Source organism: Cheilinus undulatus, linkage group 17 (genome assembly GCF_018320785.1).
Source record: "Cheilinus undulatus linkage group 17, ASM1832078v1, whole genome shotgun sequence".
Lineage (NCBI taxonomy): Eukaryota > Metazoa > Chordata > Actinopteri > Labriformes > Labridae > Cheilinus > Cheilinus undulatus.
In genome coordinates, this window is record NC_054881.1 from 9,703,108 (window position 1) to 9,827,341 (window position 124,234).

At 39.4% G+C, this 124,234-nt stretch overlaps 6 protein-coding genes across 8 annotated transcripts; all 6 read right to left on the bottom strand.

Moving 5' to 3' along the window:
• Nucleotides 1-6,081: 6,081 nt before the first annotated feature.
• Nucleotides 6,082-9,308, bottom strand: LOC121525232 (proteinase-activated receptor 1-like). The gene is made up of 2 exons (XM_041811105.1): nt 9,227-9,308; nt 6,082-7,133 (listed from the first exon to the last, which is right to left on the bottom strand). Exons 1-2 carry the CDS (start codon nt 9,306-9,308, stop codon nt 6,082-6,084), a joined length of 1,134 nt encoding a protein of 377 aa, XP_041667039.1.
• A 16,886-nt stretch (nt 9,309-26,194) lies between these two features.
• Nucleotides 26,195-52,729, bottom strand: LOC121525233 (RNA polymerase-associated protein LEO1-like). Its single transcript, XM_041811106.1, has 9 exons — nt 52,683-52,729; nt 52,538-52,597; nt 51,314-51,406; nt 51,095-51,184; nt 50,510-50,581; nt 48,495-48,563; nt 47,505-47,555; nt 45,461-45,553; nt 26,195-26,301 (listed from the first exon to the last, which is right to left on the bottom strand). Exons 2-9 carry the CDS (start codon nt 52,572-52,574, stop codon nt 26,195-26,197), a joined length of 612 nt encoding a protein of 203 aa, XP_041667040.1. The 5' UTR covers nt 52,575-52,597; nt 52,683-52,729.
• A 2,745-nt stretch (nt 52,730-55,474) lies between these two features.
• Nucleotides 55,475-60,758, bottom strand: LOC121525234 (proteinase-activated receptor 1-like). The gene is made up of 5 exons (XM_041811107.1): nt 60,627-60,758; nt 59,044-59,133; nt 56,989-57,057; nt 55,713-56,821; nt 55,475-55,681 (listed from the first exon to the last, which is right to left on the bottom strand). The coding sequence occupies exons 1-5, from the start codon at nt 60,724-60,726 to the stop codon at nt 55,475-55,477; spliced, it is 1,575 nt and encodes a 524-aa protein (XP_041667041.1). The 5' UTR covers nt 60,727-60,758.
• A 2,988-nt stretch (nt 60,759-63,746) lies between these two features.
• On the bottom strand, nt 63,747-119,623 carry LOC121525260. 3 transcript variants are annotated; one of them, XM_041811152.1, is made up of 15 exons: nt 119,404-119,623; nt 115,184-115,279; nt 114,006-114,032; nt 112,462-112,512; nt 112,177-112,278; nt 110,418-110,507; nt 110,077-110,127; nt 109,904-109,990; nt 109,334-109,384; nt 108,887-108,937; nt 107,446-107,487; nt 105,809-105,859; nt 105,418-105,501; nt 102,702-103,968; nt 63,747-63,875 (listed from the first exon to the last, which is right to left on the bottom strand). In XM_041811152.1, the coding sequence occupies exons 1-14, from the start codon at nt 119,585-119,587 to the stop codon at nt 102,728-102,730; spliced, it is 2,208 nt and encodes a 735-aa protein (XP_041667086.1). In that variant the 5' UTR covers nt 119,588-119,623; the 3' UTR covers nt 63,747-63,875; nt 102,702-102,727. The 3 variants fall into 3 exon arrangements, with proteins under 3 accessions (XP_041667086.1, XP_041667085.1, XP_041667084.1); XM_041811151.1 differs by lacking the exon at nt 63,747-63,875 and adding an exon at nt 101,500-102,510; XM_041811150.1 differs by lacking the exon at nt 63,747-63,875 and having other exon boundaries at nt 101,500-103,968.
• Nucleotides 63,807-76,224, bottom strand: LOC121525262 (proteinase-activated receptor 1-like). Its single transcript, XM_041811156.1, has 4 exons — nt 76,165-76,224; nt 72,308-72,334; nt 70,530-70,583; nt 63,807-65,217 (listed from the first exon to the last, which is right to left on the bottom strand). Exons 2-4 carry the CDS (start codon nt 72,318-72,320, stop codon nt 64,148-64,150), a joined length of 1,137 nt encoding a protein of 378 aa, XP_041667090.1. The 5' UTR covers nt 72,321-72,334; nt 76,165-76,224; the 3' UTR covers nt 63,807-64,147.
• On the bottom strand, nt 91,725-94,826 carry LOC121525235 (proteinase-activated receptor 1-like). Its single transcript, XM_041811108.1, has 4 exons — nt 94,793-94,826; nt 93,225-93,308; nt 93,046-93,129; nt 91,725-92,857 (listed from the first exon to the last, which is right to left on the bottom strand). The coding sequence occupies exons 1-4, from the start codon at nt 94,824-94,826 to the stop codon at nt 91,725-91,727; spliced, it is 1,335 nt and encodes a 444-aa protein (XP_041667042.1).
• Nucleotides 119,624-124,234: the final 4,611 nt, after the last annotated feature.

The following is a 124,234-nucleotide window of genomic DNA, read 5'->3' on the forward strand; positions in this document are numbered from 1 at the left end:
CAGTCATAAGTGTATTAATGGTTTCAACACTTAAACATGAAAACAAACAAGAGGGCACGGAAGGAAGGGTTCCTCAAATAGAGGAAAGAGCGCCCTCTTGTGGTTTAAAAAAAAAACTGGACTGTGATCAGTTTTATTTTTCTCCACCATAGTCAGTGCATGTTTTAATGGCCAGGACAGTTCTAAACAAAAATGTTAAGAGAAAATATGTAGACATAGGGAGACATGATGACTATATTTTCATATCTTTTCTCTGATCCTGGTTGTTATTACATTTTTTCTTATTATACGTTTGTATATTTCTAAAGGACATATTCAAAATATCAATTAATGAGTGGAAAAATCATTCTAGTGAGACGGGCATAGTATAAGACATCTTCCTCACCTGCACATAGATTGCACATGTGGCAGGATTTACTGCTTTGTTTATACCAGTGTGACTGGTTTTCCAGTATAAAACACTGAGACATGCACAAGTACAGTAAGTACAGAGTCAGTTCAAAAAGCTGGGCCTTGCACAAATGTAGCTGATGACCCCTGCTGTATATCATGGTCTGAAATGGGTCAGAATTCAGTAGAAATAGAGGGAGGGTACACATCCTTAGTTACATCCTTGTGTTTAAAGTGGAGCCAATGCAGAAGTTTAAAGAAACTGCAGTTCCTTGGGTGTCCACTAGAGGCTTGATCCAAAGTCAAGGAATTCCCATCACATCCCATATTAAGTTGCCCATTTCTAACAAAAGAAATGAATAGGTTAACAACAAGGTATAAAAGCATTCCTGCCACCTGTAGCAATTTTGTAACTGCCAAAGACAAAAAACATTGACCCCCCCCACCACCACTACCACCACCTTTTTTTTTTCCCCATGCATCTGTCTTTTGTAAATCCAAGATTATATGTTGTTCATAAACATAGGGGATGTAACTGGTCAACAGGTAAGAGAGGTCACAGTTTGGTTCAAGGCTTGGCTTTAGGGTCACAATTTAGTTTGATTTAGATCAAAAGGAGAAAGAAACACATTTCTGGGGAATTTATTATTTATTTTGAAATGAAAGTTACATCTTGTGTTGTTTAGATTGACCTGTAAGTGCTGGTAAAACTTGCAGTGTACTTAACATTAAACACAAAATACAGGGAAAAAACAGCAAAATTATTTGACATAAAAAGCAACAAAAAAACTATAACATTTTAAAGGTAATAATTACACAGAACAAACGATATAATGTATACCTGTATCATGTGTGATTTCTGAATAGTTTTAAGTATAACAGGAAGCTGATATTGCTTAACTGAATCCTTTTTTTGATTGAAGTCACTGTAATGTCTTCAGGCGTTGAAGCTTTTGACTTAACTTGCGTATGTTCAAATTTTCTCTCTCCATCTGAGTGGGTTCAACCCTGCAAGTTTGAAGCTATTTTTGAACCATTTTGTCTTGCCTGGACATATTGTTTTAAAAAGCTTGTGAAACATCAACCCTGTGGTGCACAAACTCCAGAAATGTGTTTTTCAAGAAAACCTGGGTTTTAAGAACATGTCTGCTGCAGTAATGCCACTTGAATTAAAAAAAAAAACAAACAAACAAAAACACAGACAAAGATTTTTATGTGTGACACACAGTGAACGATAATGACTAATATCTGTTTTGCACAAACTTGTCCCATCTTTTCGGGACTAAAACGTGAAAAAAATATTTATATTGGATCCATTTGTGCCATTATTCACAGCAGTTCCTGTCTGCAGTGTCACAGAGGGTCACATCACAGGCTCTCTAGCTTTCTCACTCCACTCTGAGCTATTCAGGCCTTCTACACCAGCAGTAAGAAAAAGCATAACGGGACAACAAAACAGCCTGCCATTGGTTGTCACAGCCCGTCATTGTGGGATACAAAATGGCCACTAGCCACTAGCAGCAGAAGCAATTGACAGTGGGTTAAAAATGGATAATACAATGAACTTATTGGATAAAAAATGTGTTATTTCAAATAGTTGAGCTTTGGCAATCAGCAGTGATTTTTTTAGGACACTGTCAGAGTTAAAGTATTTACAGCCGATCGTTTGACTACGAGTCACAGCCACAGCCCATTTCTGTAAATCAGTGGTTCTCAAGTGGTCTAGCCAAGGGACCCTTCACAGGTTCCATAATGACAAATCCTGACCCAAATGTCTGATATTTATCAATTGATTGGATTTATCTAATAAAACATTAGGTTGTTTGGACCCAAGATAGAAAACAGGAGACTGTAGAAAATAAGACATATAAAGAATAAAGAACAGACTTTCCAGTAAAGTATCAAAAATATTTCTAATTTTGAGCAACTGTTCCTTGAAAAATCACAGATAAAATCCAAACACTTTCCAGGAAAATTCTCTAACGGTTCCGTGACAAACTGCTGAAAAATGACTGATTTCTCAAGGTTAATGGGAAAAGTCCTCAAAGTTCCATGTTACTTGTGAATTTTCTTGGATTTAAATGAAAAGTCCCAGGGAACAGTACCAAAAGTTTTTGGGGAATAATATTTAAATATTTCTTCAAAAGGGGAAAAGAAGCGCCATCTTGTGGACAAAAATAAGAATAAAAAGTTCAAATCTAGTAGACCAAAATAAAATCTTAACATAAAAGAATGCAGAAGTCTATGTTAAGATAAATGTCGGATCAAAAAATGACATTTTCAATGGTTTTAAGTCAGGCATTTCTTGTGATGTGATGTCTTTTGTGTAGCGTAGCCCTTTTTAGGCTAATATAAGGAACACGACAATTCAACATAAAAAAAAAAAAATTGAGCTATTGTTATTAAACACAGCCAAAATGGCTTGGGACAAAAGAAAAAAATAATTGCACAAAACGTCCCTAGGATCTCTTAAGCGTTAAGCTTCTGGTTTTGAGGAGCTTCGTTGTTCTCATGGGAATCTGTTTTACAAATAACAAAAAGAGTTGATGGGAATTAATTTTTATGGGAAAATAACTCCATGGGAAATGTTGGTTGCACCAGTAACCAACTGCTGTGTCTATCTTTTCATGTCTGAGTTGAACATTCGTATACTGTTTAAACTCTCATGCAATAACTAATTACTTTAATTACTTTTCCCATTTCCAGAGAGCTCCCACCGATTCTCAGCAAAGATTAAGAGCAACAATGATGGAGTCTTAAGCCAGAGTAGAGAGCAATGCTTAAAAAATAAATAAATAAAAAAATAAAAAAATAAGTGTGTTTGTTAGAAAGAGACAAATTCAATGGTCACCTTCTAATGTGTTGAAAACAGAAAAAGATGACAGAGACAGGATGAAAAGATGTGTGACTACAGGGCTGTACAGTGCGACATAAATGTCGCAAAAGCTACGAGAAAATTGGTCTGTGCTAAGAAGTTTTCACTCCTCATCGCACAGGTGCTATGACAAAGTGAGAGAGGTGTGTGCATGCCAGACGCGCAGATAACACTTTAGGTTTGACTTGTTGCCCCAAAAACTTCACTCCACTTTGATTTGAGATTTAAATTTCATGCCCAGTCCATTTATTTCTTATTTTTGGTACATTTTAAAGGTTTATTTTGGGCATTTTTGTGCCTTTATTTTGAAAGAGGAGGATAGTGGATAGAGTCAGAAACAGGGACGAGAGACATGCCGTAAGGAGCCTCAGGCTGGATTCGAACCCGGGTTGTCAGCATACATGGGGTGCGCCTTAACCACTCGGCCACCTGCGCCCCATTTCTGGTACATTTTAGACTCAAGCAGAATGTTTTTTTCCTCTCGTCATGCGCAATTCAGCGCATCTGGAGCGCGAGCGGCCACACTCCACAATGGTGAGAGACTGATCTGCTGCAGCGCATACAGATGGGGCAGGCACAGAGCAGAGCCTGGTGTCAATATGTTGAAGAGGAGCGCTGCTATAATCCCAAGTTTTATTTTAAGGCACGTAGGCTAGATGATGTTAAAAACGTGTATCTACTAGCTTACTTCTCCGTTAGCCTCGTCCTCTCCAATTACACACTGACGGTTGCAGGGAGTTGGCTGTCAGTGAGAGGACAGAGCCCTCAGTCTGCGCTAACTTCTCATTAAAGATTAATGTATAAAACGATGCATTTTTCTCCACTAATATCCTAGCTGCTGCTGTTTGGTTAACAAGACAATGCGCGTCTGAATTTAGCACACAGGTCTGATATGACACGGACAAACAGACAGCAGTGTACGAGGGAGAGATGAGGGAGAGAGAGAGAGAGAGGGGAGCGCAGAGGAGTAGATAATACAGCCCCACACTGTAGAAACTATGTGTGTATTGTTAGGGTAAAGATGTGATTTGGAGATAGTTTTTTTTTAATTACCGTTGAACTCCAACAGTACTGATGTTATGATTACACTGTTAGAGAGAAAAGAGCGTCTGTTCATTTACATTAGCTCTATAAACATCAGACCCCAGTGTGATACTACAATATAGACCAAACTCTAACAGTGTTTAATTTCTACTAATGTTAGGAATATTTTCCCATTACTCTGAGGATCAGTAAATATATAAGGGGTGTCCAAACTACGGGCTGTGGGCCAACTGTGGCCCTTGGTCCATTTGAATTGGCCTGCAAGAAATTCATTACAAAGACCCCCATAAAATCTAAAACTATATTTCTTAATTTGACTAGGAATGCACAATATTTGGGGTTTATACAATATGGGGATATTTACAAATTAAATGTAGCTGATATCAGTACCAATATAAAAATGTAGTTTAGACCTAACACTTCAGTCCTTAAAACACAGTTTAAGGATGAACAAATAAACATACTTCAGTCTCTAGAACACACTAAAGTTTAGCCCAAGTTATAAGGATGAACACAGAAAAAGACTTCAGCTGTCTGTTGTTCCTGCCAAAAGTAAAAAAAAAAAAAAAGATAAATACAAACAAAAGGATTCCAGCAGCAAATAGCAGAACAAACTGAGCTCATTTGCTCCTCTGATCCTAAAATCTGATTTCCAAATCATACTGCTCTAATCATCTTTAAGCACCAACACTTCTACAAAGTTAGTCAGCTTCCAGCAGTTTGCTCCTGTTTTGTGTCTGAATGTGGAGATGAACCGTCAGCATCTCTTCTCTGTGATTGGCTGTTTGCTTTGGTAGACATTAATGAAAGCTGTTATTTAGGCTGTTTTGGTTTTGTTTTTCAAGTACATTCACTTACTAAGCATATATTTTGGTTACATGTTGGTTTTAGAGATGTAACAAACATTTTATATATTGTGCTACAGATTTTTGTTCTGTGCTCCAAGATTGTCAACCTCTGTAGAACCAGTGCTATGGGCAAAAAAGTTAACCTACAGCCCTGGACTAAACCATCCTGAGCTTCATGCCAGCTCACAGATGTGCCCATATTCTTATTAAATAGCTGTTAGTCTTTAAACCAGTGATCAGGAACAGTATCAAAAGTTTCTGGGGAAATGCCTGAACCAAACTCTTAAGAAAATCTAGAAAAAAATCTCCAGCCTTTTTCTTACCCTAAGTTTCTCTTAAAGACCATAGAGGAATCTCCTATTTGGGAAAATTCAAAATGAAAATTCTTGAGTAATTCAGGGAAAAAATTCTGCAAAGTAATTTCTATTTCCTGTCTGTCGTTAAACACTTAAATGAAGGAACAAAACTACCCAAAAGACCCACTGAAAACAGCCCCGGATCCACTTTTGGGTCCTGATCCACCAGCTGAGAACCACTGCTCTAACTCATCTTGGACTCAGAGGAGGTATTATCACCACCAATTGTTGGAGAGCTGGACGTGCTCATGTCTAACTGAGTCACCCCAGGTGCCTGTATACTGAGACAAGAACAGTAGTCCAGTTACAGTTCCTAACAGCCTGACTTAACTATGTATGGCAACTTATTAAGTATGTAGTGCAACCAAAGGCTGAAGCAATCTGTTTTAGCAATTTTAAACCTTTTGTGCCCCAGTGTGATATAGATTTTAAAAGATGTAAAAGGAACTATGCTTTAAAATTATGGAATTACCCTTTGATGCCTGCCTGATGTGCCTATCAGACCACTTGCTTCTTACATTGGCTGTAAAGGTTCCCCCGAGAAGAGTCACGATCAATGAGTGTTCTTTCAGCATTTTTTTTTGCGGTTTGATTTCACAGTGATTTGGCTGGTGGACCTGCTTGTATAGCTTGGACCAGATGGTGACTGACCACCATTGGTGCTCTGCTTGGTCTTTTGGCACCCCATCATACTGGATAGCTCTTTCTGGAACTGGGATGATCCGAAGTAGTAGACCAGAGGATCAAGGATGCAGTTGAGACTTCCCAAACACAGACAGACTAAATAGATTACATAGGGCCTGTGAGGATTCATCTCTTTCTCCTGGTCTTCTGTTTCTTCAGAATACATCAGCTGATGCACTAAGAGGACAATGTTAGTGGGTAAGAAACACAGCACAAACATCACCAGTACTGTTGCAGTTAAGAACATTGCTCTTCTTTTTTTCTGTGAGTGGTCTGGAAGCTCTGGTTGGACTTTACTCAGAGTCAAAATCACCCAAGTGTAGGACACCATGGTGATGATGAGAGGCAGGAAGAAGAGGAGGAAGCAGAGGGTGATGTAGTACATCTTGTACCACAAGAAAGGCTGTGAGGGTTGGATGTCATGGCAGGTGGTGATGTTCAACTCTGTGACGTTGAAAGTCTGTTCAGTGACAAGAAGGTGCATCAAGCCGACAAAGGAGAACATCCACATGGCTGCACAGGCAATGACTGCCTTCGCAGGACTTCTCCATGACAAAGACTGGATAGGATAGACCACAGCGAGGAGCCGGTCCACGCTGATGAGGGAGATGAGCAGAACGGAGCAGTACATGTTCCAGTAAAAGGCTGCGGTGACTATACGGCACATGGCACGACCGAATATCCAGTCATTTCCATTGAAGTGGTAGGAGATCTTGAAGGGCAGCCCCATGGAGAAGAGCAGGTCAGCACAGGCCAGGTTCATCATGTAGATCACTGCTGGCTTCTTAGGCTTTATTCTTTTTATGAAGACCAGCAGTGCACAGATGTTGATGGGCAAACTGAGGAGGCAGACCAGTGTGTAGAAGGACGGGATAATGGTGGTGGATAATGATCCTGTTAGAAACCGCCATGTCTCCTCTGAGAGATTCCGCCTGCCTAGGTTAGTTAGTAAAAGAGAAAGGAGATGAAAGTTAATTATGCACATTTTATAACAAGAATTGAAATTTAATGCACAAAATTTTAGTCAGTTGTTTCTTAACATTGAAAAACCCCGAAGTACAAAAAAGAGCCTGTTATAGTTTGACAATAAGTTTCAAGTAACTTTTTATCACCATTACAGGTCCTAATAGGGAAGCTACATTTACCCCAGCATAGTTTAGCAAAATCTGATCATTAAAGAAGTAATGTGAAAATGTTTAAATGAGGCATTATCTGTACAATTCATTTAGGTATGGGCTATGATTTTGTCTATAGTGGTGAGGATGACCATGCCTGTCTGTATTTGTCAGCCCTGCCCTTTGCTGGCAACCAGTCCAGGGTGTACCCAGCCTCTTGCCCAGTGACAGTTGGTATGGGCTGCAGCCCCACACAACAACAAAAGGGATACGTGAAATGCATAATAGATGAAAGCCCGACTGGACTTTGCAAAAAACTCCAAAATGAAAGCCAAGTGGTCTTTCACATTTTTGCACTGAGGAGAGTCTACCATCTAGCCACTCTACCAGATCGGTGGAGGGTTACAATGATGGTTCTCCCTCTAGAACTTTGCCCCATCTCTACACAGGATCTCTGGAGCTCAGTCAGAGTGGCCATCAGGTTCTTGGCGCCCTCTCAGACTAAGGCCCTTTGGCCAAGTCTGAGGTCCTGGGTACATCAGAGCAGGTTTTCTTTAGGATATTTCTGCACCTTTTTTCCATTCAGCTTTCTGTAATCCATCCATCCATCCATCCATCCATCTATGAATCCATCCATCCATCCATCTATGAATCCATCCATCCATCTATGAATCCATCCATCCATCCATCTATGAATCCATCCATCCATCCATCCATCTATGAATCCATCCATCCATCTTCTTCTGCTTTTCCAGGGTCAGGTAGCATTGGCAGCAGGCAAAGTAAGTCAACCCAGACGTCCCTCTCCCCAGCAATGTTTTCCAGTTCCTCCTGAGGGATTCCGAGGCACTCCTAGGCCAGATGGGATATTTAATCCCTCCAGCAAGTTCTGGGTCTGCCCTGCGGTCTCCTCCCATTTGGACGTGCCCAGAAGACCTCCATAGGTAGGCGCTCAGGAGGCATACTGATCAGATACCAGAGCCACTTCATCTAGCTCCTTTTGATGTGAAGGAGCAGTGACTCTACTTCGAGATCCTCACAGATGTCTGAGCTCCTCACCTTTGCCTACCAGTCCCTGCTGCTGAAAAACACCCCCACAGCATGATGCTGCCACCACCATGCTTCACTGTTGTGATGGTATTGGGCAGGTGATAAGTAGTTCCTGGTTTCCTCAGAACATCATACTAAGGCCATTCTCCCCCGATCGCTCAGTTTGGCTTGGTGACCAGCTCTTGAAAGAGTCCTGGTTCGGCCAAACTTCTTCCAATTGAAAATTATGGAAGCTACTGTGCTTTTGGGAACCTTTATTGTAGCCTTCCCAGAATCTTTTTTCTTGCAACAACCCTGCCTCTAACCTCTGCAAGCAGTTCCTTTGACCTCATGGCTTGGTTTTTACTCTGATATGCACTGTCAGCTGTGAGGCTTTCTATAGAGAGAAGTGTGCCTTTCCAAATTATGTCCAATCAATTTAATTTACTACAGGATGACTCCAAACAAGGTGTAGAAACACTCAGCAAAGATTGAGAGAAATGGGAAGTGCCTGAGCTTGCAAAGGCTCTGAATACTTATGTAAAACATTTTATTTTTCAGTCATTTAATACAAGATGTTAACTATCAGGTTAACTGAACTGTCAGGACACCCTCCTAAAAGCTATTGGAAGCTTACTTGGGATGGCCTTTTCATGCACCAATCATTCCCTAGCTGTTTTGTTCGATTTCTGTTGTTTCCTTGGTGTACGAATTAAATAAATGAAATAAAAATGAATTTTTGTTTCCTTGTTTGAGTAAAAAGACTTGATTTTCTGCGTTTCATAGAAAGTATAATTCAGGAAGTATTTATTAAACTGGTTTGTACATTACGTTGCAAAGAAGTTTTTGATATTGGATACGATCCCTCAGGTTGTCTTTTGTTACCATCATCATCTACACGACTGGGGGTTTTCTCTGTTCCTCTGGGAATGTTGGGTTGTCCGTAACTTGGGTGTATGTTGCTCATTCTGACGGGTCCTGTAAAGTCATATGTTTCCAATGAGATACAGTGATGCTTTTTAAGATTAAATTCCTTTGTTGTGTTTTTAATTCATTCACACTTATGCAAAACATCAAACTCTTTGAAATTTGGGGTTACTTAATACAACTGTGTATAAAAGGATCAGTCAGAATAGCATTTACAAAGTTAAACATTAGCATGAGTCCAGTAGTATTTACTACTCAGTTGTATTAGCTTTACACTAAAAAGTTCTGGCATACAAAGTTGAAGGGCCATTTGCAGTTTTGCTATCTTAGAAGAGCATTTTATAATTCATTACCTATATATCTCGGGGGGTAAGGTGGAACAAAATAAAGGGAAAGTGGGATGCGTGAAGAGCGAAAGAAAAATGGGTCAAATCTATAGGAGCAAATAAAAGTCTTTAGTTTTGCCCTGAGAGCAGACAGGATCTAACCTGAAAATGCAGACAGACTGCATTCACATTCATCTGGGAAAGCTCCCATACAAAGCGTTTGTTCTTGGAAGGTGACTGGATGAACATTTTGCCTGTCTCATCCATGATGGACGAATCAGAATGAGGAGACAAAATGAGGTAGTAGCAGAGGTGGAAAAAGTGCACAAAAACTATTGTACACAAGTACAAGAATTGTTACTCAGGCTTAAATTTACCTAGGTAAAGGTACTGGTCAATAAATCAACTCAAGTAAAAGTAAAAAGGGTCTTATTTAAAGTTTACTTTAAGTTTTGAGTAGCTACTGAGGAGTTGTACAGTAAAATACACTATCTTACCCAAGGTATTCACTCATCTGCCTTGAGTAGTTAGTTCTCAAGATTTGTCTGTGTAAATTTTGATCACATGTCGTGGTCCCTTTAAGAAATACAGGAAGTTAGTAACAGGAAGTCAGGTTAAGGAAGTAACATGAGAAAAATAATGAGATGCACATGCTAGAGAGAGAACAGATATCATCCTACTGTCTGCTTTCATCGGCAAACATCTGCTTACATCTTATGCCATACGCAGCATTGTCGGTATGTAATGTTATTTTACATCCTTATGTTTAATTCCAATTCATTATTTGCCATACAAAAGGTTGTTTTGTGGTGTAGTTTGATGTGAAAATACGATGATGTGTTGCTCAGTTGATTTGATGACTTACCGCAGCTACTATTTTAGTTTAGGCTGATTTAATTTGTAATGCATCTTTTGTTTATTGTCCAATACATACAGAAATGTGAGCTAGTTGTAAAAGGAACAATGTTATTCATGATGAAAGTATGTTTACAATACATGTCCAAGAAACTTACAGCATACTTATTGCTGATTATGCCCTTTTTTGTTCTTAGTTTCACCCTTTTTCTAGTCAATAAACCTGCGGACAAACTGATGACTGTCTCCAGAGTTTTGATGAACAGAAGGTGTTTAACTGACTGCCAAGCTATATTCTGCAAGTATATCGAGGGCGGTACAGCACTGTTCCACATTATTATGCACAACAAAGTTTTAAAACATTTTGTGGGTTGTAAAGAACTGAAAATGGTGATTTGTTAAATTTGTAGCATTAGGAGGTCAATATGAAATCAAAGCTATTTCAAACAAAAACATCTTAACAGGCCAAGTTCCATCTTAACATAGGAGCCCTTCTTTGATATCACCTTCACAATTCTTGCATCCATTGAACTTGTGAGTTTTTGTGAGTTTCTGCTTTGCAAGATGTCAGATTATCCTCCCAGAGCTGCTGTTTTGATGTGAACTGCCTCCCACCCTCATAGATCTTTAGATTGAGGATGCTCCAAAGGTTCTCAGTAGGGATTGAGGTCAGGGGAGGATGGGGGCCACACCATGAGTTTTATTTCACTCAGTGAACCTGTAACCCAGTGACTGTCTCCCTCAGGTCAGGAGCATTACACCAAATTTAACACACCTGCGGGTGCGTCGTCACCTGCTGCACACTATAAGTATGTTATGCACCCGCTCACTCCCCCTCGTTCTATCCTCCTGGTCGGTAAGAGCTTATACCAATCTGTTTTACCTCATTGTTCTGCACGATTTTGCTGCCGGTTGTCGGGCTGCCACTTTAGGCACCCCTTTGGCGTGTCGTGAGTTATTCCATGTTGTTACAGGTACTTTGAGAGAGATTGTTGAAGCCGACTGGCGGAGCTTTGATTCCGTGTAGGCGAGCAGCTGGGCCAAGCTGTGTGGACACTATTGCCTTCGGCTGCGCTGTTGTGAGGAGAGGAGACATGCAGAAGCGGTGCTCCTGGATCTCCGTTTTCTTTTAAGGTTTGCCTTTGATTATTTTCTGATGCAGCGTTATGTTTATTAATTACGACCAGCACCATTTACAGATGTAATTTGTTAAATTGTTGCATGTGTTTGCTTCTCTTATCTCACTCCGCAGTTCATTGGTGAAAGTGTGTTACTTTTCCTGGGCGGGATTTAAAATAAAAAAATAATAAGAGAAGAGTGCCTCAGCCTAAGGGCAGGATGGTATCCCGGGGGAGTGATGAGAAGGACAGTGGCCCAGAGATCAGTGTTCTCCCTGGCCAGGACCTGCTCCCTCCGTCTTCAAAGACCTTGGCTGGCGGGAAAAGAGCCAAGAAAGGCAGATGGGCTGAGCAAAGCCAGATGTGTGACCTACGGATAGACCTCATGCGGAGGCAATTGGAGGACATGCGTAAGACCATAGAATGCATGGCTGCAAACTAGTGTAATAACCCTGGGTCAAATGTTTTGTAGTGTTTGTTGTGAATGCAGCTTTGCCTCCTCTCCTGCTGTGTGTGAGTGGTGGGTGCGGCTGTCAGTGAGTCTGGCTGTGTCATTGAGTGTCTGTGTTGCATCTGAGGTGTGAATAGGTGAGTGTGATTAGGTCCTGGTGCTGAGGCTGATTGGCTGCTGCAGGGATTGCTGCCACCTGAGAGACTCCAGAGAGCCTACAAATACCTGCTGCTGCTGCAGCCTGCTCTCTCTCTTCTGCTCCAGCCACTGCCAACAAAGCAGCTTGTGATTTGTAGCCTTGTGTGTTGTGTATATGTGTGACCAGTTAGTGAGTAGCATTTGGTAGTAGCACCCAAAACTTTACTGTTACTTTTTGAGCTTTAGACATTCAGCCGATACATACTTAAATTGTTGAAGTTTCAGAGTTTTTATAATTAGTGTTCAGTTGTTTAACAATGATGTAGAAGCCAACCTTTTGCTTAGATTTAAATTGTGTGCTGTTTAGAGTGTTAACCCTTCTCCATTAACTGTGATTTGAAACCCCAGTTTGGTATTTAGTTTTGGTAATTAGAAATTCTGTTACTTGGGGAAATCTTTTTTTGTGTGGGTTTTGCTCTGCTTTAGCAAAATAAACTTGTGTTTAACTTTTGAGAAGTTTTCCAGCTGGCTTTCTTGGGAGTGGATGGAGTCTGGGGCAACATCATGTTGTGTCTAGGTTCCCCTAGACCAGAGGCATAACACCAGCACCACCAATTTGACCTGCCCAGGCAGGGTCCTCCATATATATGCCTCCATATCCTGATGCTATATCCCTTGCTGCCTCAGATAACCTAGATAAGACCAACAGCTCTGGCTGTGGCTCCTCTGGGCAAATGGTGTGGTGATTGCACTATTCTTCAAGTTTATTTTGAAAAGTTCCCGTGAGCCACTTCCTGCTGCGAGTTTCTTTTGTTCTCTTCACAGGTTGGGCGCGCACCTTCACTGATTGGCACTGGCACCTCCGCACTTGCACGTCATCACCGCAATCACCACATTGTTTTAAGCTCCACGCAGAGAAGACTCAGGCACCAGATGATTCCCGCTCGCCAGTGGTATCTAGGCCTTCTCGAGACTCTCACACGCCTTCACAGATTCATCTTGCAAGTTTGTTCATGTCAAATTGTACTGTGTGTCTAATTCACCTTCTCCTCGTCTCTTCCAGTGCCTCCACGTGCCCTTAGTGCTCCGCTCAACCTCTGCCACGACTGCCACACTCTTGCACCGGCCTCACTCTCAAGTCTCACTGCTCCTCCTCACTCCTCAAGCCCTCACGTCTCCTTGGATCTCTCGCTCACTCCCTGGACCTGGATTCCCCCCTCCCTCACTCCCATGTTCCCCTCAATAAACCTTTTTTAACTGCTTCATCTGTCTCCGGCTCTGCTCCTGGGTCCACATACAACTACTGATATTACAGATCACTACAAATGGAAATTTTTGATGATGATGACCTTTGTATGGAGTCCCAAGGGGGTAACGATGGACATAGGGCTGCTGATGATTCAGTCGAGGCTCTCCTCTCATGGGCAGCGGCAGCTGCTGGGCTCCCTCCTCCATCTTCTCCACCAAAGGCTTCTGCCCTAGACCAGGATCCCAGGAGCCAGAGGCAGGCTCTCCTGCCTGTCTACTCTGATTTTGTGAACCATCTGCAGAAATGTTGGGCTCACCCTAGGGAGGCTGCTGCGCCCCGATCTGCATTTAGCCTCCTCAGCAGGGCTGCTGAGCATGGCCTAGATGGCATGACAAAGGTGGGGCCCACCTTTGCACTGTTGGCAGGGGCTCCACCCACCGGTAGTAGAGGCCCAACAGTCCGTAGCCATGGCATCTAGGCTGGCAAACACCAATACAGTTCTGATGGTGTATTTTGAGGGCCTGATACGGGATATAGAGTCCAAGAGCCCAGCTGACCTCCTACTAGAAATGGTAAGGGTTGTAGATACTGTGATCCAGGGTGCCAGTTCACAAGCTAGGGTGCTTGGTAATTCCTTTGCACAGCTAACCATGGCTCTGTGTCACATTTGGCTAAGCCAATCAGGGTTTGCAGATGCAGACAGGGCTGCTGTTTTGGAGGCTGTCATATCTCCTGGTGAGGTGTTTGAGCCTTCAGTGGAGGCTGCATTGGATGAAGCCCAGAAAGTCAGGCTGCGTACACAGTCCATCCAGCAACCAGGGTAGCTGGGGTCTGCCATCCGGGGACCCACAGAAAGACAGAGAAACCTACTTCACCGAGCAGACCTTCTCGGAGCCCTGGAACTGTGAGGTCTGGTCCTCCCCCAAAGCAGGGGCGAGGCCACCCACGTTTTCACTTTCGCTCTCGGGAACGTAATGACCGGGAGCCTGCCAAGCCTGATGGTGCATCCTCCCTGGCGCCAGGTTTCACCATCGCCCACCTCAGTTCCTGGTGCCAGTACACCACATGTCCGTGGGTGATCAACACTCTGGAGTTTGGGTACCATCTGCAGTTCAGAGTCAGACCCCCTCATTTCCAAGGGGTTTTGGAGACAAAAGTGTCAAATAGGTTTAATTCAGTTGCTCTTGCAAACGAGATCTCTGCCTTACTGGAGAAGGGTGCCATATGACCTCTGTCTCCAGGAGAGGAACAAATGGGTTTCTATTCCAACTACTTCATTGTACCCAAGCAGACTGGTGGGTACCGCCCAATTCTGGCTCTGAGGCAGCTCAAGCGGTACCTCACGGTGCTTCCTTTTCAGATGCTGCGCCTGAGGACTTTGTTTCAGGCCATAAGGGCAGGCGACTGGTTCACTGCAGTGGACCTTCGCAATGCATATTTTCACATTCCAATCAGCCCAGCTCACAGGCAGTTCCTCAGGTTTGCTTTCCAGAGGAAGGCTTACGAGTACAATGTCCTTCCCTTTGATCTGTCCCTGTCACCACGAACGTTCACAAAATGCATGTTTGCTGCACTCATTCCTCTGTGGCGAAGGGGCATTCGGGTGTTCAACTACCTAGACGACTGGCTGATGTGCACGCCATCAAAGGCCCTAGCACAGAGCCACACAGCAGCAGTGTTGTCTCATCTGCAGTCACTCGGGCTGCACCTCAATGCAGAGAAGAGCAAGCTGATACTAGCTCAGTCAGTCAAATACCTGGGGCTCATTCTCAACTCAACTTCCATGAAGGCATGCTTGACCCAGAAGCAGCAAAGGGCAATCCAGGAGTGCATCGCAAACTGCACCTCCAGCAGGTCACTGCCAGTCGTGCAGTGGCAGAAAATGTTAGGTCTCCTTGCAGCAACTGCCCAGGTGGTGCCCTTAGGCCTGCTTCACATGCGGCCGCTTGGGCATTGGTTCAAGCTGCAGAAGGTCTACCTGCCAAGAGACCGCTTGAGAACACTTACTCTAACCAAAGGGGCCCTCAAGGTCCTCACATGGTGGAGGCACTCGAGGGCCATGCGGGATGTTCCCTTGGGCCTGGGAGGCTCCAGGGTGACCATTACAACAGATGCCTCTCAAGCAGGCTGGGGCGCAATCTGGGAGGGCAGGTCTGTTTGGGGCCTGTGGCGCCCTGCACAACAAGGGCTGCATGTGAACCTGCTTGACATGGAGGTTGTTCGTTTGGCCCTGAAACACTTTCTCCCAACGGTAGAGGGGAGACAGGTCATGGTGAGAACAGACAGCAGGGCAGTGGTGTGTTACATCAACCATCAAGGCAGGCTGAGGTCACGGTCCTTGCATGGAAAAGATCTAGATCCCTTGTTATCAAGCCCTTGGTGTTGGAGGCTTTCTATCCCCCTCCACATTGCTCTGCAGAGGAAGAGAGGCTTCACAGTCTGTGCCCGGTGAAAGCTCTCAGGTGCTATGTGGACCGCACTGCACCTCTCCGGACCTCGGACAGGCTTTTTGTATCGTATGGGAATGCCACAAGGGGCAGGCCCATCACAAAACAGCATCTGGCCCATTGGATAATTGATGTAATTGCTCTGGCTTATGAACATGCTGGACTTCAGCCCCCCTCAAGGCTCTCAGCGCACTTCACAAGAGGGGTGGCCACCTCCTGGGCATTACTCCGTGGTGCACCTCTAGAGGATGTGAGGCTGCTGGGTGGGCGTCCTCATTGATCTTTGCCAGGTTTTATCGGCTAAACCTTACCTCGTCTACGCTATCATCTTCTGTCGTTGGAGTCGCAGCAGATGATTGATTCGTTTTTTCTTGTCCCTACTGGGATCCTCTTTTGTTGACTTTTTTTTTTTTTTTCTGTTCACAAAGATAGGAAACCGAGTTGTCTTTCTCAGACTGGCCTTGTTTGGTTATTACCTCCAAGAGGTATTTTTTGTTTGCAAATCTTCTGATTGAAAATAAATGGCTTGAACTCATCTGATTGTGTTCTGTTGGATCATTACAATTCGATGGTCTCCACCTCTGTATGGTTTGACCTTAGATTGTGCCAATTCACTCTCCTCGTGACTTATTTGGTATCTTGTTGTCACTGGGTTCACTGAGTGAAATAAAACGTATGTTTATGTATGTAAACACGGTTTTATGAATGACAGTGAACCTGTAACCATTCATTGTCACTTGATAGTGAATGTTGGCAGTCGTGTAGAAAGAGGGGGAGTGAGTGGGTGCGTGACATACTTATAGTGTGCAGCAGGTGACGACACACCAACAGGTGTATTTAATTTGGTTTAATGCTCCTGACCTGAGGGAGACAGTCACTGAGTTATTTTATATTTTGTGTTTTAATCATTTAAAACATGTTCCCAGAATGGCATTAAAGGGTTTAAATGATTTGGGGAATACATACAAATTGAAAAGTTATGATCGAAACTGAAGTTGGAGAAAAGATTCAATGCAGTAAAACACAGGAACCAAACACTTTTTGCACGAAGAGTGAAACATCATTTTCTGAAGGGGTGCACAAGGGTTAATACATTTTTGAAAATTAAAACCATTTTTTGCCACTTTTAACCTGACTCAAGCAGAATGTTTCTTCCTCTTGTCATGCGCAATTCTGTGCGTCTGGAGCGCGAGCGGCTACGCTCCACAATGGTGAGAGACTGATCTGCTGCAGCTCAAACAGATGAGGCAGGCACAGAGCAGTATGTTAAGGAGCAGGGCTGCTATAATCCCAAGTTTTATTTTAAGGCACATAGGCTAGACGATGTTAACGTGTATCTACTAGCTTACTTCTCTGTTAGCCTTGTCCTCTCCAATTGACCTATGGCTAACTCCTGCCCTCAAACGCGATGAGCCAATCACAGTGCGTATAGCCTCCAATACATTTGGACATCTGCTGCCTGGACATCCATTGAAATGAATAGGAGAAAGTCAGTTTTCGTCCAATTTTATGAGTGTTTTTTTTAGATTTTAATTTTAAAAATGGTCAAACGGTGTTCATGGGGTACGTGCAACTCCAACACAAGGTATCGCTGTTGTCCAAAGGGCTCTAGTTAAACTAACGTTAACTTCTGGAGCTTAGCTTCATTAACTTATCTGTAATAGCCAAGATAACAAAGGTTGGCAAACATTATGCTGAGAGAATGTAAATAATGTAGCACCAAACTAACGGAGAGACACTCTTGGTAAAGATGGTAAAAAGGCCGTTATATTTTTCTCATATTCTGAGCCAAAAACCTTAACTTCAGTGGCACTTTGATGCTGATCCTCTATCTTGTTGTCTGAGATTGTGATGGCAACATTCATCATGTTTGCACTGGGACCTGTAAATTTTGGCTCGTAACTGAAGTTTTTTATCGACCTTCTCGATTGTAAAAAGGCTGTTATATTTTTCATTAAAAGTTAACAATCAGCTACATGCTGTGTTCTTGTTCATTATGAGGTAAATTTCCCAAATCTATCTGCCACGGTGGCCTACAGATCATTGAAAGTATCATAACGGAGTGATTTGTGCCAGAAAACAGTAAATTTAATCCCTAACTTCTGTCTCTCTGCTCTGGCACAGAGCCAGATAGCTGCGCTATGATCAGAGTTCACTGTAAGGTCAAGGGGCAGACTAATTGCAGGAGTGCTTGAATAGTTTTCACTTGAACCAGATGCAGCAGGAGCAAACATCTTACCAGCTGAAGGTGTGTTTAAATCCATATTTTAATTTTTAAGTCCTGGATGATTGAAAGCAGCAGGCTATAGCTGTCTCTCTACAAGCAGACATAGTTTATTCCCTCGTGTATGTTAGCGTCTCAGTGCTAAAGTTAAGTATCTGATGATAGACACGGTCTCTTTCTGTCAAGTCTGTCATAATAAAAGCTTGAAATGCTAATCCTCATTGAAGAAGACTTTATTTTGAAGAAAAACATGGTGATGGGTGTTTTCAGCTGCAATTTAACAACAAAGATGTCTCATAAACAGGAGAAGACTTAAAAAACAGAGTTGTTACATAGCAGCATAGCAAACAGATGATTCCTCCAGTCAGGCTGTGTTTTTTTTTTTTTTTTTTTAAATTTAGGAGGATCTTATTTCTCATGAGTGGGCGTGGTTTCAGCTCATTCAGCTGACTGTCCCAGAACAAATTTTACCGCCTCATTTTTTTATGTTTTTGAAGCTTGATTTTCTAAACTTAAAGATGTGTTTCGTGACTTAAAGTTGGCCTGTTTGTTCATAACATAGTAGCCTGTCATACAACAAACCTAAAATGGATTTTTTTAAAAAAATCACTTTACAGTAACTTTAACGTGCAGACAAACCGTGTAAGCATCCATAGTGCCTTGTTTTGGTATTTCTATTAGTTAATACCTGAACCAGAAATTTCTTGTGTTTTGTACAAAAGACTTGGAGCCTGAAAATGGGATGCTGACAGACAGACTGAGATGTACAATCACCCTTGATAGGAAGCTATCCTTCACGTCATCTCAAATTACCTTTTTTGTTAGTGGGACCAGGCGGCGGAAAACCTGCTCCAAAGAATGGAATGACTGGGGAGAGAAAGCAAAACACGTTAAGCCAGCAATACAGGTGGATTTGGCCCTGATAGCCAACTCTGATTTAAAAAAAAAAAAAAAAAACATCTCTAGCCCCTACAAATAAAATCTATTATTATTATTGTTTATTATTATCGTTATTGTTATTATCTCTTATGAGTGTTTTTAATATTGGCTTAAAAGTTAACTTTTCCTCGTCAGTGGCACCGTTGTGTCTCTGTGACCCAATGACCTCCTGGTGACCCTTTTGTCTCGCTGCAGGATGAGACGTAATTTTGATGGAGTGATGGTTTACGATTTGGAGTCCAAGATTTGTGTCGTGTTTTGAAAGAACCAAATATTTGATGCTTGTGACTTTCTGTTTGGAGCTTTTTGATCAGAGGGAATTAACGTGGTTTGGCAACGGCTGGAGCTGAAAATAGACCTGCAGTGCATCTCGAACAAACCTGAGAGGTGCTTGTGGGATTTGCCGCTGCGGAATCAGAGCGTGGGCATAGAAGCTGCTCTGATAGACTAGAGAGGGAGTGATTTGCTCCGCAGTAGTATTTGCCGGGAGATCGCAGCGAGGTCGCTGTATGTGGAAATTGAAGGTAACTCTACTTTCCTAACGTTGCTGATTAATTGCGCCTTATTGCCTTTATCCCCAGCCAATCAGAGTGCTTGTAACAGTCCGTCAGCACGATATGCCCAAATTAATTATTATCTATAAACCACTTTAATTAGTTATGTAGTCATTGGCTTTCCTTTTTTTAGGAACTTGTTCACACCAGTATGGAAACTGTGATAATCAGTATTGAGTTGTGACTGTTGCTTGCATACTATTTGTCCGTGAGTTTTTTTTTTATGCTTTATGATAGCCTTGTCCTCTCCAATTGACCTATGGCTAACTCCCGCCCTCAAACGCGATGACCCAATCACAGTGCGTATAGCCTCCAATACACTCGGACATCTGCTGCCTGGACATCCATTGAAAAGAATAGGAGAAAGTCAGTTTTCGTCCAATTTCATGAGTGTTTTTTTTTAGATTTTAATTTTAAAAATGGTCAAACGGTGTTCATGGGGTACGTGCAACTCCAACACAAGGTATCCTGCGAGGCTGGGCGACGGAGTGTATTTTTTACCCTTTCCAAAGCCATATCTTAACCGAGAAAAGTGTCTTCTTTGGATAAAAGTTTTGCGGTAGACCACAACATCAACTCAACGTGGATAAAATGAACAACATCTGTTCTAAGGTAAGCCAACATTGTACTTGAGGCAGCATATTGTCACTTTGCTGGAAAGAAATATAAAGTTATCTTTAACATCTCTAACTTTACCTAAAGTTAGCCTAACGTTAGCTCCTAGCTGCATTGTTCATTGTGTCACGTTGTTTGTTGGGAGTTCATTGGCCTCTTTTGGTCTAGTTTTTGTTCTTTTGTGATCGTACATCATTGTTAGCTGTTGTCCAAAGGGCTCTAGTTAAACTAACGTTAACTTCTGGAGCTTAGCTTCATTAACTTATCTGTAATAGCCAAGATAACAAAGGTTGGCAAACATTATGCTGAGAGAATGTAAATAATGTAGCACCAAACTAACGGAGAGACACTCTTGGTAAAGATGGTAAAAAGGCCGTTATATTTTTCTCATATTCTGAGCCAAAAACCTTAACTTCAGTGGCACTTTGATGCTGATCCTCTATCTTGTTGTCTGAGATTGTGATGGCAATGTTTATCACATTTGCACTGGGACCTGTAAATTTTGGCTTGTAACTGAAGCTTTTTATCGACCTTCTCGACAATAAATTGATAAACATATCCCTCCAATACTTAGTTTAGACCCTTTTGGTGACTTCTAGATGATATTTGATCTTTCTGTCACCAAAAATCATCAATGGCCTCCAGTGAAATGTCTCCTACTGTGACAACTGCAATAGCATCTGTCACTGAATGTTCATTGTTTGTCCGATTGAGTGGAGGGGGCGTGGCTTAGCCATAGGTCAATTATGCACTGACGGTTGCAGGGAGTTGGCTGTCAGTGAGAGGACAGAGCCCTCAGTCTGCGCTAACTTCTCATTAAAGATTAATGTATAAAATGATGCATTTTTCTCCACTAATATCCTAGCTGCTGCTGTTTGGTTAACAAGACAATACGCGTCTGAACTTAGCATACAGGTCCGATATGTCACGGACAAACAGACAGCAGTGTACGAGGGAGAGATGAGGGAGAGAGAGAGAGAGAGAGAGAGGGGAGCACGGAGGAGTAGATAATACAGCCCCACACTGTAGAAACTTTGTGTGTATTGTTAGGGTAAAGACGTGATTTGGAGATAGGGCTGGGTATTGTTAAGAACCTCACGATTCGACTCAATTTCAATTCTTTAGGTTGTGATTCGATTTGATTCGATATTGATTTAAATGCTTCGATGTCGATTCAGTAAGAAGTAGAAATACACAAATAACCTGTTAACAATTTTTTGATAATTATTCTCATGCCCATGTGAACATATGTGGTAAGTCACCTCACATTTTTGAGAAATAAACAGATAAAAATCTGCACAATAATTATTTGTGCATATGAAGTCCAAAAGTAAAAAACATGACATTTCTGTATAAACACTGAAAAAGTAAAGTGCATATAAACTTAAATAATATTTCTTTCCCCTTGGAAATTGTGATAAATCTCACATAACACAGTGACCCTCACTGGCCAGGAGGTGAATAGATTCAGAGGCGTATGCCATCTTTAGCCATACATACTTGTGCACTGGTGTGTCTGCAATGCTCAGCAATGTGATTTCTATAGTATTTAACAAGTTTTTGCTAATTCTTGTATATGTATATGTTGTATATACTTGTATACTTTTTGTATACAGGAAACTATGGCAACTAAGCATATTTTTGGTGGTAACTCTGTATATTGAGCAGAAGTTGGTTCTGAAAGGGTGAAAAGAGACAAAACATCAGAGAAATCATGTGTCAAATTGTGACGTATGGTCACCCAAGGTTTGGTGCTTTCCTCCAGATTTTATATTACTTACTTGTAATGCCCCCTCCTTGTTCACTGGCTGGAGAGAAAAAAACAAAAGATATGTCAAAAAGGCTGTATGAGGTCAGTGACACTCAACACTGGTCTACCACCAAGCCAAATTGTTGAAAAAATACCTAAGCAAGAGCCACAGTCCAAACTTGGGGGTGTATTTATATACATATATAGACTGGTATGTATAAATATGAGTCAGAATGCTCACAATGTTAAAGAATCGAATAACCACTGAATAAAAATACATTAATCAATGTATGCAGGAAGCTTTGTTTCACCTTTATTTTCATCATTTTCCAATCGTCAGCTCCAGCAGATGTTTGTCAGCTCTATCAGATGATGGTTTTGTTCATTTGACCTCAAATGCATCATCCAGTCTTCATTGTATTTTGCTTATATATTTAAATACAGGCTAATCGGTGCGTAGATGGCCTCGTGGTTTAAGGCATGCCCCATGTACATGCAGTGGCATGCACAGACTTTTTCAAGGGCAGGGGCGAAAAAAAAAAAAGGGCACATACAGTGCGTTCTCACCACTAAAGAGGGCAATAGGTTTCGCGTTTTTTCGAGGGCACTTTAGACATGTTTATATGTTATACAAATCGCACATTATATAGCCTTAAAACAGACTAACTAGACAGACTACTCAAGTTAGTTTGTAGTTAGGGTCAGCATCCACAAGAACTTTGTAGATTTAATGTTGGACTGTGAAGAACACACAGAAATAAATAAATCCCTAATTTCCATGAAGTAGATGCCATTTCCTGTATTCTAGTGCATTTTAACACCATATTAGCACCAGATAATCTAAACTGGTTCTATGAGATATAGTTCTGGCTCAATATAGATTAAAAAAGGGCCCAACATAAAAGTCATTACAACAGTAATGTTTCATAGTATTTCTTGGTCCTAATGGTCTTCTGGAGTTTAGTGTGTTTTCTTAACCCAAGGGAGCAGCTTAGTGTGTTTTGCCAATGAGGAGGGTACTTAAACACATGTTTTTGCCACCCAAGTGGCGGTTTATCATGTTTTAACCAGCCAAGAGGGCAGTTGAGTTTGTTTTTTCCACCCAACAGGGCAGTTTAGTGTGTTTTGCCAACCAGGAGGGCACTTTAGCACGTGTTTTGGCTCCCAAGAGGGCACTTTAGCACATGTTTTGGCTCCCTAGAAGGCACTTTAACATGTGCTTTGGCTCTCAAGAGGGCAATTTAGTGTGTGTTTTGGCTCCAAAGAGGGCACTTTAGCACATGTTTTTGCTCCAAGAGACCACTTTAACTTGTGTTATGGCTCCCAAGAAGGCACTTTAGAGTGCGTTTTGCCTCCCAAGAAGGCACTTTAACACGCATTTTGGATCCCAAAAGGGCCCTTTAGCAAGTGTTTTGGCTCTCAAGGGGACACTTTAACAGTGGTGTGCACATGGGAGTTGGGGGGGAGCAGGGGAGGTGACTAACCCCCCTGCCCCTCCATGTGCACACAACTGTGCAGAAGGGTGGTCTGGGTTTGAATCAGGCCTGTGGCCCTTTCCCGCATGTCTCTCCCTGCTCTCTCGTCCCTGTTTGTGACTCTATCCATTGTCCTCTTCTGTCAATGAAGGCACAAAAAACCCAAAAATAAATATTAAAATAAGATATTAAAAATACCAGTTAATATACAGTGCTTAACAAATTTATTATACCACCTTGACCCTAACCAAAGTAAGGTTTATTCAACAGCTGCCCTAAATCAATAGCATCGGTAATTACCAAAACCATTTTTTTATGTTTCTGCAATGGTTAATACACCAATATGTAGAGGCTCTTTAACCCAAATTATATTTTTAATGCTAAAATATAATTATTATTGTTATCCATGAATTTTCAAATTTACTGATTTACAAAAAACTGAAAAAATAGTAAAGCAGATTATTATTTCTTAATTAATATGTCAAATTATAGTTATTTACTTGAATTCCTGAACAGAAAAAAACGTTGTAGTGGTTGAATGTTATGCTTGATTCATTTCTGACTTCTCAGAGAAGCCCAGTGAGCCGGCTCAAATTTGGGTGAATTCAGTTTGAAATTCCTCATTCCTTTTCAAAATGGTGAAAATGAAAGAGTCCGCATTAAAGCACTTCATGATGCTGGAAGGTCTCTGAGACAAATATGACATGTGGTCTAATAAATTTGTTAAGCACTGTATTTTTTTGTATTTCCTTGCATTGTTTTACAAAGTACAAATCTACATATTATTTTGTCTTGAGATCCAACAAAACTCAATCTTAACACTGGTGGTCTAATAAATTTGTTAAGCACTGCATATGAAAAAAACTGATCAAAAAAATAGTTTGATATAGTTAATATTAAAGATTAGAAAGTCATGAAATTGAGGTAAGATAATTAAGGTGAGGGAAAGATATTTTATTAAGTGAGTGGGAAATACATTTTATAACCAAATATCACTACTGAATACCAGTATTAGATAATGAAAACCTTGACATTCATCTTAAATTAATAAAATAAACATATTTCACTGTGTCTGACAGAATTGGCAAAAATAAATAGATATGACTGTCAAAAAAAAAATTTTTGGGGGGGAAAAAAACAGTCTCTTCCTACAGACAAATAACCTGACACACCAGATGGATTTGTTTCACACATCCATCGGGGAAAACGTCAATAGGAAACATTTGGGAAAAGGCAGAGGCTTTGAAAAAACTCAGAGTGTGACTGGATGAACGTTCTGTCTGTCACATCTCTATGGGCCAATAAGAGCAACAAAACACATGACGTAGCAGCTATGGAGCTGCTCTTGTGCAGCTACGGGAATAACGCGAAACATGGTAACTATCCACCTTAGTCCTGGGGCCACTACTGTAAATCCGAATATAGGCAAAACTTCAGGTGCTAAGGTGGAAGTACATAATTACATGTAATTTAATACAGCAGCTAACAATAGATGCTAACTATGAACCACAGTTGTTTGATAGAAATTCACTGCGAATTTGTAAATACTGATATATTTTTGAAATCACATGTTCACATTGTTTTGTGAGCTGTCAGTAAGTAAATAAGGTGGATACTACATTATTCCTGGGGGGTCTACTGCTATAAATGTGGTTGGAACTTCCTGTACAGTAGCAATAACAGCAAAACACCATTCTTCCAAGGGATTACTAAAGTGATTTAGCATCAACAGTGGTTGATCTGAAATAAATATTTGCTGCAATAAATACTGCTTCATTTTTGTTAACTCAATAAAGTTAAATGAGATGAATGTTTAAATAATATTTTCTGTAATGCTCAGTCAGTACCTGTTGCTTCAGCTGTGGTACTAATTACGTGACAAAGTTAAATATATGTCTTTAAGAGCAGTGTTTTAAACATGTTGTTCACTGTTTAAATGCATTTAGGACGTAATTCTTTCAATATCAATTCATCTTTAATTCAAAACCTAACATTTACCAAACTGAGCAGACAACTTCAGTCATGGATCATTTTATTTAATATAATTCCCACATTTTAAGAGGGATTAGTAGGTGGAATAAGGATTTCAGCAACCCCACAAACTAGAAATGTTATCTGAAGGTGGTGTCCAAACTCATTTAACAAAGCGTGATCATTTATTACTATACTGATATGAAGCTAATAAAGTTAGCTAAATATGCTTGTCTAGGTTATCCAAGGTAATGTCTTCACTCTGTACTAATAATAATAATATTATTGTCCAATAATATTGTCCAGATTGAGGTGAAGCAGTCTAAAGTTGCATATTTTAATGTCCAAATTGCTCTAAAAATCAGGTTTCACATCTTGTATTCAATGCAAAGTCCCATTTAGATAGAAGGGACCGGAAGTTGCGCCCATATTTCACGCAAAGAATCATGGAGACTACGAATAAGGTGGATAGACATGCAAGTACTCGACTTTTGTCGTTTTTGAAAAGAAAACAACTCACTGCTGTTCTTGGTTCTTCTTTTAACGAAGAATTGTTGTCAAAATCTGATAAAACTTACGCTTGAGCAGCATCCATACTAATCTCTTCCGCCATTATTACACTGGCCTCTTGTTGCTGCTAGCTTACGTCACGGCTCTGCTGCACCTGTAAGTACTGCCCCTCGTTGCTGATTGGTCCTGTCACTTTCTTACCAGGCCCAAACGGCTCAAACAGGAGCTTTGCAAGATAGATTTGCCAGTGAGAAACAGGCAAATCCATCTGCTTTGCAAGGTTATTATTATTATTTTATTGAAGTCATTTGTTACCGTTATTTTCTTGTTGCTCAGGTTGAGTGATCCCTGGCCCTCCCTGGTCGTAGGACTGTGTGCTGTTATAGTCAGAGCCCAATGCAGTAGCACTTCCTATAAAAAAGTAAAATCTTTTAAACAGTTTATAGAAGGACTGCTTTTCAGATTTTTATTTCTCACAGACTCAACCTTTAAGCGGTGAAAATTTTGTTAAAATCAAAACATGTTTGATCCTCGCCAGTGTTGAAATCATTGTGTAGAGTTGACTGTGACAATTAGGGCTGTGAGTAATACTGATGATCAGGATAACAGAGATTTTCTAACGGGCGAGTTCTTCTCTTACCTGGTCTTAGGTGCATAAGATGCCAGAGATAGATTGGACACAACAGCTTATTATTTTCCGACAGCAGATATTTGTCAACAAGGTCAATATCAGCTGATACTGGTGTTACATGGATGCTTGATTCTCCAAATCACCTTTATGTTTCCCTATTAGAATCTGGGCCTCTCAAACTGGTTTACAGCCTGGTTCAAAAAAACAAACAATTCTCATTACCTCGGCCAAGGAGGTTAAGTGATCGGGTTTGTTTGTTTGTTTGTTTGTTTGTTTTTGAGTTTGTTTGTTAGTTTGTTAGCATCTTAACTCAAAAAGTTGAGGACAGATTTTGATGAAATTTTCAGGAAATGTCAGAAATGGCATAAGGAAGAACTGATTAGATTTTGGGATCCAGGAATTTTTTAAAGGATTCTGTACTGTTGGGAGATAAGGCTATTGGTGGAGGTCTGTGCTGTTACTCCAAAGTTTTGGAGTTTATAGAGTTTGGAAGTACATACGTGCATACGTATATACGTATGCACGTATATCAAAATTCGCCATAATTTACTCAGTCGGACCGTTCATTCAAAGTTTTCAACTACTAGCAAAACAACATTAGCTACATTGGAGGGGGTGGGCACAAAACATTGAGTCCTGCCGCCAGCCAGCCTCCGGAAAATCGGACAGTCGGAGGAAAGCAGGTCCGTGAAGCGGGAGTGTTAAAGAGACAGCAGCGAAAATGAAGCGTTTCAGACAGAGGTTAAAAAAGGGGTTTTCAGGACGCCAGTGTGAGAAACATGAGGAGTTTTTTTGAGCTGTAAACCATGTAATGCTACTACGTGGGTATCAGAGAGATGTGTAAAGCCTTGAAAAAAGGCCTAATACCCCCACTTTAATGTATTCCATAATTGTTTGCTGTCAATTTTAATGTTTTTAATCCTGTTCTCATAGTACAATTTCTTTTTCTTCTTATTTAATTTTGTTACAGAGTTCCTTAACTTACAGTATACTTGCCAATCAGATTTTAAACCAGACATATTAGCGCTTAATTTAGCTTGGTTACGTTCATACATATATTCCTTTAACTCTTGATCTAACCATGGTGTACTCATTTTTTGCAGTGTACTTTTTTTAAAGGTGCATGTTTTTCTACTACCGGTAAGAAGATTTCTCCAAATTTAGCTAGTCCAACCTCTGGGTCTTTTTCCAGTAACAAGTTTGACCAATTTAAATTTTTCACAACAAATTTATCCTCATCAAATGTTTTATAAACTCTCTTCAAAATGACTTTAGGTCCTGGTTTTGGCACTTTTGCTTTCCTGACAGTTGCAACTAAATTATGGTCACTACAACCAACAGGTAAAGAAACTCCTTTAGCATAAAGTTCAACTGCATTCGTAAAAATATGATCTATACATGTATAGATATAGAGCTGTGAGTACCATCATCTTTTAATCTAATTCTTGTTGGCACATTGATGATTTGTACTAACCCACATGCCTCTGTAACAGTTTGGAGTCTGTTTTTGAGAGGACAACCATGTCAGCCAGTAGCCTTGTCCTGTAGCCTTGTCCCACTTACAGTCTGATTTTAACATATTCCAACAAGCACTAATTGATCTTAAACTAATGCTGAACCCCATTAAGACCAAATTTATGATTTTCTCAGGGCAGACAACAATCTTAATGCCACCTTGTACACATTAAATAATGGTAAAATTAAATGTGTTCATCAGTTCAAGTATTTGGGTATATGGCTAGATCAAGATTTATTTTTTAAGTCTCACATCTCTAATTTAATTCAGAAACTAAGACCACAACTTGGTTTTCTGTACAGGACTAAATCCTGCTTGTATGTGAGAAACAGAAAAAGATTGTCTAGGTGACAGTACTGCCAGTTTTAGATCATGGAGACATCCTATATACACATGCAGCTGCTTCTGTTTTGAAGCCATTGGGTGCCATATATCCCTGTGCTCTTCCCTTTATTACTGGTGATAGTTTTGGTACTCATCATTGTGACCTGTATCTGTCTGTTGGCTGGTCCTCATTAAGTCAGCGTAGAAAGCAGCACAGTATCCTGTTTTCTTACAGAGCACCCGTTGGTAGACTCCCTCCCTACCTGACTTCTCTCCTATCTATAAACATCTCAACCTGAACTACCAGATCTCAGGGCACCCATTATGTGGAATAATTTTCAACTGACAGCTAGATTGCCCTCTTTGGTATCATACAGCGTTGCATGTGTTTATGAATGTATTTGTAACTATTTTAACCATGTTATACATATTTTTTTTAATCCTGTATTTCTGTAGGGCATCCCTGGAAAAAAAAACAACTTTGGTCTCAGTGGGTTTTCCCCTGCTAAAATAAAGCAAAAAATAAAAAACATAAATGTCTGATGATGATAATTCAGGCGCTGTTTGTAAATAAACAGAATGTAATGATTTGTAAACCTCCTAACCCCATAAACAACATATCAGAAGTCTAAACTGAGACATTTTGACATATTATGAAAAATAATGCATTTTAATCTGATGGAAGCAACAGATCTTAAAAAGTACAAAAAGCTGGAAAAGTAGTGGTACAAATGTAAAACAGCTGGAAGAGCATTTTGAAACTAATTAGGTTAATTGGCATCAGGTCAGTAACATGACTGGGTGTAAAAGGAGCATTTTAGAGAGACAGAGTCTTTTAGAAGTAAAGATGTGGAGAGGTTCACCAATCTGTATAAAACTGTGTCAAAAAATAGTGGAAAAATTTCAGAAAAATGAACCTCAGTGTTACCTTTCAAAGACTCTGAATATCCCACCATCTACAGTCCATTATCAAGAGAATCTGCAGAAATCTGTGCTCAAGTGACAAGGCTGAATTTCACCACTGGATTCTTGTGATCCTTGAGTACTCAGACGGTACTGCATTAAAAACAGGCTGATTCTGTTCTGGAAATCACAGCATGGGCTCAGGAACACTTCCAGAAATCATTGTCTGTCAACACAGTTGATACATGATGCAAAGGAGAAGCCACCATCTTCTCTGGGACAAAGTGCATTTAAGATGGACAGAGGCAAAAAAAAAATATGGAAAACTGTTCTGTGGTCAGATGAATCAAAAATTGAAATTCTTTTTTGGAAACCACAGATGCCATCCAGCTTGATATTGGCCTACAGTTCAGAAGTCTGCATCTCTCATGGTATAATTAGCTTACACGCCTGGAAAGGCTCTATCAATGCTGAGAAGTAGAGGGTTTAGAGCAGCACACACTCCCATTCACACGTCTCTTTCAGGGAAGGTCTTGCATAATTCAGCAAGACAATGCTAAACCACATACCACATCAATCATAACACATCATAAAACAAAATCAAGCAGGGAAGACTCAGGACTGTTGGGCAGCTAGAATCCTACATCAGACAAGAATGGGACAATATTTTTCATGAAATAGTAAAATGTGTCAGTTTCAACGTTTGATATAAGTTGTTTATGTTCTATTGTGAATAAAATATAGGTTTATAAGATTTGAAAATCAATGCATTCTGTTTGTATTCACATTTCACTCAGCGCCCTAACTTTTTTGGAATTGGGGTTGTGTTGTTGATTTGAGGTCAGATACTATCAAACAGGAAACAGCAGGAATGCTTTCAAAGGTTCCTCTCTGCTAATGGCCTGTTATCCATTTATCCTAAATTAAGCATTAAAAATCCTCAGAGAAAATCATGAAATATCTGTGGCAGATAAGTGCATACTTCAGAGTTAGAGCTTATCAAACTGACTACAGACTCAATTAAGCCACAGTTTGTTTTTTTTTTGTGCCTAGTCTACTCTAAAACAAAATGGACAAATTTAAAAATCATTAGAACTGTTACAGAAGAAGCACAGCATATTTTGTTGACAAAAAGTTATTTTATATACAGTGCTTAACAAATTTATTAGACCACCACCCAAAGTAAGGTTTATGCCACAGCTGCCCTAAATCAACAGCATTGGTAATTAACAAAATCATTTTTTATGTTTCTGCAATGGTTAATACACTAATATGTAGAAGCTCTTTAACCCAAATTATATTTTTAATGCTAAAATATAATTATTATTGTTATCCATGAATTTTCAAATTGATTTACAAAAAACCCTGAAAAAAATAGCAAAACAGATTAAAATTTCTTGGTTAATATGTCAACTTAGAGTTATTTACTTGCATTCCTGAACAGAAAAATGAGTTTTAGTGGTTGAATGTTATGCTTGATTAATTCTGACTTCTCAGAGAAGCCCAGTAAGCCGGCTCAAATTTGGGTATAAAAAGGTGAATTCAGTTTGTAATTCCTCATTCCCGTTTAAAATGGTAAAACGTGGAGAGCTCACTGAAAATGAAAAAGTCCGCATTACAGCACTTCATGATGCTGGATGGTCTCTGAGACAAATATGACAGGTGGTCTAATAAATTTGTTAAGCACTGTATATTTTGTATTTCCTTGCATTGTTTTCCAAAGTACAAAGCTACATAATATTTGTCTTAAGATCCAACAAAACTCCATCTTACCACTGTTAAAAAAGGTTATTAAAAATCCAGTAAAGTGACTTAAATCCTTCTTACCATTCAAAGGTATTTCCAAGGCAGCACATCCAAACATCAGAGCCAGCAGCAGCAACCTTTCTGGACAAACTGAGAACATCTTCCTGAAGCAGCAGTAAGTCATACAAACGAGATAGAGCTGTATTTGATGTGGTTATCTGTGTTTAGTCCTACAGTCAGTGAGCATTTCCCAGGTCGGTTCATTTTCTGACTTTAAATGTGTTCTGTTTCTGCTCTAAATGTCCCGTTCACCAATCAGCTCCAGCCTCCCAGCAGCACAGAGGCAGATTCCTGGAGTCTGATGTCACTTTCCCACCACACAGCAGCAATGGCCAATCAGATGATGAACATGAAAGTACTGCGTGAGCCATGCAGCAATTATAATGACAGATGAGGATGTCAGTTCTTTTTTTCATCACTGGGGAAAGTCCTGTTTTTATATTGGTTGGCCAAAGGACAACCAACAATAATTTGAAGAAAAACGTTATCCAGTCGAAAAGATTTACAGCTTCAGTCAGCTTTATTTGCAGATATTAGACCGTTTTATCTTGTATAAGACATGGCTCTTATTGCTTATTCTACATTTATTCGTGCCATGATTATTGAGATTATAGCCATAGCTAGAGGGTTCAGTGTTAGTGTCAATCAAACTTTAAAATTATAATTCAAATTCATATGGACTTCTTTAAACAGAATTTAAAGTTAAACCAAGTATTTGATGTTTATTATGATACTTTTCTCTGCTATTACAGAATAAGAAACCAGAGGGAGATGTAGAAAAAGAACAAAGACAGAGATGCAGAGAAGGAAAAGAGGGTGATGCAGAAATAGAGAGACAAGATGGAGATGCAAAAAAAGAACAAAGATGCAGGGTGATGCAGAAAAAGAACAAATACGGTGGGTGATGCAGAAAAAGAACAAACGGAGATACGGAGAGAGAACAAGGATGGAGATGCAAAAAAAGAAAGGAGGGTGATGCAGAAAAAGTGAGAAAAGAGAGATGCAGAAAAAGACTAAAGATGGGGATGCAGAAAAAGAACAAAGAGGGAGATGCATAGAAAAAGAGAGATGAGGAAGATGCAGGAAAAGAACTAAGACAGAGATACAGAAAAAAAGAGGGTGATGCAGAAAAAGCACAACGACGGCGATGCATAGAAAAAAACAAAGATGGAGATGCAGAAAAAGAAAAGAGGGTGATGCAGAAAAAAAGAACAGGAGATGCAGAAAAAGAACAAAGAGGGAGATGCAGAAAAGCATCATTTTAAATTTTTTAACATTTCTCTTCTCTTATTCATTTCCCTCTTATGTCTTCTGCATGGCCTCCTTCTCTCTTTATGTCTCCCTTTTTTTCTCTTTTCTGCATCTTTCTTTGTTCTGTTCTTCTTTAAATTTTCATCGTCTGTCTTTTCGCATTTCCCTTTTTTTTTTCTTTATATCCTGATCTCTTCTTCTGCATCTCCTTTTCCTTCTTTCTGCTCTTTCTCTTCTCTTTTTCAGGACATTTTTTGTCTTTGTTAGGAGTCATTATGACATCTTTAAAGGTACAGTTTGTAAAATTGGGAATATTAGTGACATCTACCTGTCAGATTCTGGATTGTTATGCACATCTCTGGTAGTAACCCCAACAATGAGTGGAGTTTAAAAAAAAATGTATATCCAGTGCTTTAAGTGGGCCAGTATGCAGCAGTATGCAGTACCAGCACTTCTAAATTTTGCCCCTTGGCATACCGGGACTTCTTCCAGCTTACCGGCAAATACCGGTACGCTCTCCTGTCCTCTCCACAGCTGACAGCTTTAATGGATGATTAATGACTGCATCTAAATAGATGCATTCTGTGACGCACGGCGCTCTTCCCGCTGTGTACCGTGAAGTTTTTATCTCAACACGAATCCAGGTGAACTCACCTGCCACTGTTGGAGGGAAACCAGAGATTATATTGTTCACCCCTACTGGACAGTGACGCAGCGCGCGAGCGCCAGTGAGGGGAGGGGCTGATTAATCTCTACGTTTGGTGACAGAAAACAACTACTAAATTCACTGTATTTGATATTTCTAATTTATTTCATTTAAAGGTCTTTTTACTTTTTATGTACAGTATATAATTTATATGAGTATATGATTTTTGCTCCATACCGCCCAAATTAGTTGTGGGATTGTGTGAGAAGAGAGTACCGACACTTATTTTTTTCCACTTAAAACACTGTGTACATCTGTTATTTGGTCCCTTCTGTGGCACTGTAGAAACAAGCATGATACAAAAATCCAACATGGAGGGGAATCTCCCTGTGTTTTAGGGTGCACTCACACTAGGCCATCCATACCGTGCTGTATTCTAACCGTGCTGAAGCCCATTTGACCCCCTCCCCTGTCCCCCCTTTGGCCCACACTCACACTGCTCAACACATCCAGGCCTAGGCACAGATACGTCACGCGTCGACGTCATCACACGCAGTATCCACCGTTGATGTATGCATAAATGTTGTTTTTTAGGCTGTAAAATAGTTACAGATTTACAGATATCTGATCTGACACCAGAATTATTTCCCCTGACCTGGAGGCTACATTAACTACACAGAGCCAGTGAGGAGAGAGAGAGAAAAAGTGGTTTATAGCCAAGAGTTTACCTTTATGCGCCACGAACCTTTACATTTTCTCAACGTAATCCTGGATGCCTGCTGCACCAAACAAGCACTCATGTGTCCAGAGCAGGATTAAATGTTCCGTTAAAAGTTGTTTTTACTGTGACAAGAGCAATTTTAACCATCTGATGAAAGCTGGAAGTGAAAACGCCTCAGGATTAATAATAGGCGATGCTTCGTTCAAACGTCAGCGATCAAGATCACACTTTCACTTCTTAGTGACACAAAATAGAATTAGAGGTAAGTTATTTCAGTGAATGGTAGTTTGGCATTATAATTTTATAATAAGAGAGGTTAAATCAGCCATGTGATTAACCCCGGCACACACTTGTCCATGTATTTGGCACTCTCCTTTACGCACGGAGGGTGAAAGGTGTTTGTTATCCTGTGAGCTGCTGTTTGTGACTAAAACAAGGGAAGAAGCATTATTTTACAAACCAAAAATCCTCTCACAGTCATTAAAGCCTGACTTTGCCAGAAACTGGTCAGAAATGTGGACTGGACTGGGATCCTGCTGTCCCCAGCATGCAGCTGCTCCCTGGTGGGCTCTCTGAGGCGGGTCCTCTCGTTGTTACTTCACGCTACATCACATTCCCGCGCTTGTGCTCCTTCATTTGCATCCGTGCCGTGCCTAGGCCCACCTCGTCCATCCGTGCCATGCCAAAGCACGGAACGATTGCACTCACACTGGCCAAACGTACCGGACTTTAAGCTGAAACGGGCCTAGGCAGGGTACGGATGGCCTAGTGTGAGTACACCCTAACTATATATTCAGCCAATGAATCACTAATAGAAATAGGCCTAATTGTAATTGTTATGGTTCATTTTTACTAGGGATGCACCGAAATGAAAATTCTTGGCCGAAACCGAAAACCGAAAATGAGGAAACCAGGGCCGAAAACCGAAACACCAAAAGAAATTATTATACCAATCATTAGTACCATTGCATTTATGGCTATGACTGTGTGCTAACCTCACTAAAATCATTTGTAAAAATTAATATTAATGCTTCAAAGAATAAATCAATTACAAAATTATGTAAATATTTATTAAGCACTTCATTCCAACAATACACAATATAAAATAAAATAAAATACAAAATAAAATGTTTAACTTGACCCCACTCATGTATACATTAAATCAGAGGTTCTCAACCTTTTTTCAGTCATGTACCCCCTTTGAAGTATTTTTTCAGCCAGGTACCCCCTACACAGCGCAAAGCTTTTTGGCCAAAAAGAAAGACATTAAAGAGTGCTGTGACAGCCGTCTGATTAATCAAACTTTGTAACTGAAAAACACTTTAAAATTACAAATATTTGATTTTTTTTTCATACATTTTAAATATTAAAAATGTATGACTAAAGTCATGGCACATCTTCTCATCTCTAAATGTGAGAATTCAAATTAATGTAGCTGTTGAAAACAGTGACTGGAAAGGCTTTTAAACCCAGAAGTGTGCAAAACTCCGCTCGGCTGCAGTGGTCGCTCTGGAACAATTTGGAAATAAAAACATAGAGCTAGAAAGGACTAAAGACCTGTAAATAATGACCAAGTTATAAAAAAGACTTCTCTCTTCTCAAACTGAAATCATGAACTTAGTTATAGATCAGCATTTCTTCACAAAAAATAAATCATAAATCTTTTTATGAATGGAGTAATTTTGAATACAGTGATTGACAGGCATGTGCCAGTGTGGATCAAACTTAAGGTCCTTACACTCTATATGCAATTTTTTCATGCAAATTATTTACACAAAATATTTACATTTAGAACCTGTAGCGAATCAATGCAAGCTTCCACACCTGCAACATCATTTCGCAGCGATTGTGCCATTTAAGTAGCACATTTGCGCTCATATGGACATGTAGGGCTGCCAGTTGCCTGTCTCCCTCTCTATCAGGCTAAAAAAAAAAGAGGCAAAAACACAAGCACTTGACTACAGACAAATATGAGGAGATATCAAACATCAGGTGGTGTTGGAGAGGAGGACGTTTTTATTCCTCTGTCTACCTTAAAAATCGGCACCACCACCACCATGTGCGCTCGTCGGAGCGAAACTCACACAGCTGGAGTTGTTTCTAAACTAACGGGACTTTAGTGAAATATTTACCAACACAGTCCCCTCTGACCTCAGACAAACGACTTATAAAAGCTCTGGATCTACCAGCTAAATGACTCCTCTGAACAGTCTGGAACACAAACAGGTGAGCCACTTGCGCTGTGGGGAGAGTTAACTCCTCTCACCGCGAGCCTCAGCTGGGCAATATTATAACTCTTATTGATCATATTTGACGTAGAATGAATGAAAAGTCAGTCCCTCCTCGTACAAACTTGGCTGGCACAGTGAATGAAACAGTGAAACAAAACGGCACTGACCTCCTGGCTGTGCGTAAAAGTGCCGCGTTACGCACGGAGTGAAGGACGGAGAGGGACAAACCTCCTTTTATCTTCCACTTCAATGAATATCACTGTTTATCAGAGGACAGAGAAAACACACCGCAGACGTTCTCAGCACGAATGTACTCGAATATACTCATGTAGCTCCTGACGTGCAAAGAAAGACGCTTTTTTTCTTAAATATGCTGCATGTATTTTAGAATCTCGCCAACCTCCTGGAGTGCCTTCACATACGCGTACCCCTATTTGAGAACCACTGATCCAAGCGCGTGCTGGCCGCGGTTTTCGCTTGCGTCATCACAACGTCGTGTTTCGGCCTTGTTGTTTTGGTGATAAAAGTCTTTCGGCTGAAAACCTAAAATGCACTTTTGGGCCATTTTTGGCCGAAAATTTTCGGTGGCCGAATTTTCGGTGCATCCCTAATTTTTACGAAGTTTGTTCTGCTAAATAAGTTAACTATTACACACTGCACCTTTAAAACTTTCTGCTATTGTTGCTTCTGCTGTTGTTTTGACTCACACCTCTGAATTTACAGTTTCACCCTGTGTACATGTAGCTGTAGTTAACAGGAAGTGTTTTCACCTTAAGCTTAGGTGAAGTTGAAAGGTCTTATTGGAGATCAACACATCTAAGACCTAAAACAAAGCACAGATCTTATATTTAAATGTAACTGTTTGAGATGACGCACATCCCATGATTAACTTCCTGTCCTTAAGGCTGGTGGATCATATAAGTCAGAGGATAACATAAAGGAGCCCCATGGGGATTGTGCATAACAACAAGCTGCTCTGATCCCAATGGACTCTATCCCCATGAGATGACAAGTATGTCCTTTTTCTGAGTGAAATGGCCTTTGGCGTTAGTTAGTTTTCAGGTTTAAACCACCAACTTTTGTCCATCTCTGTAAAGAGTTACCTGATCAAAGCCGGCCATTGTGATTTCAAATCTTAGGTGATGTGGGGGCATATTTTCCCATCATGCCCTTGGGCGGAGTGTTTATTTGTGTTTGGGTGTTGCCTGTTGTACAGTGATCTCTACTGGGGTTCTTTTGTTCATGTTTCTGATGGATTGTTGCTGTTTTTGATGTGTTGCATCATGAGTGAAGTTATCCACTGAATTAGAGGTCCAGTCAGTGACTCTAGGTGTTCCTAAAGGATGCATAGTGCATATTTTTCATCAGTATGTTTTGTCTTGCTAGGGGAGATCCACCTTACCATAGATTTTCAAGAGTTACCGCAGCTCTGTCATATTAAACATGTAGTTTAACTGTATGTTAAATTTAACATGTGTTATATTTAACTCTATAGAAGTTGTTGTCAGTTACACTGTCAGTTATTTTTCCCTTTGATTGTTCTCAAATCCTAAGGGAAATATCTGCCTGTTCTTTCACAGAATGCTCTAAATCTGTCTATTTTTGCCTGTTTGCTGTTCAGGGACAGGAAATAAATGCACTGCAGGTTCATTAAAGCTGTTTTGCTGCCTAATATGGCCAAAGACAACATTGTAAAATCACAAATGATTGTGGTATTTGTATCCAGGTTGCCACAGAAGCATGGCTCCGTTGATTTAATCTAACCAGGGCAGTTTTGGTTTGAAAAATGGGCTGTTAAAGTGTTGGCAGAAGAACAGAAATAGGAAGGATGTATGTAATGAAACCAGGACTGAGGGTTTAATGCCATGGTTGTGGAGTTTGAAAAGTGTCTTGGATAGTGAACGGGTCTAAGCATTTTGAAAAGCCTGGATAACAAATCCTAAAAAACATCAGGGCTACAACATTCTTGATCCTCTGACTTAAATCCTAAGAAGAAAACAGAAACAGTTTAAAAAATAGATTTCTGTTTATAAAGGCATTTGTACACCAGGCACATTTATTTTGTGCATTTACTTCAGATGCTGTTAACTTCTTTTAACCTGTAGTCAGTCAATGCAGTTTTTTTCACACAAGCAACTTAATTTAGCCAAGCAAATTTGCTACTTTCCTTTTCTCAGGCTAATGCCAATTTTTTTCAAAATGTATTCTTCTGAAAAGCATACATCTGATCAATCACAATACTTATTGCTACCTTTGGTAAAGGAACTTGAGGCAGACATAACAGAGGAAAAACAAATTAGAATATAATGAAAAAGTGGAATACAACAAAGTTAGTTCAAAATGAATTCATCCATAGCAGCATGAATCAAAATATGAGGGTGCACCAGGCTTTATGCTATAAAGGAGGAGGCTGGGGTGGAGGAGGTTAAGCTTTGCAAGCACCAGCAGCAGTGTGGTGGTGCATCTGCATTAATGCAAGCAGGGATTGTTGAGAAGTGTGTTATATTTAAAGGAACAGTGTGTAGAATTTGGCTGCATTTTGCCGAACAGAAACGGTGTACATGGGACATAATGTTTAAATATCTATGTGAAGTATGTTAAAATAAGTGCACAATCATCCGCTTTAAACTTTCGTTTTCTTTTTACAAACTTAGAAAAAAGCTTTTTAAATTTACATTACCGCGGGTCGCCCTCACGGAGGCTGACATAACAAACCGCCATATTGTCTACGGCAGCGTTTTGGGGACAGAAAAAGCGAAATGCGATTTTTAAATACGAACCTGCCCGCCGGTCCTGAAAGCTACCTGGAAGGCAGGTGGAGAAGAAGACTGACCTATAATCTATAAAAATAATGGTTACAAAAATTAATGAATAAACCCTCACCTCGTCACTGCTGTAAATGATGTCTGCCTCACGATCCTTTTTGGTCTTTACAGGCTCTCGTCGCTTAGTGATGTGACGTTTTGGTAACAGATCGGCTCATTCTAAAATCTGAACGCTAGATGTCGCTAAAATGCCAAATTCTACACATTGTACCTTTAAATACACTGCTTTGTTGGGAGAAAGAGCTGTGATTGGCTGTGGGAGCTGGGAGGTAATAATTAGGATTAGCTGGTTGTCAGCTGATTACAGCTGGGCGTATGACTACTGTGTCCTGCATAAGCTAACACTAGGCTTAATTTTTCCATAATTTTTCTTTTACAAACATACATTTTGGGGTTTTTATGCCTTTATTAATAGAGGAGGATAGTGATTAGAATTGGAAATAAGGATGAGACAGTGGGTGAGAGATATGCGGGAACCGAGGCTGCCTTCGCACATTGGATGCGCCTTAAACCACTAGGCCATCTGCACCCCATTTTCCCCCTAAAGTTAAACTTGCATTTTTTCCAGATTTATCACACATTTTAATCTTGATTACATTTTACAGCTCATGAAAAAAGTATCTCAAAATATTAGAATATTGTGGAAAGTCCAAAATCTTGCATTTATTTCCCTCTAAAAAACTTCTGATCAGCCAATTATCTCAAAGCACCTGCAAAAGTTTTCTGAACCTCTATTCTCTGTCTCCAGTGCAGTTCACACAACCACAATCATGGGGAAGACTGCAGAAATGACTGTTGTCCAGAGGACAATTATTGCCATCCTCCACAAGGAGGGTAAGCCATAGAGGGCCACAGGTGGAAGGGCAGGCTGCTCTCAGAGTCTGTATCTAAGCATATTCATGGAAAGTTGGTAAGAAAAGGTGCACAGGCAACATGGATGAGCTCAGCCTTCAGAGGATTGTCAAACAAAGCAGATTCAAGAATTTAGGGGAGCTTCACAAGGAGTGGACTGAGGCTGGAGTCAGTGGATCAAGAGTAACTCACAGACAGGTCTAGAGAATGGACTGTGTCATTTTCCTATAGTCTAGAGCCAATCCTCAACCACAAACATAAGTATCTCACCTGGGCTAAGGAGAAAAACTGGACCTCTGCTCACTGGTCCAAAGTCCTGTTTTTAGATGAAAGTAAATTTTGTTTTTCATTTGGAAATCACAGCCCCAGAGTCTGGAGGAAGATCTGAGAGGCATCAAATCCAAGGTGGTTGAAGTCCAGTGTTTCAGTTTTGGGTGCCATGTCATCTGCTGCTTTTGGTCCACTAGTCTTTATCAAGTCTAGAGTCAACACTTTCAGCCATCTACCAGGAAATTTTTGAGCACTGCATGCTTCCATCTGCTGAGAAGCTTTATGGAGAGACCAATATCCTTTTCCAGCAGGACTTGGCACCTGAAGCCAAAACTACCAGAAACCGGTTTACTGACCCTGGTATTACAGTGCTTGACTGAGCAGCCAACTGGCCTGACCTGAACCCCATAGAGAATCTCTCTACAGACGAGCTGAAGACTGATGTCAGAGCAACTTGGGCAAATTTGTGCAAAGGAAGCCCCAAACAAGGACTGAGGGCAGAAATGAGCTGGTTAGTGGTAGAAATTTCAGTCCTGAACTCTTTTTGCCCTTCAGGCCTCTGTGCCAGTCACATGACTAGAAGCTATGAGAAAATTAAGATTGAAAAAATGAACACAGTTTAAACTGAATGAGTTATTTTCATATGTTGATGACGAAAATGTGTCATTTTGAAGAGATAGAGAATAAAACACCCAGTGCTGTAGCTCCACATAGTGTTCAACAGTAGTTGCAACTGTCTTAAGTGCTTTTTGCTGTCAAGGCCTCCACAAAGGTCATATGACTAGGCGAACTTACAATTTGGTGCACCACCCCCCCCCCCCAATCTTATTTGGGAGGTTTTCAGTTTGGCAACAAGAATGACATTTCCATGTTGTGATCAGCAGGGTCAATCTGTTTATCAAAATCCAAGATAGTTCTTTTACATTCATCAGTAATCAGATATAACGTACTTTTATCAAAGTTAAAGACTTAATATTTTGACATTACATACATTCATATATTAGGGGCATAGACCCCACCAGCCACCCCATGGCTCCACCTCTGACAAACTTATCCACCACACAGGATTTACACATCATAATGCCAAAACAGTGTCAGAAACACAGGGTTATGAACACATTAGGAAATAATTAATTACATATTGACATGATTCAAGAGCACCTGCAGCAGTTTTTAATGAGAATTATCCTGTTAGCTCTACTGAAAGAACCAAGTTAGAGGGCTGCATTGGGATCAGGTCTGAATTTAATTTTTGCTTGCACTAAAATTGTTTAAGTTCGTAAACAAGGCACAGTCTAATTAAATGCGCACAGAAGTTTTAAGGCTCTTCATAGCGCTGCAGACATACAGTATGAGTATCTCCACTGCACTCATGCATCTCATGACGCACAGGAAGGGACTGGCACAGAGATACTGAGCCAACAGTCTGTTATTTGAGGGGAAATCCCTTCTATCCATAAAAATTGGCCTGTTTTTATAAAGCGTTTAAGGACGAAGACAGGAACAGAAAGGGGCACACAGAGTAAAAACAAACTCTCTGTAGAATCTCACTGAAGTGCGCTGCGCTTTATGACACTTGCAAACAATGATCAGGAAAATAGTTCAACTTACGGCTTAAATAACAAAGGATGTGTACATAGAGTTTGTAAATATGATCCTGATTTTACTCTTATTGATATAACCAGGGTTAAATTAGTCCAGGCTGCCAGCTGTTATAGCTGATGTTTTTGGAGCGTTACGCCTGACGAGGTTGTGGGTGTTTTCTTTTATGCTTCATTCATTGAGAAAACTTTGACTAGAAAAGTGAAAACCCTTATTTGTCAAGGGCAGTGCTTAAGTGAATGGAATATTATAATTTCTTAACCAGAACACAGCTTCTGTCATTCTGTGTTTTACATGGATGGTCAGACTTTAGGAGGAATTGGACGTGCATGTTGTGGGTACAGGTGGGAGGGAGAGATGACACACACTGCACAGGCAGGTGTTAATGATCAGGAAATCAGGGGGAATGGGCCGGTAGGGTGTTAGCTGTCCGACACACGCCTCTATCTCTACATCCTGTCCTTTCAGAGCTGTGTGAACGAGGAAAAAGAAAAGTTTTTTTTTCTCTAAACGTCTTGCTGGGCTCCCAGTGCGCGTGCGCTGGGGGCGGGCATGGAGAGAGAAAGAGAGCGGCGAGGTGAGGCTGGGCTGTTTGACGAATGAGGGGCGCAGAGGTTACAGAAGTGCAGGAGTTGATGCACTGTTACATTGGTGGACCTATGTAACAGAATGTTCAGGGCTCATGACGGCGCCCCCCTCAGCGTGGCGCTCTAGGCAACCGCCTATATCACCTATGCCCAGAAACGGTCCTAAGCATGAATAGAATTTTGTCTAAACAGCTATTTTGGTTATACTTGGGTTGTGTCAGTTAACAATGACGTATAATAGAAGCAGTATATGCCCACATTCAGCTGACTTCCATCACCTAACTCTGGATATTCTCAAACTTTCTCTAGAACTCCTGTCTCTCCTTTATACAAACTTTTTTGGCTCAAAACCGGATTTTTAAACCCTCTTTTAAGCCCTCTTTCTCTCTCTCTCTCTACTTGCTATGTCAGAATTTAAGAATAGAAATTAAATGGTAGCATCCAATTCTGAAAATTAATCTGCTGTTAAAGTGGAATTAATAACGGCTGAATGAGTGACTTTCTCCTGTTTCCTCAGTAAACCAGCCCTATGCTATGACGGTCTCTATAGTCATGCCATCTGTTGTGGTTAAGACTCTGCTGAGGATGATGCATGAAAATGATTGTGATTTTACTCTGAACTGTCTCAGGCCTGTGCGAGGTCAAAGGGCGTGCCAGTTAAGACTGACATCAGCTGAATTTTTTAGAAAATGCAGTATCTTTGTGGATTCATTTCACTTCTTTTAAATCTTATCTCACTTCTTCCTGAGCAAAGGAAATGTTGGCACACCATCACACTTCAAAGACTTGTGAAACCCCAGTGGCACAGAAGGATTTTGTAAAAGTGCTGTGTAATAATGTTTGCTTTTCCTTCCCATCTGACTCCCCTCCCACTATTCACCAACTTTGATTTCTTAGGAGACAGTTGTCGTTCCCCGTTAACCTAAATGACCTTACTTTGTAGCTACCCAGGGACAGAATTTAAACACTTCACTTAAAAAGTTCAGATTTTGCTTGGCCAATGACAGTCTTATAGAACGGGCCATCCCCAGTTGTGATTTATTGGTAGTATCAGTGGGTTGGATCAGAAGTGTTGGTGCTAATCTTGGCTTCACTTTTCATCAGTTTTGTGCACTTTTTCTTCACATTTTCACCTCTTCCTGCCTATAATTGGCCTTTGTTAACCCATTATTGCCACTTTAAAACATGTTTTGACACTATTTGATCCTATTTCACCACATTTTCTGTCCATTTTGCCACTTTAAATCCATTTTTATTACTCCTAACCCCCTTTAAACCACTTTTTCTGCCAGTTAAAATTAGCCTTATTTAATTTTTGACCACCATCTGCCTATAGTTGCCTCTGTCAACCATTTTTGACACTATCAGCCACTTTTTTGCCTATTTTTTCCAAATTAAAACCGCAGTTAGCTATATATTTCCTTTTTGCAACTTTAAATCAACTTTTGCTACTAGTAACCCCTTTTCACATTCTTTTTCTGCCTGTTTTTGCCTCTTTAAACAAATTTGTGGCACTCTCTGCCTCTTTTTGACTCTTTGGAACCATTTTTGTCTATTTCAATCCTTTTCCCCGCCTTTATTGCCCATTTTTGCCCGAATTTGACCTCTGACCTTTTTCTTTATTTTATTTAAGAAATGTTTCTAGTCTGTAAGGATTGAAATGTGGTTGTTTAATGAATGTAACTGCCAGACAGTGCACTAGAATAATGAAATGAACACTATACACATTAATACTGTTAATATTTGAAAACAGGAACATCTCTTCAAGTCAGCAAAAGTAGCTAATAAACTGGGAAGTTTCACTCTTCATCATCACAGTCATTTTATTCCTTGATTTAATTTAGTTTGCTTTTTTTCTTTTTTAATCATTGAATATTTGAATATTTTGAATATAACCTCGTTTTTTGTCATTCAGCAGGAGGTTGGACACATCACCATGATTGTAATGAATCCTGAGTCAGTCCTACAGGAAACTCTGCAGCCATGAGGTGTCATGGACAGAGTGTGACATGCCATGATGAAGTCTGGGAGTCCTCACGTTTCTTATGCTTTACAGTGGAACACCAAAAACATCCATCCACATCCAGGGAATGTGCCTCTGTGTCTGTGAGTCTGTGGGCGTCAAGTTTTGGGGTCAGCCCTCGTGTACATAGTAGAGCTTTTCCCACTAATTTTACCCTCCCTGTTCCAAGGAAGAAATCAGAGCTTGTTGAGCTGGCATGGTGTGAGAAAAGAAACGAAAAATATCTGTGTTCAAATCTAGCCGGATTCAGGATTTAATGGTGTTTACATAATGTCTGCAGAAATAACAACACGGGTAACTGTCCACTTAACTCAGCCAACAGGGAACAAAAACAGAGTGACTGTTTCTCAGGGATGTTTGGATAGGATACATACTGAATAATTATTATAAAAGAAATGGTGCATGTATTAATGGGTAAACACCAGTAAAAACAAACAAGAGGCAATGGAAGGAAGGAAGGAATCATAAAGGGATAATAGGGCATAAAGGGAAATAGCACCCCCTTGTGGTTAAAAAACAGACAACAGGATGCCTAATAAATGAGTAATAAAAAATCAGTCCTAAGTGTATTAATGGTTTCAACACTTAAACATGAAAACAAACATGAGGCTTGATGTAAAGGAGCAGTGACTCTACTTCAAGATCCTCATGGATGTCTGAGCTCCTCACCTTTGCCTACCAGTCCCTGCTGCTGAAAAACACCCCCACAGCATGATGCTGCCACCACCATGCTTCACTGTTGGGATGGTATTGGGCAGGTGATGAGTAGTGTCTGGTTTCCTCAGAACATCATACTAAAGCCATTCTCCCCCAATCGATCAGTTGGCTTGGTGACCACCTCTTGAAAGAGTCCTGGTTGGGCCAAACTTCTTCTATTTGAAAATTATGAAGGCCATTGTGCTTTTTGGAACCTTCAGTGTAGCCTTCCCAAAATCTTTTTCTTGCAACAACCCTGCCTCTGACCTCTGCAAGCAGTTCCTTTGACGTCATGGCTTGGTTTTTGCTCTGATATGCACTGTCAGCTGTGAGGCTTTCTATAGAGAGAAGTGTGCCTTTCCAAATCATGTCCAATCAATTTAATTTACTACAGGATGACTCCAAGCAAGGTGTAGAAACACTCAGCAAAGATTGAGAGAAATGGGAGGCACCTGAGCTTGCAAAGGCTCTGAATACTTATGTAAAACATTTCATTTTTTCAGTCATTTAATATAAGATGTTAACTATCAGGTTAATGTTTGTTTCCTTGTTTGAGTAGAAAGACTTGATTTCTGTGTTTCATAGAAAGTATCATTCAGGAAGTACTTATTAAACTGGTTTGTACGTTACATTACAAAGAAGAAGTTGAGATATCGGACACGATCCCTCAGGTTGTCTTTTGTTACCTTCATCATCTTCATAAGGGGAGGTTGTCTCTGGTCCTCTGGAGATGTTGGGTTGTCCATAACTTGGGCGTACGTTGTGCTGTCTGTCGTTTTCTGTTAAGACAACGGTCAAATGTTACAGATGAGACAACAGTGATGCTTTTTAAGATTAAATTCTTTTGTTATGTTTTTAACTTATTTACATTTTGCAACACATCAAACTCTTAAATTTGGTGTTACTTAATACAACTGTGTACAAAAGAATCAATCAAAAAGTCAGCATTTACAAAGTTAAACATTAGCATGAGTCCAGTAGTATTTACTATTCATTTTGTACTGGGAAAGCTCCCATACAAAGCGTTTGTGTTGGAGAGGGCAGGACTTTTTTAAAGTTCTTGGAAGGTGATTGGACGAACATTCTGCCTGTCTCATCCATGATGGATGAATCAGAATGAGGAGACAAAATGAGGTAGTAGCAGAGGTGGAAAAAGTTTATTCAAGTTTGATATTTGAATACAACTGAAGACCTAAAATTAACCATTGTGTGAAGTATTTAACAAATAAATCAGAGTGTTTTACCCTCCCCAGGCTTGGATGTGCATGTCATTCAACATGCTGCTGTCATAGACTAAAACTAAGGAGATTTTGTTCTAGGTTTTATTTAATTTTAGTTATTTTTTTTAAGTAAACTAAGTTTTTATGCAGTTTCAGCTCACTAAAATTTAGCTAAATAAAAACTTTTACTTTTAATTACTTAAAGTTTACTTTAATAACCTTGGTCCACACTACCTAATGTTAAATTATACTTTTGAAAGTCTTAAATAATAACTGAAAATATTTTAGACCTTAAATTGTCCACTAGAGCTTCTAGTGGACTGTTTTAGCTGTACTACTGGTACTAGTAAGCATTAAAATGTAAATTGGTTTTACATTTACAACCAAGTTGCTAGGGGTGACAGCATAGTATCGCGATATTTTTTATGGTGATGTATCGTCTTGTCCACCAAGTATCGATTGTTTCAAATTGATTGCTAATATGAACTGAAGTCTATGATAGAGGAAAATAAAATAAATTGTTTAGATAATTGTTTGTCCGGTGAGGTCAGCAAAGGTGACTGTGATACAGCAGGACAAAGTTAGTACAACAAACATGGCAGTAACAGGGAAGGACAATAGGAATGCAAACAGGGCACAAATAAGATGAATTTGGCACATGAGGTTTGCAAGGAGTGCCGCATGGAAATAAAATACTGCGGAAATATGACAAACATGAGGGCAAGACGAATGCTAAATGAGCTAAACAGTTTAAAAAAAATGGCAAAGATCGCAATATATGGTATTGCAATACTCACTGTTTTGCAAAATGTTTAAAATCGCAATAACATTGACCCAAGTATGGTGATAATATCGTATCGTGGGGCCACTAGTGATTCCCACCCCTACAAGTTACCCAGATGCACAACATAATAGAAACTTTAATGGTTATGTTATCTGTCAGGCCACTTTATAATACATTACCTTTTATTCTAGGGCCACCAGGTTTGTGGAAACCCACCTCCTATGCCACTTCCTACCTTTGTGAACCAAAGGTAGGAAGTGGCATAAAGCGAATTGATATACGGATTTATATGTGGTTTAATACATGCAAATACATATAGGTACCTCGATTGGCGTCTGTGTAGCCATAGCAACAATTTAAATTGCCCTTAAATTGCCTCTAATATATTAGCAGCAACAAAAATAGTTGCTGCTGTCAGTGTAATCCCCATTCCCTCCAAAATTGATCATAGACAAACCCAACACTCCTATTCCGATCACTAAAATCATTAAGAGTTATAATTTTATACAATAAATATGAGTCTATGATAATCAAAATAACAACCATTATGGATTAAAAAATTGTGGATTGGAGCTTTTCAAGCTAGATTTGCCTGATGTTAGACATGGAGTCTGGCAAACCCATCGCCTTTGCAAGGTTACCTTCTACTTAAAATAAAAAACCCAAAGTTCAGATGAAAAGAGTCATGTCATGTCAGCTGTTAACTATCAGGTCAACTTTTGTTACCTTCATCACCAAAAGCATCAGTAAAAGTGAGCCCCCCAGACTCTTCGGGTTCTGCAAAGAAAAAGTGAAAGGTGTCATATAATTCATAGTGGATGCAAAAATGTACACCTCAGGGTTAAGCCTGAATATTACTTCTGTATGGGCTGAGATTTGTGCCACTAGAAACTGAATTTAAATAATATATGATGATGATGATTTGAATTTGAATTTTATGTTTTGAAACTGAATTTATTGTTTTGAAACTGAATTAATTTGCTTTGAAATTGTATTTTATTCACTTGAGCATTCAACTCTATATATTCCTTAAATTAAAAAAAAAAAAATCAATTTCAGTTCATTCAATTAAAATTCAGTTCAACAATTAAATTTTGGTTCAGTGTGGCACACCGTTTATGTCATCCACTTCCGTGAGGAAGAGTAATTGAGCACAGATAGTTGCACAGACAGTTGCATTCACATCTCATCCAAACTGTGCCAGAGTCCACTTGAATCATGCCCGGGTTCATTTGCATTCACTTTACCCAAACGAACTTGACTTTGGGCTCAGAGCACTCAGATCCAGGACCGGGCCCCTAATGTGAAAGCACTAAAAAAATGCATAATTGTACCTTTACATCAAGTTACCCTCATGTCCACAGTAAAAAAGCCTTTATGGGTTATGCTATTTTCCAGCCACTGGATGCTAAAAGAGCTAATATCACAATTATTGATGCTTGGCTAATAAAAAGAGACGCATTGTTCCAGACCAGGCAGCCACTGTAGGCCCAAGGGGTCAAGCATACGAAGAAAGCTGAAGTGACAGAGGTGATGTCGCTTCTTCCAGGCTTGAAAAAAAAAAGTGCAAGGTCAGGCCCAGAGGGAGTCCAAAATTATCATTATACAAGCTAGTACCAGCCACCGGCTCAACCAACCAATTGAGAACAGCACAGGAGGCAGTATGGGAAGCATTAACATATGGAAAACGCATTGCTTCAAGTCACATTTTATTACCATTATATGCAGAGGAATCAGAGGAAGAGTGTCCTTCCTGGTCCTCAAATGTTTGGTCACGGTGGTCAGCTGCAAAGAGACAAAAAAATGTGCAAAACTGGTCATATTAATGTCACTCGCTAAGATTTGTTTGCCAGCCACTTGATAAGGATGCCAGTCACTTTTTTAGGTACACATGTTCAATTGCTTGTTAACACAAATAGCTAATCTGCCAATTACATGGCAGTAACTCGATGCACTTAGGCATGCAGTGTGTTTAAGTCGTGTGTATTTAAGTCACTTTGAAAGAGGCATGGTTGTTGGTGCAAGACGGGCTGGTCTGAGTATCTCATAAACTGTTAATCTGTTTCATAAACAAACATCTTTAGGGATTACAGTGAATAGTCAAAAAAAAGGGAAAATACACTATGTTGCCAAAAGTATTTGCTCACCTGCCTTGACTCACATATGAACTTGAGTGACATCCCATTCTTAATCCATAGGGTTTAGTATGATGTCGGCCCACCCTTTGCAGCTGTAACAGCTTCAACTCTTCTGGGAAGGCTTTCCACAAGGTTTAGGAGTGTGTTTATAGGAATTTTTGACCATTCTTCCAGAAGTGCATTTTTGAGGTCACACACTGATGTTGGACAAAAAGGCCTGACTCTCAGTCTCCGCTCTAATCCATCCCAAAGGTGTTCTTTCTGGTTGAGGTCAGGACTCTGTGCAGGCCAGTCAAGTTCATCCACACCAAACTCTCTCATCCATGTCTTTATAGACCTTGCTTTGTGCACTGGTGCACAGTCATGTTGGAACAGGAAGGGGCCATCACCAAACTGTTCCCACAAAGTTGGGAGCATGGAATTGTCCAAAATCTCTTGGTATGCTGAAGCATTCAGAGTTCCTTTCACTGGAACTAAGGGGCCAAGCCCAGCTCCTGAAAAACAACAACACTATAATTCCGTCTCCACCAAACTTTACACTTGGCACAATGCAGTCAGACAAGAAGCTTTTTCTTGGCAACCGCCAAACCCAGACTCGTCCATCAGGTTGCCAGATGGAGAAGCGCGATTTGTCACTCCAGAGAACGCGTCTCTACTGCTCTAGAGTCCAGTGGCAGTGTGCTTTACACCACTGCATCCAACGCTTTGCATTGCACTTGGTGATGTATGGCTTGGAAGCAGCTGCTCGGCCATGGAAACCCATTCCATGAAGCTCTCTACGCACTGTTCTTGAGCTAATCTGAAGGCCACATGAAGTTTGGAGGTCTGTAGTGATTGACTCTGCAGAAGGTTGGCGACCTCTGCGCACTATGCACCTCAGCATTTGCTGACCCCACTCTATCATTTTACCTGGCCTACCACTTTGTGGCTGAGTTGCTGTCGTTCCTAGTCGCTTCCACTTTTTTGTAATACCACTGACAGTTGACTGTGGAATATTTAGGAGTGAGGAAATTTCACCACTGGACTTGCTGCACAGGTGGCATCCTATCACAGTACCACGCTGGAATTCACTGAGCTCCTGAGAGTGACCCATTTTTTCACAAATGTTTGTAGAAACAGTCTGCATGCCTAGGTGTTTGATTTTATACACGAGTGGCCACAGAAGTAATTGGAACACCTGATTTCAGTTATTTGGATGGGTGAGTCAATACTTCTGGCAATATAGTGTATCTAGAGAGTGGCAGTTTCCTACTGTCTTAAATTAAGGATCAGTGACTTCCTTCTTACAGACATACCTTTAGAGGTAGATCAAAGCTTTAAACATGAGAGGAAATAAGGAACATGTTATGGATTGAGAATGAAATAAGAAATCATTAAAAAGGTCCACTGAGCTGTCTGTAAGATTTTAAAGTGAAATGAGACATGAAGCAGCAGTGGTGGACTTATTGGGGAGGCTGACATGCTTTAACCAAAGCGTGCTGACAGGAAAGAATAAAGCATCGTGATTTAAAAAATTGTGCACTAATTGTGGACCTTAATTAATCACGATTAGCTTGATTAATCTTGACAGCCCTGGGTGGGTGTGGGTGTTACCATTATATTCAGAGGGCTCAGAGGAGGAATATCCTTCCTGGTCATCATTGAATGTTCTGTCATGGTGGTCAGCTGTAATAAAAAAAGAAACATGTAAAACAGGTGAACTGACCTTTGAGCTAGCTCATTTAAAGTATAAACTTGCACAGCTGTGACTGGCATGCTGTAATCACTATATTTTTGGCGCTTCACACCCATGTTTTGCCACTGTTTTGCAACACTACGACAATTTCTTTGCTACCTTTTTGGCACCTTTATCCTATTTTTGCCACTTAATGACCATTTTTGACACTGTTTTGCAACATTACAACATTTTTTTTACCTTTCTACCTTTTTGGCACCTTGCCCCATTTTTGCCACTGCCCATTTTTGCCACTGTTTTGCAACATTACGACCATTTTTTGCAAGCTTTTTGACATTTTATCCCACTTTGCAACATTACAACCATTCTTTGTTACCTTTTTGCCAATTAACTAACCCTATTTGTACAGCTTTTTGCCCCATAGCCATTTTTTTGTTGGAAAAGAGTATCATCGACCTCTCAGGATAGATGCTCTTACTTGTGTCAGCACTACTTAGCCTTACCATTGTTTCCAGAGCTGTCAGGATAGACATATCCATTGTGGCCATCATATGATCGGCCATAATTGTCTGAGATGCTTGCCACTCCACTGTCTGGAAAGATTAAAAAATGCATCAAATAGGTAAAAACAGGGATGTCTGTTAACATTTTACATTGAAGTAAATCATAAAAGACAAGCTTTGGGGCAGAGGCTATCCTTTAAGTCATTTTTTTTTATTTACCATCGCTGTTGTATTCAGATGACTCAAAGTAGAAGAATCCATCGTTGTAAGATGAAGAGTCATCAAAGCCAAAGCTTGCTTCAGTGTCACTCCCTGGAAAAAGACAGTAAAATGAGCCTAACAGGTAAAAGCAGGGATTCTTGTTAGGATTTTTTTTTCTCTTTTAATCAGTCATTAGTTGTTAACCTGTCAGATAAAATGGCTAGAATCAACCATAGATAAAACTATCTCCTCACTTGTGTATCAGATCCAGATGTAAACACCTGGAAATAAGAGCTGAAATGTTGATCTCTTGTCTTATATTCATCTCTTCGTATCAAACCCAAATGTTTTCAGTCGACAGCAAAAAATGAAGGAATCGGCCTCATTGTTCCAATACTTTTGGAGAGGGGTGTACCTGTGTGTTCAGCTGTGGTTGTATTGACTTCTCTTGTTTAACTTGAAGCAAGTGAGTGACTCTTGTAAGTGTTAATACTGCTGTTCTTGATATTAAAGGAAACCATGTAGATCAGAAATGAAAAAAAAATTCAATTTCAAATATTATTTTAATTATTCAAGTGAAACAACTCAAATAAAAATAAAAGAAATTCAAATTCAGTTTCTGCTGACACATATTTCTGCCAATATATTTCCTTTTCAATCCATAACAAGTTCCTTTTTTTCTGCTGTTAAATTGTAATAATCTTCACCCAAAGTTTCTTTCAAAATAAAAGCAGGTCTCGATCCGGACAGGAAAACAATTATCTTATTTTAAGACATGAAACACATACATTTTAAATGCAAAACAGTGGAATTTCAAAATAAGATAAAAACGGTAGATTCTTTTTTAACATCAGTCATTGTAATTCTTAAATTAATCATGATTAGAAATGTCATCCTTTAATAGTCCTACTTAAAAGACACACAGTGTTTCTCACATTTAAAAAAGTCTGTAATGGACATTGAAAAAATAATAAACACAAGCTATTAATGCATTTTTTCAGCTATTGATTTTTTTGTATTGCAATTTTCCATTGCAAACAAGCTGATCAATTTGTTTTTATTTATCTTCACATTTCTATTATTTTATTTTTTTAATGTAAAATTAAACATTTTCAACCATATTTTCAACCAGTTTTCATAGAAAATTTACAACATAACATTTTTGTCTCCTTTTTAACACTGTCATTAAGCTGCACATGTTAATAGTTTTAAATTTTAGATGTTGATTTAAATCCTTCTTACTGTTCAAAGGTGTGTCCAGGGCGTCACATCCAAACATCACGGCCAACAGCAGCAACCTTTCTGGACAAATTAGAAACATCTTTCTGAAGACATAAATCACAAGTTTATCCCAGGGTGTTTCTGCTGCAGAGTTTGGTCCACTTACTTTATATCTGTTGTGTCTCTGCGCCCTGTTTGCCCCGTCCACCAATCAGCTGCAACCTCTTCATAGCAAGAAGACAAATTCCAATCATCTGTGTCAGCTTCCTGTTACTTGGCAGATTAAACGATTTCAGTGGAAAGCGAAATGATCCTTAAAAAAAAACAAACGATTACCACAAACGATTACACTGTCTCTATTATTTTAATTTTTAAAAAGTCTACAAAAGCACCAAAGCTTCAAAAAAATGCATTTATTTCATTAATAGCTACATAGAAGAGAAAAAAATTCTACCAAAATTGTGCAAAAAAAGTCAGTGCTCTGTCTAATTTCAATTGAAAATGTGTGTTAATTGAAAACAAGAAACATCCAATATTCAGTGCTAATTAATTCTATTAGGGTTACCATAATATCAATTGATTTTTGCTAGTATCAAATTAAAGATCCCCAACTTCTAACAAAGTGATCCTCAGCTAATCTAGCCTGGGGAAATCCCACCAACACCTCCCAAATGAGAAATCAGGATCCTACTGTCTAAACATTTTAAGCCAATCAGCCAAGGAAGCTTTTCCTTGCATTAAGCAGATATCCCCAATTCCAAGAAATGTGGGCCATTTATTAAAATTTATATAAAACAGCAACAACAACAAAAACAAAAATTATAAAGATAAACAAAAGGAACAAGAAAGGCTAGAAAAGTACAGTACAGAAACGATTCTGTGCTGGGAATCAGTGCATGGACTCAGGAGCTTCCAGAAATCATTGTCTGTCAACACAGTTCACTCTGCCATCCATGAATGCAAGTTAAAGCTGTATCATGCAAAGAAGAAGCCACATGTGAAAACAATCCTGGAATGTTGCTGTCTTCTTTGGGCCAAAGCTCATTCAAAATGGATTGAGGCCAAATGGAAAACTGTTCTGTGATCAGATGAATGAAAATTTGTAATTCTTTTTGGAAACCATGAATGCTGTGTCCTCTGGACTTAAAGGCCCATCACTGGGCAAAGGGTGGGTTGACCCTGGACTGGTCGCCACTCAATCTGAAGGCTTACATAGAAAGACAAACAACCAGGCACGCTCACATTCACGACTACGGGCAATTTAGAGTCATCAGTTAACCTAACAAGAATGTTTTGGTCTGTGGGAGGAAGCTGGAGTACCGAGAGCAGCGTTACTGAACCCTGCTCAACCAAAGAGCCAAATTGTTGAAAAATACCTTTGCAAGAGCCGCAATCTACGTGGTGAAAAGTGGCAAAAAATGGGTAAAATTGGCAATGAAAATAAGTTAAAGTTGGCAAAAATGGTCAGAAAGCAGCAAAAAAAGTGGCAAAAATGGATGAATTGGGGAAAAGTAGCTCTAAAATGACACAAAACTGGGTGAAAAATGACAAAAATGGGTAAAATTGGCAATAAAGATTAGTTAAAGGTGGCAAAAATGACTGAGAGCAAAGTAGCCTTTAAATGGCAAATAACTGCGAAAAGTGACAAAAATAGCCACAAAGTGGAAAAAATTGGGTGAGACATGAAAAAAATTAGTTACAGGCAGTGAAAATGGTCAAAAAGTGGCAAAGCATGGCTGAAAATGAGTGAAAATTAAAACAGGCAAAAAGCAGCAGAGGGTGGGAAAAATGGCCAAAAAAAGCAGCAGAGTGGTAAAAATGGGGAAAAAGTGGCAAAAAGGGAAAAACTTTCAAATAGCACAAAGCAGGATAAGAGGCCAAAGCTGGTGAAAAAGGGCAAAAACGAAATAAAAGTGGCTAAAATGGGCAAAAAATGTCAAAAAGAAGTAGCAAGAGTGGCCTTGAAACTGTAAAATGGATTAAAAGTGGGACAAATGAACGAAAAAGGAGCAAAAAGGGGAAAACAACAGGGGAAAGGTGCAAAATAGGCAACAAAAAAGCAAAAATTTGATGAAAACTGGCAACGATGAGGAGGAAAAGTGGCAAGAAAGAGCAGAAAGTGGCGAAAAATGGGGGAAAAGTGACAAAAATGGTCAACAGGTGGCAAAGACATGGCAAAAAATGAGTGAAAGTGACTAAAACAGGGAAAAAGCAACAAAAAAAATTAGTTGATTGGCAAAAAGGGGGGCTTAGTGGCTTTTAATGCCCAGGAGACAGCTTAGATTGGCAAAAAGGGGCAAAAAGTGGTAAAAAAGGGCAAAAAACTGGATCAAAATAGCAAAAATAGGCAAAAAGTGGCAAAAAGAGTGGTAAAAGGGAGTTTAAAGCTGCAAAACTTGATTAAAAGTGGCCTAAAATAGAAAAAAGGGCAAAGTATTGGAAGCAAGGGCAATGGAAATATACAGATAAAAATAGTTTTACAAAGTCAACTGTTCAAGTGTGGGAAACAAACTGATTAATGTGAGTTGCAATACATAATTTCTGAGGTCGAAAATAAACAAGGGGAAATTTTGACCTCAGAAATTATGTATTGCAACTCACATTAATCAGTTTGTTTCCCACACTTAAACAGTTGACTTTGTAAAACTTTTTTTTTCATCACGAAAGAGCTGCACGTTGAGTATCACTGAGGGAATCACACATGCTACGACAACAACGCCTATCTCCGTGCTGCTGTGCAACCCAAAGATAATTGTTCTATTCTACAAACAAAAAGGCATCACTGGGGACACTTTCTGTTTTCAACAGCCTATGGTGACTATGGTTACAGTTATGCTCATTACACAGCCAGATGAATGGAAAAAACTTATCTTGTTATGAATAATACAGATTTAAACAAGGACTGTCAGTCTTAACGGTCAGATTTGCCCTTTAATCATGCATTAAAGCCTGTCTGTTCTACACAGACTGAAGCAATTTATTGCAGCCAGCAATACAAAACTTTTTGAGCTTTAGCGTCATTTTAAAAGAACCCAGGTAGAAAAAACCCAAAAGGTCCCTTTGATGCATGCTCAGCGTGCCTATCAGACCAGCTGTTTCTTGTGTTGACTGCAGGTTCACCTGAGAAGAGTCACTGCTAGTTTTCTTTACGGTTGGATTTGGTGTCTGTTTCGGGTTGTGAGAACGCTTGGATTGCTCTGCCCCGATGAAGACGGCTGCCACTGGTGCACTGTTCGATCTTCTTATACTTCAGCATACTGGATACCTCCTTTTTGAAATAGAACGATCCTAAATAGTAGACCAGAGGATCAAGGATGCAGTTGAGACTTCCTAAACACAGACAGACTAAATAGATTACATAGAGCCTGTCAGGATTCATCTCTTTCTCCTGGTCTTCTATTTCTTCAGAATACATCAGCTGATGCGCTAAGAGGACAATGTTGGTAGGTAAGAAACACAGCACAAACATCACCAGTACTGTTGCAGCCAAGAACATTGTTCTTCTTTTTTTCGGTGAGCAGTCTGGAAACCCTGGTTTGACTTTACTCAGTCTGAAAATTACCCGAGTGTAGGACACCAAAGTGATGATGAGAGGCAGGAAGAAGAGGAGGAAGCAGAGGGCGATGTAGTGCATCTTGTAACCCCAGAAAGGCTGTGAGGGCTGGATGTCATGGCAGGTGGTGATGTTCAACTCTGTGAGGTTGAAAGTCTGTTCAGTGAAGAGGAGGTGCATTGAGCCAACAAAAGACAGGATCCACATGGCTGCACAGCTAATGACTGCCTTTGCAGGACTTCTCCACGACAAAGACTGGAAAGGATAGACCACAGCGAGGAGCCGGTCCACGCTGATGAGGGAGATGAGCAGAACGGAGCAGTACATGTTCCAGTAAAAGGCTGCAGTGACTATACGGCACATGGCACGACCGAATATCCAGTCGTTTCCGTTGAAGTGGTAGGAGATCTTGAAGGGCAGCACCACAGAGAAGAGCAGGTCAGCACAGGCCAGGTTCATCATGCAGATCACAAGTGGGGTTTTAGGCTTGATCCTCCTGATGAATATCAGCAGTGCACAGATGTTGATGGGCACACAGAGGAGACAGACCAGTGTGTAGAAGGATGGGATGATGATGGTGGATAATGATCCTGTTAGAAACCGCCGTGCCTCCTGGGAAATATTCATGATGAGGTGACGTTTATTTGATTCCGGGGAAATGGGAACATATTTGGTAATATTAATATAGTAGTATCGTTCTATGACTATTTTTCTCCCAGAACCATTGATGGAACCATTTCCATTTTGAGTGACTGAAAGGAGAAGAAAATAAATGTTAATAATAATAAAAAAGACCAAAATCTTATTCAAGAAAATAATCAGTTGGCTGCTCCTTTATATTAAAAAAAAAAAAAACCCTAAAGGAAAATGCACAGGATATGCATGGTCAGACGCTATCCTGAAATTCACTTTTTATTACCAATATATGTAGAGGATTCAATAGAAGAATATTCTTCCTGGAGGTCAGATGATGTGTCATGTTGGTCAGCTGGAAAGAGACAATAAAGAAAAAAGGTAATACAAGGGATTTCAGAGTCTTTCTGATTGTGATACCAGTATCAGAAATATATCCAATACTGCTGAAAATGCAGGTGTTGGTATGGGCAAGTGCAAGAGTTAATGCACTATTCTGATACCATTTTGTTTAGCTTAAATGTTTTGCTTTGTTTAGACATGCAAAGTTGCAAAGTGTTAGCTTTGAAACCAGAAATCAATTCTTCTTCACTACAGGAAAACACTGCATGCACGCGCCACTGTTTTCAAAGCAGCAAAGAAGAACCAGAGGACTCACTGCAAGCAGCAAAGAATGGTGGCAGCGTGACATTTTTCTTTGTATAAAACCACTGTGTGACACATCTTCCTCTTCTCTTCCTGCATTCCCCTCTCCTTTTTTCTTCATCTTCCTATTCTCTCTTCATGCATCTTCCTCTATCTTCTTTCTCTACAACTCCCTCATCTGTCTTTTTATACATAGGCTATTTCTCTTCTCTAGTTCTGCATCTCTCTCTTCTCTCTTTCTACTCCACAGCTCCACAGCTGATACAATGGTGAACGAGTGACCTGTAGCAGCTCAAACAAGGCAGGCTCAGGGCATACGCAGCACAGGTGATAGTTATGTTTAAGAGGAGTGCTGCTTTAATCCCAAGTTTTTTATTAAGGCACATAGGCTACACGATGCAAGAAACGAGTACGAATTCTGATTTAAAATTCAGATTTCTGATTAAAGTCAGAGTTCAGAGTTTCAAATGCTCCGCAACAATGGCCTCGTGTAACCCTGCCATACAGCTTGTGTATTTCTTACCGCTTTGGTTACTCTCCTGAAATTGTGGACTCAGCGTGCTTAAATTCAGTGAAATATGTCAAAGAAGAAAGCAAAGTTCTTTACTTGAAAACTTTGGATTCACATCTAAAAGACTAAACCGAAACAGTGATGAAGATGGAGCAGAGACATACCGAGCTAATCCTGGCGAGGCAGCTGCCAGCACATCTACCGGTGAGTTGGGGTCTCCAAAAAAATCTATTAAACCCAGACTTAATTAACTGATGGTGACAGACCTGCTGTGCTTCATATTGAAATATATATTTCGCCATACGTTGGTTGACTGGGTTCATATGTGCACGTATGCGTGTGTATGTGTGAGCGCGCGCCTGCATGAGAGGGACACTGGAGTGCCCTATTTGGTCACAGAGCAGAGTTGTGCTGTGGTCCTGCAGCTGTGTGCAGCTTTGTTGATGATGATGCTAGATTGGGTGATGTGTGTTTAATGTGCGTGTATGCATTACTTGTGGTCCTGTATACTGCATGCTGTGTAAGACTTCAGCCTGATACTGGAGCACTAGCTAGGGTGGACCCCCCGATCGCGGCTGGGTATTTCACACACTGATTATAACGTGTGCTGCTGACCTCTTGGCCAGGTCACCCTTGTAAAAGAGATCTTGATCTCTATGGGTTTTACCTGGTTAAATAAAGGTTAAATAAATAAATAGATCCTTAGAGCATCTGATCGTGGTTACATTGTACCAACATTTTTGACCCCTTGCAGCACTCATCAAACAGGATTCAGTTTAATGAAAGTCAGCAGCAGTGTCTTTGTCTCTTTCCTTCTTCATTCCTCCCCTTATAAGGCTTAAACATTTGGCTGAGATTGTTTGTCTGGAGCAGCTACTTCTTGTGATGGTTGTTCCGGAGCGTTGCATAACCCTTATGAATTACATAGGCACTAAGTGCAGAAGGAGAAGAGGCCACTGAGGGACCGGGATCATTAGAGAACAGGATGAAGCATTCTGAAGTACTTCTACAGTCTAGGAGAGCAGCTGAAACTCCTCAAAGGCTAAACACCACTTAAACTGTTCTAAGGAAAAATGTAATCATCTGAGTTTAAGTAATCATAGCTGGTTAAAGGAAGGAATTCCCTTGCTGCTGGTACTTGTATTGCAAATTGCAAAGACAAATGCAAACAGCCCTTTCTGCTACCTTCATATCCATATTTATCAGTGGAAGTAGAATCTCCCTGATCATAGGATGGTGTGTAATCATCGTCAAAGCCCTCTTCCACGGCACTTTCTGGAAAGAGAAAGTAAAATTGTGTCAAACACTCTTAATCAATCATTAACCATCAGTCAGCAAGATGAACAAAATTACTCTTTGTCAGAAAATATCAGTGATTAACCCAAGAAAATAAAACAAAGACAAATTTAAGATTGTAGAAATGGTAGACAATGCAAAATGGCAAATGGCTCTTGTCTATCCCTTTCAAAAAGCATTACACTGTTAAAAAACATACAACCCCAATTCCAAAAAAGTTGGGGCACACTTCCAGATATCATTGTCTGTCACCACAGTTCACCCAGCTGTCCACAGATGCAAATTAAAGCTGGATCATGCAAAGAAGAAGCCATATATGAACACGATCCGCTATAGCTCCATTAAAATAGACCGAACAATGGAAAACTGTTCTGTGGTCGGATGAACCAATATTTGAAATTATTTTTTGGAAACCCCAGATGCCGTGCCCCACTGTCCAAAGAGCTTACACATCTGGAAAGGAACTATCAATGCTAAAGACAGTGTAAAGAGGTTTCAGAGCTAAGTGCTCCCATTCAGACGGCATCTCTTTCAGGGAAGACCTTGAATATTTCAGCAATACAATACTAAATCACATACCGCATCCATCACAACAGCATGGCTCAGTAGAAGAGTCATGGTGCTAAACCAATAGAAAATATTAAGTGCACAATAAAACAAAAACACTGGCACAGAATACTGAGGACTGTTGATTCAGACAAGAATGGTACAACATTAATCTCCCAAACATCCAGCAACTGGTCTTCTTATTTCCCACACGTTACAAGACTGTTGCGAAAAGAAGAGGGGGTGATACACAGTGGTAAACATGACCCTGTCCCTACTTTTCTGAGATTTGCTGCTGCCATCAAATTCAAAACTGAGCTAATATTTTTCATGAAATGGTAAAATGTCTCAGTTTCAACATTTGATATGTTGTTTATGGTCTATTGTGAATAAAATATGGGGATATAAGGTTTGCAAATCATTACATTCTGGTTTTAGTAACATTTTACAGAATGTCCCAACTTTTTTGGAATTGGGTTTGTATTTAAGATATGAATCTATGTGTGCGACTCAGTCTGTTTTATATTATTCTGTTTTGTATCAGATTTGATGTTTTTATTTTATGCCTTTATTGAATCCTTAGCTCTATAGATATTAATATTTATTGACTATTTTTTAATTTTATTTTGATAAATCAGTTTTACATTAGGTATTGAGTGCTTGAAAAAATCTTTACTACACTTAGTCATACTGATACCAGTGAAAAATGTTTATTCATGCCCTCTGAAACTCTAATAAATTAAAAATAAGATCCAAAAATGATCAATGACGCATCCTCTTTCAAAAGTCAAACAGTTAGTAATATGATTTTCATATTTTTTAAGATTATTTTACAAATTGTAAAGCTACCTATTGATTGTAAATTACAACCAAAAACACTGCTGCTCAGAACCACAATCCAGTAAAGTGACTAAAGTTCTTCTTACCATTCAAAGTTGTTCCCAAAGCACCACATCCAAACATCAGAGTGAGCAGCAGCAACCTTTCTGGACAGATTAAAAACATCTTCCTGAAGAAATCAGTCATAGAAAGGCGGTATTTGATAAGGCTTATCCAAGTTTGTTCCTGTGGTTTCATGTATTTCCCAAGTTGGTTCTGATGAGTATCTTTATCGTCTCACTGTATATGTTTTCTGCTTCTGCTCACTGTCTTCTCTAAACACTCTGTCCACCAATCAGCTGCAGCCGGTCTGCTGTGTGAAGTCACTCAGCGGCCAATTATAAAAAAAATACAACAAATCAAGATAGTATATGTCATTTTGGCTCAAATATTGTTATATAAGAGAGATGGAAGAAATATATACCCCTTCTAATAGCTATTTCCATGAAATATTAATTATAAATGTACCATTAAGGTGGGATTTAAAGAGATTTTCTAGCATTGCTTTCATTGAGTACAGACATTTACTTTTTCTTCTAATAATTTTTCGAGGAAAACTGAAAAACATTTAAGTCTAGTTTTAGTAGTTGAAAACTCAAAACCATTTTAGTGTAGTTTTAGTTGATGGAAACTCAAAATCATTTTAGTCTACTTTTAGTTGAAGACAACTTACTGTATAATGCAAAAATGACATTTAACTCAATTTAACTATGAGTTGAGTTAAACTATTAGAAAAATAATCAATTTTATGGGTCTTAGCTTGAAGATACTGAACAAAGGCCTAGCAGAGAAGCTAATTAACAATTAGTTTAAAACGCTAAAAGCATGCCAATAACATTCTTTCAAACAATCAAAATATAATCAAGATACGTAAGAAGGATATAATAGCACATGAATTGTTGCAAAGTTATTTTTAAGCTCACCTAGCAGGGAAATATTGAAGGAACAGGCGATGTAAGGCAGGCAGGAACAGAGAGTGGACTAGTAGCACACATGCTCACGCTACTGCTGCAAATAGACCCATCTGAGCCTACACTTCCTCCTAGTGGTGGCTTAGTGAACTACAGCAACTGTTTTGCATAGGCAGTGCAAATTAAAGCTGTAAATACAAGGAAATGTATATATAACATAAAATATATTAATTTAAAATTAAATCAACATAAATTTTACATTAAAATAAAATGAAATAAACACTAGATTACTGAAATTACAGCTGGGTTACATTAAGACAAAAATTTAGGGGCTTAAATTTACACAGTCTTTAAAGCGGTTATAAACCACACCATTTAAAACTAATAACGAACATTAATTACATTGCAACTAATGCATCAATGCTGAAAGCCCTATTAAAACATACTATATTGTGCTTTACAGGGACTTGAAGAGATTGAATATCAGGAAAAATATAAATAATATAAATATACATAAAATTCACTTCTATAATCTCATCTTTCATATTTAGTTTTTTCTGTACCTCCCTGTGCTTGTGTCCACTTTATATGGCCCAGCCTTCTACCTTGTGCCCTCTGTAACACCCTGTACTGGTGCTTGTTTCTGCAAGGAGCCGATACGTCATGTCTTCATGTCTTGGCTTAAGCAGTCAGCTGTGGTTTTTCTCTTTTCACCCCCTCAGATCTGATGTGAAATAAAGCATAGTTGACTCTGCTCATTTCTAGACTGTTGGGCTTCTGCACTGCTCTTATCCACGCTCAAGTGTTTTTAACTTTACAATGAAAATAATCAAAGCCAGTTCAACCCTTAAGAGGTCCTTTAATATCCAAACAAATTTGTCCCTAATGACAAAAAATGTCCACTTCAAAAAATGCTGTAAAAATAATATGTATATATATTTCCACTTTAAACAAGTCAGTCTTGTAAAACTACTTCAGCCTGAAATACACACATCAAATATTAAAAATATTTTAGAGTATTTGATTATTATTATTATTATCATTACTAGGCTGTGATATGGGTCAATGATTGGCAACAATCATTTTTGCTGCCAATCACTGGCCACAGTTTGGTTCAAGGCTTGGCTTTAGGGTCACAATTTAGTTTGATTGAGTTCAAAAGGAAAAGAAACACCATTTTTGTTTATTTATGATTTATTTTAAAATGAAAGTTACATCTTGTGTTGTTTAGATTTACCTGCGAGAGTTGGTAAAACTTGCAGTGTACTTAACATTAAACACAAAATACAGAGGAAAAAACAGCAAAATGATTTGACATAAAAAGCAACACAAAAATTTGACATCTGATTTTAAAGGTAATAAATACGCAGAATAAAAAATATGATGTAAACCTGTATGTATCGTGTGATTTCTGAATAGTTTTAAGTATAACAGGAGGTTGATATTACTTAACTGAATCCTTTTTGTGATTCAAGTCACTGTAACTTCTCCAGGCGTTGGAGCTTCAGACTTAACTTGCGTATGTTCAAGTTCTCTCCCTCCGTCTGAGTGGGTTCAACCCTGCAAATTTTAAGCTATTTTTGAACCATTTTGTCTCACCTGGACTTACTGTCTTAAAAAGCTTGTGAAATATCAACCCTGTGGTGCACAAGCTCCAAAAATGTGTTTTTCAAGAAAACCTGGGTTTTAAGAATATGTCTGCTGTAATAATGCCACTTGAATTTAAAAAAAAGAAACACACACACAGACAATGATTTTATGTGTGACACACAGTGAATGATAATGACTAATACCTGGTTTGCACAAACTTGTCCCATCTTTTTGGGACTAAAAAGTGAAATAATATTTATACTGGAACCATTTGTGCCATTATTCACAGCAGTTCATGTCTGCAGTGTCACAGAGGGTCACATCACAGGCTCTCTATCTTTCTCTCTCCACTATGAGTTATTCAGGCCATCTCCACCAGGATCTGCGTAGTAAGACAGAGCATAATGGGATGACAGAACAGCCTTCCATTGGTTGTCACAAAGTATTGTAGGATACAAAATGGCCACTAGCTACTAGCAGCAGAAGCAACTGACAATGGGTTAAAAATGGATAAGATGACGTTCAATGTAAATGTAAAATCAAAATGAAAATTCTTCTGAAAAAACTCTGCGAAGTAATTTCTATTTCCTGTCTGTGGTTAAACACTTAAATGAAGGAACAAAAGTACCTAAAAGACCCACTGAAAACAGCCCCGGATCCACTTTTGGGTCCTGATCCACCAGCTGAGAACCACTGCTCTAACTCATCTTGGACTCAGAGGAGGTATTATCACCACCAGTTGTTGGAGAGCTGGACGTGCTCATGTCAAACTGAGTCGCCCCAGGTGCCTGTATACTGAGACAAGAACAGTAGTCCAGTTACAGTTCCTAACAGCCTGACTTAACTGTGTATGTCAATGTACTAAGTATGTAGTGCAACCAAAGACTGAAGCAATCTGCTTCAGCAATTTTAAACCTTTTGTGCCCCAATGTGATAAAGATTTTAAAAGATGTAAAAGGAGCCATGCTTAAAAATTGTGGAATTTCCCTTTGATGCCTGCCTGATGTGCCTATCAGACCGCTTGCTTCTTACATTGGCTGCAAAGATTCCCCTGAGAAGAGTCACAATTAATAGGTAGTGTTCTTTCTAGCATTTTCTTTGCGGTTTGATTTCACTGTGATTTGGCTGGCGGACCTGCTTGTATTGCTTGGACCAGATGGTGACTGACCACCAGTGGTGCTCTGTTTGGTCTTTTGGCATCCCATCATACTGGATAGCTCTTTCTGGAACTGGGATGATCCAAAGTAGTAGACCAGAGGATCAAGGATGCAGTTGAGACTTCCTAAACACAGAAAGACTAAATAGATTACATAGAGCCTGTCAGGATTCATCTCTTTCTCCTGGTCTTCTATTTCTTCAGAATACATCAGCTGATGCACGATGTAGATGATGTTAGTGGGTAAGAAACACAGCACAAACATCACCAGTACTGTTGCAGTCAAGAACACTGCTCTTCTTTTTTTCTGTGAGTGGTCTGGAACCTCTGGTTGGACTTTACTCAGAGTCAAAATCACCCGAGTGTAGGACACCATGGTGATGATGAGAGGCAGGAAGAAGAGGAGGAAGCAGAGGGTGATGTAGTATGTCTTGTACCACAAGAAAGGCTGTGAGGGTTGGATGTCATGGCAGGTGGTGATGTTGAACTCTGTGACGTTGGAAGTCTGTTCAGTGGAGAGGAGGTGCATTGAGCCAACAAAGGAGAACATCCACATGACTGCACAGGCAATGACTGCCTTCGCAGGACTTCTCCACGACAAAGACTGGATAGGATAGACCACAGCGAGAAGCCGGTCCACGCTGATGAGGGAGATGAGCAGAACGGAGCAGTACATGTTCCAGTAAAAGGCTGCAGTGACTATACGGCACATGGCACGACCGAATATCCAGTTGTTTCCGTTGAAGTGGTAGGAGATCTTGAAGGGCAGCACCATGGAGAAGAGCAGGTCAGCACAGGCCAGGTTCATCATGTAGATCACTGCTGGCTTCTTAGGCTTTATTCTTTTTATAAAGATCAGCAGTGCACAGATGTTGATGGGCAAACTGAGGAGGCAGACCAGTGTGTAGAAGGACGGGATGATGGTGGTGGATAATGATCCTGTTAGAAACCACCATGCCTCCTCTGAGAGATTCTGCCTGCCTAGGTTAGTTAGTAAAAGAGAAAGGAGATTAATGTTAATTATGCACATTTTTAAAAAGACTTAAAATTCAATGACCAAAATTTCACTCGGTAGTGTCTTAACATTGAAAAAACCTAAAGTACAAAAGAGAGCCTGTTATAGTTTGATAATAAGTTTCAAGTCACTTTTTATCACCATTACAGGTCCTAATAGGGAAGCTACATTGACCCCAGCATAGTTTAGCAGAATCTGATCATTAACGAGTAATCTAAAAATTTTAAATGGGGCATTGTTCATGCAATTCATTTAGGTATGGGCTTTGATTTTGCCTATAGTGGTGAGGATGACCATGCCTGTCTCTATTTGTCAGCCCTGCACTTTGCAACCAGTCCAGAGTGTACCCAGCCTCTTATCCAGTGACAGTTGGTATGGGCTGCAGCCCCACAAAACTGCAAAAGGGATAAGCGGAGTGCATAATAGATGAAAGCCCAATTGGACTTTGCAAAAAAAAAAAAATTCCTAAATGACTCTACTTTGAGATCCTCACGGATGTCTGAGCTCCTCACCTTTTCCTTCCAGTCCCTGCTGCTGAAAAACACCCCCACAGCATGATGCTGCCACAACCATGCTTCATTGTTGGGATGGTATTGGGCAGGTGATGAGTAGTGCCTGGCTTCCTCAGAACATAATGTTTAGACCAGAGACCAAACAGTTCAATCTTGGTTTTATCAGACCAGAGAATCTTGATTCCCACAGACTGAGAGTTCTTCGGGTGTTTTTTTTTTTTTTTTTTTTCTTTTTTGGAACTGAGGAGAGGCCTCTGTCTGGCTACTCATCCATACAGCCCAAATCAGTGGAGGACTATCCTCCTGGAACTTTGTCCCATCTCCATATAGGATCTCTGGAGCTCAGTCAGAATGGCCATCAGGTGTTTGGTCCCCTATCATACTAGGGCTATTCTCCCCTGAATGCTTAGTTTGGCTTGGTGACCAGCTCTTGAAAGAGTCCTGGTTGGGCCAAACTTCTTCCATTTAAAAATTATGGAGGCCACTGTGCTTTTGGGAACCTTCAGTGTAGCCTTCCCAAAATCTTTTTCTTGCAACAACCCTGCCTCTAACCTCTACAAGCAGTTTCTTTGACCTCATGGCTTGGTTTTTGCTCTGATGTGCTCTGTCAGCTGTGAGGCTTTCTATAGAGAGAAGTGTGCCTTTCCAAATCATGTCCAATCAATTTAATTTACTACAGGATGACTCCAAGCAAGGTGTAGAAACACTCAGCAAAGATTGAGAGAAATGGGAAGTGCCCAAGCTTGCAAAGCTTAGTTTTTTCAGTCATTTAATACAAGATGTTAACTATCAGGTTAACTTTTGTTTCCTTGTTTGAGTAAAAAGACTTGATTTTCTGCATTTCATAGAAAGTATCATTCAGGAAGTATTTATTAAACTGGTTTGTACGTTACATTACAAAGAAGTTGTGATATCAAATACGATCCCTCAGGTTGTCTTTTGTTACCTTCATCATCCTTATAACGGGTGATTGTCTCTGGTCCTCTGTGGATGTTGGGCTGTCCGTGCACAAATACTATTGTACACAAGTAAAAGTACTGTTACTCAGGCTTAAATTTACCTAGGTAAAGGTACTGGTCAATGAATCAACTCAAGTAAAAAGGATCTCATTTAAAGTTTACTTTACGTTTTGAGTAGCTACTGAAGAGTTGCATAGTAAAATACACTATATTGCCCAAAGTATTCACTCATCTGCCTTGACTCACATATGAACTTAAGTGACATCCCATTCTTAATCCATAGGATTTAATATGATGTGGGTCCACCCTTTGCAGCTAGAATAGCTTCAACTTCTGGGAAGGCTTTCCACAAGGTTTAGGAGTGTGTTTATGGGAATTTTTGACCATTCTTCCAGAAGCGCATTTGTGAGGTCACACACTGATGTTGGACGAAAAGGCCTGACTCTCAGTCTCCGCTCTCATCCATCGCAAAGGTGTTCCGTCTGGTTGAGGTCAGGACTCTGCAGGTCAGTCAAGGTCATCCGACCAAACTCTCTCATCCATGTCTTTATGGACCTTGCTTTGTGCACTGGTGCACAGTCATGCTGGAACAGGAAGGGACCATCCCCAAACTGTTCCCACAAAGTTGGGAGCATGGAATTGTCCAAAATCTCTTGGTATGCTGAAGCATTCAGAGTTCCTTTCACTGGAACTAAGGGGCCAAGCCCAGCTCCTGAAAAACAACCCCACACCATAATCCCCCCTCCACCAAACTTTACACTTGGCACAATGCAGTCAGACAAGTATGTTCTCCTGGCAACCGCCAAACCCAGACTCGTCCATCAGATTGCCAGATGGAGAAGCTCCAGAGAACGCGTCTCCACTGCTCTAGAGTCCAGGGGCGGCGTGCTTTACACCACCACATCTGACGCTTGCATTGCACTTGGTGATGTATGGCTTGGATGCAGCTGCTCGGCCATGGAAACCCATTCCATGAAGCTCTCTACGCACTGTTCTTGAGCTAATCTGAAGGCCACATGAAGTTTGGAGTTCAGTAGTGACTGACTCTGCAGAAAGTTGGTGACCTCTGCGCACTATGCACCACAGCATCCGCTGACCCAATTCCATCATTTTACGGGGCCTACCACTTCATGGCTGAGTTGCTGTCATTCCCAATCACTCCACTTTGTTATAATACCACTGACAGTTGACTGTGGAATATTTAGGAGCGAGGAAATTTCACCACTGGACTTTTTACACAGGTGGCATCCTATCACAGTACCATGCAGGAATTCACTGAGCTCCTGAGAGCGACCCATTCTTTCACAAATGTTTGTAGAAACAGTCTGCATGCCTGAGTGCTTGATTTTATACACCTGTGGCCATGGAAGTGATTGGAACACCTGATTTCAATTATTTGGATGGGTGAGTGATTACTTTTGGCAATATAGTGTATGATCTTTCCTTACTGAACAACAAGAGAATAGATCTCCAACCAGGTTGTTCAGGTAAAGCCACGCCTCTATAATTAAGTAAATTACACACAAGTATTGACAGAGTAAATGAAACTCACAGAGTTTAACACTTTGAAAGTGTGCATACTGGTCCACACCAAGCTTATTTTTGTTTTAAATTTCATTTTCGTTTTTGTTAGTATTCACTTAAGATTTATTGGTATAGTTTTTATTTTACAAAAACGCTTTGTTTTAGTTTTTTAATTAGTTTTAATATTAGTTTAAGCTTTATAGGAAACTTGTCAGGGTAGAAACACAAAAGGGTCCTTAAAATTCAGCATCTTACAATTTAACAAATAAATCAGAGTGTTTTAATCTCCCCAGGCTTGGATGTGCATGTCTTTTAGCATGCTGCTGTCATGGACTAAAACTAAGAAGATTTTGTGTTTGTGCTTTTATTTAATTAATTTTTTTTTCTTTTTTTTTAAGTAAACTTAGTTTTCATGTAGTCTTAAATAATAAAAAAATATTTTAGACCTTCAACTGTCCACTACATCTACTAGTGGACTGTTTTAGCCTTACTTCTGGTACTAGTAAGCATTAAAATGTAAATTGGTTTTACATTTACAACCAAGTTAATAGCGGTGGGAGAAAAAATTGATACAGCATAGTATTGCGATATTTTGTATGGTGATATATCATATCGTCTTGTCCACCAAGTATCGATTTTTTAAAATCAATTGCTAATATGAACTGAAGTCTATGACAATGAAAAAATCAAATAAATTGTTAAGGTAATTGTTTGTCCATTGAGGTTGGCAGAGGTGACTGTCATACAGCAGGAGAAGTTATAGAGTATGCAATCTTTAAAAAACAAAACAAAAACAAATTTGATAGTAGAGGTAGTAAAGATTTTTTTCTATGGTTTAAGGTGGCATTAAGGGCCCATTCACACCAGAGCTTTTTGGTCCGCCAAACTCTGGTCAATTTTCCCAGATAGACCGGTTCGTTTGGGGTGGTGTGAAAGCTCACACAAACTCTGGTGCAGACCAAGCAAGCAGATTCTGGTCTGCTTGAAAACAGGGGGTCTCGGTGTTTCACACATCCATCTGGTAAACCACTCATAGCAAAGCAGACAAACTTGTGAACCAAAGGTAGGAAGTGGCATAAAGTGTTATGATACACGGATTTATATGTGATTCAATACATTTAAACACACGGTACCTCGCTTGGTGTCTGTGTAGCCATAGCAACACGTCAAATTGCCTCTAATATATTAGCAGCAACAAAAATGGTTGCTACTTCCAATGTAATCCCCATTCCCTCCAAAATTGATCATAAAAAACTCAACTCTCCTATTCTGATCACTAAAATCACTAAAAGTTGTAATTTTATACAACAAATATGAGTATATGATAATCAAAATAACAATCATTGTGGATTAAAAGCTAATGTTTACTTAAATCTCTTGTTGCTGCTTTCTCTCCTGCTTGAAATCATTCAAACAGACTGACAGCTCTGATATGTTTGGAACTACTTCGAGCTACATGACTGACGTGACCGTGCTGCGGCGAGATCAAAGTGTGTCTCTCTCTCAGCTGCTCTGATATTTGCCATTTAGTGAGAGTAATAATGTTGAATTCATCATTCATGTGCACATATTAAATGTGAACTTTAACAATGTCTAACATCTTTAACTTCATGAACAGCTTTTGGTGTTGATTTATTCTTCTGGTCAGGTTCTAGATAAACCGTCACTATGCTAAAGCTACATCTGAGCTAATCACTGCATGGAGGCAGCCATGCAAACAGATTTGAATACAACTAAACCTCGCCCGTCGCTACTGCCTTGTTCTCCTCAGCTGACGCTGATTGGTCCGAACAGTGTTCGGTGCGGCACAAACATTGTGGAGTGGAGCTTTTCAAGATGCATTTGCCTAATGTTAGACATGAGTCTGGCAAAGTCTCCTTTTGAATATGGCAACCTGACAAAAGCAAATGAAAAAGTGCATAAAAACACAAAGAGCTGTTTTAGAACTGCCTCATTTTTTATGTTTTTGAAGCTTGATTTTCTAAACTTAAAGATGTGCTTCATAACTGAAATTTGGCTTGTTTGTTCATAACATAGTAGCCTGTCATACAACAAACCTAAAATAGATTTTTTAAAATCACTTCACAGTATCTTTAACGTGCAGAAAACTTGTGTAAGCATCCGTAGTGCCTTGTTTGGTATTTCAATTAGTGAATACCTGAACCAGAAAATTCTTGTGTTTTGTACAAAAGACATGGAGCCTGAAAATGGGATGCTGACAGACAGAATGAGATGTATAATCACCCTTGATAGGATGCTATGCTTCACGTCATCTCAACTTACCTTGTATTTCAGGGGTACCAGGCGGCTGAAAACCTGCTCCAAAGAATGGAATAGCTGGGGAGAGAAAGCAAAACACATTGAGCCAGCAATACAGGTGGATTTGGCCCTGATAGTCAACTCTGATAAAAAAAAAAAAAAAAAATCTATTATTATTATTATTCATTATTATTATTATTGTTATTATCTCTAATGTTTGTTTCTAATATTGGCTTAAAATTTAACTTTTCCTCGTCGGTGGCACCGTTGTATATCTGTAACCCACTGACCTCCCGGTGAACACTTTTGTCTCGCTGCAGGATGAGACGCAATTTTGATGGAGTGATGGTTTGAGATTTGGAGTCCGAGATTTGTGTCGTATTTTGAAAGAACCAAATATTTGACGCTTGTGACTTCCTGTTTTGAGCTTTTTGATCAAAGGGGATTGATGTGGTTTGGCAGCGGCTGGTGCTGAAAATAGACCTGCAGCGCATCTCGAACGAAGCTGAGCGGAGCGGCACTCGTGGGGCTCGCCGCTGCCAAATCAGAGCGTGGGCATAGAAATAAACTAGAGAGGGAGTGATTTACTCCGCAGTTCCATTCGCTGGTGGATTGCGGCGAGGTCACTGTATGTGGAAATTGACGGTAACTCTACTTTCCTAACATTGCTGATTGATTGTGCCTTATTGCCTTTATCCCCAGCCAGTCAGAGTGCTTGTAACAGTCCGTCACCATGATATGCCCAAATTAATTATTATCTATAAACCACTTTAATTAGTTATGTAGTCATTGGCTTTCCTTTTTTAAGAAACTTGTTCACACCAGTATGGGAACTGTGATAGTATTGAGTTGTGACTGTTGCTTGCGCACTATTTGTCCGTATGTTTTTTTAATGCTTTATGATAGCGACAGAGGAAGAGGGTCATGTTTGGGTTTGTGCTTCATATTTTTGGCTGTATATTTGTAGTTAACAGAGTGCTAGCTAGCAGAGCTGTAAGCTAGCAGCATGACTAAGCATTTTGAGTTTGCTAACTATGGTTTTTTGCTGTGTTTATTATTCTTAATGCATTGTGTAATGTGTGCTTTGTTGCAGTTTTACAAAAAAATCTAGAATAGATATCATTAAAAGATAATTCTTCAATAAATGACAAGAAAAGTTACACCATGCATCTTGGAGGAGTTCAGGTTGTTAGCTGACTGTTTAGCTTTGAACATTGACTACTTATAACAAGTACAGAACAATTTCTCAACTTAAAACACACAAATATTAAGTAGAATAAAAAAGAACAGAGCCTGGCGTTTTAAAAGCTGCTTTCAAGGATAAAAGTTTATCCCAAAGATTAAAGTTTTTGCTTTTATAAAATAAATCTAGTCCTCCAAAGGGCAGTAGCAACACTGTTGTAAACCTAAGGGCTTTTCTGCAGACATTTCTGTAAACCTTTTAAGTACTTGATGCAAAAATAATTGCAGCCTTTCATGTAAAAATGTAATTGCACAGCCAGACATTGCAATCAGATAAGATTGGATTAATTGCACATCACTGGCGTACGCCATCTTTAGCCATACATATTTGTGCACTGGCATGTCTGCAATACTCAGCAATGTGATTTCTATAGTATTTAACAAGTTTTTGGTAATTTCTCTGCTTTTTGTATTCAGGAAACTGTGGCAACCAAGCATATTTTATTGGTGTTAACTCTGTATATTGAGCAGAAGTTCTTTCTGCAAGGGCGAAAGACAAAACATCAAAGAAATCATGCATCAAATTGTGACATATGGTCACCCAAGGTTATATTACTTACTGTCAGTGTCCATTCCTTGTTCACTGTCTGGAGAGAGAAAACAAAAGATATGTCAAACAGACTGTGTGAGATCAATGACACTCAGCCCAGGTCAACCACCAAGCCAAATTATTCAAAAAATTCCTATGCAAGAGCCACAGTCCAAACCCGGGGAGGGGGGGGGGGGGGTGTATTTATATACATCCAATCCAGTCCAATCCACTTTATTTATATAGCACATTTTACAAAACATTACATTTACCAAAGTGCTGCAGTGACTAAAACAAGTAAAATAAATAAAAAAAAAAACACAGTGAACATATAAAACATCATAAAATACATAAAAACTTCACAGGGACTTAAAACAAGCTTAAAAAGAAACACACACAGTCGGGCAAATAAAAACAGATAAAAGACATACAGTAGATCACACAACTCTCATGCTGAGTTTAAAGCCAAGGAATAAAAATAAGTTTTAAGATGTGATTTAAAAATAGGTAAGGTGGGGGACATTCTGATTTCTAGAGGTAGCTCATTCCACAATTTAGGTGTGACAACAGAGAAAGCTCGATCACCACAGGTTTTTAATCCAGACTTTGGCACAACAAGACGGAGTTGATCAGCTGATCGCAGAGATCTAGACGGGGTATAAACCTCTAAAAGGTCAGAGATGTACTCGGGAGCAGATCCATTTAATGACTTAAAAACAAACATTAAAATTTTTAAGATGAATTCTAAAATTAATTGGGGGTGATGTGTACGTGTTTACGAGTTAAAAGACGAGCCGCTGCATTTTGGACCAACTGTAAACGTGCAATGGAAGCTTGGCTTAATCCGATACAAGTGCACTGCAATAGTCCAATCGTGTAGAAATAAAAGCATGAATCACTCGTTCAAAATCATTAAAAAATAAAACCGATTTAATCTTGGATAAAAGCCTCAAATGATAAAAACTGGATTTAGCCACAGAATTAATCTATTGATCCAATTTAAAATCACTGTCGACCTTCACACCAAGATTACACACTGTGGGCTTAACATAGGGTAGAAGGGGACCCAGGTCCACAAGAGAGGGATCAGTGTTTGCGCTGGTGCCAAACACAACAATTTCAGTCTTACTGTCATTAAAACTTAAAAAGCTAGAGGCCATCCAGGCTTTAATTTCATTGAGACAGTCTAGCAGATGATTAATTGAGCTACCATCTCTTCTTTTTAAAGGCAGGTAAATTTGTGTATCATCTGCATACAGATGGTAGGATATGTCATGTCTTTTTTTTTAAATCAAACCCAGAGGGAGGAGGTACAGAGAGAACAGGACAGGTCCTAGGATGGAACTCTGTGGGACTCCACATATAAGGGGGGCACAAGAATAAGTGGAGTCTCCAAGTCTGACCTGAAAGGATCTATTAGACAGATAGGACCTGAACCACTTTAGGACGGTACCCTTTAAACCAACACAGTGTTCAAGAGGAGCAATGAGGGTTGTGTGATCTACTGTGTCAAAAGCAGCTGTTAGATCTAAAAGCATTAAAAGAGCTGAGCCACCAGAATCAGTAGTCAATAAAAGATCATTAAAAATCCTTAAAAGTGCAGACTCAGTGCTGTGAAAGGCCTTAAAATGCCATGAATATCTAGGTAAGACTGTAGTTGTAAGAGCACAACTTTCTCTGAAACTTTGGAAATGAAGGGAAACTTTGAGATTGGTCAAAAATTAGACAGTACAGAGGACTCTAAATTAGGTTTTTTAATCAGAGGTTCAACAACAAGCTGGGACAGTGCCTGATGTCATCCCGCTGTTAATAATCATGTGAACATTAGGACCGACGGTTTCCCACACCTCTTTAAAAAGACGAGGAGGGATAATGTCAGTCAGGCAACTGGCAGGTTTTAGTTGAGTTACAATTTTTTTGATCTGTGGAGAGAGACACCGGCTCAGACTGCTCCAAGACAGAAGATCAAGTGACAGCCGCATTATGTAATAACGCCGCATTATGTAATAATGTAATACATTTTTCATCCATCATGTAATAGCGCCGCATTTTCTAAGCCGCTAAGCAGTTAGGGTTAGGGCAAGGTAGTAGGGTAGGTTTTTAGTCTAGAGCCCTGGGGGGTGGGGGGTGGGGGGTAGGTTTAGGCATAAGTTACTAATAGGTTGTTTCCACCAAGCGGTCCGGCTCAGTTCGGTGCGGTACGGCACGCTTTTTTAGGCGATTCCATTGAGAAAGGGTCCCAAAAAACCGACCCGTACCATCCCATTTTTCAGCACCCTTCTGCAGGGGTACCAATCTTACCTAACATTACCAAAAAGGTGGAGCTACACACACAACAATAGGGGCTGCACTGATGCCACGTCAGCGCGCGACTCAGCTGCTCGCCTCTGGGCTTCAAACACGGAAGTCTGCGCTGTGAGAAGAGGGCAAAAATGGGAGAAAAATGGATCAATATCTGCCTAAATGAGAAATATTTGGACTCGACGTAGATCCAGACTGTTTCCTAGTCTGTGGACATTGGTATCTGGCCACAAATCAAGTTTCCGGACGTTTATCTGGGCGATTTTAAGAACACAAAGCAGAACCTAAAGGCTCACATCAGCCTGATCCATCCGTGATGGATGAGAAACAGACTATTTTACAACAAGATCAGCGCACCCTAGATTTCTGACTTAATCTAGCTTGATTTTAACACCAGCTGAACTTTTACTTTATTTTTAATTTGGTGAATTCTCACAGTACAGCTCTAAACTTTCATATTTTGTCATATAAACTGTTCTAGACTAGATATATTCACATATTAATGTAGCGTTATGACTCAAACCGTCTCTGTAGAGTCAGTTGTTTTAAAAAGAACACGTGGTTTATTAAAATTGTTGGAAATTACGTCAGAAAAGTGTTTATTCTTCTCAGCTTTCACAATTTTCTGATACTCGTTTCACCTTTCCTCAGAATTTCATGGGAAACTCAGCCTGTCTGCACTTGCCTCTAGCTGTGCAGTGACATCATTTAACCCTTTAACACCTGAGTTTCTGGACTTTTTTCCTATGTTAACAATAAAAGGCCCAGAAAATGTCCTGTGAGTATGTGCTTTTGTCCATTTTTCCACAATACTTAGAACTTTTAATTTATGGCAGTTATTTACATTTTACTGCATGTTAAGAGTGTTTTAACAGTATAAAATAAAAAAAACACACACACACAAAAAACGGGGGAACTTTATGCTAGAATCTTAGTGAGAAAAGGGGAAATTAAAGTAATAAACACATGCTGGCTGTGAAGCACAGTTTCTCAGCTTTCAGAAACTGTTTGAATTTTTCTGCTAACACAAACAGCTGTGCAATTATGGTCATGCAAAGTGTGCTTCAACAGCGCCTCATCGGCAACGCGCTAGGAGTTTAAGGGTTAACCACGGCTCATCAGTATTGACAGCAGTAAACGGCACAGTCAGACACAACTGCAGCAAAGGCAGCAGAAAACTGAGCAGCGGTGGACGTATTTACAGTATGGCACCTACGTGCAGGAGTGCACGCTTTACGCACAAGACAAGGCAGAGTAAATTCATACAACACAGGCGTATGATCAGAGAACACAGCATCGCATACCTGGACATTAAAAATGGGCAGACCACATGATAAGATAAGGTCTAAAGTGTGACTGTGTTCTTGTGTAGGACCAGATGCATGTTGGGTAAGATTAAAAGCCTCAGTAAGATTTAAAAAGTCTCTAGCAGGTGGCTTCAGAGGACAGCAAACATGCACAGTGAAATCCCCAACAATCAGAACACAATCATAATTTGGCCCCCACGACCTCCACGACCTGTGGTCCTCTGTGAGTTAAAATAGTCACAGTCAAGCAGTTAAAGATCTGAGAAAGTGTCAGACTCACCAACGCTCAGCCAAGTCTCTGGGTTCTTCTCAATTCCCTTATTATAAGGCTTGGGTCTTTGGCGTGAGTCTCTTCCTTGAGTCTTAGTCCCGGAAGACTGAGGCCTTAAGACCGATGTTTAACCATCCATGGGACGTCCTTCCCTCTGCAGCGTCAGGTGAGACGTCAGTTTATGATGATGGTGCCAGCTGATCATCAATCAGCTGTCAGGAGGCATAAACAGCTGTGTCTGCATAATTTGGACTGTATTTATTTTAAAGAAATCTCCACATTTACAGTGTTTGGTCTCAGTGTGGGATCAGAAAACACCTGCATGAAGAGAAACCTGCAGTAAACATCAGGAGTTTAAAAGGCTTAATAACTGATGGGCTGGGATTTTAAAACGTGTTTGAAATAAGCATTAACAGTGAAATATTGAGAATATGTTTAATCAAATCAATATTAAAGAGTGAATCAGTATGGAGTTTAATATTTGGTTTGATTTCTGATTCAACTTCAAACATCAAACGTGTTAAAAGCTCATAAAATCAACAGAGTCAGATATAAATCTTCCCTTTCCCAATAAACATGACATCATTTAGATGTTTTTTTTCCACATTCAGTCCATCACAACCCTGAATTTAGATAAAAGATAGTTGTAGAAAATTATTAAATCATTCTGTCCATCTGATTTAGTCCAAATTCAGCCCAACAACAGTCATTAAGAATTTGACCATACAGTGACGTATTTATAGAGATGTCTTTTCAGTGACCTGAGAGTTACCTCATTTCACCTTTCACTTTTCTATTAAATCTAGACGTTGTTTAGACAAAGTGGCGAAGTTTTTTAATGTCTTTTCAACTATTTTTGTTATCAAAAAACATGCAGACTCTTTCTACCAGCAAATGCTATGTTACAAAATTATTTATTATCCTAATTATTCAGTGTGAAGGCTGATGATCAAACCTGACGCTCACTAACATCAGACTGAGAGAAATTGTATTGACCCTGCTATGATTTAAAACATTTCTTTCTGACAGACAGCCTGCTGCTGTTTGATTTTAATTCTCTTCATAATCTAATAAACAGAAATAACTAATAAATATACTACTATACCACCCAGCAAATATTAGTTATAAAGACATTAACCCTTTACCTACTGAGTCTAAAAATGGCGATTTGGACATATTTTGTTATTATGGCTGTAAAATAGTCAGGAAATGCTCCAAGTCTGAGAGCTTTGGTCCCGTTTCCCAGGAGTACTTGAACTTGACTTTTCAACACCTGGTTAATGATTATTGCACATTATATTGAATTGTCAGAAGTTTAAAAGAAGAAAAACACAAAATCAGATTTGTTTTTCATGGCTTTTATGAGAAGAAATTTTGTTATTGCTCATGAAGTTTTAATTTGACATTTGAAATGTGAACCTATACATGTTTAGAACAATCACCATTCATTTTTGGAGTCTAGGACTCTGGGTGTGCAAAACACAGTGCAAAAGATAACTATATACATAGACGAAAATTAGTGCAAATAAAGGTGGAAAAATGCATTCTCAACATTCTCAAGTTACATATTGTTATTGCATATGACAGACACACAGAAATGCCACTATCTAACGCTATTTTTTGAAAACAAACACCACTCTCGGGAGCGCAGATGGTCGAGTGGTTTAAAGCGCTACCCATGTACGCGGGCGGCCTGGGTTCTAATCCTGCCTGCGGTCCTTTACCGCATGTCTCTCCCCGCTCTCTTCCCTGTTTACGAATCTATCCACTGTCCTTCCTCTATCAAATAAAGGCATGAAAAGGCCCAAAAATAAATCTTAAAAAACAAAACAAACAAACAAAAAAAAATCACCACTCTCGCTCACTCTCCTTTTACTCTCTTCCTTCACTCTCCTTTTCTCACTCGTCTTCTGTCAAAGCTGCCGTTTTCACGGTGCTGTTCGACATTACCGTCATATATAAACCACACATCATATATTGCTGGAAAGCACAGATTCTCAGCTCTCTGTCAGCTTTGGAATTTTTTAAGATTGAGCAAACTTTTGAGGAGTAACTGTGTTGAGAACCCTTGTAGCGGTCTTGCGATACTTCTGGTGTTTTGCTATGAATGCCTATGTCATATGGTTGTGAGTACCGTAATGAAACATATATGTGCGCATGCCCACAATTCTCAGCTTTCCAACACCGTGGGAATTTTTCTGATCGGACAAACTTTGACAGAGTTACGATAATAATACCCTGGACATATAAAACACAGCGCCGGCGCTGGGTCAGTAGGTAAAGGGTTAAAAAATGACTCCACTCTAAACAACGTCTAGATTTAACTGAAAAGTGAAAGGTAAAATGATGTAATTTTCAGGTCGTAATATGGTCATATTTTAAACTACTATTATTGGGCTAAATTTGGACTAAAACAGACGGACAAAACATGGCTCAATTTCCTACGACTCTCTTTTCACTAAAGGTTATGACAGATGTAGAAATAAACGTCTAAATGATGTCGGTGTTTGGGGGAAAGGGAAGATTTATATCTGAATCTTTAGATTCTCTGAGCTTTTAACATTTTTTATGTATGAAGCTGAATCAGAAAACAAATCAAATATTAAACTCCATACTGATTCACTCTTTGTTATTTATTTTATTAAATGTACTCTCAATATTTCACTATAAATTCTTATTTCAAACACTTCTTATAAATCCCAGCCCATCACTTAGTGAGCTTTTTTAAACTTCTGATGTTTATATTCTGTTTAGAGTCTGTTGAGTCCGTTTATCGTCTGTAATAAACTCCATTTCTCCTCCATTATTTATCTCTGCTGCTGCTGTGAAGTTTCACTGACATCCACCATGTAGCAGCATCCAATCAGAGAGTGATATCCAATAAGGGGGCGTGCCTCTGAGTAAAAAGAGTTCCGGGAAGCCTGCTCTCGTGTCTTTGCTCATAGGTCTTCAAATCTCAGTCCTCGATCTTATGCCTTGGGTCTTAGACCCGTCTAAGGGCTTTGGCACAGCCGTCAAGATGGCGGATCAGAAACTACCTCCGGTTCAAGGGAATCCGTAGGATCAAGGACTGTCTATTAGGGAATCCAGGTAGTATCCCATCGGGAGTTTACGGTGGTCCTGAGATGCCAGATATCCTTTAAGTTTCAACAGGTAGCTGCCGCGTCTACCTCGGCATCTGTGACGTTTCCTCTGTGGAAAAGAGGCCACCCCTCGCAACAGATGAGTAGGAACACCCGAAAGGAGTGGGGGGAGCGACGTTTTCTGTCCATCCAGGTCAAACTAAAGCAAAGAACTGGCAGAAAGTTTGATTGCTATCAGTGCTTGGCAATTATAAACCAGCAGAGAGTTGTTTTTATGAGGGAGGAAACACAAAATTAACACAAACACAAAGAGAGCTGACAGAGTCAGACGGCGTGCCACACACCCTGGTGCCATCTTAATCACCTATGCATGTTCATATATAATTTTAATTTTATTAGACCACCTGTCATTATTTTTCTCAGAGACCATCCAGTATCATGAAGTGCTTTTATGCGGACTCTTTCATTTTCAGTGAGCTCTCCACGTTTTACCAGTTTGAACAGGAATGAGGGATTTCAAACTGAATTCACCCAAATTTGAGCCAGGTCACTGAGCTTTTCTGAGAAGGCAGAAATGAATCAAGCCTAACATTCAACCACTAAAACTCATTTTTCTGTTCAGGAATGCACTACTAATGCATCACTATTTTTTCAGGTTTTCTGTATATCAGTAAATTTGAAAACTGATGGATAACAATACTAATTATATTTTAGCATTAAAAATATCATTTGGGTTAAAGAGCTTCTACATATTGGTGTATTAACCATTGCAGAAACATAAAAAATGATCTTGGTAATTACCAATGCTGTTAATTTTGGGCAGCTGTGGCATAAACTTTACTTCAGTTAGGGTTGTCAAATAAATTTGTTAAGCACTGTGTATATATATATATATATATATATATAGATAGATAGATAGATAGATAGATAGATAGATAGATAGATAGGTATAAATGAATATGAGTCAGAATGCTCACAATATTAAAGAATTGAATAATCACTGAACAAAAATACATTATTCAGAGTGTGCAGAGAGCTTGGTTTCACCTTTAATATTCATCATTTTCTCATTGTCAACTCCAGCTATTTATGTTAAATCCAAGTGGCAACCTCCAGTCCTGAAAAAATAAGCCAATGCAGAAGTGCAAAAAATTGCAATACTGCGAGTGTCCACTTGAGGCTGGCTGCAGGAACACTGGAAGTCCCATCTGGACACCTGTTGAACAGCTGGTTTTTACACTAGAAATAAACTGGTTTACAGCCTGGTTCAAAAAACCAAACATGTCTTATTAGCTAATGTCTTCTTGTGCTCTTACTGTAAAAGGGGTGAATTTTTTTATATTTAGGAAAAACCTCACTGTGCACTGATTGGCGTGTCCCATTTGATTGACAGATAGCTCGACAGGCAGAGGCTACATTTCTGTCAACCAGAATGCTAGCTAGCTAGTTGACAAGAAGTCGCGCTCAGTGGGCGAGCTGTTTGGTTGATTTAAAGTTCGGTTGAGACCGCGATTTCAATATGGAAGCGCCGCAGATTGGCTTCAAGAGCAGTTTGAGTCCGCCTATTGTAAGCAGTCGGCTGACATCACACAGGCTTTGTCCAATTGTTTCTACAGCCTATGGTTAAATCACACCTCTTTGTAACAGTTTTAATCAACACCTATGTCCGTAACCAATTTGTATGTATTGCTAATAAGAGAGGCATCTGGCTGCAGCCCCCGAGCAAACCTCTACGCTGGGGCGTTCGGCTGGAGACCTCTATGGTGGGACGAAACCTCTTCGCTGGGGCGTGACGTACATTGCCCAAGCCATGGACCTCTACGCTGGGGCGTGATGTATATTGCCCAAGCCGGCGGACCTCTACACAGGGGCATGACGTATATTACCCACGACGAAATTTCAGCTCTATCCGCATGCCAACAGGCTGACCCTAAATCTAACCAGTCTGGTTTTAATACCTAAACCTAACCAGTCGGATTTGAATGCCTAAATCTAACCAGTCGGATTTAAATGCCTAAACCGAAGCAGTCGGGTTTTAATAGTGTAGACCGGGCTTCGCCCCAACGTATGGGTCGGCCTCTGCTACTGCACGGCCCAGCCTAGACCTGTACGGGGCTATGCTAATGTGTCATAAGCACAGCGGTGTAGTCATGCTAACAACAGCTAAGTGACGCCAACAACAGCTAACATGGTGCATGCCCCAGCGTAGGCTTGGGCAATGTACGTCATGCCCCAGCGAAGAGGTTTTGCCCAACCGTAGAGGTCTCCAGCCGAAAGCCCCAGCGTAGAAGTTTGCTTGAGGGCTGCAGCCAGACCCTCTTGGCTAATAATGTCATCACAGGATGTACAAAATGTATATTAGTAGGGGCCTATCAACCTCCAAATGCTCTCCCATCTGCAACTGCAACCTTAACTGAGATATAATTTCAGTTTTTGAATTCTGAATTATCAGTCATGGGAGACTTAAATTTTGGGTCCGCTTCTATTTACATTATATATTATTGGCATCACAGGAAAATTGAAGTACTGTATGGTTGATGTTTATGCAGATGATACAATACTGTACTCCTCAGCACCCTCACATAGTCCAGCCTTGTCCCAGTTACAGTCTGATTTTAATGTATTCCAACAAGCACTAGTTGATTGATTGATCTTAAACTAATGCTGAACCCCATTAAGACCAAATTTATGATTTTCCCAAGGCAGACCATTAACAATCTTGATGCCACCTTGTACACATTCAATAATTAGAATTGATCAGTTCCCAAGTATTTGGGTATATGGCTAGATCAAGATCTTTCTGTTTAGTCCTACATCTCCAATTTAATTAAGAAACTAAGACCACAACTTGGTTTTCTGTACAGGAATAAATCCTGCCTGTCTGTGAGAAACAGGAAAAAGTTAGGGCACTGTTTAAAATGTCATTAAACACAGAATGTAATGATTTGCAAACCTCTTAACCCCATAAACAACACATTAGACATTTAAACTGAGACATTTTGACATATTATGAAAAATAATGCATTTTAATCTGATGGAAGCAACAGACCTTAAAAGTAGGGATGGGCAACAAAGGGCTGGAAAAGTAGTGATACTAATTGAAAACAGCTGGAGAAGTATTTTGAAACTAATTAGGTTAATTGGCATCAGGTCAGTAATATGACTGAGTATAAAAGGAGCATTTTAGAGAGACAGAGTCTCTCAGAAGTAAAGATGTGCAGAGGTTCACCAATCTGTATGAAACTGTGTCGAAAAATAGTGGAAAATTTTCAGAAAAATGTACCTCAGTGTTACCTTTCAAAGACTCTGAATATCCCACCATCTACAGTCCATTATCAAGAGAATCTGCAGAAATCTCTGTGCTCAATGGACAAAGCTGAAGTTCAGCACTGGATTCTTGTGATCCTTGAGTACTCAGATGGTACTGCATTAAAAACAGGCTGATTCTGTACTGGAAATCACAGCATGAGCTCAGGAACACTTCCAGAAATCATTATCTGTCAACACAGTTGATACATGATGCAAAGGAGAAGCCACCATCTTCTCTGGGACAAAGTGCATTTAAGATGGACAGAGGCAAAAAATGGAAAACTGTTCTGTGGTCAGCTGAATCAAAAGTTGAAATTCTTTTTTGGAAACCACAGATGCCATCCAGCTTGATATTGGCCTACAGTTCAGAAGTCTGCATCTCTCATGGTATAATTAGCTTACATGCCTGGACAGGCTCTATCAATTCTGAGAAGTAGACGGTTTAGAGCAGCATACACTCCCATCCACACGTCTCTTTCAGGGAAGGTCTTGCATAATTCAGCAAGACAATGCCAAACCACGTACCACATCAATCATAACACATTATTAAACAAAATCAAGCAGGGAAGACTCAGGACTGTTGAGCAGCTAGAATCCTACATCAGACAAGAATGGGACAACATTCCTCCCCTAAGACTCCAGCAGCTGGTCTCCTCACTTCCCAGATGTTTACAGACGGTTGTTAAAAGACGTGGGGATGCTTCACAATGGTAAACATGGCCTTGTCCCAACTTTTTTGAGAGGTGTTGCTGTCATCAAATTCAAAATGAGCAAATATTTTTCATGAAATGGTAAAATGTCTCAGTTTCAACATCTGATATGTTGTTTATGTTCTACTGTGAATAAAATATAGGTTTATAAGATTTGAAAATCAATGCATTCTGTTTGTATTCACATTATACTTAGTGCCCCAACTTTTTTGGAATTGGGGTTGTATCTTCTTAATGAATTTATCATGTCATCTATTCATACATGCATACACACGGGATGATAGAGTGATTTGAGGTCAGAAACTATCAAACAGGAAACAGCAGGGATGCTTTCAAAGGTTCCTCTCTGCTAATAGCCTGTTATCTTTTTATGCTAAATTATGCATTAAAAATCCTCAAATGAAGAGTCATGAAATATCTGTGGCAGATAAGTGCATTCTTCAGAGTTAGAGCTTATCAAACTGACTACAGACTCATTTAAGCCACCGTTTTTTGGTTCTTAGTCTACTCTAAAACAAAATGGACAAATTTAAAAATCATTAGAACTGTTACAGAAGAAGCACAGCATATTTTGTTGACAAAAAAGGTTTTTTTACGTATATTTTGTATTTTCCTTGCATTGTTTTACAAGTACAAAGTACGTATTATTTCATCCTAAGATCCAACAAAACTCCATCTTAACACTGTTATAAAGGGTTGTTAAAAATCCTGTAAAGTGACTTAAATCCTTCTTACCGTTCAAAGGTATTTCCAAGGCTGCACATCCAAACATCAGAGCCAGCAGCAGCAACCTTTCTGGACAAACTGTGAACATCTTCCTGAAGCAGCAGTAAGTCATAAAAGCGAGATAGAGCTGTATTTGATGTGGTTATCTGTGTTCAGTCCTGCAGCCAGTGAGCATTTCCCAGGTCGGTTCATTTTCTGACTTTAAATGTGTTCTGTTTCTGCTCTAAATGTCCCGTTCACCAATCAGCTCCAGCCTCCCAGCAGCACAGAGGCAGATTCCTGGAGTCTGATGTCACTTTCCCACCACACAGCAGCAATGGCCAATCAGATGATGAGCATGAAAGTATTGCGTGAGCCGCGCAGCGATTATAATGCCAGATGAACATGTCAGTTCTTTTTCATCACAGGGGAAAGTCCTGTTTTTATATTAATTGGACAAAATGACAACCAACAATAATTTGAAGAAAAACGCTGACATCTAATCAAAAAGATTTACAGCTTAAGTCAGCATTATTTGCAGATATTAGACCGTTTATTCTTGTACAAGACATGGCTCTTATTGCTTATTTTACATTTATTAGTGCCATGATTGTTGAGATTATGGCCATAGCTAGAGGATTCAGTGTTAGTGTCAATTAGACATTTAAATTATAATTCAACTTCGTATGGACTTATTTTAACAGAATTTAAAGTTAAACCAAGTATTCAATGTCAATTAAAAGACTTTTCTCTGCTATCTATATATAGAATAAGAGAACAGAGGGAGATGCACAAAAAGAGAGACAATAGGGAGATGCAGAAAAAGAACAAAGATTGAGATGCAGAGAAAGAAAAGAGGGTGATGCAGAATAAGAAAGACAACAGAGAGATGCAGAGTAAGAACAAGGATGGAGATGCAGAAAAAGAAAAGAGGGTGATGCAGAAAAAGAACAAAGATGGAGATGCAGAAAAAGAAAAGAAGGTGATGCAGAAACAGAACAAAGACGGTAATGCAGAAAAAGAAAAGAGGGTGATGCAGACAACGAGACGAGGGAGACGTAGAAAAGATAGACAAGAGAGAGATGCAGAAAAGATCTCATCAAAAGATTTCAATCTCATCCAAAACTGATTCGCTAACAACAAGCTTGTTCTTAAAAAGAAATCCTGTAGTATGATTTTTGGTTCGAAACATAGCATGTCACAGTCTCCCATATTGGTTATCAATTTTAATGATGGTCTCCACTTTAGAGAGTATATGTGTTTAAATATCTGGGACTCTGGATTGACCCTGAGCTCTCGTTCAAACCACACATTGATTATATCTGTAAAAGAACTTACAGTGTTCTGGGTATGTTGTATCAGTCAATTAATTGTTTTTCATTTCAAGTAAGGAAAAGGTTAATTTCACAACTTATTTTTCCCATCTTAGATTATGTTGACATTGTTTATCAAAACACTTCAGAGAAAATCATTAAACTCTTAAATACTTTACGTAACTCCCTCTTGTTTTGAGATGTCCATATGGAACACACCACTGCTTTATGTTTGAGTCGCTCAATTGGCTTCAACCTAAATCCAAACGTCAGTTTCACTGGTCAAAATTTATTTTTAAATGTGTTCATTTCGATTTTCCACCATATTTAAAACAACTACTTATCCCATATTCATCTCCATATCCACTCAGACATTTGAATTATACCTTCTTTACCATTCCCAGAATTCATAAAGAAATTGGTTGCAGGTCATTTAGTCATAAAGCTCCATCTGACTGGAATAACCCCCCCCCCAGTCCATCACATCTTTCCACAGTTTTAGTCCTAATCTGTTGCCTTATTTAAAAATAAGATGCTCCTGTTTCTGAGTTATTCATTTATGTATTAATGGGTGTACACAATCATATCATATGCTTGTGTGTGGAAAACTACATGTACGATTACATGTGTATATACGTCTATGTGTTTGAGTATGTAGATACATGTTATGTTTATATTTATGCACGTGTGTATATCTACATTTATGTATGAGTGTGTATGCATGTGTTTGTATACACAGTCTATATATATTAACAGTATGTATATCTATTTCTGTATGTATGTATGTATGTATGTATCTGGGAGCTGGAGAAGGGGTGGAGGGGCTGTATTTGTCATTTAGGTTTGATTGTGTTTGTTATGTATTGTAGTCTGTATTGTTCTATGTTTTTGTGTTGGGACCCCCTTGAAAACGAGATGCTGCATCTCAAGGGGCTATCCTTCAATAAATTCAGAAGGACGGGGACGCAGGAAAAGAACAAAGAGGGAGATGCAGAGACAGAACAAAGATGGAGATGCAGAAAAAAGAGGGTGTTGCAGAAATATAGCGATGAAGGAGGCGCAGAAAAGAGAGACAAGAAAGAGATGCAGAAAAAGAACAAAGACACAGGAAAAGAACAAAGAGGGAGATTTATAAAAAGCATCAGTTTCAATTTTTTAACATTCCTCTTCTCTTATTCGTTTTTTCCCCCCTCTTATATCTTCTGCAATGTAGTGTGGACTAATATAGACACTTCTAAAGTGTTATATTTAACTCTGCATAAGTTTGATTAACACTGCCAATTTTTGCTGTGTACTTTATTATAGAGGTGTGACTTTACCTGAACACCCTCCTTTGTTGTTCTTACCAATATGGAAAATTATTTTACGGTACAACTTCATATGTTGCTCTTAAACCTCTGTCTACTTTCCAGGATTGATCATGTCTTTCCAGATGTGTAAACTGACCACACCATTGGCATTAATGCAGCCCAATACCATCAGAGATGCAGACTTTTGAAACTTTGAGCTGATTTTCCCTCTACTCTTTAGTCTGCAAGACACAACAGCCATGGTTTCTATAGAGAATTTCACATTTTGATTCATCTGACCACAGAACAGTTTTCCATTTTGCCTCAGTCCATTCTAAATGAGTTCTGGCCCAGAGAAGATGACAGCGTTTCTGGATTTTGTTCACATGTGGCTTCTTCTTTGCATGACACAGCTTTAACTTGCATTTGTGGATGGTACAGTGAGCTGTGATGACAGACAGTGATTTCTGGAAGTGTTCCTGAGCCCATGCAGGGATTTAGAGTAGAGAACCACAGACATTTCTCCTGATCTTTTGATGACATTATGGATTGTAGATGGTGGGATATTCAACATTTTTATGAAATTGTTCCACAATTTTTGCACTCAGTTCATTTGCAGACTGGTGAACCTCTGCCTATCTTTACTTCTGAGAGACTCTGCCTCTTTAAAAGGCTCCTTCTATACCCAGTCATGTCACTGACCTGTTGCCAGTAAACCTAACTGGTTACAAAATGACCCTGCAGCTGTTTTTAATTTGTGCAACCTATTTTTCCAAGCTGTTGCACCGTACCTACTGTTTTGAGACTTGTTGCTGCCATCAAATTTAAAATGAGCTAATATTTTTCTTAAAATGGATTGAAATATCTCTCTATCATCATCTGGTATGTTGGTAATGTTCTCTTGTCAATAACATTGTTTTTATTGAATTTAGGGGTGTAATTATAGCTAAGAATTTGACATGGGGAACTTCTTTGCCAAGACTTTCTGACAAATTTTTGCTTGTTCAACGGTTAGTCGTGGTCAAAAATATCTGTTAAAAATGCTACATTGGACATGGACATTTCATGTTGTAGAAAGGCAAGGTGGTCGTCTGCAGCTCGCATCTTGCTTAATCTCAGGAAGGCCTTAACCTCATCCAGTAGCGCACACAAGCGCTCCAGCGCTTTGCCTTTACTTAACCAGGACAAGTCATTTGTCCATCACTTTATCCATAACTCCCTTTAGCGCTCCACTGAGCCTGGCACACAGGACACTGTGGTGAATGAGGCAATGCAGTCTGTGCATTTGGGTCACAATCTCACCAGACCTCTGTGGCAGCCAACCATGGCAGGTGCCCCGTCTGTCACGATGAGGTTGATTTTCTCAAATGACAATGAATGCAGCTTGAACAATTCCTCCAGTTTGGTAAATATAATGTCCCCAGTGGTGTTCCCCTCTAATGGAATTAGAGACGGCAATCCTCCCTGAACTCCTTTCCATCAAAATATCGCACATAGACACACATCTGGCTGACACCTGTGTTGTCGGTGCTCTCATCAATGGCCAGACCACTGATAATGACTCAATGCACAGCATCCGACAGTGCGTCTATGTAAAGCTGACCTCGCAGAGAGAGTTACCTGTTTTACTGAGGCAATCACGCCATCCATTGATTTATCAGTAGACAGCTCCTCCAAAACTGCCACCATCACTTCTTTAAAACACCTCTGCGTCAGTGAATGGTTTGTTGTGCCGGTTGAGAACCCATGCTGCTTTAGGGGACGCACTTGTCACTTTTTGCTGCGCTGAGTCCTTGAACCAGGATCTTGCTGCTATGCGCATATCCAGCTGTCAGTGCTCTAAGTTTCTGCTTCCACGCCTCTGTCTGGAGTGGATATGCTTCTTTGAAGTTGCCATGCTTCATTTCTTGGTGCCTTCAGATATTGTATTCCTTGCAAACTGCAACAACCTCATTGCAGATGAGACAGACTGGCTTGGCATTTATAAAATCAGGTAGGATGAACGCATACTTTTCTTTCCACTCTTCTTTGAACGTCCTACCTTCACTATCAACTTTTCTTTTCATTGTTTTTGACAGTGACATTTTTTCTTGCTAGCTAGCGATCTAATGTCTCATGTTATCTCAGCATAAAAAACAATAACAGCATCAGGATGTCACGCGAGAATAGGCTGCGTTATTAACGGAAAGCCAAATCATTACAGTAAATGTCCTTAAAATGATTAATGCGTTAGGCTCAGAGAAGTGTTTATTATTTAAAATGGTAATTATTTAACCGTTAAGTCTTAAAAGACAGTGTGTGTGAGTGATTAAGTGATTAAAGACAGCAGCCTTATCGCCAGATTACTGTCTGTTTCAGAAAGCAGACACAGTATTGAGCCAAAGCAATAACACAGTAATAACAGCCTGTAGCAAATTCATTGGTTTTAAATAAATAACTTTATTGAATTATGTTACTGTACAAGATATAATAGTATAGATGAGAAAAAAAGGTTGTTTTTAGTAGGAAAGACAGGTTTACCTGTTGAAGATGTAATTTTGGCCCGCCATTGAGTTGGTCAGAAAAAATTTAGCCCAAGGCCAAACTTAATTGCCAACCCCTGCTTTAAACCATCATCAGAGTGACATTACAACAATAAAGAAAACCCACAAGGGGAAAAAGATGAGGATATTTAAGCGTAAAGTAGTGCAGGAATGACACATTTACAAAGTGAAACCCAAGTGCATTTCAGCAAACATATTTACAAAGAATACAAAATAGTCACAGAATATCAAGCATGTTCATTTTATATAGATTCATTTGTAGCTTATATATTTTACAACTATTTTAATGCAGAACAATAAATATGTCATCAAACATTCATCATGGTTTTCTAGAAAGATCCTTCTATACACTGTCTTGTTTAAAGGGCAAAGCAATATGATCAAAGTTAGGCACGGGTAACAGCCAATCAGCAGTGAAAGCTGTGCATGCACAGAAAAAGTTTTGCCGAGTAGAGGAGCTCCGGAGAGCAGTTATATGTTTCGAGGATAAGTTAAGGCAGCAGACACTCCCAAAATTTTAATAAACATCCCAGTCCTTTACAACTCACAACTACTAATAACGTTACGATGAGCCCAGCAACGTTATATAGTTGCTCTGCTCACTTGCAGTCTCTCCAGATGTGTTTGTTGATCACTGGAAACAAGGTTGCTGATAATATCGATATGGAGATAGTCGGTGATAGTACAGGTATGTGTGTGCGTGTGTGAGAGAGAGAGAGTAAAAACCAAATGAACTCAATACAGTCCAGTTTTTTTGCAGGAAAGCACGTTCAGGTGAAGGCTGATTAGCTTTTAGCGTAACGTTAGCCCACCGACTAGCCCACCGGCTTGCTTTCTCCTCCTCTGGCTCCAGACGCTCAGCAGACTGTAGCAATGGGGAGAATATCTGTTATGATAGAGAATATTGTGTGTTTGTGTGGAAGCCACATGAGAAACTCTGCAACTTACTACTACTAACGTTATGGTAAGTCCCACTACGTTAGCGGTAGCTGTCTGTTCCTTCTTCTTCTTCGTTTTTATGGCGGTTGGCATCCATCACTCTGGTGCATTACCGCCCCCTGTCTGTTCCTATGATAAACACAGATTATTAAAGTGAAGATGCTGTAGGCTATTAAGTGTGTTTAACAGTTTAATCACTTGAAACAAGGTTGCTGACAATATGGATGGTGAAATATTTAGTGATAATAGTAAGAAGTGTGTTTGTGTGAGAGGGTAATAATGGCTGTTTAACTACCAAGTTATTTTACCTGAACTTTTTCTGTGTTGATTGAGAGATCCCAAGCAGCAGAAAATGACATATTGTTACATGAAGTGTGTCCTGAAGCTGTCTTTGATAGTTTCTTGTAGAGAGGAGCACGATATTGCTGTTCAAGACTTAAGACATAATGTAACTGCATCATAGAGCCTACATGAACTCCATGGTGTTCAGCGATGCATAATCTCTTGAGCAAAGTTAAGTGTTGGAGTTTGTATTATTCAAAATTTTGACACCAATATTTTTACTTTTACTGCAAATGAATATCGGCTCCAAATATCGGTTATCGGCCTTCTTGACTACTAATAATTGGTATCAGCCCAGAAAAAAAACATATCCGTCTATCTCTACCTTGAAGTGAGGTGACTCCACCTCTGACTTCCTTTCAGTGGATTCTGGGGTGAGGCAGGGGTGCATATTAGCTCCTATGCTATAATGGGACGTGTGACAGGGTCAGCAAACTGTGGAGTATCATTAGGTGATATCCAGATCACAGATTTTGACTTTGCTGATGATGCTGTGATCTTTGCAGAGACTGTAGATGTCTTTGTCGGGACTCTTAGCTTGTTGAGTGAGGAAGCGTTGGGAATGCGCGTCTCCTGGATCAAAATAAAGATCCAAGCATTAGAGGCTGCCTTGAATGCTGCCATTGAATCTGTGTCTATGATTGTTGAGGGCATGGAAATTGTAGAGAAGTTCACCTTTGGCAGCAAAATCCGTTGATCCAGATTGCAAGGCTGAGATCAACCACAGACATGGACTTGTGCATGGGGCAATGGATTTGCAAGGCAAGACAGTGTGGCATACCCGATGGGTATTGACTGATGGCCAGGGGTGCCAACTGGACTCTCTCTTTGGTGCATCTTTTGGTAGTGCAAGTCCATGTGTCTAATCTCAATCTCAAGGGACTACCTGGTTAAATTAAGGTAAAATAAAATAATGCTGATGTGCTCAGGAGAGCAGGGATGGGAAGGGTCAGTTGTTGGATGCAGGAGTAGCAACTGCACTTCGTGGAAGGGTCAGTACCTGGAGAGATGGGGTATGGGCCTAGTGCATGCCTGGATGATGGTCATCAGGAGGCCAGAGCAGTAGAGGACCAAGGTTGACCTGGTGACGCGCTGAACCTGCATATGCTCCCATACCTGACCTGACCTGAGTAGATTTAAGCCATTTCAAGGGGTTGTTTGCATCTGACAGGCTTTTTGTAGAAGACCAAAGTCTGCCAGTTGCAAAAACATGCACTACATTCAACGCTGAGATTTGCCCTAAAAGATATCGGGAACGTTTTGAGTCTTATTGTTATCTAAATTATAAAATAAAAGAAGTAAAGGATCTATGTTCTAAAGAACCAGAGATGCCCTTTCATTCTTGCTTGGTTGATGGGACTGTTAGGGTGCTCTCTGGGGTCTTCTGTAGCTTCAGCAGCATGTTGGATAGCTCTTTCTGAAACTGCGATGATCCAAAAATGTAGACCAGAGGATCAAGGATGCAGTTGAGACTTCCCAAGCACAGAAAGACCACATATAAGACTAAGATGTTATCTGTATTCTCCTTGTACTCTTGGACCACAGCTCCTTCAGAATACATCAGCTGATGCGTTAAGAGGACAAGGTTGGTAGGTGTGAAACACAGCACAAACATCACCAGTACTGTTGCAGTCAAGAACATTGCTCTTCTTTTTTTCTGTGAACGGTCTGGAACCCCTGGTTGGACTTTACTCAAGGTAAAAATCACCCAAGCGTAGAACACCAAAGTGATGATGAGAGGAAAGAAGAAGAGGAGGAAGCAGAGGGTGATGTAATACGACTTGTAACCCCAGAGAGGCTTTGACGGCTGGATGTCATGGCAGGTGGTGATGTTCAATTCTGTGAGGTTGAAAGTCTGCTCAGTGAAGAGGAGGTGCATCGTTCCCGCAAAGGACAAAATCCACATGGCTGCACAGGCAATGACTGCCTTTGCAGGACTTCTCCATGACAAAGACTGGATAGGATAGACCACAGCAAGAAGCCGGTCCACGCTGATGAGGGCGATGAGGAGAACGGAGCAGTACATGTTCCAGTAAAAGGCTGCAGTCACCATACGGCACATAGCAGGACCAAATATCCAGTTGTTTCCGTTGAAGTGGTAGGAGATCTTGAAGGGCAGCACCATGGAGAAGAGCAGGTCAGCACAGGCCAGGTTCATCATGTAGATCACTGCTGGCTTCTTAGGCCTGACCCTCCGAGTGAGGACCAACAGTGCACAGATGTTGACGGGCACACTGAGGAAGCAGACCAGCGTGTAGAAGGATGGGATGATGATGGTGGATAATGATCCTGTTAGAAACAACCGTGCCTTTCCTGAGAGACCCTCCCTGCTGGTGTTATATAGGTATGAATGGAGTACGGAGCTTTTGTTTGCCCTTGAATCAAGTACAAGAACTTTAGAGTCATTACGTTGAATAAGGGGATTTTCATCCTGGTTGTTGAATGCTTTGTTGATGTAGTCCGATCCATCTGAAATGAATGCAAAGACAGAAAATGGGGATTACATGGGATGATGACTAAGACTGTTTTCTCCTGGACTGTGACCCATCAGATATTAAAGCACAGAATATCAGAAACTAAGAGTTAAGAGTTGATGTCATTATGTTTATAATAAAGCAATATGATGGGTAAAGAGGATGACTGAGAATTTTTATCACCTTCGAAGGGATCAGAATGGACCAATTCCACCACGTCATAGGATGGTCTGCTGTTATGGTAGAAGCCATGTATGAGGGGATTGACTGGAAAAAAGAAATTATAAAATGTCAAAAAGGCAACACTAAGCACCATAAAAGTGAGTATTTGTCAGTAAATTCTACCATTCAGTTTATCTTACTTTTGTCCTTTGGCTCTTGGTAATGTACTTGCAGGGTGTAAAGTGGTGTGTCATTTTTCCCTGAGCCCTCTTCCCATTCACTGACTGGAGAGAGAGAAAGAATTCTCAAACCGGTGTAGTGGAATCAGAGGCCTGAATCTGCTGCTGCCCAACAAAACTATCTTAAAATCTGGAGGATCACTTCAGGAATGCTACAAGAGGGGAAGGACTCTTTCCCCCATGCCTATCAATCATCCATCGTTGTTTAGGAGCCAAGTTCCTGTCTAAAGAGTTTCACAGATAGTACAACACTGAACCTGACTCCCCCTAAAGGAAGGACAGATCCCAGAGAGACCAAAACTTTAAAATCGGGACTTAAGGCTGTGTGAACTGGGATGCCTTATAACTATATTAAACATCATGTTTTTCAACAGGAAATGTTTATATTCTTTTTAGTTTGCTCACAGGTAACACAATGATGGGTTTCATGACTTTGTAGCACCTTCGGTTATGGAGAAATTAATTGATGGACTTTAATCTAAAGGTCCTTCAGAGCTGAGATCGCCAGACTGAAAGTCTCCCATGGAACCACAGTGACATCTACTGGCCGTTTCGGTGATTACAGCTCTCCCAGACGAGAGCCTGTAAATATTAAAATGTTCGGATTTTAATACTGTGCATATCATTCTAACCTTGCAAAGCAGATGGTGTTGTTTTCTTTCAAAAACAACAAAAAGTCAGGTACTTACATGTCTATAGTCACCATGTTTCGTGTTATCTTCAGTAGCTGTGCATGCACAGCTCGATAGCGGCTACGTCACGTGTTTTGTTGCTCTGATTGGCCGTAGAGATGTGACAGACAGAACGTTCACCCAATCACACTCCAAGTTTTTTTCAAAGCCTCTGCCTTTTCTCAGACGTTTCCCATTGAAGCTTTTCCAGATGGATGTGTGAAACATCTATCTGGCGTGTCAGGTTATGATCATTCACCTTGTTGCGTCATGTTTACTTTGTGGCAGTTTTATTGCTGTTAAATTATTCTAGAATTTTCTTCTGTTCTTTTGGAATTAATAACTTGATGAAGAGTGGCATGTAAATGATCCCGAGGAGAGGACTTAGAGAAGAGACTCCTCCCTCTCGTTTAAGAAAGATATCAGAACTCGACCCCTTTCAGTTCTGTCTTTGCCTCTTCTGCGTTCAATTCAGTCTTCTTCCGGCTTCGTCCTTGAATTTTCCAGTAGTTTCCGGAGTTTTTCTAAATTTCTTCAAGTTTGAGCCAAGTCCTCTTGAGACTTTGAAACAACTTCTCCTCTGTGAAACACGTTTCATTTATCAAGTCTGAGCCAGGTTCAATAGATTAAATGGACCTCAAATTTTATTTTGATCCTGCACGAATTCTATAATCTTTCATAGCCTTTTTGAAACAGACCTAGTTTTCTTCTTCACACGTTCAGACTTCACTGTGATCCATAATCAAAGTGATGTCATTGTCCTGAGACATTAATTTGCTATTAATTGGATGAATTAAGAACTGTTTTTTTTTTGGAACAAGATGATTTCCTCGAGTCCGTGGAGAAGATCCATCTTGCCGTGTTCATCAGACTCTCTGTTCTGGGGGTCCATTTCGGCGCCATGGCTAAAGTAACCAGCTCAACAATCACAAAGAATCTGACCGAGCTGAAAACAATGGTAGCCCCGGACTCCAGAACCTGCTAGATGGCTCATCTCCTGCCGTCCTCCCTCCTCGGCATCCTGCTTCAACCCCTCAGGTGAAAGTGTCTCCAAAGTTTCATTTAAACTAGTGATTAATTCAGATTGCTTTCTTCCAAATTTACATTCCAAATTCTATGCCATTAATTATCTTTTTCTTTATCCTCAAATCATCCACTCTCCATCAAACTAGGTAAGCATCATTTCTTTACTATCACATTTAGTCATTTTCTGTTTATTTACTCGCATCATATTCATATAACTACGTGATTTACGCCTGTCCTTTTGTGATTAAATAATAAATCTTCAAAACGTCAGTCGTTGTCCAGAAATCATTATTAAGTTGGGAAGTGGAGTCAATGTCACGAGGACTCATTACTCAAGATATGAGATTGATTTATAATGAATTATTTTGTTAATTCATTAAAAGTTTTAATTAATTAATAATTACATAATTACATAATTGCCCCATTCTTCTTTAAGGTTTATGATAGTATTTATTTATTATTACTGTTTATCACTACACAGATTTTTTTTTTTTTTTTTACTTTCTGACTTTAAATCTCAGAATTCTGACAGTATTTCACTGAATTCTAAGAAACAAAAACAGATGTCTGAGTTGAAAATTGTGACTAAAATCAGAATCCCTGCTTTAAATTACAGAATCGTGGACTGATCCAAGACCTTAATCTCAGAATTTCAGCATTTTTTGTGTGTATACATATCAGTTGCAGTCTTTAAAATCAGAGATTCTGACTTTAAATCTTAGACTTTCCGGACTTTAGACTCAAATTTCTGACTTTTTCCTCAGCATTCTGACATCCCAAGAGCATCTGATCCTGGTTAGATTATACCAACATTATGAACCCTTGCAGCACTCATCAATCAGGATCCATTACTCTGTTTAATGAAAGTCAGCAGCAGTGTCTTTTCCTCTTTCCTCCCCTTAAAAGGCTGAGATTGTTTGTCTGGAATTGCTACTTCTTGTGGTTGTTCAAAAGTGTTGCATAAACCTTATGAATTATACCAACACTAAGTGTAGAAAGAGAAGAGGCCACCGAAGGACCTGGATCATTAGAGAACAGGATGAAGCATTCTGAAGTACTTCTGCACTCTAGGAGTGCAGCTGAAACTCCTCAAAGGTTAAAGACCACCTAAATTGTTCAAAGTAAAAATTCAATAATCTGAGTTTAAGAAATCACAGCTGGTTAAATTAAGGATTTCCTTGCTGCTGGTACTTGTATTGCAAATTGCAAACACAAATGCAAACAGCCCTTTCTGTAACCTTCATATCCAGATTCATCAGTGGAAGTTGAGTCTTCCTGATCGTAGGATGGTGTGTAATCATCGTCAAAGCCCACTTCCACGGCACTTTCTGGAAAGAGAAAGTAAAAATGTGTCAAACACTCTTAATCAATCATCAACCATCAGTTAGCAAGACGAACAAAATAACTCTGTGTCAGAAAATATCAGTGATTAACCCAAGAAAATGAAACGAAGACAAATTTAAGATTGTAGAAGTGGTAGCTAATAGGGGTTCAATGGTACAGAAAAATTTTGGTTCGGTACCATTGAACCTCAGTTTAGAAGTCACAGTTCAGAATGTTTCTGGTATGGTAATTGAAGTGAATAAATATATATACAGTATATTTTTTGATTACATTTTATTAAAATAAATAGGCTGAATAAATAACATTTATCAATAATGCAGCAAACTCCTTCCAAAGGTTCTTCAATTATTAAAAATATTAATAAATAAATACATTTTGAATTACTTGATTTTTTAAAATTCATATATTGACATATTTATACCCATTCTTTAAACACTAAAATTTTCCAACAAACTTGAACACATCATCACACAGCCGTGCGTTAGCTTGTTAAGTATGCAAATTAGCGCCTATCCTGCCGATTTCACCATGGACTTCATCACTGGATAACTTTTTTAACCAATGGGACCTACTACAAATGTGGGAGAACTTTTCACAGCCCATCTTGGTGGATAAAGAGGTTAGAGCCATGTGAAATCTAAGGATAACTTTACCTATGACGCAGCTGCAGACATGATGAAGTCCCCCTCTCCCCCTCCTCCGAGGCTGATAGTTGAAGGTAAAATAATTTGATTCAGAGAGCCAGAGTACCAGTGTTATAATAAAAACAATCTTAAAGAATAGGAGAGACAGCTGGTGAGACTTTCTGATGTTTTTACTCATGACAGTGACGTTCTTGTTTGAGTGGAGCCTTTTCAAATGCTTTGATTGGTCCACTGGACGTGCTGTCAGTGATACAGCTGCTGAGTAGTGTCAGCACTACTGTTGTTGTCTTTGTCCACTGTTGTATTTTACTGGGAAACTAAGTGTTCCTAAACAGGACTCTTTTATCTGGGAATAATCAGGTTGTTGCTGTCGTGTGCTGTGGTTGTGTGGTTGCCAGGACAGTGTGACAGTGAGTTGCGCTCCGGTTTTCTGTCTTTCTATGTGAGCTTCGTTCCACATGTATTTGTTCGGTACACATCTGTACCGTACCGAGAGGCCCATACCGAATGGGTATAAAAGGAATACACATACCTTTACACCCCTAGTAGGTAATGCAAAATGATGTACTCTTGTGTATCCCTTTTGAAAAGCATAATACTGTTACAAAAACGTACAACCCCAATTCCAAAAAAGTTGGGGCACACTTCCAGATATCATTGCCTGTCAGCACAATTCACCCAGCCGTCCACAGATGCAAGTCAAAGCCGGATCATGCAAAGAAGAAGCCACGTGTGAACATGATCTGCCATAGCTCCTTTAAAATGGACCGAACAATGGCAAAATGTTACGTGGTCGGTTGAATCAATATTTAAAGTTCTTTTTTGGAAACCCCAGATACCGTTCCCTGCTGTCCAAAGCGGAGAGAGACCATCCATCTGGTTATCAGCTCACATTTCAGAACCCTGCATCTGAAGGTATGGGGCTGCATTGGTATCCATGGTGTGGGCAGCTTACACATCTGGAAGGCACTATCAATGCTAAAAACAGTATATAGAGGTTTCAGAGCTACATGCTCCCACTCAGACAAGGTCTCTTTCAAGGAAGACCTTGAATATTTCAGCAAGACAATGCTAAATCACATACCACATCCATCACAACAGCATGGCTCAGTAGAAGAGTCATGGTGCTGAACCAACAGAAAACATTAAGTGCACAATAAAACAAAAACACTTGCAAAGAATACTGAGGACAGAATGGGACAACATTCATCTCCCAAACATCCAGCAACTGGTCTCCTTGTTATCCACATGTTTCAAGACTTGCTAAAAGAAGAGGGGATGCTACACAATGGTAAACATCAGAATCAGAATCTTTTTTGTCACTGTACACAAGTACAACTAAATTGTTTGCAGTTCCATTCAGTGCAGTTATCATTTGTTATTGCAACTGCTCTGGGATATGTGCTGTTTTTCAGTCTGTTAGTTTTGGCTCTTATTGTCCTGAACCGTCTTCTGGAGGGTAGCAGTTGGAACAGGTGATGTGCTGGGTGGGATGAGTCCTTCAGGATGCCCAGGGCCTTCCTGTGGCAGCAGGACCTGAACAGCTCCTCTAAGGAGAGAAGAGCACAGCCTGTGATTTTTGTGCTGTGTTGTTGAATCTCTGAAGAGCTGTCTTCTCCTGAGCAGTGCAGCTGGAAAACCATACTGGGATGCAGTATGCCAGTACACTTTCAATGGCGCATCTGTAAAAGGACACCAGCAGCTCCTTGGCCAGGGCATTGCTCTTCAGGACCCTCAGGAAGTGGAGTCGCTGCTGTGCCTTTTTGATCAGCGATGTGGTCCTGACGTGATCCCGTCCCTACTTTTCTGAGATGTGCTGCTGCCATCAAATTCAAAACTGAGCTAATATTTTTCATGAAATGGTCAAACGTCTCAGTTTCAACACCTGATATGTTGTTTATGGTCTATTGTGAATAAAATATTGGTTAATAAGGTTTGCAAATCATTACATTCTGTTTTCTGTAACATTTACAGGATGTCCCAACTTTTCTGGAATTGGGGTTGTATTTCAGATGTGAATGTACGTATGTGGCTCAGCCTTTTGTATATCATTCTGTTCTGTATCAGATTTGTTGTGAGTTCATTTATTTTTCGTATTCATTGAATCCTTAGCTTTATAGATATTAATATTTATTTACTTTTTTTTTATGTGGATAAATCAGTTTCACATTGGTACTGAGTGCTTGAAACAATCTTTACTACACTTAATGAAAAATGTTTATTCATGCCCTCTGAAACTGTAATGAACTAAAAATAAGATCCAAAAATGATCAATGACTCACTCTCTTTCAATAGTCATACAGTTACTGATTTAAGATTTATATTTGTTACTGTTATTTTACAAATTGTAAAGCTACCTATTGGTTGTAAATTACAACCAAAAACACTGCTGTTCAGAACCACAATCCAGTAAAGTGACTAAAGTTCTTCTTACCATTCAAAGTTGTTCCCAAAGCACCACATCCAAACATCAGAGTGAGCAGCAGCAACCTTTCTGGACAAATTAAAAACATCTTCCTGAAGAAATCAGTCATAAAAAGGCAGTATTTGATAAGGCTTATCCGTGTTTGTTCCTGTGGTTTCATGTATTTCCCGGACCGGTTCTGTTGAGTATCTATCATCTCACTGTATATGTGTTCTGCTTCTGCTCACTGCCTTCTCGAAACACCCTGTCCACCAATCAGCTGCAGCCGGTCTGCTGTGTGAAGTCACACAGCAGCCAATTATTAAAAAGAATTACAACGAATCAATATCATAAATGTCATTTTGGCTCAAATATTGTTATATAAGAGAGATGGAAGAAATATAAACCCCTTCAATTAGCTATTTCCATGAGTATTAATTATAAATGTACCTTTTAGGAGGAATTTAAAGAGATTTTCTAGCATTGCTTTCATCAGGTAGAAGTATTTACTTTTTCTTTAATTTTTCAAGGAAAACTTAAAAACATTTTAGTCTAGTTTGAGTTGATGAAAACTCAAAAACATTTTAGTCTAGTTTTGGGTCTAGTTTTAACAGAAGACAACTTACTGTATAATGCAAAAAAAAAAAAAAAAAAAAAAAATCAGTTTTTAAAAAACCATGAGTTGAGTTTAACCATAAGAAATAATTACTTTAATGGGTTTAGCTTGCATATATTGAACAAAAGGCAACTGCCTAGCGTAGAAGCTAATTAACAATTAGCTAAAATCGCTAAAAGCATGCCAATAACATTCTTTCAAACAATCAAAATATAATCAAGATGCATAAGAATGTTATAATAGCACATGAATTGTTTCAAAGTTATTTTTAAGCTCACCTAGCAGGGAAATATTTAAAAAACAGGCGATGTAAGGCAGGCAGGAACAGAGAGTGGACTAGCGGCACACATGCTCACTCTACTGCTGCAGATAGACCCATCTGAGCCTACACTTCCTCCTAGTGGTGGCTTAGTGAACTACAGCAACTGTTTTGCATAGGCAGTGCAAATTAATGCTGTAAATGCTTAGAGGGAATTTTAGATATAACATAAAATATATTAATTTAAAATTAAATCAACATAAAGTTACATTAAAATAAAATGAAATAAACACTAGATTACTGAAACTACAGCTGGGTTACACTAAGACAAAAATTTAGGGGTTTAAATTTACACAGTCTTTAAAGCGGTTATAAACCACACCATTTAAAACTAATAATGAACGTTAATTACATTGCAACTAATGCATCAATGCTGAAAGCCCTGTTAAAACATACTATATTGTGCTTTAACGGGACTTGAAGAGATTAAATGTCAGGAAAAAATTAAATAATATAAATATACATAAAATTCACTTCTGTAATCTCATCTTTCATATTTAGTTTTTTCTGTACCTCCCTGTGCTTGTGTCCACTTTATATGGCCCAGCCTTCTACATTGTGCCCTCTGTAACACCCTGTACTGGTGCTTGTTTCTGCAAGGAGCCGATACGTCATGTCTTCATGTCTTGGCTTAAGCAGTCAGCTGTGGTTTTTCTCCTTTCACCCCCTCAGATCTGATGTGAAATAAAGCATAGTTGACTCTCTGCTCATTTCTAGACTGTTGGGCTTCTGCGCTGCTCTTATCCACGCTCAAGTGTTTTTAACTTTACAATAAAAATAATCAAAGCCAGTTCAACCCTTAAGAGGTCCTTTAATATCCAAATAAATTTGTCCCTAATGACAAAAAAATGTCCACTTCAAAAAATGCTGTAAAAATAATATGTATATATATTTCCACTTTAAACAAGTCAGTCTTGTAAAACTACTTCAGCCTGAAATACACACATCAAATATTAAAAATATTTTAGGGTATTTGATTATTATTATTATTATTATCATTACTAGGCTGTGATATGGGTCAATGATTGGCAGCAATCATTGCTGCCAATCATTGACCACAGTTTGGTTCAAGGCTTGGCTTTAAAAAGGAAAGTTCAAAAGGAAAAAGAAACACCATTTTTGTTTATTTATGATTTATTTTAAAATGAAAGTTACATCTTGTGTTGTTTAGATTTACTTGTGAGAGTCAATAAAACTTGCAGTGTACTTAACATTAAACACAAAATACAGAGAAAAAAAACAGCAAAATGATTTGACATAATAAGCAACAAAAAAATTATGACATCTGATTTTAAAGGTAATAAATACACAGAATAAAAAATATAATGTATACCTGTATGTATCATGAGTGATTTCTGAATAGTTTTAAGTATCACAGGAAGTTGATATTACTTAACTGTATCCTTTTTGTGATTCAAGTCACTGAAACTTCTCCAGGTGTTCCAGCTTCAGACTTATTGTCTTAAAAAGCTTGTGAAATATCAACCCTGTGGTACACAAACTCCAAAAATGTGTTTTTCAAGAAAACCTGGGTTTTAAGAATATGTCTGCTGTAATGCCACTGAATTAAAAAAAACACACACACACACACAGACAATGATTTTATGTGTGACACACAGTGAATGATAATGACTAAAACCTGGTTTGCACAAACTTGTCCCATCTCTTGGGGACTAAAAAGTGAAATAATATTTATACTGGAACCATTTGTGCCATTATTCACAGCAGTTCCTGTCTGCAGTGTCACAGAGGGTCAACTCACAGGCTCTCTATCGTTCTCTGTCCACTCTGAGTTATTCAGGCCGTCTCCACCAGGATCTGCACAGTAACACCAAGCATAATGGGACGACAGAACAGCCAGCCATTGGTTGTCACAAAATATTGTGGGATACAAAATGGCCACTAGCTACTAGCAGCAGAAGCAACTGACAATGGGTTAAAAATGGACAAGATGACGTTCAATGTAAATGTAAAATCAAAATGAAAATTCTTGAATAATTCACCGAAAAAATTCTGTGAAGTAATTTCTATTTCCTGTCTGTCGTTAAACACTTAAATGAAGGAACAAAAGTACCTACAAGACCCACTGAAAACAGCCCTGGATCCACCAGCTGAGAACCGCTGCTCTAACTCATCTTGGACTCAGAGGAGGTATTATCACCACCAGTTGTTAGAGAGCTGGATGTGCTCATGTCAAACTGAGTCGCCCCAGGTGCCTGTATACTGAGACAAGAACAGTAGTCCAGTTAAAGTTCCTAACAGCCTGACTTAACTGTGTATGTCAATGTACTAAGTATGTAGTGCAACCAAAGACTGAAGCAATCTGCTTCAGCAATTTTAAAGCTTTTGTGCCCCAATGTGATAAAGATTTTAAAAGATGTAAAAGGAGCCATGCTTTAAAATTATGGAATTACCCTTTGGTGCCTGCCTGATGTGCCTATCAGACCACTTGCTTCTTATATTGGCTGCAAAGGTTCCCCCGAGAAGAGTCACGATTGATGGGTAGATTGTTCTTTTTAGCATTTTCTTTGCGGTTTGATTTCATGGTGATTTGGCTGGCGGACCTGCTTGTATTGCTTGGACCAGATGATGACTGACCACCATTGGTGCTCTGCTTGGTCTTTTGGCATCCCATCATACTGGATAGCCCTTTCTTGAACTGGGACGATCCAAAGTAGTAGACCAGAGGATCAAGGATGCAGTTGAGACTTCCTAAACACAGACAGACTAAATAGATTACATAGAGCCTGTCAGGATTCATCTCTTTCTCCTGGTCTTCTATTTCTTCAGAATACATCAGCTGATGCACGATGTAGACGATGTTAGTGGGTAAGAAACACAGCACAAACATCACCAGTACTGTTGCTGTCAAGAACACTGCTCTTCTTTTTTTCTGTGAGTGGTCTGGAACCCCTGGTTGGACTTTACTCAGAGTCAAAATCACCCGAGTGTAGGACACCATGGTGATGATGAGAGGCAGGAAGAAGAGGAGGAAGCAGAGGGTGATGTAGTACATCTTGTAGCACAAGAAAGGCTGTGAGAGTTGGATGTCATGGCAGGTGGTGATGTTCAACTCTGGGAGGTTGAAAGTCTGCTCAGTGAAGAGCAGGTGCATCGAGCCGACAAAAGAGAACATCCACATGGCTGCACAGGCAATGACTGCCTTTGCAGGACTTCTCAACGACAAAGACTGGATAGGATAGACCACAGCGAGAAGCCGGTCCACGCTGATGAGGGAGATGAGCAGAACGGAGCAGTACATGTTCCAGTAAAAGGCTGCAGTGACTATACGGCACATGGCACGACCGAATATCCAGTCATTTCCCATGAAGTGGTAGGAGATCTTGAAGGGCAGCACCATGGAGAAGAGCAGGTCAGCACAGGCCAGGTTCATCATGTAGATCACTGCTGGATTTTTAGGCTTTATTCTTTTTATGAAGACCAGCAGTGCACAGATGTTGATGGGCACACTGAGGAGGCAGACCAGTGTGTAGAAGGACGGGATGATGGTGGTGGATAATGATCCTGTTAGAAACTGCCGTGCCTCCTCTGAGAGATTCCGCCAGCCTAGGTTAGTGTCACGTTGGACGTAAACATATTTGGTAATATTAATGAAGATGTATCTTTCTGGGACATTTGGTGCCTTGACATCATAGACAAAGTCGTCTCCCAGTCCACTGACTGAAAAGAGAAAGGAGATTAATGTTTATTATGCACATTTTATAAACAGACTTAAAATTCAATGAGCAAAGTTTCAGTCGGTTGTTTCTAAACACTGAAAAACCCCGAAGTACAAAAGAGAGCCAGTTATAGTTTGATAATAAGTTTCAAGTCACTTTTTATCACCATTACAGGTCATAATAGGGAAGCTACATTTACCCCAGCATAGTTAAGCAAAATCTGATCATTAAAGAAGTAATCTGAAAATTTTTAATTGAGGCATTATTGGTACAAATCATTTAGGTATTGGCTTTGATTTTGGCCAGATGGGATATATAATCCCTCCAGCAAGTTCTGAGCCTGCCCTGTGGTCTCCTCCCGTTTGGACGTGCCCAGAAGACCTCCACAGGTAGGTGCTCAGGAGGCAACCTGATCAGATGCCCGGACCACTTCATTTAGCTCCTTTTGATGTAAAGGAGCAGTGACTCTACTTCGAGATCCTCACTGATTTATGAGCTTCTCACCTTTGCCTTCTAGTCCCTGCTGCTGAAACACACCCCCACAGCATGATGCTGTCACCACCATGCTTCACTGTTGGGATGGTATTGGACAGGTGATGAGTAGTGCCTGGTTTAGATAATATATAATTTATAATGTTTAAACCAGAGGCCAAACAGTTCAATCTTTGTTTTATCAGACCAGAGAATCTTGTTTCCCACAGTCTGAGAGTTCTTCAGGTGTTTTTTTGTAACTGAGGAAAGGCTTCTGTCTGGCCACTCTGCCATAAAGCCCAGATCAGTGGAGGGCTGTCCTTCTGGAACTTTGTCCCATCTCCACACAAGATCTGTGGAGCTCAGTCAGAGTGGCCATCAGGTTCTTGGTCCCCTATCATACTAGGGCTATTCTCCCCTGAATGCTTAGTTTGGCTTGGTGACCAGCTCTTGAAAGAGTCCTGGTTTGGCCAAACTTCTTCCATTTGAAAATTATGGAGGCCACTGTGCTTTTGGGAACCTTCAGTGTAGCCTTCCTAAAATCTTTCTCTTGCAACAACCCTGCCTCTGACCTCTGCAAGCAGTTCCTTTGACCTCATGGCTTGGTTTTTACTCTGATATGCACTGTCAGCTGTGAGGCTTTCTATAGAGAGAAGTGTACCTTTCCAAATTATGTCCAGTCAATTTAATTTACTACAGGATGACTCCAAGCAAGGTGTAGAAACACTCAGCAAAGACTGAGAGAAATGGGAGGCACCTGAGCTTGCAAAGGGTCTGAATACATTTCAATTTTTTCAGTCATTTAATGTAAGATGTTAACTATCAGGTTAACTTTTGTTTCTTTTTTTTAGTTAAAAGACTTGATTTTCTGTGTTTCATAGAAAGTATCATTCAGGAAGTATTTATTTAACTGGTTTGTACGTTACATTACAAAGAAGTTGAGATATCGGATACGATCCCTCAGGTTGTATTTTGTTACCTTCATCATTTTCATAAGGGGGGGTTGTCTCTGGTCCTCTGAGTAGTCCGTAACTTGGGCGTACGTTGGTCAGTCTGAGGTGTTCTGTAAATTCAACAGTCACATGTTTCAGATGAGATACAGTGATGCTTTTTAAGATTAAAATTCTTTATTTTTTTTAACTATTCACATTTTGCAACACATCAAACTCTTTAAAATTTGGGGTTACTTAATACAACTGTGTATAAAAGGATCAATCAAAACAGCATTTACAAAGTTAAACATTAGCATGAGTCCAGTAGTATTTACTATTTAGTTTGTATTAACTTTGTACTAAAAAGATCTGGCATACAAAGTTAAAGGGCCATTTGCAGTTTTGCTATCTTAGAAAGAGCATTTTGTAATTCATTACCTATATTTCTAGGAGGATAAGGTGGAACAAAATCCGGGGGAAGTGGGATGCCTGAAGAGCGAAAGAAAAATGGGTCAAATCGCTATCACAGAAGGAGCAAATAAAGTCTTTTGTTTTGCCCTGAGAGCAGACAGGATCTAACCTGAAATTGCAGACAGACTGTTTGCATTCACATTCATCTGGGAAAGCTCCCATACAAAGCGTTTGTATTGGAAAGGGCAGGACTTTTTTTGAAGTTCTTGGAAGGTGATTGGACGAACATTCTGCCTGTCTCATCCATGATGGACGAATCAGAATGAGGAGACAATTGTATGGGTGAGGGTGAACAAGGGGTGAGGGAACAAGGATTTAAATCATAAAATGGGAAAATGTGTCAATGTATATGTATGTGTGACAAAGAAATAAAGAAATGTGATTCTCTGTATCAACTTCTACTTATTGACACAATAAAGTATTAAAAAAAAAAGAGTGAGGAGACAAAATGAGGTAGTAGCAGGGGTGGAAAAAGTGCATAAGTGCTATTCTACACAAGTAAAAGTACCGTTACTCAGGATTAAATTTACCTAGGTAAAGGTACTGGTCAGTAAATTGACTCAAGTAAAAGTAAAAAGGGTCTCATTTAAAGTGTACTTTAAATTTTGGTTAGCTACTGAGGAGTTGTACAGTAAAATATGATCTTTCCTAATTGAACAATAAGAGAATAGATCTCCAACTAGGTTGTTCAGGTAAAGTCACACCTCTGTAATAAAGTAAAATACACAGAAGTATTGACAGTATAAATTAAACACACAAAGAGTTTAACACTTTAAATGTGTGTATACTGGTCCACACCAAGATTATTATCGTTTTAAATGTCAATGTAGTTTTTGTTAGTATTCACTGCAAATTTATTTTAGTTTTTATTTTGCAAAAAAGCTTTGTTTAAGTTTTTTAAATTTGTTTTAATATTAGTTTTAGCTTTATGGGAAACTTATCAGGGTAGAGACACAAAAGGGTCATTAAAATCAGCATCTTACAATTTCTTGAAACAAATTCACATATGTTACTCATCACTTTTCCTTTTATTTATTAAAGTTTGATATTTGAATACAACTGAAGACCTAAAATTAACCATTGTGTGAAGTATTTCACAAATAAATCAGTGTTTTCCCTCCCCAAGCGTGGCTGTGCATGTCATTCAGCATGCTGCTGTCATGGACTAAAACTAAGGAGATTTTGTGCTTGATTTTATTTAATTATTTATTTATTTATTTATTTTATTTATTTATTTTTAAAGTAAACCTAGTTTTTATATAGTTTCAGCTCACTAAAATTTAGCTAAATAAAAACTTTTAGTTTTATTTATTTAAAGTTTACTTTAATAACCTTGGTCCAGACCACATAAAGTTAAAGAATACTTTTGTAAGTCTTAAATAATTAAAAAAAAAATATACCCTTAAATTAAATAATAAATACCCTTAAATATAAGACCTGAAATTGTCTACTAGAGCTACTAGTCTGTCTTAGCCTTACTACTTGTACTAGTAAGCATTAAAATGTAAATCGGTTTTACATTTACAACCAAGTTACCCAGATGCACAACATAAAAAAGATTTTAATGGTTATGTTATCTCTCAGGCCACTTTAAAATGCATTACCTCTTATTCTACCAGGCTGGAAAGCCACTCCCATTCCACCAACTGGAGAGGAGAAAATGGATAACACAAGTATTACAAGGGGGGCAATGAAGTTTAACTCTTGCACTGATAGCAGACTCTGAATTAGAAAACATTGGCTCATTAATAAATGTTGAAAACACATTATACAGATTTGATACAAGAATGAATGTCACTTCCTGTAGAGCGTATGCAATCTTAAAAACAACAACAACAAATCTGATAGTAGATGTAGTAAAGATTCTATCTATGATTTAATACATGGGTTCAGCTGGCATTAAGCGCATTCACACCAGAGCTTTTGGGTCTGCTTTGAACAAATCTGGTCCATTTTCCCGGATAGACCGGTTCGTTTGGAGTGGTGTGAAAGCTCACACAAACTCTGGTGCAGACCAAACAAGCAGATTCTGGTCTGCTTGAAAACAGGGGGTCTTGTGTTTCACACATCCATCTGGTAAACCACTCATAGCAAAGCAGACAAACTTGTGAACCAAAGGAAGGAAATGGCATAAGGTGTAACGATATATGGATTTATATGTGATTTAATACATTCAAATACATGTCGGTACCTCGCTTGGTGTCTTTGTAGCCATAGCAGCACATCAAATTGCCTTCAAATTGCCTCTAGTATTTTAGCCTCAGCAAAAATAGTTGCTACTATCAGTGTAATCCACATTCCCTCCGAAATTGATCATAAACAAACTAAACACTCCTATTCCGATCACTAAAATCACTAAAAGTTGTAATTTTATACAATAAATATAAGTATATAATAATCAAAATAACAATCATTGTGGATTAAAAGCTAATGTTTACTTAAATCTCTTGTTGCTGCTGTCTCTCCCGCTTGAAATCATTCAAACAGACTGACAGCTCTGATATGTTTGGAACTATTTCGAGCTACATGACTGACATGACCGTGCTGCAGTGGGATCAAAGTGTGTCTCTCTCTCAGCTGCTCTGATATTTGACATTTAGTGAGAGTAATAATGTTGAATTCATCTTGTGCACATATTAAATGTGAACTTTAACAATGTCAAACATCTTTAACTTCATGAACAGCTTTTGGTGTTGATTTATTTTTCTGGTCAGGTTCTAGATAAACCGTCGCTATGCTAAAGCTGCATCCGAGCTAATCACTGCATGGAGGCAGCCATGCAAACAGATTTGAATACAACTAAACCTCGCCCGTCGCTACTGCCTTGTTCTCCTCAGCTGACTCTGATTGGTCTGAACAGTTTTCGGTGCAGCACAAACATTGTGGAGTGGAGCTTTTCAAGATGGATTTGCCTAATGTCAAATATGGAGTCTGGCAAACCCATCGGCTTTGCAAGGTTACCTTCTACTTTAAATAAAAAACCCAAAGTTCAGATGAAAAGAGTCATTTCATGTCAGATGTTAACTATCAGGTCAATTTTGTTACCTGCATTTCCAAAACGATCAGTAAAAGTGAGCCCCCCAGACTTTTCAGGTTCTGGGAAGAGAAGGTGAATTGTGTCATATAATTCATAGTGGATGCAAAAATGTAAACCTCAGGGTTAAGCCCTTAAGACGACGACTGCAGACAATCTGTGTAAGCATCCATAGTGCCTTGTTTTGGTATTTCAATTAGTTAATACCTGAACCAGGGCTTTTCAAAACTAGGAAATGCTTGTGTTTAACAAATGTCATGCTTTCTGTTCAACACTATGAACTTTGTCTTAATCTTTAAGAGCATGTGTACACGTGTTTATGTGTTGTCAACTTAACTCAATAAACAGTTGTTCACAAAAAAAAAAGACATGGAGCCTGAAAATAGGATGCTGACGGACAGACTGAAATGTATTATCACCCTTGATAGGATGCTATCCTTCAGGTCATCTCATATTACCTTCTGTTTTATTGGGACCAGGCAGCTGAAAACGCTCATGGAATGGGGTAACTGGGAAGAGAAAGCAAAACACACGTCAAGGCAGCAATACAGGTGGACTTTGCCCTGATAGCCAAGTCTGGTTTAAAATAAAACATCACTAGGTCCGACAAAAAATTAAAAAAATTAAAAATCTAGAGAGCGGCAAGGATCATTGACTTCCTTCTTACAGACATACCTTTAGAGGTAGGTCAAAGCTTTAAACATGAGCTGAACCACAGAAAAAAGGAATGTGTTATGGATTGAGAATGAAGTAAAAAATCATTAAAAAGGTCCACTGAGCTGTCCGTGAGTTTTTAAAGTGAAATGAGACTTGAAGGAGTGGTGGTGGACTTATGGGGGAGTTGTGGAGGCTGACGTGTCTTAACCAAAGTGTGTTGAAAGGATCAATAAAGCATAGGATCAATCATGATTTAAAAAATTGAGCACTAATTGTGGACCTTTATTAAACATGATCAACTCAATTAATCTGAACACCCCTAACGTGTGTGTAGGTATGTGTATATCTGGTGTGTGTGTGTGAGGTATTACCATTATATTTAGAGGGATCAGAGGAGGACTTCTCTTGCGGGTCATTGTTGAATGTTGTGTTGTCGAATCTTCTGTCATGGTGGTCAGCTGTAATTAAAAAAAAAATAAAAGTGTAAAACAGGTCAAATATACCTTTTTACCTACTCCAATATTCTAAAGTCAGCTTATATTACCTTCATATCCAGAAAGACCACGTGGTGGAAAACTCCTCCCCACGTGAGCAACTTGAAAGAGAAAAGAAAACTGTCAAGCATAATACAAGGGGAACTCATTTAGGCAACTTACAAGATTTGGGGAAAAAAACATCCATTCGTGCATGTGACTGATGTCAGTTTATCTGTAAATAAATGGATGTTGACTACTTGTGTCCAATGCAATGAATTAATTGCTATGGGAATGAATGGTTGACTTGCATCTATAACCATACGTAAGTAGAAATAACACATGAGAATGCTTGCCTTATATAGCAGAAACATAGGTGGATATATCAACAAATTAATCAAACTTTTGTTACCTTTTTTAGGAAGAGTGGTGGTCCCGGGTCTTTTCCGGGTGTTAGATGGTCTGGAACTATGACGTGAAAAGCCCACTCTAGTGGCATATTCTGGAAAGAGCACAGCGATGCTAATTAAGATTTTATTTCTCTCTGATGGCAGACTTTAAATCAATTATTTACTGTTGTTCACAAAATAAAATAAAATAAATAATGTTTAGATATCAAAAAAATCTCTATGGCCTTCAAAATAGGCATGGACAATGTTAAACGATTAGCAAGCCTATGATGTTCCTCTAAAAATTATAAATAAAGCTAAAAACAAGGTCTGCAAGATAGCGACAAACCTTAATTGTGAACAAAATTCCAATGCTGTGTAAAATGTATATAAAATTAGAAAACACAGTCTACCATGCCAAGGTAAAGTCGCATATCAACACAGTATTACGTTGTTGCCAACATCTCTGACCAGACAGCCTGGCTAATCTAAACCCGAGCGGTGTTTTGTTGTTGGACTTCTGTACTAGTCGTAGACCGTGGATAACAAACAACATGTTCAGGCACTCTAGGCCAAAGATCAGTGATCAACCTTGTAGTCGTTTCCTCACATCTGCGGCTGTATGTCTTGGACGTTCAGGTGAAGACAGGAGCAGAGCTGTCAACTGATCACCACCTGTGGTGAGTTTGATCAGATGGCCGGGAAGGCTCCCGGACAGACTTGGTAAACCTAGAGTGGTAGTGGGGGTGAACTGGGAATGTCTGGTGGAAGGCCTTTTCCGGGAGGTCCTCAACTCCCACCTCCAGCCAATTGTTCGTGTATCCCAGGGGAGGTTGGGAACCTGAGGGGTCAGTGTTCAAAGCAGCTTTTAGGAGTTCCAGCCAGTAGACTGTTGTGGCAGCAACCTAGGACCTACAGGTGGACACCAGTGGTGGAGGAAGCCATCAGGCTGAGGGGGGAGGCCTTGACCTGCCCAGGGTTCTCTGGAAGCAACTAAAAGGTATCACGTGGCTTGGAGGGCTGCTGCTTCAGCAGTTGCAGAAGCAAATACTCTGGGTGGGAGTAGTTCAGGGAGGCTATGGAGAAAGACTTTCTGTTGGCCCCAAAGATGTTCTGGCAAACCATCAGGCAGCTCAGGAGGGGAGAGCAGGGGGCTTCTCAGGCTGTTTGCATCAGGAGTGGAGAATGGCTGACTCGGACTGGGTATGATGGTGAAAAGTGGATCTGTATGCTGTGGTCTGAGGAGTCCACATTTCAAGTTACTTTTGAAATGGCCGTAGCATCCTCTTGGTTACAAAGGAAAGGATCATGCAGATTTTTATCAACGTAAAGTTCAAAAAGCAACATTAGTGAATGATGCTGGGGTGCATTAGTGTCCATGGCATGGATAACTTGGACATCTGTGAAGGCACCATTAAAACTGGGAAGAACATAAAGGTTGTTGTCACAATCATTGGTGTGAATATGAGCGTGGCTGCTGGTCTGTCTCTATATGCCAGCCCTGTACCAGTCAGTCACAGGGCTGGCATATAAAGACAGACTGGTGACCAGTCTGAGGTGTACCCAGCCTAACAGCAGGGATTGACTCCACCCCCCCACAGTCCCGAAGGAAATAAGCAGTGCAGATATTGGATGGATAGACGGATATGCTGCCGCCTAGACAGCATTGCTTATTTTAGCAAGACAATGCCAAGTCAAATTCTACACAAGTTACAACAGCATGGCTTCACTAAACTGACTGGCGAGCAGCCAGACACTATTCCCACAGGCATGTTTTCTTACTTTTTCTATTAACAGCAACAGGAAGGGGGTTGGGCCTTGGTCTCTTCCATTTGATGGAAGGTCTGGAACTGTGGTGTCTTGAGCCTACTCTGGTGACATGTTCTGGGAAAAGTAAAATGTGTCAGACAATGATGCTACTTAAGATTTTATTGCTCATTTAGGATGTTCAAAACAGGGACATAGTAGTGCACAACAAAAATCTTTCAGGATACTGAACATGGAGCTTAAAAAACCTTGAAAACCAATGTCAAATGGGATGCAGGCTTTCAGCCCGCTTTACATTACCTTTAGCATAAAGACCAGGAGGAAGAAAAGCTACTCCTCCTCTTGGAACCACTGGAGAGGGAAAGAAAAATAGGTCAAAACTGATAATTCAAGGGGAGCTAATTAAGCTATATTTTTACCCTGATAACCAGCTCTGATTTAGACAAACTGGGGTCTCATTTAAAAACGCTGTAAAATGATCAGATCTACAGTCTAGTGGTGTACGCAAGTGCTCTCCAGTTTGGTAATCATGTGCAGTTGCAAAGATGCTGGACTTTGTTGCATCTGCAATGTGCGGTTGTGATTATGATATAACACATAAATGATTTATCGTCTGTTTACTTGCTTGGTTATCTATGAAAATGTGGAATAACGGTAGTTTTGATGTGTGTATTTCTGTCCTGTCCTTTGTAAAGTCAGTTAAGTTTAATTATCACACTGCCCCCTGCCTGAAAAGTCTTTCTATGCAGTCTGAGTTAAGTTTTGTTTTTACACTGTCCTTTCCTGGTTGAAAAGAGACCAGTGACCATGTGCTACTTGAGAGCATTGGAGTGCAGGCTGCAGTTGATTCACCTCCTGCAGGATTATCTTTTACATAATTGCTTGTACACTGTTTGTCTGTGAGTATGGTATTTTTTATGCTTTATGATAGAGATAGTAGCAGAGGGTCATGTTTAAGTTTGTGCTTCATATTTTTGGCTGTATATTTGTAGTTAGCAGAGTGCTAGCTAGCAGAGCTGTAAGCTAGCAGCATGACTAAGCATTTTGAGTTTGCTAACTATGGTTTCTAGCTGTTTTTATTATTCTTAATGCATTGTGTATTGTGTGCTTTGTTGCAGTTTTACATAAAAGATATAGAATACATATCGTTAAAAAAGAATTCTTCAATAAATGACAAGAGAAGTTACACCATGCATCTTGGAGGAGTTCAGGTTGTTAGCTGACTCTTTAGCTTTGAACATCGGCTACTAAGCAAGTACAGAACAATTTCTCAACTTAAAACACACAAATATTAAGTAGAATAGAAAAGAACAGAGCCTGGAGGTTTAAAATCTGATTTCAAGGATAAAAGTTTATCCCAAAGATAAAAGTTTTTTCCTTTTATAAAATAAAGCTAGTCCTCTAAAAGGCAGTAGCAACACTGTTGTAAACCTAAGGGCTTTTCTGCAGACATTTCTGTAAACCTTTCAAGTATTTGATACAAAAATAATTGCAGCTTTTCATGTGAAAATGTAATTGCACAGCCGGACATTGCAATCATGATTAGATTGGATTAATTGCGTACGCCATCTTTAGCCATACATACTTGTGCATTGGTGTGTCTGCAATGCTCAGCAATGTGATTTCTATAGTATTCAACAAGTTTTTGGTAATTCCGCTGCTTTTTGTATACAGGAAACTATGGCAACTAGGTAAATTTTATTGGCGTTAACGCTGTATATAGAGCAGAAGTTGGTTCTGCAAGGACGAAAAGAGACAAAACATCAGAGAAATCATGCGTCATATCGTGATGTATGGTCACCCAAGGTTCAGTGCTTTCCTCCAGATAACTTTATATTACTTACATTTACCGCCCGTTCCTTGTTCACTGTCTGAAGAGAAAAAACAAAAGATACGTCAAACAGGCTGTATGAGGTCAATGACACTCAACCCGTGGTCAACCACCAAGCCAAACTGTTGAAAAAATACCTATGCAAGAGCCACAGTCCACAGGTGTATTAAATATACATATATAGATATGTATATAGAAATATGAGTCAGAATGCTCACAATGTTAAAGAATTGCATAATCACTGAATAAAAATACATTAATCAGAGTATGCTGAGAGCTTGGTTTCACCTTTAATTTTCATCATTTTCCCATTTTCAACTCCAGCAGATGTTTGTCACCTCTATCAGATGATGGTTTTGTTCATTTTACCTCAAATGCATCGTGGCTTTATAGTCAGGACAACCACAGATTTATCTTATTTATTGTTTTTGCTCTGCTTTTTTTTTTTTTGGCCTCTTCTCTTTTTCTGCATCTCCCTCGTATGAAAGACATCCATGCGCTGTTAATTCCATAAGGTAGTTTGAGCCTTTCATCTGAAGTTGCAGAAGGTCGTAGGAAGCCCTAAAATCTGTTTTGATTGGCCTCAGTAGGTTTCTGACATGTTGGCACAGGACTTTGGTAATCTGGCATGCCAGATGGATGTGTTTCACACATCCATCTGGTAAACCACTCATAGACAGCATTTGGGAAAGGGCAGAGCCTTTGAAAAAATACTTGGAGAGTGATTGGAAAGACGTTCTGTCTGTCACATATTTACGGGCCAGTCAGAGCAACAAAACACGTGACGTAGCCTCTACTGAGGACTAAACTACATTGAGAACTGCATAACGTGAACCATGGTGACTATAGACACGTCAGTACATGACTTTTGTTGTTCTTGAAAAGAAAACTACTCTTTGCTGTTCTTTGTTCTTCTTTAAAAGAAGAAATTTCCTAAAGTTCTGATAAAACTGACGTTATGCCATAATTGCACTGGCCTCTTGTTGCTGCTAACTTACGTCACGGCTCCGCTGCACCTCAAAGTACTGCTCCTCATCGCTGATTGGTTCTGTCACTTTCTAACCGGGCCCAAACGGCTCAGATAGGAGCTTTGCAAGATGGATTTGCCAGTGAGAAACACAGACACAGGCAAATCCATTTGCTTTTCAAGGTTATTATTATTATTATTATATTATTGAAGTCATTTGTTACCATTATTTTCTTGTTGCTCAGGCAGAGTGTTCACTGTTCCTCCCTGGTCGTAGGACTGTGTGCTGTTATAGTCAGAGCCCAATGCAGTAGCACTTCCTGTAAAAAAAAAAAAAAGTAAAATCTTTTAGAGTTAATAGAAGGACTGCTTTTCAGATTTTTATTTCTCACAGACTCGTAATCGTCATCAAACTTTAAGCGGTAAAAATATAATTAAAATCAAAACTTGTTTGATCCTCGCCAGTGTTAAAATCATTGTGTGGAGTTGTGCCGACTGTGACAGTTAGGGCTGTGAGTAATACTGATGATCAGGATAACACAGAGATTTTCTAACTGGTGAGTTCTTCTCTTACCTGGTCTTTGGTGCACTAGATGCCAGAGATAGATTGGACACAACAGCATATTATTTGCTGACAGCAGATATTTGTCAACAAGGTCGATATCAGCTGATACCGGTGTTAAACTGAGCTCATCAGACAAACTAAAGAATGAAGATAAGCCCAAAATTCAGCCTTATTTAAAAAAGAAGGCGTAATAAGCACACATGTTAAAATGAATATCTGGGATTTCTCCAAATCAACTTTATATTTCCTTTTTAGAATCTGGGCCTCTCAAACTGAACCTAAAATATTTGTTATAACAGAATCATGGCTAATGGATACAACACCACACAGTGATGTTAACCTGGTTGGTTATATTTATCGATGGAACAGAAAACAACGGGGAAATGAACAGTCCATCAAAGCCCCATCCCGTTTATAACTAAAAGAAATTTAAAAGATTTTAGCCCACAGAGATTTTCGTATAACTCATTTTTAAGTGACCTTTTAAGTGTAACCTATATCCCTGATCCAGACCCAGCCCTGAGGCCCTTTTGCACAATTTTTGATTCAATTTTAAACAAGCATGCCCCAACTAAGACAATAAGGGGGAGAAACTGCTCAAATCCCTGGTTTAACAATAGTTTATCTGACAAATTATACAATCGAGACAAGGCATGGAAACGTGCCAGAGAGACTGGCTTAGACAGTGATTGGCAGATGTTTAGAAAGCTAAGGAACAAATGTTCTCTTCTCATTAAGAAAGCAAAATTTTTTTTTTTTCATTTCCTTTACTTCTGCTGAAAACAACCCATCTAAATATTGGAAAACTGTAAATTCTCTAAAATCAAACACTGCTTCATCCTTTCCTCTTCAAATTGTTACAGAAAATGGCCTTGTATCCGATAAGCTAGAGCTGGCTGACATCTTTAACCATCATTTCATAACAGTTGGAAACACCTTTGTGAATCTCAGTAATCGTAACCGTTCTTCTATAAATCCACATTGTGCCAGCCAGGGTCATCATGGAGCTTCTTTTTCCTTTAGAGAATTTACAGAAGAAGAGATACAGAACTCTTTACTCTCCTTAAATATTTAAAAAATCTATGGGAGAAGACCAACTACCCCCCAGTTTCCTAAGACTGGCTGCACCACTAATTGTCAAACCAATAACACATGTTTTTAATCTGATTCTTAGGACTGGGATCATACCTGACTCTTTGAAAGCAGCACACCTTTGACCTTTTTTCAAAGGGGGGACCCACATGAAATCAACAACTACCGGCCCATCTCCAAACTTTTCTGTCCTGACCCTCGTTAAGTAAGCATAGAGAGCAGCACAGTATCCTGTTTACTTACAGAGCACTCGTTGGTAGACTCCCTTCCTACCTGACTTCTCTCCTATCTATAAACATCTCAACCTGAACTACCAGATCTCAGAGCTGGATCACTTTAAAAACACCGAAGTTTAGAACCGACTGGGATAGAACTACTTTTAATGTTGTTGCACCCATTATGAGGATAATTTTCACTTGACAGCCAGATTGCCCTCTTTGGTATGATACAGCGTTTTTAAAGAGCTTGTGTCTGAACTATATAAGGAAGGTGATTGCAGCCGCTTTAAATTGTGATTAATTAACCAGGACATGGGTTCACATATTGTATATGTGTTTATGAATGTAATTGTAACTTTTTTACCCATGTTCTACATGACTTTTTCAAATCCTGTATTGTATTTCTGCAGGGCATCCCTGGAAAAGAGACCTTGGTCTCAGTGGGTTTTCCCCTGCTAAGATAAAGGATAAATAAAGAAAAAAATAAATATCTGATGATGATAATTCCGAAAATACAATATAAATAAAACTCCCATTTCAACAATAGTTAGGGGGCTGTTTAAAATGTAAATAAACAGAATGATTTGCAAACCTCTTAACCACATAAACAACATATCAGAAGTTTAAACTGAGACATTTTACCATATTATAAAAAATAACGCATTTTAATCTGATGGAAGCAACAGATCTTAAAAAGTACAAATGGCTGGAAAAGTAGTAGTATTTTATTTTAATTTTTTAAAGATTTATTTTTGCGCATTTATTAGATAGAGGAGGACAGTGGATAGAGTCAGAAACAGGGTCAAGAGTGGGGGTGAGACATGCAGTAAACAGCCTCAGGCCAGACGCGAACCCGGGCCGCCCGCGTACATGGGGAGCACCTTTAACCACTAGGCCACCTGCTCCCCGAAAAGTAGTAGTATTAATGGAAAACTGGAGGGGTATTTTAAAACTAATTAGGTTAATTGGCATCAGGTCAGTAACATGACTGGGTATAAAAGGAGCATTTTAGAGAGACAGAGTCTCTCAGAAAAAAAGATGGGCAGAGGTTCACCAATCTGTATGAAACTGTGTCTAAAAAAAGTTGAAAATTTTCAGAAAATATATGCCTCAGTTACCTTGCAAAGACTCTGAATATCCCACCATCTACAGTCCATTATCAAGAGAATCTGCAGAAATCTGTGCTCAAATGACAAGGCTGAAGTTCAACACTGGATTCTTGTGATCCTTGAGTACTCAGACGGTACTGCATTAAAAACAGGCTGATTCTGTACTGGAAATCACAGCATGGGCTCAGGAACACTTCCAGAAATCATCGTCTGTCAACACAGTTGATACATGATGCAAAAAGGAGAAGCCACCATCTTCTCTGGGACAAAGTGCATTTAAGATGGACTGAGGCAAAAAAATGGAAAACTGTTCTGTGGTCAGATGAATCAAAAATTGAAATTCTTTTTTGGAAACCACAGATGCCATCCAGCTTGATATTGGCCTACAGTTCAGAAGTCTGCATCTCTCATGGTATAATTAGCTTACATGCCTGGAAAGGCTCTATCAATGCTGAGAAGTAGAGGGTTTAGAGCAGCACACACTCCCATCCACACGTCTCTTTCAGGGAAGGTCTTGCATAATTCAGCAAGACAATGCTAAACCACATACCACATCAATCATAACACATTATTAAACAAAATCAAGCAGGGAAGACTCAGGACTGTTGAGCAGCTAGAATCCTTCATCAGACAAGAATGGGACAACATTCCTCCCCTAAGACTCCAGCAGCTGGTCTCCTCACTTCCCAGATGTTTACAGACGGTTGTTAAAAGAAGTAGGGATGTTCCTTAATGATAAAAATGGCCCTGTCCCAACTTTTTTGAGAGGTGTTGCTGTCATCAAATTCAAAATGAGCAAATATTTTTCATGAAATGGTAAAATGTCTCAGTTTCAACATCTGATATGTTTATGTTCTACTGTGAATAAAATATAGGTTTATAAGATTTGTAAATCAATGCATTCTGTTTATATTCACATTATACTCAGCGCCCCAACTTGTTGGAATTGGGGTTGTATGTTCTTCATGAATTTATCATGTCATCTATTCATACATGCATACACACGGGATGACAGAGTGATTTGAGGTCAGATACTATCAAACAGGAAACAGCAGGGATGCTTTCAAAGATTCCTCTCTGGGCCTGTTAACCATTTATCCTAAATTATGCATTAAAAATCCTCTGATAAAGAGACATGAAATATCTGTGGCAGATAAGAGTTGGAGCTTATCAAACTGACAACAGACTCATTTAAGCCATTGTTTTTTTCTTTTTTTTTTTTGGTCCTTATTCTACTCTAAAACAAAATGGACTGATTTAAAAATCAGAACTGTTACAGAAGAAGCACAGCACATTTTGTTGACAAAAAGTTATTTCACATATATTTTGTATTTTCCTTGCATTGTTTTACAAAGTACAAAGCTACATATTATTTTGTCTTGAGAGCAAAAAAAACTCCATCTTAACACTGTTATAAAGGGTTGTTAAAAATCCAGTAAAGTGACTTAAATCCTTCTTACCGTTTAAAGGTATTTCCAAGGCAGCACATCCAAACATCAGAGCCAGCAGCAGCAACCTTTCTGGACAAACTGAGAACATCTTCCTGAAGCAGCAGTGAGTTATAAAAACTATACAGAGCTGTATTTGATGTGGTTGATCTGTGTTTAGTCCTGCAGTCAGTGAGCATTTCCCAGGTTGGTTCATCTTCTGACTTTAAATGTGTTCTGTTTCTGCTCTAAATGTCCCGTTCACCAATCAGCTCCAGCCTCCCAGCAGCACAGAGGCAGATTCCTGGAGTCTGATGTCACTTTCCCATCACACAGCAGCAATGGCCAATCAGATGATGAGCATGAAAGTACTGCGTGGGCCATACAGCCATTATAATGTCAGATGAGGACTGCATCACTCTCTTCGTTGTTTTTCTGCATCTCCCTCTTTTCTCTATCTGCATCTCACTCTTGTGTTTTCTTTCAACTGCCTGTCTTTCGCTTCTTCATTGCTCTTCTCTTTCGTACTGAAGCCTAATATCTTTGTCTGCATCTGCTCTTCTTTTGTCTTGCAATTTCCTCTTGTCTTTTTCTGCATCACCCTCTTTTCTTTTATGCATTTCCCTTTCTTCTCTTTCGGCATCTTTTCAATTTTGGAAAAGTCCTCTTCTCATATTCTTTATATCCCTCTCCTATCTACTGCATCACCTTTTCCTCTCTTTCTGTCTTCCTTTTTTCACTTTTCTGCATCTTTCTTTGTTCTTTTCTTTAAACTTTCATCTTCTGTCTTTCTGCATTTCCCTCTTCTTTTTTTATATCCCTCATCTCTCCTTCTGCATTCCCTTTTCCTGCTTTCTGCTCTTTTTCAGGCCATGTTTGTCTCTGTGAGGAGTCACTGCCATATCTTTAAAGGTACAGTTTGTAATTTGGAACATTAGTGACATCTACCTGTCAGATTGTTGATTGTAATGCACACCTCTAGTAGTAACTCCAACAATGAGTGGAATTTAAAAATGTACATCTGTTATTTGGTCCCTTCTGTGGCACTATAGAAACAAGCATGATACTAAATTCCAACATGGTGGAGTCCATGGAGGGGAATCTCCCTGTGTTTGAATAGTCAGAGGACAACATAAAGGAACCCCATGGGGATTGTGCATAAGTACATTATTTTTCCTGGAAATGATCACTGTCTCAAACCTGTGCCAGCAAACGGCTGCTATGTCTGTATTTTTTTTTTTTTTTTTTTTTTTTTTGGCTGAGCTGAGTTATTTGTTTACTTGTCTTAATGGACAAGCTGCTCTCATGCCAATGGACTCTATCCTCATGAGACGATAAGTATGTCCTTTTTGAAATATTGACAAAGTTCCCACTGTTTATCAGCAAAAATTGTAAGTCAAACAGGGTGAAGTCATGGAGACTGAAAGCAGAGCAGGACAATGTGTGAAAAAAGAAAAAGTTGAGACATAGAGGGTTCATAGATGGAGAGAGAAATAAACAGTCAGTTTCAGTTCCGGGATGGGAATTGGGACAAGATTATTGAACTTTATATCAACCAAGACTGATGCAGAATCACAGATATACCTTTTTTCTAATTAAAATATTTTTTACAGTGCTAAATTTCTGTGTTAGTGTGAATTATTGTCTTGTACTTTTTCCACCTCTGTTGACTACTCAGTAGCACATACTGTAGCAAGATTTTCTGACTAATTTTTGCTTGTTCGACTGTTATATCTCATGTCTTCTATTAGGTTGTTCATATTTTCCTTTGATCATTATTAAATCCTAAGGGAAACATATGCCTCGTTTTTCGCAGAATGCACTGAATCTGTCTATTTTTGCCCATTTGCTGTTCAGGGATGGGAAATAAATGCACTGCAGGTTCATTAAAGCTGTTTTGCTGCCTAATATGGCCAAAGACAACATTGTAAAAGCACAAATGAATAAGCTCAGATGGTTACAGTGTCAGGAGGTTGTGTTGTTCTGTAGCGTGCTAGATTTGGGTGTTCCAAAACTAACATAAACTCATTCTGTCTCTCAGAAGCTGCCAGGATGCAGTAGAAGAACATGTCTAGAGCTTGACTGATGGCACAGATCCAGGTGAGCGATTCACAAACTGAAATCCTGATGGTTGTATTTGTATCCATGTTGGCACAGAGATATATCTCCTTTGATTTAATCTAACCAGGGCAGGTTTGGTTTAAACAATGGGCTGTTAAAGTGTTGACAGAAGAACAGAAATAGGAAGGATGTATGTAATGAGACCAGGACTGATGGTTTAATGCCATGGTTGTAGAGTTTGAAAAGTGTCTTAGATAGTGAACGGGCGTCCAAGCATTCAGAAATGCCTGGTTAACAAATCTTGAAAAAAAAATCAGAGCTACAGCATTCTTGATCCTCTAAATTCAATCCTAAGAAGAAAATAGACACAGTTAATTAGCGTTGGTGCTAATCTTGGCTTCACTTTTCATCAGTTTTGTGCACTTTTTTGTCTCATTTTCACATCTTCCTGCCTATTATTTGTCTTTGTTAACCCATAGTTGCCACTTCAAAACCGTTTTGACACTATTTGATCCTATTTCACCATATTTTCTGCCCATTTTGCCACTCTAAATCCATTTTTATCACTTCTAACCCCCTTTTAACCACTTTCTCTGCCGGTTAAAATTAGCCTTTTTTTTTATTTTGGCCACCATCTGCCTATAGTTGCCTCTGTTAACCTATTTTTGCCACTATCAACCACTTTTTATGCCTATTTTTCTCAATTAAAACCACAGTTAGCTATATTTATTTCCTTTTTGCAACTTTAAATCAACTTTTGCTACTCGTAACCCCTTTTCTGCCTGTTTTTTCTGCCTGTTTTTGCCTCTTTTGACAGATTTGGGGCACTTTCTGCCTCTTTCTGACTCTTTCAACCCACTTTTGTCTATTTTCAATCCTTTTTCACTGCCTTAAATGCCCATTTTTGCCCGAATTTGACCTCTGACCTTTTTCTTTAGATCATTAATAAGATGTTTCTAGTCTGTAAAGTTTAAAATGTGGTTGTTTCATGAATGTAACTGCCAGACAGTGCACTAGAATAATTTAAAAAACACTAAACATATTAATACTGTGAATATTTTAAACAGGAACATCTCTTCAACTTAGCAAAAAGTGGCTAATAAACTGGCAAGTTTCACTCTTCATCATCACAGTCATTTATTCCTTGATATAATTTAGTTTTCTTTTTTTTTTAATCATTGAATATTTTGAAGATAACCTAGTTTTTTGTCATTCAGCAGTAGGTTGGATACGTCACCATGATTGTAATGAATTGTGAGTCAGTCCCACAGGAAACTCTGCAGCCATGAGGAGTCATGGACAGAGTGTGACGTGCCATGATGAAGTCTGGGAGTCCTCACGTTTCTGATGCTTTACAGTGGAACACCAAAAACATCCATCCACATCCAGGGAATGTGCCTCCATGTCTGTGAGTCTGTGGGCATCAAGTTTACATAGTAAAGCTTTTCGCACCAATTTTAACCCTCACTGTTCCAAGAGGTGGAAATCAGAGCTTGTTGAGCTGGCATCGTGTGAGAAAAGAAGCAAGAAATATCTGTGTTAAAATCTAGCCCCGATTCAGGATTTAATGGTGTTTACATGATGTCTGCAGAAAGTATCAACATGGGTAACCGTCTGCTTAACTCAGCCAACAGGGAACAATACAGAGTGACTGTTTCTCTGGGACGTTTGGATAGGATGCATAATAAATAATATTGTAAAAGAAGTGATGCACGTATTAATGGGTTAACACCAGTAAAAACAAACAAGAGGCAATGGCAGGAAGGAATCATAAAGGGATAATAGGGCATAACAGGAAATAGCACCCTCTTGTGGTTAAAAAACAGACATCAGGATGCCTAATAAATGAGTGATAAAAAATCAGTCATAAGTGTATTAATGGTTTCAACACTTAAACATGAAAACAAACAAGAGGGCATGGAAGGAAGGGTCCCTCAAATAAAGGAAAGAGCGCCCTCTTGTGGTTAAAAACAGACTGTGATTAGTTTAATTTTTCTCCAGCATAGTCAGTGCATGTTTTAATGGCCAGGACAGTTCTAAACAAAAATCATAAAGAAAATGTAGACATAGGAAGACATGATGACTATATTTTCATATCTTTTCTCTGATCCTGGTTGTTATTACATTATTTCTTATTACAAATTAGAATATTTGTAAAGGACATATTCAAAATATTAATTTAATGAGTGGAAAAATCATTCTAGTGAGGCGGACATATCATGAGGCAGCTTCCTCACTTGCACAGAGATTGCATATGTGGCAGGATTTACTTTGAAATTCAGAATATAAACATACATTTAACACCTATTTATTAATCTTAGAGGTGGGCTTTGTTTATACCAGTGTAACAGATTTACCCGTATAAAACACTGTGACATGCACAAGTACAGAAATGTACTCATCAACTGCATGCAACCTGACATGATTGAAAAAGTGTTCCATTCATTATGAGTTGTAAGTGGCTTTTTACTCCAGAAAATAATTTGTAGGGTGTACAGCAACAAAGCAGCTACCTTAGGAAGTAAAAACCTGCAGTTCCTTGAGTGTCCAGCAGAGGCTAGCAGATAATGCACTGGAAGTCACATACGTATAGGCTGTTTTGGGATGGCCTATTTGGAAAGCATCAAGCCAGAACAGTACACATTCCTTCTCCTCATGTGCCTCCAAGGAAAGCCTGAGGCATGGAGAGAAGCAGCAATAAACCCAGAGCAGACATCAGTTACAATGGAATGGCACTGATTAAGTCAGATAAAGCACAGAGGAGGAGCTGGGGTGGAGGGGGGTTGCAAAAAAGCAGCTTGCA

What these genes read in the sequence shown, in the direction of transcription:
- LOC121525260 (XM_041811152.1), bottom strand. Translation starts at nt 119,587, where the DNA reads ATGAACCAACCTGGGAAATGCTCACTGACTGCAGGACTAAACACAGAT. An exon ending in TGAGCAACAAGAAAATAATG is followed by an intron (nt 114,033 to 115,183) that starts GTAACAAATGAC and finishes TTTTCTCTTCAG; the next exon opens with ACAGTGAACAAGGAACGGGC. An exon ending in CCAGCCTGGTAGAATAAGAG is followed by an intron (nt 105,860 to 107,445) that starts GTAATGCATTTT and finishes TTCGCTCTTCAG; the next exon opens with GCATCCCACTTCCCCCGGAT.
- LOC121525233 (XM_041811106.1), bottom strand. Translation starts at nt 52,574, where the DNA reads ATGTTTGGATGTGACGCCCTGGACACACCTTTGAACA. An exon ending in CCTGGACACACCTTTGAACA is followed by an intron (nt 51,407 to 52,537) that starts GTAAGAAGGATT and finishes GTCTTTTTCCAG; the next exon opens with GGAGTGACACTGAAGCAAGC. An exon ending in TGATGCTTTTGGTGATGAAG is followed by an intron (nt 45,554 to 47,504) that starts GTAACAAAAGTT and finishes TTGTCTTAACAG; the next exon opens with AAAACGACAGACAGCACAAC.
- LOC121525235 (XM_041811108.1), bottom strand. Translation starts at nt 94,826, where the DNA reads ATGGACCCCCAGAACAGAGAGTCTGATGAACACG. An exon ending in CAGAGAGTCTGATGAACACG is followed by an intron (nt 93,309 to 94,792) that starts GCAAGATGGATC and finishes CTCTCTCTCCAG; the next exon opens with TCAGTGAATGGGAAGAGGGC. An exon ending in CCAAGAGCCAAAGGACAAAA is followed by an intron (nt 93,130 to 93,224) that starts GTAAGATAAACT and finishes TCTTTTTTCCAG; the next exon opens with TCAATCCCCTCATACATGGC.
- LOC121525232 (XM_041811105.1), bottom strand. Translation starts at nt 9,308, where the DNA reads ATGAGCAACATACACCCAAGTTACGGACAACCCAACATTCCCAGAGGA. An exon ending in CAGTCGTGTAGATGATGATG is followed by an intron (nt 7,134 to 9,226) that starts GTAACAAAAGAC and finishes TAACTAACCTAG; the next exon opens with GCAGGCGGAATCTCTCAGAG.
- LOC121525262 (XM_041811156.1), bottom strand. An exon ending in TGGTACCCCTGAAATACAAG is followed by an intron (nt 65,218 to 70,529) that starts GTAAGTTGAGAT and finishes TAACTAACCTAG; the next exon opens with GCAGGCAGAATCTCTCAGAG.
- LOC121525234 (XM_041811107.1), bottom strand. Translation starts at nt 60,726, where the DNA reads ATGACTGATTTCTTCAGGAAGATGTTTTTAATCTGTCCAGAAAGGTTG. An exon ending in TTTGGGAACAACTTTGAATG is followed by an intron (nt 59,134 to 60,626) that starts GTAAGAAGAACT and finishes TTCTCTTTCCAG; the next exon opens with AAAGTGCCGTGGAAGAGGGC. An exon ending in GCCGTCTTCATCGGGGCAGA is followed by an intron (nt 55,682 to 55,712) that starts GCAATCCAAGCG and finishes AACCCGAAACAG; the next exon opens with ACACCAAATCCAACCGTAAA.